This window comes from Vulpes lagopus, chromosome 3 (assembly GCF_018345385.1).
Source record: "Vulpes lagopus strain Blue_001 chromosome 3, ASM1834538v1, whole genome shotgun sequence".
Classification (NCBI taxonomy): Eukaryota; Metazoa; Chordata; class Mammalia; order Carnivora; family Canidae; genus Vulpes; species Vulpes lagopus.
Window position 1 is genome coordinate 110,172,709 of NC_054826.1, and position 144,179 is coordinate 110,316,887.

At 41.8% G+C, this 144,179-nt stretch overlaps 2 protein-coding genes and 1 non-coding gene across 12 annotated transcripts; 2 read left to right on the forward strand and 1 right to left on the reverse strand.

Moving 5' to 3' along the window:
• Positions 1-2,747: 2,747 nt before the first annotated feature.
• On the reverse strand, positions 2,748-109,249 carry TNRC6A (trinucleotide repeat containing adaptor 6A). Of its 10 annotated transcripts, none has more exons than XM_041749422.1 (25): positions 109,111-109,249; positions 107,988-108,035; positions 83,997-84,084; positions 76,139-76,160; positions 53,966-54,382; positions 41,066-43,645; positions 39,535-39,711; positions 38,234-38,409; positions 37,024-37,056; positions 35,368-35,448; positions 34,985-35,036; positions 30,548-30,690; positions 30,023-30,169; positions 29,716-29,853; positions 29,137-29,265; positions 28,659-28,736; positions 28,193-28,403; positions 24,475-24,606; positions 13,081-13,239; positions 12,185-12,325; positions 10,206-10,313; positions 8,370-8,591; positions 6,272-6,342; positions 5,406-5,545; positions 2,748-4,932 (listed from the first exon to the last, which is right to left on the reverse strand). In XM_041749422.1, exons 3-25 carry the CDS (start codon positions 84,054-84,056, stop codon positions 4,557-4,559), a joined length of 5,793 nt encoding a protein of 1,930 aa, XP_041605356.1. In that variant the 5' UTR covers positions 84,057-84,084; positions 107,988-108,035; positions 109,111-109,249; the 3' UTR covers positions 2,748-4,556. The 10 variants fall into 10 exon arrangements, 9 of the variants coding, with proteins under 9 accessions (XP_041605356.1, XP_041605355.1, XP_041605353.1 ...); XM_041749421.1 differs by lacking the exon at positions 109,111-109,249 and adding an exon at positions 108,452-108,840 and having other exon boundaries at positions 29,137-29,196; XM_041749419.1 differs by lacking the exon at positions 109,111-109,249 and adding an exon at positions 108,452-108,839.
• On the forward strand, positions 48,958-49,061 carry LOC121488463. The gene has a single exon (XR_005987091.1). It is a non-coding gene; the product is annotated as a U6 spliceosomal RNA (small nuclear RNA).
• On the forward strand, positions 49,274-49,644 carry LOC121487564 (60S ribosomal protein L37-like). Its single transcript, XM_041749429.1, has one exon. The coding sequence runs from the start codon at positions 49,306-49,308 to the stop codon at positions 49,597-49,599; it is 294 nt and encodes a 97-aa protein (XP_041605363.1). The 5' UTR covers positions 49,274-49,305; the 3' UTR covers positions 49,600-49,644.
• Positions 109,250-144,179: the final 34,930 nt, after the last annotated feature.

Here is a 144,179-nt window from a genome sequence, read left to right on the forward strand (position 1 = left end):
TTTAACTCTAAAATGCAGAGCTTAGGGATCCCTGGGTGGCGCAGTGGTTTAGCGCCTGTCTTTGGCCCAGGGCGCGATCCTGGAGACCCGGGATCGAATCCCACATCAGGCTCCCTATATGGAGCCTGCTTCTCCCTCTGCCTATGTCTCTGCCTCTCTCTCTCTCTCTCTGTGACTATCATGAAAAAATAAAATTAAAAAAAAAAAATAAAATGCAGAGCTTAAAAATGCTGTCCCCCAATCCCAAGGAAATACACATTCCTCCATCCTCTACTTAACTTTAGGGGTGTGTGGGGCAGCCCAGGTGGCTCAGTGGTTTAGCGCCACCTTCAGTCCAGGGCGTGATCCTGGAGACCGGGGATCCAGTCCCATGTTGGGCTCCCTGCATGGAGCCTGCTTCTCCCTCTGCCTGTGTCTCTGCCTCTCTCTGTGTGTCTCTCATGAATAAATAAATAAAATCTTCAAAAAACAATCCCCTCCCCAAAACTTTAGGGGTGTGGGGATGCCTGGGTGGATCAGTAGTTGAGCATCTGCCTTCAGCTCAGGCCACGATCCCACAGTCCTGGGATCAAGTCCCACCTCAGGTTCCCCGCAGGGAGCCTGCTTTCCCCCCTCTGCCTATGTCTTTGCTTCTCTCTCATTGATGAATAAATAAAATCTTAAAAAAAAAAAAAAACACCTTTAGGGGTGTGTTGGTGGGCAATCTGAGAGCCACTGCGCTAGGACGGTCTCCCGTTCTAGGGCCAGGCTGGGGGCTCTGAAGGTCAAAGGAGAAAATGAGTTCGAAGCACCCGGTATGTGCAGGACCCTGGACTTACCATCACCATCATTCCCCCTTCCCCATGACCATGTACATGCCTGCTCAGAGGAAGTCCTGCCAGGCCCAGAGGCTGGGTGTCTGGATGGGACCCCCAAAGCTCACTGGGGTTGTGATTCTGGCTCTGGCTCGGTGACCCCACTGCCTGCATCTGAAATCAAAGGCTCTGCAGGAAAAGATCTAAGCTCTGGAGAAGGGGGAAGACCAATGCTCCAATGCTTGGAATGGCCGTTTAACCCAACAGTGGGCTAATTTGCTTAGTGCGACCTTCATTTGTTGTTGATCCAAACATCTGCTTCATCCTAATTCCTGGTCTTCACGCTATTCTCTCCATGCCCTTTGACTTGGATTTGACCCCTCACCTGTCAAGAACTTCGATTCCCCCAGGTGCACCCAGTTCAAGAAGTAGCACTACCAGAATTTTTGGTTCTCAAATGTCAACAGGGTGTTATGTTATTCCTTCCAGTATTTTATTTATTAGAGAGAGAGAGAATAAATGAAGGGGGGGGGGGAGAGCAGAGGGAGAACAAGAGCAGGCTCTCTGCTAAGCAGGGACCCCAAGGTGGAACTCGATCCCAGGACCCTTGGTATGACCTGAGCCAAAGGCAGACACTTAACTGATTGAGCCACCCAGGCGCCCTTCCTTTCAGTATTTATTCAGCACCTACTAGGTGTCTGAGCACATGGCTTATCCAGGTGAGCAAGAGCTCAGTCACCAGTGGTGGCCTGGCCCAGTGCCTCAACATACTGACTGGAGGGGGGATGACAAATCTGCTGTTGCAAGCGGGAATGGTGTGGGTGGGGGTGGAGGTGCCTGCTCTTGTAGGCACAGCGAGCAGGGGTGTAAGCCAAGCCAGGTAGCGATGCAGGGCAGCTCCGGATGCCCCAAGCCCAGCACACAGCCCAAGCACTCGTCCAGGGACACAGAAGCCACAGAAGCCACACGCCACCCTCGGGAATAATGCATAACCTGATGTGTTAAAGTGCTTAGACCGCCCCCTGCAGGCCGCCAGTGACTCAAGGCCATTTGGCCAGGCGCAGGTCAAGATCAGAACTATGGCCTGGACTTGGGGCCTGAGTAGCTGAGAGGTTATGATAGACTGAGTGACACGTCGCTTGGGGAAGAGTTGTAATGATTTAAGGACTAGGCAAAAACCAAAACCACTTGTTAAATTTTTTAAATCAAACACTTTATTTCCACATAACAAGCGCAAAAAACTCCCAAACACTTTTAACAATACAATTAACGCAGTTATGAATTCAATTATATACTACTCAAAGCCCCAAAAGGTCAATCAGCTTAACGTTCCAAACATTTCCAAACGTGGTTTTTCAAAGCTACCTTTGGTTTTTGGAAAAACCAGTATGGAAGTCAATATACATTGAATGCATTGAACAACATTTGCTTGTAGGAAGGTGTCCGACATTAGCTCACACCTGGCAAGCCGGAGCATGGTTTGAAGTCATACACTGGAATACACACACAGGTTTTGCCCCAGAGCTCCTGCGGTCAGGAGAGGGCCGTGAAGGGGGGAGGAAGGCCAGTCCAGGTTGTGGCATTTCTCATTTGTAACAGAGGTATGAGAGTTTAACACTAGAACACTGGCAAGTCATTAAGCTTCATGTTCCAAATGGTCTCTTGCTGAGGCTTGAGATGGGCACAAATGGTGGGGGAGATGAAGTCACAGGAGAGCTTTGAGCAACAAGATCCCAAAGATGCTCAGAGAGGGTAGGAAGGAGCAAGCTACAGTTTCCCATTGTTCTCACATTATTTCAGGGTGAAATTGTGGAGAAGTTCAGATAGAATGTTCAAATATTTGCTTAGATTTGTACTCGGTTGCTCTATGAGGACCCTCATAAACAGCAACGTTGAAACGTTCATTGTAAAAAAGAGCGTACAAAGAAATTCACAAAAAAGAGACAATTAATGTTGAGCAGCCAAAAAGTCATGGTTTATTATATCGGAAGGGATTTCATAATTCAAACACAACCAAACTGTACATTTTACAATCACATTCTATTTGTAAACAGTTAAAAGCCACTGACTTCTTTTGCATCTTAGGACACAAACAGTTAGATCAAGGCAATGAAATGATGGCAAATTCTGCGCTGTTAAAATGTTTACCCTTGTTTGGCCCGTCTTCTTTGACTAAGCAAGCATTATAATACCATTTGTGGGCAAAAAAAGGGGACGAGGAGAAAGTAAGTTTAAAAATGGTGTAACTCGTTAGTTTGCAACAACATTTAAAATTTTCTTTATACAACGAACAATTCTGTAAGCCCAATACCTTGGCTACAGTATGCATAGTTACTGATTTCGGCTTTAAGGTACAACAGTTCAACATTAACACAGTCACAAGAGAGCAGAAACAGAGAGAGCCACTTGATGGGGTTACAAAAAATTATCACCTATTATTAGCAAACCATCATCACTCACTAATAAAAAGACAGCATCTGAAAGCAGAATGTCAACTCCAGCTTTAAGCGATTTTTTGTGGGTTTTTTTTGTTTTTTTTTTGTGTTTTTTTTTTGTTTTGTTTTGTTTTTTGGCAGAGAAAATTCTTTAACAGAGCAATATGTAGTATCAGTGCTAAAAGTTGGGGTTTTGTTTTTCCTATAAGAAACTACAAGGAGTTATTTTTTTTTATTTTTTTATTTTTTAATTTTTTTTTCCTAACTGGGGAACTGGTTTTCCTGAGAACCATGCTCTTGGATTTAGGACAGGAATAGAAAACAAAAGAACATGGCCAAATGCTGCTCCTTTTTCCCAGAGATAGAAAGCATCTTGTAAATCATCCTCCATTGTTTTTTTTTTTTTTTTGTCTTTTAAATTTTTTTTAAATGATGGAAGAGTAAACATTTTTTTTTTCTCAAAAAACAAACAAAAAAATCTGTAAACAAGAAGGTTCACCATGGGAACCTTCAAAACAAAATGGAAAGCCTATTCAAAGTGCAGGGCCCGTCCTGGGTGGCAGGGGGGCTGCAAGTCACAGCTGTGGCCACAGTTTTTCAAACTGCAGAGCGAAATTCTTTAGTTTTATAACATGAAAACACTGGTGCAATACTTTCATTTATAGTCCTAAGTCAGCATCAGAACTCGGTCTTTTAAACTCCACGACACCACAGTAAGGTAGGCAAACATCAAGGCATAGTAGAGAGCGCACACCTTTAAGAACATCCTTGAGTAAACATTTACACTGGAACAGCTGCCCCCCCATATTGCCGATTAGACGAGAGAACATCATTCAGTGCAAAGTTAAAAGCTCATACATTATCAGCCCAAAAAAATGGTTTTGCAAAAAAAAAAAAAAAGAGAGAGAGAGAGAAAGAAAGAAAGAAAGAAAGAAAGAAAGAAAGAAAGAAAGAAAGAAGAAAAAAGAAAGAGAGGAAGGAAAAAAGGGAGGGAGGGATGTGGAGGGAAACAGGGAAGGGGGGGGTGGTGGTGAAAAAAAGAACCCAAAAGCTAAACATGATGAATATACACAAGTGAGCTCATTCTATACGGTTTAGCATGTATGGCGCTATTTGGGAGTGTAAATAGATAGATACCTTTTCACATTATAATATTGGCCTGCATGATTCAAGTATTCAAACTGATATGTTTCAGGGAAAACAAAGTGGAAAATGTGCAGAGAAGAGCTGTTCCCACAGGTGGCCCCTGGCTGCAGGCGGCGAGCCCAACTTAGTGCTCCTTTCTTTCGCTTCTTGAGGTCACAGTTCGTGAGTCTACATCTACACGTTACATGGACTCTCCACCCCCACCCAGGTGGTCAACAGAAAGAAAAGCATTAATGGGGGATGGGCTGCTAATTCCCCGGGGGTCGCTGCTGCTGGGAGGACCCCACAGGCTTGTGGAATAATGTGGGGTCCCCCAGAGTGAAGTGCCGTGAAGGTCTCCACAGTTAGTTCCCGACAGCCCAGCACCATTCCAGTGATTGAGATCGGTCCGGCTGGAGAACGAGTGGGAACAGTCGAGGGAGCCCAGCCGGCTCTGGCTGGACCCGAGAGACTGCCAGCCGGGAGAAGGGGTCAGAGACTGACTTTGTGCAAAGAAACGGCTGATCTCCTCTTCACTGGCAAACTCAGCAAGAATAGTAGTGTTCCCCAATACACACCTGGAGGGAAGAGACACAGGGGGCGCGGTGAAGACTCAGGGGATCTGGAAGATCTGACTGACTCGAAGTGAGAGGAGCACTCAGCTTCTGCTCAAAAGGCGAGGAGGATGGTGGGGGGTGGGGTGGTGGTGACATGCCCACCGCAGGGCTCTCCGGAGCCCGGAGCAAAACCTGCCCCGTGTGTATGGTGGTGGTATCCAGCTAGATTAAGGCCTTTTGCCTCCTACAGGTGATTTAAGAGATTTCCTAAGGCCAGTTTGAGGGGTGATGCTTCACCTTAGGAGTACTGACCTTAGAACCCAAGATAGAGGCGAGGTCGCTGCCTTACAATGCCCTTTCACCGCGGGACCCCACGCGCTGGCCCGGAGAGGACACACAGTGCCACCAGCTGTCCTTCCATACACAAGGGAACCCCACACTCTACTCATCAGGAGGGCATTTTCCAAGTGTCACACACCGGATGGCCAACTTACATGTGCAGAGACTTTTGTGCCTTCACTACCTCTTCTTTTGAACTGTAACGGACCAAAGCATTTCCATGTGGGAGGTTCAGGTGGAATGTTATCAGTGGGCCATGCTGCATGCACAGAGTACGCAGAGTTGAGCCGTCAATCTAGGAAACAGAGCATGAGGGGGCCGCCAGTTAGATGAGCTGCCACGAGGACCATCCGGGGACATCGTCCTCTCTTTCCTGCCCGAGGCTCTTCACTCCTGCTGCCATTCTTCACTGGGGCTCACTGCCGGGATGGGGTACGGTGCCCCCCTCCCCACCTCCACTGGTCCCAGAGCCATACCTCTGTGGCCTCTAGACTCCTGGACATTCCCCAGATCCCCACTTCCTTAGTTAGCCATGCCCCTGCTGTGGCTTCATGTCTTCTCTCTTCCCTGCCCTGAGGACAGGATTCATCAAGGCACTGCTCCCTGGGAGAGGAGGGGCGGGCTCTTAACATCCAGCCTCCAGAGGAGGGGTGGTCCGGGGCCTAAGGAGATGTTCCCATCCAGAAGAGCAGACCAGGGTTTCTCAAGAGCAGTACCAGGACCGCCTGCATCACAATGATCTGAGTGCCTTCAGGAGGGTGCAGACCCCGATCTTAGCCCGGATCTGCTCCATCAGAGGCTCTGGAGCCAGACTGGGGATCTATTTCGCTTGGCTCGGTGCACGTTCTACAGGGTAAACAAACACGGGTGGGACCGCAGCCCGCCTGAGGCCTCCGAGGACCATCCTCATCACTCCTTCCTCTGCCCAGCCTGGAGTCTACTCGGCCTCAGCTCAGCAACACTGGGACCTGCTGCGGTGCACCTGGCGCACGTCTACTGGCCAGGACGCCGGCTTGCTTACCTGAGGTGTGAGGTTCTTTAGAACAAGCCAATTTGTTATTCTCCCTGAGCTGCTCTCACCCCAACTGGAACCTGAGGACAAACAAGGCCAGGTCAGTTTTCCAAGGCTGTGGCCTCAGTGACACTGAGGACATGCACATCCCCGTCAGGTGACAGCTCTGCAGGGCCACCTGGCCCCTGGCCCCCTCCCCTTCCCTGTGGGGTCTTCTTCTCTCGGCTCAGAGGGCCCCTTGCTCCAGCTCTGACCACGCTTTACTTCTTGGGGCAGGTAGCTCTGCCTCTGGGCACTGAGCTCAGACAGCCCGCAGCTCACTGCACCACATGCTTTTTGATCTTTCTATTTATAAAGCTCACACTATTTAAAAATGACACCCTCTGGGGAAAGACCCCAGTTTCTGATTATCGAAGGTATTGTCTGGTGACCCTGCATGCATGTCTTACGGGGGATTTCAAAGCTTGCTATCAGTGCCCATCAATAGACAAAAGGCTAAGGACAACGTGGTGTGTATACAGGATGGAGTATTACTCAGCTACAAGAAAGGATGAGACCCTGCCATGTGTGACAACATGGACGGACCTGGAAAGTATTGTGCTGAAATACGTCACAGAAAGACAAATACCATACGATTTTACTTGTATATGGATTTTAAAAAACAAAACAAAAAAACAAAGCTGAATCAGACCTATAAATACAGAGAACAAACTGATGGTTGCTGCGGTAGGGGTGGGTGGTGGGCAAAACGGGAAGGGGAAGAGGGAGGTACAGACTTCCGGTTATGGAATGACTAAGACCCCAGAGGAAAGGTTCAGTGTCGAGAATACAGTCAGTGGTACTGGTATAGTGTGTGGGGCAGAGGATAGCTCCATGTGTGGCGAGTGCAGCATCGGTGCAGACTTGCTGCATATGTCATATGTCTGAAACCACTGTAATGATGTGTCCACTGTCCTTCAATCAGAAAGAGCAAGCTTGCAATAGCCCAGACATTTCTGTTTCTGTCTGGGCTCCAGAGGAGCTCCAACATCGGCCTTACTGCTCTGCCCCAAGGCACTCGTGCTCCTGACAGCAGAACTTTATGACCCAATCATTCCTAGGAGTATGAGGTACCCCACCAACACTACAGTGTGCCTTAGGAAGACAGCTCTGTGACACAGCCCCTGCCTACTCATCTCTTCCTGCACTGAGTCATCTCACCCTCAAGTCTCTAACAACTCCAACAAGGAGCACCAGAGCTTTCCTGGGCCACTCGCACCTTGGCACACATGTCCCCTCTGCTTTGTCTGGCCTACCTTTACTTGGTTCCACCAACCCTCCTGAGCAGGGCACTTCTAGGCCACTTTATTATCCTCCATCACTGTGTACTACTACCAGTTACTTAGCTGGCACTTGGAAATGCCTGTGGCTTGAAAGAACCACTCACATAGGACACCAACTACATTCATATGCATTTAGTAGCTTGGATCCTTTCATGTAATTAAAACTGCAGCACACGTACATCAGGGCAGGGACACAATGCCAGTCCAAATCCAGTGCTAGTCATGTAGAGGAGGAGCAGGAAGGGAGGGGAAATGGGTGGTGGTATTCCTGGGACTGTGTGGCTTATGCCTGGTGGCCCTGTGTGGTTAACTACCAGTACCCTCCTTCATGCTTACATGTCCCTCTTGAAACAATACATGTTACGACCATCCTCAGTACACAGGCCAAGCTTCCACCCACACAGGCCTCCTTCCTCACAGCCCTGCTGGGCGGCTCCCACCTGCCCCAGCCTTTCCACACCTGCCACGAGCAGGAAGTAAGCATATGTTCTCAGACACACTCCGGAGAACTTCTGAGAGAAACAAGACGTCCATTCCTTAACATTGTTGTAGGTCTTTGGCTAAATGTTCTTAAGCAAACCAGGTACGATTTTAAGTAAAATTTAAGACAAAGACCTAGAAATTTTAGAAGATGGCACTGCGCTGGGAGTTGCATGTCTGTTTAAATTCAAATCCTATTTCACAGTGGGTAATGCACAGGTCTCTGTTAGATTCAACTGTGGGTACTGGTTCCTGTTCAGCAAATAAACCATAAGAAACCATCCCAGGAAGCATGTTTGTCTTACCTGGGGTGTACCTGGCGTCAGAATTTCCCCATCCTCCACCTACACGAAGGGGAGAGTTATCCCACGTAGACAAGGGTGGCTTCTGACCAGTGAGTCCCGGAGGTGGGCGGGACGGAGCAGTGATGTTTTTAGGTGGTAAAGGGACCTTCCACAGCTCATGAGCCAGAGAGGTGTTTGTAACTGAACCAGGAGACCATGTCAATTTGGAATCACTATTTCTGGCTACTCACGGGGAAAAAAAAACACAGGGGGGGGGAGGGGGTGGAGATAATGCTTTTAGAAAAGAGAAAATTTAAATGATAGCACTCATTCTCCCAAGAAAAGCAAATCAGCCAAAAAGAACTCTGTTAAAAAATCCCCAAGTCAAACTAAACTGCCAAAAAACCCCACAAAAGCCAAAAGGGAACTACTCCCTTACTCAAAATACTCAAACCAGTTGCCTGTTATTAATAATTTCAAGACTTATGAAATTCTTAGCTCAGTGTACAAACCCGTACTGTAATCGAAATCAAAACAAAACAAAAAAACACTGCTTTCAATTGCCCTAAGACACCAACTGGGAACTCCTTACCTTTATGACTCTGAGTCACTCGAGATCGTCACACAGGTCATTAAATAGATTTTAGAACACTCTGGTTTGCACACGGGAAAAAGGGCCACAAAAGTAGTCCCAGCTCAAGGAGTCATCAAAGCAGACGTTCACCAGGTGCCTCTCTGTGCCGAGCCCCAGGCTGCTGGGCACGAGGTACATACTACCTCTAATCCTGACACACATTCTACCTAGGATCAGAGAGCTTAAGCAACTTGCCTATGGGTACCATGCACAGCCAGGATTCAAACTCAGGCCTGTCTGGCGTTAAAAAACAAACAAATAAAAAAAAAAACAAAAAACAAAAAAGAGGGATCCCTGGGTGGCGCAGTGGTTTGGCGCCTGCCTTTGGCCCGGGACACGATCCTGGAGACCCGGGATCGAATCCCACGTCGGGCTCCCGGTGCATGGAGCCTGCTTCTCCCTCTGCCTGTGTCTCTGCCTCTCTCTCTCTCTGTGTGACTATCATTCATAAATAAACAAACAAACAAATAAATTAAAAATAAATTAAAAATAAATAAATAAATACATAAATAAATAGATAAAAAGAAAGCTCACTCCTGATGTGTGCTGCCTCATGGTGGTGGGGGTGTGCAGTGATCAGGCCCACAGTAAACTATTTGAAGATAATTCTAAAAAAACCACGAGAGGGCAGAAGTGCATGGAAAATTTTATCACTTCTGTCACTGTCCACTACTTTTCTACTTGATTTTTAAAGTGCAAATCCTTTAAATCAGAGTGAGTCAAAGCGTGGTCGGAAGACTGGTCACTACGCAGGTTCTCACTGGTCTGGGACAGAATATGTACAGAAATTCAGAGCGAGCGCCTGTAAACGGACAATGGTCTGCCATTGCCAGAGGCCCCCAATTAGGGATCGCTTTCTAACAATTCCAAGTTCAGGTTTACTATACTTTACAGAAGTATCAGTCTGCAAAGGTTTGGAAAGTACAAAAATAAAAGCTGCTACTTTTGAGAACTGCTTCACATGAAATTGCATTTAATTGAGCTGGCTCTTGGATGATAGCAAGACTGGCTCAGCGAAAGTGGGTTGTTTTAGAAAATATAGTCAACTTTAATAAGGGACAAATAGTGTCACAAGTACTTTCCCAGGCTCGGGAATATATTCTCCTGCCTCCCCGAGAAGACTTCAGCTAGTTAGAGGAGAGTTCCACACAATAGCCCCAGCCCCAACCCCAGCCCCAGGTGCTGGCTCCCCCATTCCTTGGCAAGCCCAGGACAAGGCCCACCTGAAGTGCTTTGTGCTGTACTGCTGAGGGGAACGTTGTAGTTGGAGGCACGAATGGATGACCAGGCACTAGTTGAAGGCAGCGTGGTGTTCAAGGATGAGGATGACCCTACGTGGGGGAAGAGCCCAATTAGTCAGCCCCAGAACAAGGGACATGGCAACTTGAAGAATAAGCAGAAGCATCCAGTGAGGCTTCAATGTAACAGTAAGGTCACAAGGAAAGAAATGGATGCTGGGACCCAGGGACGGTGCCCAAGGCTGCACCTGCCTACCTGCCTTCACAGCAGTGCACCCAAAGGGCCTGCTCATCATTCTGACTTGGGGTGGCTCAGGGAGGCATCTTCCCTCCCCTGCCTGACTCTCGGAACTACCTGTGAGAAGGCACTCCACGGTGACACTCTGAGACAATGCTGGCTCTCAGTACCAATCTGGGCTCCAAAAGGAGGGCTAGTTCCTCCTGCCCCCAAGCCCTGTCTGAACTACAGCGACATCTTACCAGAACCCCCACGCCCAGAGCACCCTGGCACTAGCACCAGCACGCCCTCACCCTCTGTCGCCCCCCCCAGCAGCCTCACAAACCCAGGCTTTCCCCTTATTTTTGACTCCCCCCCACCCCTTGGTTGATCATCATTCTCGCCCCAGGCTGGACTGTCATCTGGATCTGTAACAGCTCCATTCTGGCTTCCCACTCCATCCCTTTTGCCCACCACCATCAGACCACCTGCCCTCAATGGCAAGACTTCTCAAAACCTTCAATGGTTCACTTCTTCTAACATCAGATCTAAACTCTCCTAACAATCTTCCACAAACACGGAAGAAGTCGGTTTCTGCATGCTGCCTGATTCTTTTTTTTTTTTTTTTCTTCTGCCTGATTCTTCTATCAACTACATACAAGGCTGTGTGAGGCTCTACCCTTGGCTCTGTCCCCACTGTTTTGCTGGGAAAGCAAAGGGTACTTTAACTACTTCTGCATAGTTGTCTGTTAAATTCAGTCATTTTAGAATGAGGAGGATTCTTTCCTTACACTGTGATAGGGCAAACACCCACTAACAAAATGTCATTCATTTAATGTAAAACAGCATTTTATACCTTGTTATGAACGGTTTAGAGGAACAGGCGGGTGTAGGTTTTGAACAGAATCAGAAAATATTTTCTTTCACTCCATTCACCTTCCTTCTGGTGCACACACAGAATACTCTACTCTGGAGTGAGGAATCCCCATATGGTAGGTAGTAGGATGATTTTATTTGATAACTTATTAAAAAGTGCATCTGGACTGGAGGGACTCTTCAACTGGTCTTAATTTTCACTTTCGGGCAAGCCTGGGTGGCTCAGCAGTTGAGCATCTGTCTTCGGCCCAGGGTGTGATCCTGGAGACCCGGAATCGAGTCCCATGTTGGGCTCCCTGCATGGAGCCGAGCCTGCCTCTCCCTCTGCCTGTGTCTCTGCATCTCTCATCAATCAATAAATAAAATCTTAAAAAAAGAAAAAAAAACCCCACAAAAAACAAAAAACTCACTTTCAGAGAGACAAAGCTAAATTGCTTCTTCACACAAAAGTCCTTTAACAACCACAGTGTATAAATGAATAATAATATTCTTTATATAAATGAAGACTACCTGAATCTTTTTAATCTTTAGAAACATCCATTTCTTAATACAATACTGAAACTTGAAACTTGCTATAAGGTAGGGAACGACCTTTCAGTTGCTACTATAATTCCTGGAAGACAAATATTTGTTGGTCCTTTGTTTTAAGTAAACCTATGTGTTTATCATATCTAGTGATAATAAATCCTCCTCATTTTTAAAGTGGCAAAGAGTCACCTATAGGAAAACTGAGAATCCACTTTTCATTTTCATGATTCCATTGGATGTCAGGTGCTATGACAGGCTGAAAGTTTCACATCTGCCTTGAGCCATTCTTAAACCATGTCATCTAGCATCATTCAGAAATTCTGATTTGTACCCGCCTACGTACCACTGTTCCTGTCCCTGAGGTGGTCAACTTCCCGCACAGTATTAATTGAAAGATTGTTTATGACACTGCCAGGAGTGACGTAAGGGTCAGTTTCAGGGTCAATGTTTGGATAACCTTTCCATGGTTCACCAGGGCGAAATTCTGGAAACAAAAACTTAAAATTAGTTCAGGCTTAATCATCACTTAAAAAAATCCATTATTAAACATCTAAAAATTATATTCCTAATGTCTATGCAATTCTTAAGTATTTTCCAGTTAATACTAACACTCTAAAAGGTTGATTCAGTACTATGATTAGTGTAACATAAGGGGCTATTTATGAAAAACTTGCATATTTTTGCAAGTGAAATCATCTGTGTTTATATGTTTTTAGACTGTAACGTTTTATTTTTAAATTTTATTTTTAAGTAAACTGTACACCCAATATGAAACTCAAACTCACAACCTGGAGATCAAGAGCTGTATGCTCTACAGACTGAGCCAGCCAGCTGCTCCTAAACGGTAACATTTTAAAGTGCTTTATTAGATTATGAGCTACAGCAATGTAAACAGAAAGGAAGACTGTAAGTGCATTTTTCATAATGCCTCAGTCAGGATGAAACACCATCAAGTTAGTCCCCTGACGCAGATGAAGAGGAACACTGAACAAAGGCTGTATGCTCTTCCTTACACCGGCCAGTGAGGCTCAATCCCCCTTCACTGCCTGGTTACACACCAGACTGGCTCCTCTACCCGAGACTCAATGCTGAGCTTTCCATGCGTCATGTGTGCACTTTTCCCACCCTTAGCAGAAGTCAGTCCAATCTGCCAGAACTGGGCTACTTCACTAGAACATCTAGAGATAAGGAAATCACAATGGAAACAAAGCACTGTGATAGAAGCCGTCAGCCTTTTACCTGGTGGCCAGTTAACACTGCTAGAGCCGTTAGGCGATTTGGCACGTGGCCAGCCATCTCCTATTGAACCCGGAGGGCTGGCTGGAGAAGTACTGCTGTTCATAAAGTCATAGGGAACAAATGGAGACTCTTCCAGCCTGAAACCACTTGAAATAGCACCTAAAGAGAAAAAAATGAAAATCAATGTGAGGCAAAATACACTAGCAAATTTACTTCTTATAGTTTCACAAGAACACTCTGTATTGTATCTGTGGTCCGAAACTGTGTTCTGTAGATTGAGTGAAAAGGCAAGGGGAAAAGAAAACTCTGAATTCTTCCAGGCTTCAATCACTTTTAGTTCTCTTATGTCCTGAGGTCTGAACATTATCAAGTGAATTTTATTTTAAGGAGAAGAACAGGGCCCATAATCATCAATAAGTGACCAGAGTATAGGCACAAACTTATTTCCAAATCATTAAAACACTTGTATTTTGGCCTGAATTAAAAACAGGCACAGTGGGGCAGCCCGGGTGGCTCGGCGGTTTAGCGCTGCCTTCGGCCCAGGGCATGATCCTGGAGACCTGGGATCGAGTCCCACGTCGGGCTCCCTGTGTGGAGCCTGCTTCTCCCTCTGCCTGTCTGTCTCTCATGAATTTAAAAAAAAAAAAAAAAAAAAAAAAAAGGCACAGTGGACTCCTTATCAGGGGGATGTGTGCTGTTGGGAGGTTGGTGAATAAGGAGAATTGGAGGGAAGAAGCACGGCTATGGTAAAGAAAGAATTATGGTGGAGAACACTGTAAGTGGCAGAGAGGTATCTGAGAATCCAGGAAACTGCTATGACCGCTGTATATAACGAAAACAAATATCCTTTATCAGGATGTTTACATTTCTACCTATACACACAACCCTTGTGACTATACACGGAATCAGTAAAGATACCTGTTACTGAATTCAGTGTGCAATCCCACAAAAAGACAACTTACTCTTGCTTATAAACGGTCATTTGTTTTCTGGCGATTTATCCTCCATACTCATCTCTGAACACATCTTAAAATGATTAATGCTTTACACAAGCGAACACCCCCTCGCCCCCTTGCAGAACAGCTTGGGCTGCCACACTATGTGCTGGTCCTGTGGAGGCACAGACCAAGAGGCCGGGCCACACTACAGCATAGTCTACCAACAGCCTGGTGGGTACACAGAGGATGGAAAGGGAACAGAGGGAGGGCCACGCTGGCATGCAAGAAAGGTCCAGGGAGGAGACTCTGGGCAGTAGGAACAGCCTGCACAAAGACCTGAGGAGAAAAGCAGCTTGGCATGTGTGAGGAACTGAAAGACCATTTTTTTTTTTTTAAGATTTTATTTATTTAAGAGAGAGAGCGCGCGTACGCGCACCAAGAGCACGGATAAGCAGGGGAAAGGGCAGAAGGAGATGGAGAAGCAGGCTCCTCACTGAGCAGAGAGCCCAACTCGGGGCTTGATCCCAGGACCCCGAGATCATGACCTGAGCCAAAGGCAGATGCTTAACTGAGGCCCCCAGGCATCCCTGAAATAAAGTTCTGACAAACACCAGGAGAGTGAGTAACATGAAGCAGAACCCTGAGGTGTGCAGTGCGCGCTCTGGCTACCCCAGGCCCTGCCAAACCTGACTGTTCCTGAAGGCATCGGATTTTGCAACCCCCTCCTGCAAGGCTTTGAGCACCCAGCAAGGAGTTCTTTACATTGTGACACCGCCTGATTTGTCCTGAGATCACCGCAGCTGCAGCATGGAGAACTGAAGGCATGCCAGCAGAGAACTCGAGGCAGCCAACTGTGCCCTGTGGAAGGAGCACGGGCACCATTCACAGACGGATTGGGTGTGGAGGCCGGAGAAAGGAAGAAATCAAGTACATCTTTTAGACCCAGATATCCAGCACAGGATGAATGGATTAACCAAATATGGCACTGTCCGATACAAATGTAAAAACAAACGCGCATACATGTTTGCACGCAGATGAACCCTGAGAACATCATGCCACACCAACAAAGGCCCATCACAGAGGACTGGATCACATATGGTTCCACCGCCATGAATCGTCCAGCACAGGCAAATCCACGGCACACAGACTCGTTCTTGTGCACGACTGGGAGGGAAGGGAAGGGGCGGTGCAAGGAGAAACTCCTCCAGGGCTCTTCTGGGGCAGGGGAAATGTTCAACTCGCACAACTCAGAGGATACTAAAAGTCACCGAGCCATACTTTTAAAAGGTAATTGCATTATTTTTTTTTTAATTATTTATTTATTTATTTATGATAGGCACACAGTGAGAGAGAGAGGCAGAGACACAGGCAGAGGGAGAAGCAGGCTCCATGCACCGGGAGCCCGACGTGGGATTCGATCCCGGGTCTCCAGGATCGCGCCCTGGGCCAAAGGCAGGCGCCAAACCGCTGCGCCACCCAGGGATCCTGGTAATTGCATTATATGTGAACTAAGCTGCTAGCTTCAATAACCCAATGTGAGGATGCACGCTTGCTAGTTAGGAGGAGAGAGGGTGAAGAGGAAAACCAACACCCACCCACTCCTGCCAGCTCTGAAACAGGTGTGAGGAAAAGCCTTCATCACAGACACAAGGCTGCTCTGGCTATGAGCGTCTGGAAAAATACAGGAGAGCCCTAAATGTTGCTTTAGCCTTGTTTACTCCATGACAAAGGCTCCCCTGGTTGCAGTCATAGTGCCCCACTTTCTGGATCAGTTCTTCCGGTAGCAGAGCTGGCCTTTTGACAGGACCTCATGTCACCAGTGCTGGTGGGCATCAACCGATTCCTGACTTGGCACACTTATTTCACCAATTCCATCCCCTCTCTTCTCTTGCTTCCTTATCTACTTACTTTGATCTGAGTGAAAAGTGTGTCTTTTTTGTAAAGTGAATTAAAATCACTTGGGAGCTGAGTGGGGTATGAACAAAGTAACAGTTGCAAGTAATTCACAGTAAGCAAGCACAGATGCCAAATTTTAAGTGATTCACTCTTCTGCAAGAACCTGAGATCTAAGTATTCCCCCCTTTCAGTAATAAATAAATAAATAAATAAATAAATAAATAAATAAATAAATAAATAAATAAATAAATAAAATCCACTTCTACTTATTAAAACTTCACTTTATTAACAAGGAAAATAGGCTGGACATAAAGGCAGCTACAGTCCAGTTATGTTTTATTAACCACTGCATGGAAGGAGGTGCAGAAAATGGAAGGTAGGGTTGTATGGGTGGCAGGTGTAGCTGGAAGCGAGCAGGCCTGGATTTGCACTGGAGACACACCGTGGTCTTAAGAGGCAAGTGTGTTGGGATGCTTGGGTGGCTCAGTGGTTGAGCGCCTGCCTTGGGCTCAGGGCATGATCCTGGAGTCCCAGGATCGAGTCCCACATCAGGCTCCCTGCGTGGAGCCTGCTTCTCCCTCTGCCTAGGTCTCTGCCTCTCTATGTCTCTCATGAATAAATAAATAGAATCCTTAAAAAAAAAAAAAAAAAAAAAAAAAGGCAGGTGTGTTGTGAGCCAACCACGAAGGCAGTAACTAAGAGGAAGTCCATGCTGACAGGCCAGGTAAAGGGTAGTAGAGTCCCACACTGTCCTAGTGCTTAAGTGCTCTGCAGGTGTTGCCTTATTCATCATCAAGACACCACAGGAGGTACTACACCAGATTCCCATTTAGAAGGTAAAGGTTAAGTTATTTGCCAATAGCTAATAAGTAGCAGAGTTAGCTCTCAAATCCAGGATATTTATTTTGCCATTTTGTCATCTGAGTCAACTACCATTCCCATTCTTTAGAAAAATTCCAAATGGGTATGCCACCAAATGGCAAATTCGACTTAGAATTCAGATTTGTTTGATTTAGGGTTCAAAGTTCTTTCTGCCACATGACTATCTCACCGTCAATTTCTGATAATCATTAGTCCAATGTTCACAAATCAGCAAACTGACCTTTAAGATAAGTTTAGTCAAATAAAGTTTCAGGATAAAATCCAACAGAAAGGAACAAATGTCACAAAAATATCCTTTTGGTATTAATCAGAGGAATAGATATGATGTTGCTTAAGTTAGAAAGCAAAGAGGCTCTCCTGGCTCCCCTATTATCTTAAATCACAAAGTCCTAACAATTCTGCTTACCATGGTTGTTGTTTTGGTTTGTTCGTTCTTTTGCACACCAGCAAAGCCTTCTGAATTACTTTGTTTTGGGTCCCTTGTATGCAGCAAAGATTTGGATTTTGCTTTATGATTCAATGTGAATTTCTTTCATATTTAATAAATTAGCTTGGCCCATTTATATTTATCAATTTGACATATATTTGGTCCCAGTTTTTCATTATTTTATGATGCCTTCTATTTCTCTATAGACTCTTTAAAAACTCTTTGAAAATGTGGTATCTGTTTTTATTTTTTTCTGAAATTGTGGAGGGTTTTTTTTTTAAAGATTTATTTATTTATGATATATATATATATATATATATATATATATAGAGAGAGAGAGAGAGAGAGAGAGAGAGGGAGAGGCAGAGTCACAGGAGGAGGGAGAAGCAGGCTCCATGCCGGGAGCCCGACGTGGGACTCGATCCCGGGACTCCAGGATCGCGCCCTGGGCCAAAGGCAGGCACTAAACCGCCGAGCCACCCAGGGATCCCCAGGAAAAGATTTTATAAATGGCCTTCTAGTTGCAGAATCTCAGGACCATAAAGCATCACAGATAATTTAGTCCAATCCTGCTGTGGTACACAATTTTCCGATCAGATGTCCTTGCCTCCATTCCACCCTATTTCCCTTAATAAATCTAGCTTTCTTTACTCTGGGGGTTGTGCAGTAAAGGGGTTAGCACAGTAGGTCTAGTGTACAAAGAGCTTTTCAGGCCTGGCTCTTAACTCCTCCAAGCCCAGAGAATACCCTGCAGGTAAGAGTACCTTTGCAGACCCTGGGCCTCAGCCATACCAGATCGTTTATGGCAATAACATGACTTCTGGTGAACACCTGTTTCTGTCTATCTAAGGCCTGGGTCATACTGTGTTTTTATCTGACCTCTGACAGGTCTGCAGGGGATTGGGGACTGACTGGTGCAGGTGCTTGATGACTATTATGACTGGCCGCAGTAGAAACCCAGGACATCAATCTTGGGAGAGCGTCTTTGGTCGGCAATACTTTGTACGTGGTTTCATACGTCACTGCTGGAGAATTAGGTCTGTGAAACTCCAATGGGAGGGGACAATAGGAAATTTCTCCTGGACTGTGCCCGAAGCGTCTTTTTCCCCTGCTAACTTTCAATTGATTCTTTTGCTGTAATTAATACTCATAACCATGGGTATTACAGCTTTTCTGAGTTCTGTCAATTCTTCTGGTAAACCACTGAACTTGAAGTGGTCTTGGCCACCTCTGACACACAAGATCTCCTGCACTTGCTCTTCCTTCTTGCTCCAAAATTAACTTACTAGAGCTAAACGGTGATAAAAAGACAACCCACCTAAGATTGTGTTGCAAGTGGTCAATGCCAGCCAAGGCCTTCCCCACAGGCCTCTCCTCCCCACAGGCTCAGCTTATGTCTGATATAAGCCTGAATATGACTATTACATCACCCCTCTTAACAATGACCTCTATGCTGCTCTACTGCTAGGGGATAACAGCCCCTCTTATCTATAACAGGGAAGCACAAATGCCAGCAAGGCTGCTCAGCATTTATAAAGAAGCAGAGGAGGCCGGTTACAGGCAAAATGCCATGGTCCTTCTCCAAACAAAAACAACACTATGGGGAAATATTTCCCCGGTTAGGGACTATAGGAAAATCTCTCTCCACCAAAGAGAGGAGGGGCACAGGTGTGAGGGGAGTGAGAAGAGAAATGAAGCAAACCCCCTCCCCCTCCCCCCCCCCCCACAGTCCCAAGTAAGGGCAAAGACAAATGACACCAGCACTAAGCTGAGGAGAGAAGACAATAGGGAGGACAATGAGCAAGCGCATGGGCTATGGGCTACTCTGCTCTGGGTGTGTACTGCTTTGGAGCCTGGGGCCGCCAGACCTCTGTATTTCTTTCTTTCTTACTTTTTCTTTTTTTAAAAGATTTTATTTATTTATTTATTCATGAGAGAGAGAGAGAGAGAGAGAGAGAGAGAGAGAGAGGCAAAGACACACATGCAGAGGAAGAAGCAGGCTCCATACAGAGAGCCAGACTTGGGACTAGATCCCGGGACTCCAGGATCATGCCCTGGACCAAATGCAGGCGTTAAACAGCTGAGCCACCCAGAGATTCCCAGACCTCTGTATTTCTAATGAGATGCGAGAAGTCAGAATTTGTATGTGAAATTGCCTGAATGTTTACATAGATGTTGGTTCAAAAAGATGACTTTCAAAATAGTGAGGGTCTAACAAAACGTAACATGTGGGCTGGCAGCTTTGGGAGAGAGCCCTCCTGAATACACTTAGATGTGAATTTTTTTTGTAAGGGAAAAAGGAAAATTACACCAAAGTATTAACATAATAGGATAACATTTTTTTTTTTATTTATTCATGAGAGACAGAGAAAGAAGCAGAGACACAGGCACAGGGAGAAGTACGCTCCTTGTGGGGAGCCCAACATGGGACTTGATCCCAGGACACTGGCATCATGCCCTGAGCCAAAGGCAGATGCTCAACCACTGAGCCACCCAGGTGCCCCTGTTTAATTTTATATTAGGAGAAGGGAAAACAAAGCCAACAAAGAGTGAACCCAAGAAGATTCTAAGTCTCTGCCAGGAGAGAGAAAGATACTAAGGGGAGAGAGGAGGAGCCACTGATGAAAAAGGAGCAGTTCGGTGAGCAAGTGAGAGTAACTGGAGGGTTATCATTATAAGAAAAAGCATTTTCTTTAAAAAAAAAAAAAAAGTAAAAAAAAAAAAGATTGAAGCGCTTTTTTAAAAGGCCATTATTCCCCCCTTTTATTCTTTTTTAAAGATTTTATTTTTTTATTTTTTAAAGATTTTATTTATTTATGATAGTCAGAGAGAGAGAGAGAGTGAGAGGCAGAGACACAGGCAGAGGGAGAAGCAGGCTCCATGCAGGGAGCCTGACATGGGATTCGATCCCGAGTCTCCAGGATCGTGCCCTGGGCCAAAGGCAGGCGCTAAACCACTGCGCCACCCAGGGATCCCTTTAAAGATTTTATTTATTTGAAAGAGAGAGCATGAGAGCACAGGCAGTGGTAGTGGTAAGGGGTAGAAGGAGAAGCAGACTCCCTGCTGAGCAAGGACCCTGATGTGGGGCTGGATCCTGGGATCCCAGGATCATGACCTGAGCTAGAGACAGACAACTGACTGAGACATCCAGGTAGGTGCCCTCCTTTTTTTTTTTTTTTTCTTGAGAGAAATCGAGCTAGTACGAGTGGGCCAAAGGGAGAGAATCTCAAGCACACTCCACACCCAGCACAGAGCCCGATGCAGGGCTTATCTCACAACTCCGAGATCATGACCTGAGCCAATATTAAGAGTTGGATATTTAACCGATTGAGTGATCCAGTGTCCCTAAAAAAGCCAACATTCTAAGACTTGAAATTCAGAAGGCTTTTACATACCGGTATCAAACTAACTGTCCTTTCTGGAGCTGAAGACCAAAACCACAACCAGCTCAAGGATTATTTCTGAGGTCACTTTTACAAAGAAGAAAAAATACCACCATAAAGAAAGAATAAAAGCAACCAAACAGAGTAATACATCCTATCAAACATTCTTGATTTTAAGGGGATAAAATAAAAGTCTGGAGACATCAATAGTACCTAGGAAATGAAGACTACTGGCCTTGTTACCTAATATTAATTATGCCACCTGCTAAAGTAGAGAAAACAAGAACATTCTGGGGGTGAGAGAACAGGTAAATATCAAGTAATCTGTATTACTGATAGAAAAATATGCCTAAAAATTTAATAGAAAAGTATTTAAAAAAATTTTTTTAAAGATTTTAGAGAGAGTGGACAAGCAAGCAGGAGTTGGTGGAAGGGGTAGTGGGAGAGGGAGAGAATCTCAAGTCGACCCCACACTGAGCGAAGAGCCTGACAGGGGGCTTGATCCCACAACCCTGAGATCATGATGTGAGCTGAAATCAAGAGCTGGATGCTTAACTGACTGAGCATCCAGGAATCTGAGAAAAATACTTTTAAAAAACAAAGAAATGGGGCCGCCTGGGTGGCTCAGCAGTTGAGCATCTGCCTTCGGCCCAGGGTGTGATCCTGGGGACCCGGGATCAAGTCCCATGTAGGGCTCCCTGCGTGGAGCCTAATTCTCCCTCTGCCTGTGCCTCTGCCTCTCAGTGTCTCTCATGAATAAATAAAAAAAATCTTAAAAAATAAAATAAATTAAAAACAATAAAAAACAAAGAAAGAATGACTAATTTTCAAATGTCAATTAAGTAAATGAAGAATGGGGTAGGAGGAAAAATATGACAGAGATCTAGACTGAAGAGAAAAAGTATTCACCTCTTCCTCTGTATTCTGCAGAGAACACTCCCAGAATGCATTCATTAAATTGCTATGTATGGGCAGCCCCGGTGGCACAGCGGTTTGGCGCCGCCTGCAGCCTGGGGTGTGATCCTGGAGACCCAGGATCGAGTCCCACTTCAGGCTCCCTGCATGGTGCCTGCTTCTCCCTCTGTCTGTGTCTCTGCCTCTCTGTGTGTCTATGAATAAGTAAATAAAATCTTTAAATAAATAAATAAATAAATAAATAAATAAACAAATTGCTATGTATACAGTAATAAAAATATTTAAGTGAATTATAGATTTGTGCAAAAGAAAACTGTATGCAATAAAATACAGTTAAAAATGATGATTGATACTAAGTTTAAAAAAGAAGACAAAATAAAACACAAAACCACTTTATTAACTGAAGTCAATCAAAAGCAAACAAGATTAGCAGGTTGCTTACAGGAAGCCTGCACCCGCTGCTCCATGACTACACACCAGGTTCTAGGCAACAAGGGAGAGCTGAGCTACCTTGTTCAGTCCTCTCAACAGTTCTGGGAGGTATCATTTCCTTTTGTAGATGTAAACACCATGGCTTAAGAAGTTTAGGAACTGGGATGGAATACTAAGTGTATCTGACTTCAAAACCTATGTTGCCCAAGGACTGTTGTATATTAAGACATGCCATCAGCCAGGACCTTGAGCACTGGACAACACATGAGGGATGGTAACGTCCACCACAGCAGTGCAAGGAAAGGGAGAGGTCATTTTTACAAAGAAACTCGGGCTTGGATATGCAAGGCAGACACGGGAAAATTCATTTTAACCTGAGAAGACAGAAAACCATATGGTGGAAATGTTTTGCTAGTTCTGTACATCTGATCTCTCCAGCCACTCCTTTCACCATGCACGGCTCCAGGATGCTGTCCTTGTTCTTTCTGGGCTCTGTCCCTCTGGGCAACTGTATCTCTGTCCATGACCTCAACATTCTGATGAGTACCAAACCTTATTCTAGCTCAGATTTTTCTTTGAGTGCTGGCCTCTATTCCTAATTTCTTACTGGGTATTGGGCAATCCCCCAAATACCAGGCCCAACAAGCCTAAAATCCATTCAGTATCTGTCCCACCAGGCCTCTGATTCCCACATTTACGCCCCCTGTTACCTGCACAACCACACTCTCATGCTCCCACCCAACCAATGTTCCCTGCAAGCTGTCATGTTATCCATGCTTGCCCAAGGAGTTAGGTTACACAGCCAGCCCTCCTGTCCTTAATTCTAAGGCTCATTCTGGTGCACTCCTTCCACATCCATGGCCTTCTGTCTCATACTGCCTTGAGTCGTCTTTGCCCCTGGATAGCCACCACTTTCAAGTTTTAAATGACTTACAGCATAAAGTGGTCTGCGATTTGCTCCATACCTATTATCCTAGTTTTGCCTTCCTCCTTCCTCTTTGTCCCTTCACCTGTGACAGGCCCACACAACAGAACCCATCAGACTGTTCTGTTTTTGAACGTTTCAAATGCTACATACTGTTTTTGCTCCTCTTTCTCTACTTCTCTGTGTGATAAAGTGGAAGACTCGGCACAGCAGTCTCTGTGAAGCCCTTTCACACCTACCACACCCACCATTCCTCATTTCTGACTCAATCTTCCAATGGACTTCACATTATCATGCTATTTGTACCATCATATGGAATCATGTTCATAGTACTTATCACAGTGTACTAAAGTTCTTCACATACTTATTTTTTGCACCAATGAGTTCCTTCAGGGTATTTTTCCTCACATATACTCAACTGTGTGCATGCATGTCCATATGTACCTATATATTCACAGTCCTTGGAAAACAGAAGATATGTCATTAATACAGGTGAAATGATAATATTTGATAAGGTGAAAATGAGATTGAAAAAAAATTTTAATTGATGGGTGAGGAAAAAATAATATTGAATCTATAAATGATTTACACATAGCAATAAAATATATGAAGAAAATGTGCCATTAAACAAAAATGGCAGAATCAAATTCTGCTGGGAATTAATACCCTCATCATACTAAACTAAATGTTAAGTATAACATTAGAACAAGAAAACTGCAAAAACCTAAATAACCATCAAAAGGGGAAGAATTTTTAAAACACAAATGTATATTTAATCTCTATTTTGTACAATAGCTGTAATAAAGGTTAATTTTGCTTTTCTTTTTTAACTAATTCAGTAACTAATAAAGCATTTTTCAGTAATGAGGAAACATTCTAAGAGGATTTGGCTATGAAACCAGACATTGAAAATAAAATAGGGGTGCCTGGGTGGCTCAGTCGGTTTAGCATCTGACTTTAGCTCAGGTCATGATCCTGGAGCCCTGAGATCCAGCCCCATGTCTGCTCAGCGGGGAGTCTGCTTCTCCTTCTCCTTCTACCTGCTGCTCCCCCTGCTTGTGCTCTCTCTCTCTCAAATAAAATAAATAAAACCTTAAAAAAAAAAAAAAAAGAATAAGCTAAGGGGGATGCCTGGGAGGCCCAGCAACTGAGCGCCTGCCTTTGGCCTGGGGCGTTTTGGAGTCCTGGGATCAAGTCCCACATCAGGCTCCCTGCATGGAGCCTGCTTCTCTCTCTGCCTATGTCTCTGCCTCTCTCTGTGTGTGTGTCTTCCATGAATAAATAAATAAAATCTTTAAAAAAAGAAAATAAGTTAAGAGGTACAAATTCCTAATAATAAATAAAATAAAGGTCTAGGGTTAGGGGGCACCTGGGTGGCTCAGTTGGTTAAGCCTCCAATTCTTGATCATGAGACTGAGCTGGGTGCTGGGGCTCTGTCCTGGGTGTGGAGTCTGCTTAAGATTCTCTCTCTCTCTTTTTCTGCCCCTATCTATCCCACCCCCTCCTAAAAATAAATAATAAAGACAATAAAATAAAGGCCTATATTTAGTATTCTACATTTTTTGTATGTGTAACATGCAAAAATGTATTTCCTACCATGTTTGCTGGAGTTTTGATCCAAAGATGTGTTCACAGAAATGCTGTCCACTGTAGTCCACTTCCTTAGTCTTGACTGTGGCTCTTTAATACTGTTCATATCCATATTTACATTCAAGTTTGAGTTCAAGCCTAAAAATAAAATAATACTTTAATAGAAAAACCACTTTATAAACAATTTTTTTAAAAAGATTTTATTCATTCATGAGAGACACACAGAGAGAGGCAGAGACAGGCAGGGGGAGAAGAAGGCTCTCTGTGGGAAGCCTGGTGCCAGACTCAATCCCAGGACCTGGGATCACAACCCGAGCCAAAGGCAGACACTCAAGCACTGAGCCCCCCAGGGTGTCCTGAAAAACCACTTTATAAAACATAGCACGCTTTCCTTCTGATACCACAACTTCCATTTTCTAGAAAAACACACGTAACTAATCTGTTTTCAATCCTGTGAATGTGTCTTAATAAATATCACCCTGCAAATGTGGCATAGCCAAATGATTACAGACAAGGCAAGGCAGGCAGAACAGACTCTCTGGGCCCCCAGCCAAGGCTTGCAGAAACAACATTGAAAGAGCCGTGGCTACGTTATCAATGAAAGCAACAAATAGAAATCCTAAATAGCTATTCTAATATTCAATAACCCAATGTTTTCAAACCACAAAACTGTTAAAACTATAATTGCATTAACTGTGGAAAATTGTTTCTCCATATAATTTTGATTATTATTATTTTTTTAATTTTTATTTATTTATGATAGTCACAGAGAGAGAGAGAGAGGGGCAGAGACACAGGGAGAGGGAGAAGCAGGCTCCATGCACCGGGAGCCCGATGTGGGATTCGATCCCAGGTCTCCAGGATCGCGTCCCAGGCCAAAGGCAGGCGCCAAACCGCTGTGCCACCCAGGGATCCCTGATTATTTTTTTAAAAAAGATTTTATTTATTCATAAGAGACCAAGAGAGAGGCAGACACAGGCATGGGGAGAAGTAGGATCCTTGCAGGGAGACTGATGCGGGACTCAATCCCAGGAACCTGAGATCACGCCCTGAGCTGAAGGCAGATGCTCAACCACTAAGCCACCCAGGTGTCCCTAATTTTGATTATTTTACAATTTCTTGGTAAGAGATAATTATGGAAGCCAAATATTAAAGTTTATCTCTAATAAAATAGGTCTTTTATTTTTTTAAACAAGAATTATTTATTAGAGTGTGCACGTGGGGCGGCATGGAGGTGGGGGGGGGTGGAGCACACACCCCACATGGGGCTCGATCTCACAGCTCTGAGGATCATGACCTGAGCTAAAACCAAGAGTCACACATTCAACCCACTGAGCCACCAGGCGTCCCTAAAATAGATCTCTTTAGCTATTTCCCAAGAGCACCATGCATGAAGAAATATGATCACTTTCAGTTGTTATCTTTTGCTTGTAAATAACAATTTTCAACTGGCTGACCAGAAAAAAGACACTGTCATTTAAAAGTAAAAATGTCTTGCTCTAACAACTATTCTTAAGGGTGAGGCACCCATGTCTCAGGGCGCAATTTCCTTGAACTTTGCTGATAACACACATCAGGTTCAGATATTCTCTTGGAATAAGGATGGAAATTTCAATCTTAAATATTCTGGTCAGAAAACTGACCGGTAAGCGAGGGTTTCTTAAGCGTGACCCAGGGATCATCAACATCAGAATCATGTGAGATGCTGATTAAAAAAAGACTTTTTGGTGGGAGCCAGAATCTTTAACACATGGTCAGGTGGTTCTTATTCTAAGGTGTCAAAACAAATGTGTTTTTTTTTTTTTTTTTAAGATTTTTATTCATGAGAGACACAGGGAGAGAGGCAGAGACACAGGCAGAGGGAGAAGCAAGCTCCCCACAAGGAGCCCAATGAGGGACTTGATCCCAGATCCTGGGATCATGCCCTGAACCGAAGGCAGACACTCAACGGCTGAGCCACCCAGGCATCCCCAAACAAATGGTTTTAAATACTGGGGTTTGATGACAGTCCATGTGATATGAGGTCAAACTTAAAAACTTTAATAATGTGAATTCTCTAATATCATCCCTATTTTTGGAAACAGCAATTACATTTGCCACTTCTCTGGACTCCTCAACTAGACCCAAGACCTGACAAATTTTTCTGTGAAGGTTCAGACAGTAACTATCTCAGGTCTGTGGCCACAAGGTCTGTGTCTCTATGCCTTTCTGTTGTAGCAAAAAAAAGCAGCCACTGAAAATACATTAACAAAAGAGTACAGCTGTGTTCCAATAAAACTTTATTTACAAAACCAGCAGCTGGCCAAATCTGGTCTATAGGCTCTAGTCTGCCAATGCCTGATTTAGACAACCATACCATGTTTGTATGGGTTACAAGACTTCTTAACCAGGAAGAAGTAGCTCTTTCTCTCTCTCTCTCTTTTATATTCATTTGAAACAGAGAGAGAGGGAGAGTGTGCATGCACGTGCAAGCAGACGCAGGGGGAGGAGCAGGAGTGAGGGAGGGGAAAGAATCTCAAGCAGACTCTGTGCTGAGTGCAGAGCCTGACAGGGGCTCAATCTCGCAATCCTGAGATCACGACCTGAGCCAGAACCAAAAGTCGGACTGATCTTCCCAGGCACCCCTAAAAGTATCTCTTGCCGTAAAGTCTATCAGAGCAGGAAATCCCATATTTAGAAACTTATCTCCTCATTGGCCCAATTTATATGTCCAGTATACAAACACGAGAGTCACCTCACAACCTCTCATTGTGCTGGAGTATTCTTTCACCACCGTACTACTGTCTCCAAGGTCACCTGGTCACCAACAAATGGCTTCTAAGGTATTCACCCACAGTGGTAACTGACAAGAGCCTGCTTCTGGAAACGTAAGGAGATTGCTAACAATCCCAAGGACTCAGAGTGCAACCTATGTCCTAGCTGAAGAGTCCATGGAATGCCAGGGAAGCCAAATCGTGCACAGTCCAGCCAGGGTGAAGCAACAGCAGGCCCCAGTCCCCTGCCCAAAGCCTAGAACATGCTAGATAACTGTCTGGGATAGCAACCAACCAAGCTGGTTCACAAGAAATCATTTTAAGGGAAAAGATAGGAAAAAAAGATGCAATGAAGAGGGTGGGAACAATCAAGATTCAAAACAGAATCAAAGACACAAGGAGAAAAGAGTCCTAAAGAAGGAGAAAACATCCAGGCCTGAAATTTCCCAAAGGAATAAAAGCCTGGGGACAGAACAAAGAAAAAGACAAGGGACCAACTTTAGGGGTGACCAGGATGATCAGCTTACCTTGACTAGAAAGTCATATCAGAGATCATCCCTAAGGATGTAGGTGATGATCACAATTCCAGGGTCTTAAAGCACAGAAGTGACTGTTCCCAGCTGCTCCTACAGAGCAGCATGGCTCAGGGTGTCTCTGGCATACAGTTTCTGAGAACCTTTCCCATTCTGCTCTACGAGGAAACTTGAGAGCAACTTCATCTTTATTCTAACCCACTCTAAAGGGCAGGGAATTTTGGAGGCAGTGTCACTTTCTTGCACGGAGACAGGCCTTGCAAAACAAGAGTGCCAGCTGAACCCACAAGAACCAAGGCAGCTCTTGGAGAGGGAACAGACCCCAGGGCCAGCATGTTTTTCCCAATGGGACAGATCTCTGCTGCTTGGGGAGAAGACACAGTAAAAGCCTGTGGCCCCCGAGCATTAGCTGAATGCTCAGCCCCACGAGAAACCCACCTATCGGGAAGTTGCTGAAAGCATTTATTGGTGATGGCCCTTTCTGCAGCTCAGGTGTAGTGTGGGGCATGACATTCTCGAGGAAGGATTTCATGGCTGGCTGATGGAGTGGCTGCTGCTGAGATGGCGGGGTCTGCTGCTTCACCAACAGGCTGGGATCGAGTTGCCGGGACTGCTGCATCATCTGCTGCTGCACGCTAAGAGGTCGACCCTGGAAACAGCAAGATGTTGGGCAACAGTGGACAGATAGGATTCACAGCCAAATACTCCTCCGTGCTGCTGAATTCACCTCCTCCTCCTTGGCAGGAAGGGAATAATCACTATATACCAGTTAATATGACTCCCAAACAGGAAACTTAACTAACCACATATTTCATTCTATTTTAATAAAAGCATTTTGCATCTCATTACAATTCCACTGCAGTGAGTTCAGGTTAAACAAAGCCAGGGGAAGGATATGATCTACCTGCTGGTCTTGCTGCTGCCGGTTCCCAGAAGGCACGCTTCTCTGACTCTGCGCCCTTTGCTGCTGCGCTAACAATCTCTGGAGAGAAAGGGGTAAAAAGGCCATCAGTGTTGCAGCATCAAAGAGGTACGAGCTTCAGGTGACCACATGGGACACACACACCTACAGTGTGGCCTCATCTAGGGTAACCTCCTCCTGGGACTCCCTGGCCTCGAGCTGCTGTTGAATTCTGTTTCTCATTCAGTCGAAACTTGTACTTCACCAGGGACATTTTCCCTGATCACACCACCCTTCCCCTCTGCCATCCTGACCTGGCTGGGGGTGCTCTCAAAGCTCCTGCCCTTTGAGTTCATGATCCATCCTCAGTGATCCCCCTAAGCTCCCTGAGGGCAACTGCAGCCAGCTTTGTTTGTTACACTTCCCGCACACAAGAGAGGCTCAATAAATGTATACTGTATAAGGTCGTTACTCTACTTACCTGTAACTGGGAGATCTGAGAAAGCTGGTTTAGTTGGGATAGCTGGTTCAGCATGGCTACCTGTTGAGGGCCAAAGAGCGGATTCAGGCCACCGTTGTTTGGTGCATACTTCAGCAATGAAACTGGAACCTTAGGATCACAACGGCAAGTCAATAATGTTGATCATGTAACTCAAAACTAACTAAATGTATGGTATATTCTGTGCTGTAAATAGAGCAATTAAATCTGTGGACTATTACTTAGGAGGGTTGGTTATACTTGGTCTTCCTTTACTTTCTGATTCACATATACATTCCTGGGTTAACTGAAAGAGGATGGGGTGAATCTTAAACCAACCAATTTGCTTTGCTATTGGCCTCCTCCCCTCAAGAGGTTTTACGGAAGGTAATGGTCAATTTCAGGTTTCATTTAATGTGGACTCATTTTCTTCACCCTACTACGTCCTTCTGTAAGGACAGCTGACCCTGAATTAGCTGCATCTCAAAGACACCAACTGACCCAAGGATGAGTAATTAGTTACCTCATCCAAATATCAAGTTTTTTCAGGTCAATAGGAGAGAGTAGGGCAAGAGTGATTACCTGAGGGGAGAGTAATGGAGGAGGCACTTGAGCACGAAGATTAGGCTGAGATGAACTAAGAGGTTGTGCTGGAGGCTGCTGCATGCCCCGGGGTTGTGCTGCTGTGTTTCCAACACCAAACATACTGGGATTGCCATTCTACAAAAACCAAGCCAACAGCAACAGAATACCAGTGGGATTCTTTAGGGAGAGATGTCGCAATACCACACTGTATTATTGATTTAAACACAGTAACTACATGTAAGAGAGATCTCATTACTTATACAAATCATTCAACAGAGAGCCTAAAATACACACATGGACTTACCTGTCTAACAGAATTCAAGTTTTGCATACCCAGCCCTGCTATGGAGCCAAGGGCCTGGTTAGGTAGTGCACTATTTGAAGGGGGAAGCTTCATGCTTTGACTGGACATAAACTGCATGTTTTGGGATTCATCTGCTACAATGCCATCCTGAGTGGACAGACAGAAAGATGTGCAACACCAGCCAAGCAAACAAGCAGAAGGGAGAAATCATTGCAGGAACAGAAGAGAAGTCACGTGACATTGCAGCACCAACAGGAAACGGGTAGAAAACAGAAGAGATTAGTGTTAATTCTAAAGTACACAAAAAGAACCAGACACATTTTACGGGATTAAGAAGAAAATACAAATGCAATCCCTATGCTAAACTGAAACATAAAGAAGAGAATGAACTACAAATCCAGTAATAGTACCAGATTATATAGTACCTTATATTAAATGCTCTAAACCACCGATGAGAAAATTACGCTATTAAGTGTATTTATCAGCCACCGGGGTAAAACAAAACAAAACAAACAAATGACTTACCTTATCAAAGTAAGGGCTGCGCTCCATGGAAGACTCTTTGGAAATCTGAGGCCGAGAACCAGGGCCTTTCCCGACCGTTCGATTGTAATCACCAATATTTAGGCTATGTTTATCTATCTCCATTCGTTTGTCCTGTAACATTCCTAAGAAATACAGGAAACTATGTTACGTAGGAAGACAATCTCACTGATTCAGACAAATTTACACAGCAGCGAGCAAAACATTCACTTCCCCTGGGAGGACTTTTGCCTTGACAAGGACATGTAAAAAAATACATTCAATAAATCTTTTTATTTTTTAATTTTTTAAAATTTATTTATGATAGTCACACAGAGAGAGAGAGAGAGGCAGAGACATAGGCAGAGGGAGAAGCAGGCTCCATGCACCGGGAGCCCGACGTGGGACTCGATCCCAGGTCTCCAGGATCGCGCCCTGGGCCAAAGGCAGGCGTTAAACCGCTGCGCCACCCAGGGATCCCATATTCAATAAATCTTGCATTCCTCAGAAGTAAAGTTAGGTTTAGCAGATACTGCTATTTGAACCAATTAACTTGAAAACAGACCAGTAATGATGGTTAAGACTTTTTGGTCATCTTTAATTTGCTTAATAATAAAGAGATAGTTTCCAGTTACAAATAACTAAAACAGACACCACGACAAAGCACCATCTGACAGATACGTACTATGTGCCAGGTACTGTTTGAATTGTGTGTTCTAATTTAATGCTGGTAACGTTACTATTACTACCCCCATTAGCAAGCAGATGAGGAAACTGGAGACTAGACAGGTTCACATCATCCCCTCTCTCAGGTCTTCCTTTGTCCGTTATTCTTCTCATTCTGACTTCTCTGCATCTTTAAACTCAATTTCTTACCTACTGAATCCACTATTCCTATGTATTTCTTATCTCTAATAATGGCCACTTATTGATTTACTGTCTCTCGGCCCCAAATTCACCCTTTTCGACTGCTCAGTGAAAACACATCTGGATGCTTTACTTTTTACTTTTTTCTTGTGCCAGTTGGTGCCAAGACTTCATCAGTAGAGGGCGCTGGAGAGCCACTGCAGGAGGTTCAACATGCTCATTCAGCAGCTTCCACTCTTGCAGCTAGCTCATGGTGCTCAGCAACACCCCCTGGCCAGAGTCTCCCAGCATTCCCACATACCTCCAAACTGCTTTGTAGCAGTGTCTTTAGTGAGACACCTCTCTACAAAAAGCTTTTCCCAGCACCTTAGAGGGCAGATTTCCAGCAAATTCCACCAGCACAGTGGCACAGCAACTTCTCTGCCATTCAGTGAGCCATGGAGGAGGCAGAGCCTAGTCCCCACAAGAACAGATCCCATATTCTGGATGTGAATTTGCTTTTCCTGCCCATAAAGGCTTCTGCCATCCATGGTCTCACAGAAGGCCTCATTCTCACTCTATCGTGTCTGATCAAGGAACACACTCCATAGCAAAGGAAGGACACTAATGGGATCATGCCCATGGGATCAACTGCTCTGACCACATACATCATCACCCCAAAGTAGCTAGCCAAACTGATAGATAGAACTGGTTACAAAGCAAGTTGAGAGTAGGGGTGGGGGGCAAGGATGTGCTTCTGGGGCAACTGGGGCACAGTCAGGTATTTGACGCTTGGTTTTGGCTTAGGTCATCATCTCAAGCTCCATACTGGGCTCTGTGCTCAGTGCGGAGTCCACTTGAGTTTCTCTCTCCTCCTGCCCCTCCTGCTAATGCTCTCTCTCTCTCTCTCAAATAAACAAACACATCTTAAAGGGGGGTGGGGAGGAATAAGCTTCTGCCTAACAAGACACAGTGTCTCCCACAACACCAGAATATAGAGGTCTGGGAATCAAAAGGTGAGAGCTGGAGTGGCTTCTCTATTAAGATGTCTCTCAGAATTCTTACTTTCTGCTCTGGCAACTCTGTAGGTTTGGAGATCACAATCCTCAAGAAAAAAAATGCTTTCTTTCATCACACATCAGTCAGCTGAATTAGAAGATGAACAGAGCACCTGGACATTTTATCTTTCTTGTGCCACTGAGCCACCAGGCAAAAAGGGACTTGTCTATTGGCTGGAGTGATTTTTTTTTTTTAAGATTTTATTTATTTATTCATGAGAGACACAGAGAGAAAGGCAGAGACACAGGCAGAGGGAGAAGCAGGCTCCATGCAGTGAGTCTGATGTGGGACTCGACCCCGGGTCTCCAGGATCACACCCTGGGCTGAAGGTGGCGCTAAACCGCTGAGCCACCCCCGTTGCCCAGAGTGATTGCTTCTGATCACCAAGGGGAAATGGGTTTTGTAATACAGAATGAAGGCTCTGAGGACTCTGAAACCCAGGGGATTCACTGGGAGGTGCTCCTTAGTATTTCTGAGCCTTTACTAACCTAGTAAAGGTTAATGAGAAACCACAGCAATCAAGAAAAGGAGATGATTAAGGGCTAAGACTCTCTGGGAACAACAGTTTGCGTGACTCGACCAGCAAAGGACCCCAGGGTGCTGAGGTGCTGGCTGAGAGTGGGGCAGTATGCAATGGGTGCTGCAAGAAAGAAGCCATGGATATCAACCACAGCTTGTGACCAATGACAGAAACAAGGGCAGAATGAGCTCTGCGTGTTTCTTAAGGCTTGTTACATGAGTGTAGTCATCTCTATAGGCTGACCACTTACTTCCTTCTCTTTCCCATTTTTATTTTATTCACAAGCTGTGGAGAGTTAACTTTACAACTTAGTCTTTCAGTTTCAACTGTGACTGACTTGAAGTGGTAATAGCATAGCCAATGATAAATGCAATGACTCTTGGGGCTGTGTCGGTCTCCTCAGTTCGGTTGGAGGGCAGACTTCCTCACTTTTGGGAAAGAAAGCTGTACCTCGTTGATAAGAAAGACAGGGGTGCCTAGCCACTGCAATGGAATATAAGTGCATGTAGAAGTGTGCATATTGAAGATGGGTAGTCAAGGGGGTGGGTGGGAGTCTGTACCAATCATCTACCCACTGCTTCTCAGCTCTAAATTCACCTTTGACTGGCCTAGAAAAAAAAAAAAAAAACAGATCTGGACCCTTTACATATTTTTCCCTTTGCCAGCTGACACTGAAGCTTTGTCGGCAGAGGATGCAGGAGACACCACCACAAGACAGACTGTCTCCCAGGTCCGGATGCTCTCTCTTGCAGCATGGGCAGCTGACCCAGCTGCAGGCCCTTGCCGGGCTCACCCTTCCCCCCAGCAGCTGCCTTGGCAGTTTTGTAGTAGAGCACAAGTGAGACACCTTCCCAGAAGATGCATCTCCTGCAGTTCTATGGGGTGGTATCACAGTGACGTCTCTGCCATGCGATGAGCAGAGGGCCAGGTCCAAGAGTTGGGATCTCAGCCCTGGCATCATATGCCCTCCTCCATGGATACATGATCTCTGTTCTAAGTTTAGGGATTTCTCCTTACCTCTGCTACTCTTCTTTAGTGGTCCCCTTACCTCTCACTAGCCAAACCCTTATACACTAATAATTCTTTATATCAAACCTGTCTGTTCAAATCACTGTGTAGTCCATTCTCCTGCAGGGACTCAAACTGATAGGATAACTCTACCACCTATGAAGCAACCGGCAAGAAAGCTGGAAATCAGCCTTTATCACATGCTCTTCCCCCATCTCTACAATGAACTGGTTCAGACTGGTTATCAATTTTTGTTGATTCTAATTCCTTCATCGCCACTGAATTAAGAATCTTCTCACCTACTGTGACTTGGTTTAGAGCTCTGAAATATTCACTGGCTACTACAACAAATCTAGAACCACTTTTGGTATCTATCTTGTCAGTCCTCTGCTGCCAATCTTTTCTGTTCTAAGATCTTTTCAACCTATAGCCATAGTTTTTTTAAAAAACATAAATCCCACTCATGTCATTCTCCTGATTAAAATTACTTAATCCCCTACTTTGATAATGAAATTCAAACCCCAGCTCCTCATGACTTAGCACCTGCCTCGTTTTCTATTACCTTCCACTAGTCAAACCTTCTCTAATCACCGTACCACACCACAATCAATTTCTTCTACTGCATGGAACAACTTCCATTTCTCTGGCATGGTTCAGGCTGTCTTTGTCGTAAAATCTGGGCCTTTGCATCTGCTGCTTCCTAAATTACCAAGCCTCTATCACTCAACCTGGATAACTCGTTCTTGACAGGATGAGATCTGAGGTAGCCACAGACTAAAATCACCATGACCTTAGTTAGACGTGCACAGTGATTTGTACTTAGAAGGCAGTATGTGGCACTCATAATCTATAGCACCCTAGTGTATGCTGAGATAGGAATACTGTGATAGGAACCCAGGTCTCCCCTTGCCTGGTCCAGGTCAGTGCTCACTTAGAAGGATCACATCACCGATATATTTGTCCATCAATAATGGATACACACCCAAACTGATTTAACTTTTTCTTACCTCCGGAAAGATCCATCTTATTGCTCTGTACATTTTCTTCGGGTGAGTCTCTCTGAAGCAAGAAAACACATTGTGTTAGCGGGCCTTGACTTATTAATGAAAATAAAAATGAAAATTTTTACTTTATTTCAGTATTTGTCAAAAATCAAATGGACCGCAAAACTCTTTTCACTGCCTAATAAGAAAATTTTAAAAATAAGATATGTGATTAATGTTTTTAGCTAAAAGTGTAAAAAGACAGAAAGCTTCATGGCCAATTTTACTCTAACCTCCAGCATATACATAAAGACTCAAAGATAATTTGTTAAGAAAACAAAAAACTCATGTTAGGGTAAATTTACAGACCATCACTCAAAGAAGGGCTGCTATAAAAATACACTTACCGAAAAACTGATATTTGAAAACTGTTTAACGAATGGATTTATCCATGCTTCTTCTTGTTTGTTTCCACCTTTCATGGTTCCCTTTGCAAAACAAAAGAGTAGAAAGCTGCCATGGCCACCTCTATTGATCTAGGTACAGTGATGGATTAATAAAACTTCAAGACAATTCCCAATTCTCATCTTTAGCCAATTAATTTCTCCTCCAACCAACTTTTAGCAGAGTTGTTAACAATTACAAATCAACTTATTTAATTTTCAACTTCCTTTGCTCCAGTCCTCTGGTATAGCTGTAACGTACAGAGAAATCTCTAACAGCAAGCAGTCAGAAGGAAAAGACGGAAGCAAAGGGCCTTGATGATCCACAAAAAGAAAAAAAAAAAGGTCCTCACAATAACGAAGAACTGCTCATCACACAATTTCCAGTTTACAACTGGACTATGTTCTAAGAGCTTAATTATAACCTCGATTTGTGGCATTCTCATAGCATACCAAAGTAAAAGTACTCGTTAGGTTCCTCAGGTTAGTCCAAAGAAACCGACATAACCCACGGTTTAACTACGCTATGTGCAGTGTACTGAAAAACTACATTAAAAAAAAAAAAACTATTTTAAAATTTTAATTTGTGTCACTGAGAACACAGTACTCCAATGGCAGCTGAGCTGGGGGTTCCCCCCACCCCCCTCCACCTTGGTGCCAGTGCCGTAGTTGGCTGGGCACAGACAGTACAGAAACGCCTTTGAGGCACACTCTCAAGGAACCACGAGCCTGGCTGTCGGGGAGGCTGGATGCCACAGGGACCAAGGTCTCCAATGAATATGAAGACCATGGGGCTGTTCTTGGTCTGACCTTAATTCCCCTTTCCCGTTGCTACCGCCTGTTCCTTCCGACTGTGGGACAGAACACAGTTTCACGATCCCCCCCAAGTGCAGGTCTCTGAAGCAAGCACCTAACCCTTGCCAAGGTTTCTGAAGTCCTCCTTGATTCCTCTGCCTCCCCCTGCCCTCTTGCCTAACTGGCTGCCAAAGCCTCTGTCCCTCTGATTTCGAAATGCCTCTCTACTCAGTCTCTTGCACTACACATCCACTCTGGTTTGCCAGTTCAAGCCCTCACTTCTCACCCGAATGAGTGCAGAAGCTTCCTGACTGAGACTCCCCCAACTCTGGTCTCTCCTCTGTGCCAATTATCTTTCATACCATCACTGGTTAGCTTTCTTTAAAGAAAGTAGTTCTTAAAAGCCCAAGGTCATGTTGCCTTCTATGCAATTTCATTGGCTCCATATCTTAGAATAAAGTTCAAATTCTTTGGCATGGTATTGAAAATACTTTACAATCTAGCCTTAATTTAACTATAGAGCCAGATGTCCTATCACCTCTTTCAAAAATTCTCCACTTTAGTATGTCAGGCTACTCTTTCCCTTAGCATATCCCACCCGCAGGCATCTTCCAAACTCAAGTGGCCACTCCTTAGCGCTCTCCTACTGTCCCACACTAGACTCTGAGTTCCTCGAAGGTGCAGCTCATTTTCCTAGTGTTTCTGAACCCCCAGCACCAAGCACAGTACCTGGCACACAGCAGAGGCTAAATAAATGTTTGCAGTTGCTTTCTAAAAGATTTTTACTAGCAGAAACAAAGGAGAAAGAGTAAAAAGGCTACACACCCTTTCCCTTCTCCTTTTTTTGCCACTCAGACCCTGTAAGGAAAGACAAAGTCACAAAACAGCATGGTCCAGTGGGAAGAACACAGGGTTTGGAATTAGAAGACCTAAAATTAAGTCCTTGCTCTGTCACTAGTTATGCATCTTTGGGCAAGTCACCACCTTTGACAGTCTCAAATTCCTCATCGGTATTCTACCTCAGAAGGTCATGAGGATCAAATGGCTTATGTAAAATATGGGAAAGCATTTCATAAGCTATATGCAGTGGCAATAGGCAAATTCAGCCAAATGCAACATCTTTTTAAATGAAAATGGCAGGTCCTAGACTGAGAATCCCAGGATTAAAAGGGAGGGACCCTGGTAGCCAGCTAATGGAACTACTGGATATTTGACCTCTAAGATCCCGGGGGGTGGGGGTAGGGGGGTAGGGGCGGTGGGTTGGTGGCGCACACCAGTTTTCAAATAGAGTGAGGCGGAGAGAACCACCTGAGGTTCTGGGCACATATTTTGAAAATGGTCCCCAAGACAATCTGGCACCAGCATCCAAAACCACCTCTTAAGAGACAGTGCTCTACATCAGTGGTTCTCAGCTCTAGCTCTGCATCAGAGACATATGGGGTCCAATTTCCAAAACTACAGGAGGCCTGGGATATAGTAAGCTGTACCTGTAACAAATGCCATAGGATTCTGATGTACTCAACATGTTTGGGAATAAGATTTGTCCACATATCAGAGGAAAATCAAATGGCTCATTCCTAGGGATTTTTGTCACAGGACCTTTAGGGCTAGGGGAAGGGATACAGATGGGGGATGAAAAGGGAAGCCACTGATTCTGGGAAAAGGGGAGGGCTGGGGACTGCGGGTGAGGCGGAATTGGAGATGAACTGGCAGTGGGGATGGAAAGTCAACATGGAGATTTGCCCTTCTCTTCACCCCCACCGCTGCAAGCCCACCCTGGGGTGAGGGGCTGTCCCAGGCAGCACTGGTGGAGGGGGAGGAGGAGAGAAATCCCAAGCTGTAGCAGTGGGGAGAAAGGAAGTTCCTGCGGTCTTATGGCTTTCTAGGTGGCTGCCCATACAAAAGGCTATACCTAAGTTGGGGACTGCCTGGCCTGTACTCATTGCCATAAATGGGCAGGAAGAACATAAATTTCCTGAGGGTAAACTACCTTTGGAATTGAAAATTTCAAGGGCTTTGCCCTTGAAATGTTTACCTTCGATGACATTTTCTTTGTATATGGAGGCCAATTTAAAGATGAGTTAAGCTCTTGAGATGAATTACTATTCCACATTCCAATCTCTACATCCTCTTCCTCCTCCCAGCCAGTGGGGCGATTTCCAGGCAATGGCATATCATCACCACACCAGCCATCTTGCATAGATTTTGGCCCTGATTGTGATTTGTGATACAAAGAGAAACATGATTTAATCAAACAATTCTTTCTGGAGAACAAGCACTCATTATGGGGGTGGGGAATCTAGGAAAAATCCCACTTTTATTTCCCTTCACAAATCTACATGGTAGGAATCTATGTTTTATACTTGAAGTTTCCACTAAGCAAGATTTTTTTTTTTTTTAAGTAATCTCTACACCCAACATGGACCCTGAACTCATGACCCTGAGAGAGCAAGAGTCTCACGCTCTACCACCTGAGTGAATCAGGTATGCCTGGGTGGCTCAGTCAGTTAAGTGTCCAACTTTTGATCAGGTCTTGATCAAGCCTCCCACTGGGCTCCCTGCTGGGTGTGGAGATTACTTTACGGGGGGGAAAAAAAAAAAAAAAAAAAAAAAAGGATGGAAGGAAAGGAAAAAGGAAAAAGGAAAAAGGAAAGGAAAAGAAGTATCTCCCGTTCTTTTTACAAACAGACCATTCTTAAACATGGCCTTCTTGTTCAAACTCAACAATCTGTATGGCAACACACAGGGCAGAGAGGATCGAGGAAATTTCAAAGAATTCATTTTGATACATATTTTCAAAGAGAATGGCCAAAAAGTATTGCAAGTCATGAGCAGAAAGCATCTCAACTGGATACTCAGCTTTTGGAATTCCTATGGGGACCCCACATACAACTTATGGGATAGTAATGATGTTCATCTGAATGTTGAATCAGGTCTTTCCTGAACTTTTTTGATTTTCTGTATAATATTCAGGGAGTAATCTGGAACTGAGCCAGACAGTTTGGATATGCATCCACATTACTCTATATCCTGTCTCTAATGCTGGATAACATGAAAGTTGCTTGATTAGGTAATCTGATTTGGTAAAAGAGAACTTCGATTTGGTGAAGTAAATGCAAATCCTTATAGTTAACAGTTCTAAGAAAAGACAAGAACATCCAGAAAGCTAAAAAGAGCAAACAAAATTACAAATTCAAAGAAACAAACAGTAAAATCACATAGTAGGATACACAGATACATTTATCAATGATACAAACATTATTTGATTATTTAATTGTAGTCAACAAGAGATCACCACTGTGACAAAAGAGCCACCAGGAATTATCAATAACTTACCAGATTTGCTTAATGCTTGAGGACCAACAGAGCTGGAGCCCCACGTGGATGTGTTGGATGCTGCAGCAATGGGCTCCCCCCAGCTGGGACCACTGTCTATGGGTTTACCCCATGCTGAAGTACCATTATCCACAGTTGTGGCTGGAGTAGAAGGCTCCCCCCAGGGCTCACCCCAGCCTTTAGAAAGTGTGGGAAAAGAAGTCATCAGCACAAGGTAGGGTGGTGCAGGGCAATAAGGAGTACTCAGGGAACAAAAGATGAAGACGTTCATATTCACAGACTGAATAATGATGCTGCAATGGGCATGGGCAAAGACAATGGCTTCTGTTTTATGCAAAGAAAACAAATCATTTCCCACATCATAATTTAACTACCGGTGTGAATTTTTTTTCCACCACCTATTTCATAACTGCCCTCTGGGTGTAGAGCAGACTTTTTTTTGAATGACCTTTATTATGGCAAGTCATCCTCCTTTGAAAATGAATTTAATTCCTGGAAAAGTCAAGTCAATCTGAGGCAAACCTAGTAAATCCAAGCAGGTAATCAAGTTGGGCAACAGTGTACATAAACAATTTTTACCATAAGTGCAACCTTTCAACATCACTATTCTGGGGCAAAAAAAATTAACTACAATACCAACAATAAGTAGACATCCTACTTTTATACACACTGGACAACACTTCTTAAAAATCCTGAGGTATCAGGTTGTCCAATGTAAAGCCATAAACAACGTTCAAAAGAACTCAAACAGCCTTTTCCTCAGATGAATACCTTTTTCTTCTATGAATTAAATCCAAATACCATAAACTATCCTGGGGGAAAAAGAATTAGACGCTGAAAGGTTAGCTCATGAAAACATTCCTATCCCTCCAACGGGACTGCTTATTATTCCATTACCAAAGACAATGCATTCCAATGACACTTAATGAAAATGTCGTTGTCAAAATAATCTGCAGAGATAGGAATTAGCTCCTTGTTATGAGAGTGGGAATATGTGGGAATACACCAGAAAGGTATTATCAAATGTTTTGAGCACACAAACATACACACTGTATAACTAATAGACTTGGATTTCATGCCTACTTAAATAAACCCCTTCCAAGGCCAAATATAGCACAGGGTATTTAGAGAGTATTGTACTTGGATGCTGGTTTTCTTTCTGGGGATACTGTAATCAAATAACAAAACAAAGTAAGTAATGACTTGACTCAGAAGAACTGAGAAGTGTAGAGCATCCCCAACAGATACCACTTTCCCAACTCTACCTTCTGCTGTCTTCCTAGCAGAGAACGGAGTGTGGGAGATTCACAACCAACATGGCCACAGACAGAGCTCGGTTCCTGATGTTAAACACCTTGCCTATTCTTTTCTTCACTAGAAGCTCCTCCTGGGTTGGGGGGAGGAGGGAAAGCCCTTTGTGCGCATATGCAAATACTGTTAAATCTTACAGCACCCGGTACACTGAAAGGAGGCTTACAATACTGTGAAACATTTTGTTAACACCATCAGACTCCATTAAATGAAAACTTACCAGAGCCACTGCCTGCCTCTTTGTTTGAGATGGCACCTGCAGATGGTAGCAACTGGTGTACCTGTGCTTGCTGGTCTGAACGGCTGCTGCCATTTGGGACATTTTTGTTCCACATGTTCACATTTTTGTAGTTGTATTTGCTCGGATCTCCCCAAGCTGAAGTTCCGTCATCGATCTCCATTTTGCGACGTATGGATTCTGGGGATGGTTCCTCCCAGCCTGTGGGCTCTTCTTCTTTTGTTGGGGCTGGTATAGGTCCTCCCAGCCAGCCTGTACCAGGAGGTTTGCCTGTTGCTGGTGGGATTCCCCAAGACCCGACAATGTCTTGTTGCTTGTTCCAGTCTGGAGAACTGACTGGCTTTGACGAATCTCCCCAACCTAGAGATTGATTAGACTTTGGAGGATCTCCCCATCCCTGGGAAGGATTAGGTTTAGAAGATTCATCCCATCCTGACGAATTATTTGGATTTATGTTATTTCCCCAAGAAAAAGAACTAGTTTTACCAAGTTCATTCCAACCAGAAACAGACCTGTCACTGTCACTACCTCCTGAGCTAGATTTCTTATTAGCCTCACCCCAATGGTTACTCCTTGACGTTTCTCCCCAGTTATCACTGGCAGAAACGGACCACCCTTGGTTTGATTTCTGTCCATCACCCCATCCCTGTTTGCTCTTTTGCGAATCATTCCATGCGGACTTCTCTTCTTTGCTGTTCCCCCACTGATTGCTCTTGACCATTCCTGTAGCAGCAGCGTCATCTTCCCATCCCCCCTGGCAGCTTGAGCCTTTGGAATCTCCCCACCTCAGAGCAGGTTTGGGATCTCCCCACCCCGATACAGATGAGGTATCATTACTAGTAGGGCTAGTCTTATCTGTACATGCCCCTGAGTTAAAAGTCTGTGTTGCAGAGCTTCCCCAGGCCTCTGTCCCATTGTCAGTCTTTCTTTCCCCTCTAGGTGACGTTTCCGTATCCCAGGCAGTATTCTGCTTAATAGGAGTCTGTCCCCAACCAGAGTTGGAGAGGACACGTGGATCCAAGTCAGTTCTGTTTACGATGCTTTGGAGTAATGTGTGCTGATCAATTTTTCTCCGATCTCTACTCTGATTTTCCCCAGTTGCTTTCTCCTCGAGGCGTCCAGTGCTTTCTGTACTACCTTCACTCTCCACTGTACTTCCTGTTTTGGCCCACACGCTGTTCTGCTCAGTTGTCTGAGATGCAGCAGAAGCCTGATCCTCTTCCTCAGTAGATTTCCAACCATTTGTAAACTTCTTACCATTGCCATTTGCACTGTCATTGGAATGCTGATTGCTAGGCAGTTTGCTCCATTCCACGCTGGGTATATTAGTGCCAGTGTTTTGTGCAGGAGTTCCCCATCCTCGTCGACTTCCTCCAGAATTTGCGCCATTTCCACTTCCCCACGATGCACTCTGGGAATTCGCTGCCCCAGACTCCCACACACCTCCTTTATTTGTGTTCACTTGAAAGTTAGTGCCCATAGGCCCATTTATGCCAGGCTGCATTAGAGTTGCATTCACAGTGTCACCATTAGCTTGGCCGTTAGGGCTCGAACATTTGTCTCCAGAGTAATTAGAACCATAGGCACCCCACGTAGTACCGTAAGAGCCTCCACTTTTTGGCTCTCCATTGCTAAGATGAGAAAGGGAAGTGCCATTCATAACCGATGGAGCCTGTATCTGAGGATGATTCATTGTGCTCACACGCCAGGCCCCTGTATTACTAGGCAGTTCGTTATTCTGTACTGAACCGGAGTTTGGTAAACTAGAGGTCATAAAGTTAGTAGTGTTATTTGGTCCAGTCATCTCAGTGGTAATATTCTGAGGTTGACCACTGAATGAAACCTTCTGTGTACCACTTACTTCAGATTCACAAGTTTCCTGAAGGCTTCCCCAGGTACCATGGGTGGAAGAACCACCCACTTTAGAGTTAATACTCTGATTGTTAGGCATCTGGCCTATGGTACTACACTGAATATTGATGCCAGAACTACCGCTCCCTACAGGCCCTTTGAGGGCAAGTCCGTTGTTGTCTAATACTGGCCAGGCACCATGGTTGCTAGCTGAATTCAAAGTGCTTGGATTTAACCCTCCATTTGATGAAGAACTTACAGTGCCCCAAGCATTCATTCTATTGTTGCTACTTTCTGATTTGCTTTCAGGAGCATCCACAGAGACCTGACATGTGCTTATTATGGCTCCATGGGAAAAACCCCATGGCCCAGGACTACTTCCATGGCCCACATTATTGCTGCTGCTACCAACCACAAACTTGTTTTGGGAACCAAGTCCAGTGCTATTCCGAAGGCCATCTTTTTCACCACCTGTGCTCCCTGAAGCCATGATAGTGATGTTTCTCTCTGATTCAGAACTGGAGGCAGAATCAGCATCCATACATTCTGAAGCCAACTCTGGATCACTGCCAGGGACTGAGGGCCATGCTTCTGTCTCAGGGGAGTCGTTTACAACAGCATTCTTACAATTTGTGCTAGAGTCACTCGGAGAAGACACAGGTCCCCGCTGTGAATTTTCATAATGGGATCCTGAAGTACTGTGGTTTATATCTAGAATAAAGGAGAAACACAAAAACTATGAAGCGTTTGGAAAGATGAGAAATATGTTATAAACATATGTGGTTCCTCGACATTAACAAAATTTGATACTTGGCAGTATGGTTACAGAGGCACTGATTATATCCCAGCCACCAACTTTCCTTATCTAGTCATTAATTCCACATGGGCAGGGTATTTTGCTGTTTTATTCACTGATGTTATCCTATGAGCCTAGGGCAGTACCTGGAACACAAGAGTCCCTCTCATTAGGGATCTGCTGCTGAATGAACAAACTATTACTTATCAGCAAGTAGAAGAATTTTAGTGTCAGGAAGAATAGGTTGTAGTAATGTATTAGGATAATGAAGCAACCCAGGCCTAGAGGCCTGACGTGGGAAAAAAAAAGGAGGGCTGGGAAGGAGATGGGTAAGGACAAAGGAGCAGGACAAACTTGACTAAATGTATTAGAAACATATGAGAAATCCTTTCCTGTCTTTCCTTTCTTAGAGGAGCTTTTTCACACAACGGTTTTGGGTATTAGAACAAGTTTATAAAAACTACAAAGCCTTTCTTTCCCATTTTATTTCCATTTCATTAGTGTTTATGTTCAACCTGAAATACTGCATGCAAGTGCAAATATTTTTAGTTGCATTCTCCTTCATAAAAATTTAATTTACCTTCATAGCCGTATTTTTTAGGAGATCACAGAATTATGATGATTAAAAAAATCAAGTGCTGACACTGAAAATCATTAATGATCAGTCATAGAATCCTATAATCTTGGACTCACCGCTATACATTATCATCTAGTTATCTTCCTGCAGGTAGAGGGCAGGCAGTTCTCATGCTTCTAATACTTCCCCAGATTCATTCCTCTCATTCGGTTTAAGGATCTGGTAGTTAAAACTTCCTCAGGGATATTAACCTGCATAAGATGTCTGCATTTAGACTGTCTTTAGGGGGTTGCTTATGTTGTAGTTTTCAACTAGAGTAGTACTCAGAATCCTACGTAGTGCTTTTAAATAACATACATGTTCAAATCACATCCTCACATCTCAGACCTAATAAACCAACTGCTAGGAGTTGCAAGCCTAGAAAACAAATGTAACTCACTACCAATGTACTGCAAATATAGAAAATCAGGTTCATCTTGCATCATTTTCTCTCAAAGCACAATCATCAAACATAAAAACTAGGAGTTAGAAAGAAGAGCAGAAAAAAGACTAAAGAGAGACTAAAAGCGTATACATAATTCACCAATTACATGAATCTTAAAGTTCCGTAAGAAACTCTTATCTCCACTCCCAGTTTGGGAATCATTTTTTTTAAGCTGTGAAATGAAGTTTGTCATCATCTTTCAGTGCCCATGAGAAGCATTTTCCTCATGAAACACAGGATATCGAACAGTTTGTCTCATGGGGTAAAAACAAACCAATATATCAACACCGGCACCAGCAGTATCATCAATCAGGACCACGGATCATGTGTTTTCTCTGCATTTTTGTCACTGACTCCTTGAAACAACCTAAAGCACAGGATACTACTTTTACTTTGTAGCTGGGAAAATAAATGAAGGCCCAGAGGCTAAGTTACAGAAAATCAGGTGAGGAAAGCAGGATTCAGCATTGAGTAATAAAGCAAGGTGGCTAAATACATTGCTGGAACTCTGGAGACACCAAGACTCAAGTCTGGGCTCTCTGCAGCAGTTGTATGACCAAATTTGCACAACAGGGAGACAGACAGTACCTCTTTACCCAGCTGTTAACTATACTGTCCTATGTGAAGTATTTAGTTCAGTGCCAGCTTCAAAGAAATGCTCCACCAGTGGCAGTTTGGTATAGTGATTAAGAGCACAACTTTGTAGCCAGACTGCTTGGGCTTAAAAGCTGCTCTGTCATTTCCTAGTTATATGATTACAGGCAAGATCCTCAATCTTTCTGTATCTTAGTTTCCTCATCTGTAAAGTGAGAACAGTAATAGCACTTGTCTCAAACAGAATACTAACTCCTGAATCATTCCCCCACAGATGCCTATTCCTAAAGGAGAAAAAAAATTCTGCTTCTTTACTGGTTTTCTTCCTCTCAGTAAGTTTCCTAAAACCTAAGATTTATCCTTGCTTGCTTACTGTGCATGGCAAATCCCAACCACCACTGAACCCCAAATCCATCTACTTTTCTCCAGATCTAACAACCAAGCCACCATCACCATCATCAGCACCTCAAAGACGTCAAGTAAAAGTACTTGTTGCCCATTATTTGTTTTTTCACATGTATGTGTATTTCTTGCCGCTTCCACAGAGCAAGCATAAGAAAGGAAGATTGAGAATGTTCGACAAAACCACCTAGGCTGAACACAAAAGGACAGACCTAGAATTTAACAGTGCAGCAGCAGAAGCATTCCCATACTGACAGGAAAAGGCAAGGTACTTGGCATCAACACTAATGCTCAGCCTTGCGCTGGGAGTACTGACCAATGAAAGAGGACCCAGAAATAAAGGGTAAAGATAGTGGAAAAGAAACAAAAGAAGCTAACATGTATGAAGCAATAGTTTTCCTATATACCAGAAGTAGTTGACAAGAAAATGTAATTGAGAAAAGATCCCAACTCTAACAGCCACAAAAATCACAAAGCAACTTAGAATATGGCTAACAGGGATCCCTGGGTGGCGCAGCGGTTTGGCGCCTGCCTTTGGCCCAGGGCGCGATTCTGGAGACCCGGGATCGAATCCCACGTCAGGCTCCTGGTGCATGGAGCCTGCTTCTCCCTCTGCCTATGTCTCTGCCTCTCTCTCTCTCTCTGTATGACTATCATAAATAAAATAAAAAAATAAAATAAAAAAAAAGTTTAAAAAAAAAAAAGAATATGGCTAACAGAAATATTTAAAGTTATATGTGATTGCGTTTTATTGTAGGCCACAGAAGACAACTTGATTAAGTACAGAAACTTGTTCCTGAATAGGAAGACAGAATAATATTATTTCTTAAAGTGTAATTCAATTATAAGAAATTACTAACAGGAGTCTGTAGCATGGATAAAGTGACTTAAAAATTCATATAAAACATGAGAGGATGAAAAAGAAAATCTCAACAGTGGGATGGGGGCAGGGGGAAGCTGTAGGGTCACGCAACAGCTAACAAGTGCTGCACTGCCAGAGTAACTAAGCTTCAGCTGCATGGCATGAGTAAGCCAGGGAGAGACCCAAGTATTTATCAAATGTTAGTATTTTAAATCAGTAGGAGAGAAGGAATAATTCGATACTTTAAAAAGATTTCTTAAAATCAGACTATTTATCAAAAATAATCTCATCTGATTGTGTTAAAAGATGAAACCAAAAAGTTATCAGTGAATGAGAATTTTTTATACCTAAAAGCAAAGAAACCACAAAAAGAAAGGATATAGATTTGATTACTTACCTAAAATGTGAAGTCATTTTATGTCAGAATACATCAAAAGCAAGAAAACAAGCAAAAACCCCAGCAAACAGCAGGATCCATTTTGCAAACCAAACTTTATCTAACCTTTAATGTTAGTAAAAATTTCTCTCAGAATCTGGTCATAACCTAGTTCAGAGGAGGCAGGGGAAGGTGGTCCAAATTTGTCTTTTGCTATATATTCCTATGTATTTTAGGAAAATGAAAGACATCATCTCACCATTGATAAGCTAAAATTTCATTTTTAATCTGAAAACTACTTGATACTTAAAAAAAAAAAAAACACCCAAAATTCAAAAACTGTGTTTCAGCCAAGGACCTTTTGGTTATGAAAAACATGTAGCTCAGATAGAGGTGGGGACATCCCAGTCCAACTAAAACTGTGAAAAGAACAGGACTCCTCAGCAATCGAAACTAGTATGTCTCACAGAGACACAGACTCTTTCAGAACTGGGAGAGGTGAAAATTTTAATGTTTCCCTTACAGACAGGAAGCTAAAAACCCATCATCACAAACGATCCAGAGGATAAACGCAATTATTAACAATTATTAACAATCCTGTTAAGTTTTTCCAGGAAATAGTGAGAAACAGTAGACTGTGAAGCCCCATGCTGGTGGGAGGAAAGGGAGACAGCTGAGTTTTACTGAGCGTGATGCAAAATAGAAATTTTTACAGACTGCACTGATATTAGGCAAATGAAGATCTGGAAGACTGAGCATTGCCAAAGAGCACTGGAAATCCAAAATAATACCACAAGCTCCTATTTTCACACAAAATTACCTGAGGAGAACTGGGGACAGCTCCAGCACCACACGTCAGAACAACAGCGCATTTCTATAGCACCTATTCACAAAGATCAAAGAGGGTATGTGGGGGCAGAGCAAAGACTGGCTATAATTCAAGTGATTTGTAAAGAAACAGTATCATCTGCTCAGGAATAATTTATATTCAGGAAAATTCATTTATTTTTCTTATTAAATATACAGCATGTAAGAAAAATAAACACGTGCCTTCTGCCTTGAAGGCTTTCATTCTCACCAGAAGGGGAAAGTCCTTCAGAAGTAAATGTACTTTGGTTTTAGAGTAATTCTGGGGAAGTATGACACAGTATCACTTGGGAATATGAGAGAACCTGACATGCACAGTTTCAAACAGCACTCAGTGACAAAGTTCAAAATGTTTCTTTTGGTTATTCTGCCTCTAGCCCAGGGGCTGGCAAACTCTTTCTGTAAAGGTCCAATTAGTGAATATCTTTAAGTTTTGCCAGCCAGATGGTCTCTGTGGCAACTACTGTGCCATTGTAGCCTGAAAGCAGCCGGAGCTAACATGTAAATGAATGGGCATGGCAGACTTCCAACAGGACCTGACTGAAATGGGCTGCAAACCGTCCTCTGTTCTAGATAAAGATGACAAATGCAATACTACCATCCAAATGTGATGCATGGATCATGACTGGTCTCTGGTTTGAGAGATGAGGTGAAGGTGTTCGGGAGACAGCCATAAAAGACAATCTAGGGGCTGCTGCTTTAGACCGAATGGCGAGTGCCTTCGGCCAGTGGTGATGCCTAAGCACACAAGAGAGGAGGGCTGAGAGACATTTAGAGTTGAAATCAGCAGGACATGGGAAACCAGTCGCCTGGGAGACATGGAGATGGCAAACATGATTTTAAGATTTCTAGATGGGAGGTGATGGGTGTGCTAACTCTTGAACAACAGAACCCAGAAAGACATGCTGGCAGGACAAGGAGTTCAATTTTGGATGTGTGGAGTTTGAGGGGCCCAACATCAGCTGAAGACATCTGGAAGCAATGAATCTAAAACTGAGGAGAGATCTGAAGCAGTCATGGGAGAGAATAAAATCTGAAAACTAGTTGAGTAAAAGAACAAGAATGGTGCTCGCTTTGGCAGCACATATACTAAAATTGGAACGATACAGAGATTAGCATGGCTCCTGTGCAAGGACTACACGCAAATTCGTGAAGCGTTCTATATTTTTAGCCCCGGTGGCTCAGCAGTTTAGCACCGCCTTCAGTCCAGGGTGTGATCCTGGAGACCCGGGACTGAGTCCCACGTCAGGCTTCCTGCACGGAGCCTTCTCTGCCTCTCTCTGTGTCTCTCTCATGAATAAATAAATAAAATCTTAAAAAAAAGAAAGAAAAGAACAAGAATGAAAGAGCTTTAAGGAAGAGGAAGTGAACAATAAAAAAAAGTAGGTATCAGGGGTCTGCAGCGGAAACAAGATGACGAAGGGGACGTCATCGTTCGGAAAGCGTCACAATAAGACGCACACGTTGTGCTGCCGCTGTGTCTCTAAGGCCTACCACCTTCAGAAGTCCACCTGCGGCAAGTGTGGCTACCCTGCCAAGCGGAAGAGAAAGTATAACTGGAGTGCCAAGGCTAAAAGACGGAATACCACTGGGACCGGTCGAATGAGGCACCTAAAAATTGTATACCGCAGATTCAGGCATGGATTCCGTGAAGGAATGACACCTAAGCCCAAGAGGGCAGCTGTTGCAGCATCCAGTTCATCTTAAGGATTTCAACGATTAGTCAAAATAAACGTTCTGGTTTTAAAAAGTGAAAAAAAAAAAAAAGTAGGTATCTATAACAATGAAAAAGGAAAAGTCTGTTACCACAGCTACATGTGAAAATCACTAAGCTTGGATTTGACATTCAGAAAACCAATGACCTTAGTAAGAGCTATTTTAGTCAAGTGAGCAGGAGCCAGATTACAGAGGACTGAAGTCATGCATTAGAGACTACAGACTACTCTGTAAGAAGGGGAAGGAGAGAAAGTCTACATGTCCTAGAGACTGGGGGTTTAAAAATTTTTTTAAAAGATGACACAAGCTTAACTATGTTTATAGACTAGGGGGAAAGGGTACCAGTAAAGAGCAAGAAGTGCAAATTCCACGACATCAAGGATGGATACCACATTGAAAAGACAGTAAAGAGCACAGATGGAGGATGGTATTTTCATCTTTAAATGTCTCTGGAAGGGCATCTAGGTGGCTCAGTTGGTTGAGCATCTGTTTTCAGCTCAGGTCATGGTCCCAGGGTCCTGGGATCGAGCCCCCCACATCAGGCTCCCTGCTGAGCAGGGAGTCTGCTTCTCCCTCTGCTCTACCCACCCACCCCACTCATGCTTGCTTTCTTTCTCTGGAATAAATGAAATCTTAAAAAGGATTGAGGTACTGATAATATGGATAAAAACTTTTTATTTATTTTTTCATTAAAAAGGCCCCATTTCTTGGTCATTTATCATTCTAGCTCAACTCTCCCAGAGATTGCCTAAAAAGAAAAATTCAAATGTAGTAAAGGCTGTAAAGAGTAATAGAGACAAAACCCACATACCCCCTCCCTTAAATAACTAGTATAGAAAACTCCTGTGTACCCCTTCTCTGATCACATCTCCTTCCTTCCCCACTGGGTCACTAAGTGGTAATCACTCAAAATGCTCTATCTGAACTCATCCCTAAGCAATATAGAAGCTTTATATTTTATATAAATGCTATCATACTATAAACAAACAACGGCATTCTTGGGACAACTAATGGAAATTTGAACATAAACTACCTATTACAGGATCTGCTTAATGTGTCCCCCTTTTGCCTAGGAATGGATTGTGGTATCATGATTGTATAGGAGACCATCCTTATTCTCAGGGAATTTCCAGTATTAAAGGTGAAGTACACTGAATGTGCATATGTATGCATATGTATGTACATATGATGGGGAAGGTGTACATGTCTGGTCGAAGAGGAAGGTGAGGGTAAGGGTGGAAAGGAGGCATGCATTTGAAGACGGGAAAACATAAACAACTGCTGGATCTGGGCCCAGGGTACATGGGTATTTTTTCTCTATTAACTTTTCGGAACGCATGCCAGTTGGATGATAAAATGTGAGCTGGAACACACGGGTCCACAAGAACAACACTGCCAAATGAGCACCCCCACATCCTCTATTACATAAAGAGCTGTAAGTCCCCCAACTTCAGAGTTATTTGGGCACTATCAGAGCCGGATACCGTGAGGCTCTAGGAAATCAATTGCAGAAGAGAAGTCTCAGTGTTGAATGAAAGCATCACTAGGGGTCTAAGGCATAGCTACAGACTGGCCACTGAGCCCAAAAAGCCAGCTGGTTTGACCAGGGCAGGTCTCTAAAGGCTTGTAAGGTACCTAGGCAGGATACAAAGTCACTACATTTACCCCAGTTCCTGTCACTCCTTTTCATCTTCTACCTCACTTACCTGCTAGCCTGAGAAAGTGCGTGGCTTAGGATCTCTGATTTATAAAGTACCTCTTCTCATCCCGGGACTATCCCTGCTCCCTGACTGCACTGAATGAATGAGAACTGAATTATGTGAGGACAAGGGAGGAGCATCCAACACACTGCACCTCTCATTTTTATCATGAAAACTTTAAGTATCTGTGTACGTATTTATTGTATGTTATTGACCTACATATCAAACCTACTCCATTCATTAACTGTATTTGTTCCGGAAACAAGTGAAACACAGATACAAAAATAAAAAGTTAAGATTACATTCACATAGCTCTGAACTACCTGTGGTTCACAACATACAACTTTTGTGTTTGTGGACTCTTGATCACGCTTTTTATAATGGATACTACACTGCTCTTCACTGATCCATAACCTGTAAGAGGAGGACTGAATGCATTAATTCAGTGTGTGTGTGTCTAAGGAGCACCCTGTTAGAGTCAGTCACTGGATCACTATTGTCATTACTGTTGTAAATCACCCTTAGAGGCCGGGGCAGACATAACAGTCTAAGAAGAAGACTTCCCTAGTTCATAGACATCCATTGGTCTCTTAGGTGGCTAAAGTTGCTACTACTCCTAGCAGCATCTACACAGATATTTTAAGTTAAATATGTGGCATATGCTGGAAAGTGGAAATTCACAAATTTTTTTTAAAAAGACAAAAACAAAAATCTAGTTTTTCTGCAGTGCTCTGCCTTCGTCACCCACATTAATTCTGGACATCAGCCAGACTGCTGCATTCTCCTGGCTTCATTCCCCACCTCCACATGAATGCAGTGTCCCTTCATAAAGTCCTCTGAGAAACAAGCAGGGCATTTGTATTTTTCAGCCTTTGTTGAAGACTTCTTCCTATGCTCACATAGGCCTTCTTTTTATCTGAATGCACATCTCTAATATTTTTGGGATTTCTGACCCTAACCATTTTTGATAAACATTTTTACACTATTTTTCATTTCAAAAACAGCTCTCTTTCATTTCCCAAATTAAAAGTGGTACTCAACATACCACTTTCTAAATTTATGAGCCCATTTCCCTGGTCATTTTGTTAAGTGTAATAACCACCATTGTTTAGCTCTTAATAAGTATTCAAGCATTCACTGTGTGAATAACCTCTCCTAAGGCTTCGATCACATTTTTAAAATACATGCCCATGACCAACTACATCATCTGCTTCCAGGCTGATTTCTTGGATGAACTTCAAATTAACTGCTTGGTGCTATATGTAATATGTCTAAACCAGAGTCTTCTTCCTGAAAAGTACAGGTCCTTTCGTAAAAGTTTGGGGGAAGATAATTCATTCAGTACCTAAATGTCAGGCACTAACCACCGTGCTTAAACACTCACATAATTTAATCCTCAAAGCAACCATATAGGTTGCGCACTAATGTCCATACTTTATAGCTTAGAGAGGGCTGAGGTAAATTAAGCGATTTGGCCAATCTCATACAAGGTAATAAGTGATGACGAGTGTAGTATTAATTCAGGGTGATACTGAGTTTGTATCCCGTCCAATAATAATGTACTGCTCTGATTATCTATGCTAGAGAAATCACATTCATGTCCTCTTCCTCCTTACCTACCACATCCAGTATGCTGCCAAAGTACAGCAAGGCTGTTACAAACCCAGCTCTGGAATCAGACAGATCTTGATGTAACGCCAGCTCTGCTACTTATTAGCTGTGAAGTACCATAATCTAAAGGACAGAGGAGTCCTTGATATATTTAAGAGAGCAGAGACAGAAAGTAATTCTTGCTGGGACAGTTAGCAAAGGCTAGTCAGATGAGATGCAGACCCACAGAGCAATAAAGTAACATGCCCAAGGGCAGAGACGCTGGTATGTATGGAACTAGGATTTAAAAACCTGGTCCATTTGGCTCTGGAAACTTTGTTCATAACCAGTATATGCTAGTGTTTTCATGCGTGGGAACCTTGATTCTATGTGGCTTGTAGTAAATGCTTCAAAATAGTTTGATAAATGAATGGACAAACAAAACATTAGAACCTATCAGAACATACTGCAACAAATTGGCCTCTGAGAAAACCATAATCACATACATTTTCTCCCTCCCCATCATTACTGAACTCAGAAAGGCCCTTCTGTGGCAATCACTGAGTACCATGTGCTATGTGAATACCATTTCCGCAAGCAACAATCTTTCTCTGGCACAGAGTAACTGAGTAATCATGGGCAAGTTATCGAATGTCCTGGTGCCTCAATTTCCTCTACTGAAAAGTGAGGATAACAATTTATGCTTCACAGGGCTGCTGAGGATTAACTGCAATAATATGTACAACCGCTTAACACATATACTGAGGGGGAGGTGAGGGGTGCTTAATTTTAAGTGTAGACTTATCGATTTAAGCTTTTATAAATTGCTTGTGAAAATGGGTAGAACCTGGAGGGAGGGTGATTAAAATAATCATTTAAAAAGTAGAATGGGCAGTCAGTTTATAGGAAACATTTAAGCATTCCCAATTGGTAACTTCCTGCACGGAACTCTAATTTTGCAACGCAGATACTGATGGACACAAATACATCCCCAACAAGCCATGAATGTATCAACTTGCTGTGCTAATGAGGACAGTTGGAGTCTCGTAAGAAATGCCTTCTCTCACCTGACTGGTTTTTGCTGTTCTGCACCTCTCCGTTATTTTGTGGCTGTTGATTTGTTAAAGCACTGCTTTCTGACTGGCTGCTTAACACTTTAACAGCAGATCCCAGGTTTGCTGCTATGACAGGAAAATGCTGACCCCTCTTTAGAAGCTGTTTGTGTTCCTGGTGGCGAAATCGTGGTGGTACTTCCCGAGGATACCGAGGCAAGGCCTGTGCTGGCTGCGGCTGCTGCTGTGGCGGCTGCGGTGGCTGCTGCGGCGGCTGCTGTGGCTGCTGTGGCGGCTGTGGCTGCTGCTGCTGCTGCGGATTGTTGGCTGTGGCTCGCTTGGCATTATTATTAGTGCTGGTTGCTGTGGAAGTGCCGTTATTAGAGTTGGCAGGCTGAGGCTGGCTTACACTGGGCTTTATCTGTTCTGGCACTAATCCCAACAAAAGAAAAGGGGTGGAAAAGATTAGCCAGTAAAGTGTACCTCCACAGTAAGCCCTCTAAGTAAAAAGGCACTACGAAAAACAACCCTAAAGGAACAGAAAGTTCAAGCGTGCGAGGATATCCTCATTCACAGGCTCAGGTTTTCTTAGGAGAGAGTTCAATTTTACTTCTGCAACTACTCCTCCAACAAGGGGACGGACACCATCGGCATCCCCTGGCTTGTATGACAGCTCCTGCGCACCAGCTTTGGCCCGTATTATTTCAATCAGAGAACAAACACTGATTGTATAACTATGGAACTCACAACAGCTCAAAGAGCAAATGTGGGGAATCAAATTTTGGTTATCCTAAAAGAACCCTCAATTCCCTGTAAACTATTCTTTATCTGCCTCATTTTCAAAGTGTTTGGTCCCTATTCTTCATCTCTGAAAGACAACACAAGAACAGATAGAAAAGGTAGAAAACAATCTGACAGGTTCTTTACAAAAAGGCAAAGTTCACAGGATTTGTTGTTGTTAAAAGGTAAAGTCTGAATCAAATAAGACAAACTCAGAATGGAGAAGTAAATACAAAGATTATAGAATGAAATCTATAAAACTAATCAAAACTGGAGAAATAATGTAGATCCCCTGTCTTAAGCAAATCTGAGAAACAGACATTTGTCTACTGTATGAACAATGTGCGATCATAAACAATGGATTTCTAGACTCTTAAAAGAGATCAAATAAGTAAACAAACTAACGCAAATGCCTTAATCTGGTAAAGATACACCCAATCTCTAAAACTACAGAGACAGTATGGTATATGAACTTTTGGTGCCAGATGGACCCAGGTTTTAATCCCAGTGCTGCCTTTACTAAGTTTTGTGTCTTTGGGCAAGGTGTATATACCAGACTGAGCCTATGGTCTCCTCTATAAAGTGGAGATAAGGAGATAACACCTATACCTTGCAAGGCTATCCTAAAGTTAAATATGTTACCACTTACAGAGTACCAAATACAAAGCTAGATGAATAGTGGGCATTTTTTAATGACTGGCACAATACCACCTTACACTTTCGTAATAGTTGAACATTTCTGTGAGAGTTTGATGCATCTTTACAGATGCCACTGTCAGATAAACAAAGTGAAACATCTCCATGTGACCAGTGAGGAGACTCAGAGAAAAAGCTGTTCAAGGGCTGAGAGCTCCAGGCCTGAAATTAGAATAGCCCACCACCAGAACTGGATTATCTCTGCGTCCTTCTCCTTGCCTGTACAGTACAGGCAGTTCTGGTCTGTACCCAGCACAATGTAAGAACCCAGTAAACAGAGCTATTCTGTGGGCCAAATAAAGGCAGTATTTGTCAAATGCTCACAATGTGCATGACACTGTGATAAAGGTGGTCACCAGTATTGCTTCTAGTAGCCACCCAAACCCTGACACCTCTCCCGGACCTACCCCTCCCACCCTTCCGCCCCCCCCCCCCCCCCCCAATCCTTGCTCTAAAGGTCCCTTCACTTGGCAGTCTGGCCTCACTACCGCCTTCTTTCTCTGAGCCACTGGTGAAGTTAGTCTACATCATATCACTAATATATTGTTAATACATGATCTAGCCTCTTATTTTTTCAAATATGACTCTGATTATTTCTAAAGCAATGCAAGCAAATTATCATTCAGGAGGAATTACATGAAAAATCAGACATTCTATCTACTACTTCGAATCCTTTCCATTCTTCTTGAAGGCAACTAAAAAGCTTCGTTTTAATAATTTGAGTCAAGTACGTTCTAGGTTTAATTACTTTATGAATGAAATTTTTATCTCCCAGATAATTTAATGTTCCCAGAAAGTACCAATAATGTATATTCCTTTTTAACAAGGAAAATGAGGCACTAGAATATTCTAAAGTACTTCTGAAATCAAAAAAAGATAAAGTACATGTAGCTATGAAATCATAAAGGACACAAAAACTCTAACTCAGCCTTTACATATTTAGTTTCAAGCTCAGCATGGTATCTGGCAATTGAATGTAACCTTATAATACTTAAAATACTATCCACAGCTAAAAATACAGGCTTGCCTGCCACTTTATTACTAGGAGGAAAAGAAAAGAGTATAATAAAGATTATAATAATTTAAAACCCAAAAAAGATATTGTTTATATGAGATAGCTACAGGAAAATATTCTTTAATACCTTCAAGGAAGTAGAAGACAACCTACAGACAAACACTACAGGCCTACGTGGAGAATGTATGTAAGAACCTCAACACTTCATCCAAAGTGACCAGAAATTCAGAAGCAGTATTTACATCTGTCAGCCAGCTGCCCCATTCCTACCTCAAATTCAGAGAGCTGCTGTACTTACCAATAAAGTATCACAGGGAAAAAAGGCTGAGATAGTTCTCTTTTCTGGGGCCAGAAAATTTCACCAAAACCAGTAAAAACATTAAGATAATGTAACTATTGATTATAAAACTGAGCTAAATAATCTGAAGTGAAATCTCAGATGTAAACATGAAACATACGAGAAGAGTAAAGAGGAAGTTAACTGTGTGTAGGTAGGGGGGTAAGGATGGGGTTGCTGGGTAACAGATATAATTACTGAATATTTTGGCTATTGTGGACGCACAGTTAAAATTTAGGTTAATTATCAGTAAATATCCAAACCACTGAAAAGAGAAAAAGGAAAATGAGAAAACAAGAAAACTCAATTCATTCGACAGATACAGAAAATGCAATAAAAAGAATTATTTTGGAACTGCAATTAATATTAAACACAAAAGGGATCCCTGGGTGGCGCAGCAGTTTGGTGCCTGCCTTTGGCCCAGGGCACGATCCTGGAGACCCGGGATCGAGTCCCACGTCGGGCTCCCAGTGCATGGAGCCTGCTTCTCCCTCTGCCTGTGTCTCTGCCTCTCTCTCTCTCTCTGTGACTATCATAAATAAATAAAAATAAAAATTAAAAAAGAAATTCAACACAAAAGATGATGTTGAGCATAAAGCCCCCAAAATCTGTAATCAAAATAAATGTGATGAATTAACAAAAATAATAATAAATGTGAATGAATTAAATTCACTTGTTAATAAAAGCTCTTTTGTTAAGAAAAGAAAAACCTAAGGAATATACTTTGCAAAAATCACCACTGAAACAAAACTATATAGGAAGTTGAGGGGGGGGGAAGTACAGAGACTGATATAGAAGCAAAACTGCTAACAAAATTTAAATAAAAGTAATATTAATATCAGGTTTAAAAAATTCAATCATAAAAGCATCATAAAGAATGAGATATCTCACAATGATAGAGGAAAACAACTAAAAAGATATAAACAGCTAAGAACACTTATGTACCAAACTTTAGTTATCAAAACATGTAAATCCAATGGAGACAGAAAAACTGAAAAAGGAAAACTATCTACTATAAAAAATAACACCTTTTTTGACAAATACCCATGGAACAGTCATAGAAAGTACATACACACACACAGACACCCATACAGCACTAAAGAAAACACCACTAAATTGCAAAAAGTACAAATAATATAGGTGGTATTTCTGGATTGCAATGCAACCACATTAGAAAACAAAGAAACTAGCTAATATAACTGCCTTAAATTTTGAGCTAAAGAAAGAAATATCAGAACTGTAGGATTATCAAGAAAATATTTGTGAAAACAATACACATAATAAATTTTAAGATACCACTAAACCAGTGATCAAGGAAAAATTTCTGGTCTTTATTATTTTCAACAAGTAAGAATGAATATGAAGCATCTTACACAAATTAAAAAATGAACTGGAGGAAGCAGAAGAAGGAATTAGTGAAGATAAAAGTAGCAACTGATGACTTTACAAGTGAACTAATAACTTCAAGGCATGACTTCATGAAAAAACTTAATTTTAAAAAATGAAAATGGAAAAAATGAGATGATTTTCTAAAATTAAGGTATTTCTTTAGACTCAACTCTATAAATAATTTGCAAAGATGGAGGAGGGATTTAACACTGACCTCAAAAGAGGGAAGAAAATAAAGATTAATTAGCACAGAAGAAATGAAGGGATTGATAAAATCACCCATCAGGATCAGACAGTTTGATCAATATTCCCATACATTATTTTTTGTTTTTTTATTAGCACACTTTTAAGAAACATGTAACTCTAAGTCTAATGCTATTTAAATTGTTGAAGAGCACAGAAGATGGAACACCAACACTGTTACAAGTTGGACAAAATTTTAGTAATCCAAAACAATGGGGGGGGGGTAGAATATAAATAGTGCCAGGGATAAAAAAGACATAACTTCAAATGTAGAGATTCTGGAAATACAAGAAAATGTTATGTACAATCGATACCAATAAAAACAGGAAACCCAGCTAAATGGAACAATGTTCCATAACATGGCTTGGCACACCTTTCCAGTAAAGGGCCACAGAGTAATAAGCATTTTAGGTTTTGCAGGCCATACAGTCTCTCTTGTAACTACTCTGCTGTTGTAGCACAAAAAGTTGCCACAGACTACACGTAAATGAACGGATGTGGCTGTGTTCCAGTAAAATCTGATATATAAAAATAGGCAGTGGGCCAAATTTGCAAGCTATAGTTACCCAGTGTCTGTTCTAGAAAATATAATTTACCACAATGAGCTCACAGAAAAGATCCTTTAATAGCAGAAGACACCAAAAAGGTTCTCCAAGATTTACCTCTCTAAAAAGCACTAGGCCCAGATGACTTTATAGGGAATGTGCATATTAAAATCCTCAAGAAACATGGAATATAAATCTACACAAACTGTTCCAGAACAAAGACGTGCAGGTTCAAAAGACTGACTAGATTCAAATCTTGGCTCTGCAACTTACTAGACATATAACCTGGGCCAGGTAGCTAAGCACCCTGGCACCTCAGTTCCCTCATCTGTAAAACAGGGATAAGTATTAAAACCTCTACCACATAGGGTTGTTGTGAGGTTTTGCAAGATGTAAAGAACTGAGAATAGTAGCTGGCACCTACCTAGTACTCAATAAATGTTAGTGACCACTATTGCCACGTAGGTTAAAAAAAAAAAAAGAGAGTGGGGGATCCCTGGTTGGCTCAGTGGTTTAGTGCCTGCCTTCGGCCCAACGTGCGATCCTGGAGTCCCGGGATCGAGTCCCGCATCGGGCTCCCGGCATGGAGCCTGCTTCTCCCTCTGCCTGTGTCTCTGCCTCTCTTTCTATGTCTATCATGAATAAATAAATAAAATCTTAAAAAAAAAAAAAAAAAAAAAAAAAGAGAGAGAGAGGAATCAAAGAACTCTCAGGTTTTTGGCCTGAAGCGTGAATAGACAGTGGTACCATTTACCAAGACATGAAACAGAAGATAAAACCTAAGTTTCAAAACAAAACAAAACAAAACAAAACAAAAACCTAAGTTTCAGGGATCCCTGGGTGGCTCAGTGGTTTAGCGCTTGCTTTTGGCCCAGGGCGTGATCCTGGAGTCCCGGGATCGAGTCCCACTCGGGCTCCCTGCATGGAGCCTGCTTCTCCCTCTGCCACACGTGTCTCTGCCCCCCTCTCTCTCTCTGTGTCTCTCATGAATTAGTAAATAAAATCTGAAAAAAAAAAAAAAACCCAAAAAGACCTAAGTTTCAGAATTACATGAAAGAATAAGTTTAGCTTTTGACTATTTGTTGTAATACTATAGGACAGCAATTCTCAAACGTTTGGTCTCAAGACTCCTTTGAATTTTTAAGTTACTGAGAATATCAAAGGTCTTCTGTTTAGTGGGTTATAACTATATTTACCAGATTAAAATTTTAAACAGGAAAATTCTTAAAAATAGTAATTTTTAAAATAAACCCTTACATGAATCAATATATATTTTCATTGAATGAATAGATTTTCTGAAATTGTTTCCCAAAACAAAAAGTAAAAAGCATGCACTGTTTTACATTTTTCCAAATTTCTTTAATATGTGGCTTAAGAGAAGCAAGTAGATTCTCCTACCTACTTCTGCATCCAATTTGTTGTGACATCCACATTATGGAGCCTCTAGAAAATACTACATACTCATAAGAATAAAGTGAGTAAGACAAAGTCTTCCTATCATTATGAAAAGTTTGACCTTGTGGATCTCATGACAGTTTCAGGCAGCCCCTCCGGAGTCCTCAGATAAACTCTGAAAACCATGCTCATAGGATATTCATGTGTAGAATATAACTCAATATATGGTTCTAAAGTTTAGTGAAAGTATGGACTGAAAACATAAATTTAGGATTCAGCATACAGGTGGGGGAGAAAAAAGTCATGAGAGTAGCAGAATGAGAAGAAATGGCAAGACCTACAGGATAGGTTTCCATAGCAGAGAGAGAAGTAAAAGGCAAGAAGAATAAGTCAGGACTGCCAGAGAGGTAGGAGAGAATGGGTGGCTTATTTTAGAAAATGGCCTCACTGTTTACTCAAGCAAGGATTTCTCCCTCTCCAACAGATTATCTCCCTGATAGAATTCAACTGCATCCTTATTATCTTTTAAGTCCCTGCAGTGATTTAGTTCCTCCATCAATTTACTCTGGCAAAAACTTCCTGATTGGTCTTCTTGGCTTACATCTTGACCCCTCCCAATTTTTACCCTCTCCCGCAAATCTATTATCTCTGCCCAAGTTATCTGTGTTGTTAAAATGATTTCAGAAATCTTCTAAAGTACTAAGGATGACCCCATCTACCACTTTCCAGATTCATATCCCATTACGTCCACACGTTTCCTTCTTTCCCACACCATGTATCTGCAACACTCCAAAAGGTACCATTCTTTTGCGTGATGTTCCTTGTGCCTAAAATGCCTTGATGCCTTTCTTGAAAATCTTTCCGTCCACCTTTCCTAGGAAACAACCAATCACCCCCCACTCTCATCCTCAGTTCTGCTAAACTTAAAAGCATTTCTGACAAGCAATTTCCCCTCCTCTATTCCCATAAAACTCTTCTTAATGCATCCCTTACCCTACACATGCTTACTTTAAGTGTTGGCTTTTCCTCTCTCCTCCCCTTTATCACTGGCATTCCCAGCACCAAGCACAGCAAATGGCCAAGAACTGGTAGCTCAATGAACAACTGAAGAACTATCAGCATATGGGATGGCTGAACCAAAGTACAACACAGAATGATACTGAAGGTGGAAACACTGCTCAACACTGACATTTAAAAGGTAGAATAAATAAGAACATGTAAAGGAGAGAGAGAATGATCAAGAGAAGTAGAAAGAGTAATAAGGAAGATGACAGTAGCTGGTTAGTATGTTGATGAATAACTCCACAGTTACAAATCTGCTCTAAAAAATAAAAATAGAAACAGAAATAAAAATAAAAACAAAAATTCTAGAGCCAAGATCCAGAGAACAAGTCCAGTCAGTATGACTGTTATTCTGGAAAGATACCCTAATCAACCACAACATCATATCATCCATAACACCAGAAAATTGTTTCGAAGGAATTTCATTCAGCCAGTACAAAATACATATATGCACTACATTTTTTTTTTAATGTTCACATTTTGCCATACTGTGACCCAACTAACTGGTCTTTTGCACAGTTTAAAGCAGATGGGCAAAATTGAATAGGTCTATAAATAAACAACTTTAAAAAATTATTTTAGAATGGAAAAATTACTTGTGCAAAGAATTTAAACCAACATTTGCCTAAATCGTGCTCCAAATCAAGACTTCCCACTTTGCAAAACAGTAAAAGAATCAATATTACAATTAAATTATTAACTTTTGCTTTCATGTGTTGATATTTCTTATGTATAAATATTCTATCATTCTGTAAACCTGAAACTGTTCTAAAAACAGCCTATTAAATGGGGAGGGGGAGCCCCACAACTGTCATATTAAGGTAAAAAGCAAGACTAGATAAGAGACAATTTAATATGCAAAAATCCTAAATATACCGAGTTCCCAATTAAAATTTTTTAAAATTTACTTATGGTCATTATTAAAATTATATTAACATTTACTTCTATCTTTAAAATAACATTTTAAGATGCCATTTAAATAAATTTATTTCAGAAAACAGTAAATAAGTGACTTCCTATTGGACATCTACAAATTTAATAGAAACAACAATTGAAATATAAAGCAGCCATCAACATTCTGAATTACCACATCTTAATACCTCAAGCCCTCCCTTTATTCTTATCCTTCCAAAGTCTGTAATTTAGCTTTGTGTAAGAGTTTTCAAATTGGCTACATTGTAAATCTTCTAGAAAACATTGGCTTAAGTAACAGGCATAGTATACAAAAATGCCATTTTAAGACATGATTTCATTTTCACAGAATGAAGCATTTAATTGACCTCCAAAAATAAAAACCATACACAGATTTCCTTTTGAATCCCTAAAAGAATTGAAATAGCTGAAATTACCGGATTAAAATAATACTTAATATGCATCTATAGAATACACAGAGTTTTTAAAGACTGTTTTAGGCAAACTTTAAATTTTCCTAAAGTAACTATTTCTAATCTCAAAATGTATCATTATATAGGAAAAACAAAACCATCATGCTAAGTTCTTTGAAGACAAATGGTGAGCATCCATGAAAGCTCAATTGGAAAATGTTATTCTCACATAAGGGCCAAAGTACTGGATTTTCCTAAGTATTTTTTATTTTTATGAAGAAAAAATTTCCTACCTTCTCAAACAAATATGAATAGGTATAATCAACAAGATAAAAAATGTACTAAAGTAATTCAGTAACAAGCCAGAGTTTCCAGCAAATAAAAGGCAGTGTTTCTAGCTGTCAATAATTAGGTTAAATTCCAAATACTTGATGCTTAAGAAAATCCTTACCATTGCTCAAATAGTATTTTAAAAAATAAATATCATCTATAAACATTCTTTAAAATCTTCATTACAGAGAATGATTTTATGCTCTTTAAAAATTTTTTTTTAAATTTTATGCTCAAAAGCCACAAAATAACTTCTGGAGGAAAAGTTAACATGCTACGAACTAGTATATTTACATTGTAACTGCCTATCAGGCAACACCACATATTTGTCTTTCTTTCCTACTGTTAATGTTTCCAATAAGTAATTACAATCTCATTAAGCCTAAACTCTCAAATCAATCATTCTAGCTGCCCTAACACAATAAGGTAGTTTTCAATATTCTTCACTTTAAAGACTGCCTCATGATCAGAATTAGAGCAAACAAGTACAGATGAAATCAATTCTTCCAGGTTTCCTGGTTAGTAGCAGCAGCAATGTCCCACTGGGACATAGAGTTTCAAAAAGCACAAACCTGCTGAAAACATCAAGCAGATTAGAAAATTCTCTATACCAAGAAATTTCGAAGAAGGGGGCTTCCAACTTCTGTTGCTTTCCAAATCCACAGCTTTCCCCAGAAAATGGAGCAAAGGTACAGTATCACTTTCCCATTACGGAGGTACTGCTTACCAATTTCCCTGTATTTGAGGCCCAATAACTCAAATTCCATCTCCTTATATTTTAAGAGGAACAGGAGGGGAAAGAAGAAGCCAGTTGGTTAAGCAATGCAAAGAGTATTCTGTTTAATTAAAATTGAGCCTATAAATCAAACTTATTTAAAACTTGGCCAAATATTATACTACTATAGGGCAGCCCTGGTGGTGCAGCGGTTTAGCGCCGCCTGCAGCCAAGGGCGTGATTCTGGAGACCCTGGATGGAGTCCCACGTCTGGCTCTCTGCGTGGAGCCTGCTTCTCCCTCTGCCTGTGTCTCTGCCTCTCTCTCTCTCTCTCTGCATCTCTATGAATAAATAAATAAAATCTTAAAAAAAAATATTATACTACTATAAAAATCCTCTTCTTATTCATTAACAAGCATCCTGGATGATTTATAATATGCTCCCCCTGCATAATATACATTCCCTGCCATATACTAACTTCGGTTTGTTCTAGAATGCTGAAGGGCACTGAAGGGCACAGAGGGAGCAAGTCTGGCTTTTAAGTTGATACATATAGATCAATGCTAGAATTTTCATTGTTAACAAACTGCTGCAGTTTTAAGTGCCACAAATCAACCTGGAAAATACCTAAATGTTTGTCAATCCATTACCTTCTGCTAATCTTAGCAAGTAGGTTGAACTAAATGGCGATTTGAGACCTTGAAAAATAAGACCTAAAGACTAATATGAAATATAACAAGCTGTATTTATACTTTACACAAATTTTATTATTTCTGCTAAAAAGTTCCTAAAGTAGGGAAAAATAAGCAGCAAGATACCATAAACAATCAATTCAAAATTAAATACTGAAATTAAAGATTACACTGAATTCATTTAGTCATAATTCACTTCACAAATCTTCAAGAAATGGTAATTGTATCTTTTCCTGGCTCTTAGGGAAGCACCTGCCTCCAATCCCTCAAGGAACTTGATCTTCCTACTCAAACATCTCCCACCTCAAATTACTAACAAAAAGAAACATAGCTGATTTGCCTCAATACAATCCTCTACTCTTCAGCAAAATGCCTAAAATCTGTTCTAAAGTATAGACCTTCTCTAACAGCTGGAGGATATCCACATGACATTTATAGCACGGAATTTCCAAGATCTATAGTGAATCTATCCATCAAATCTAGTCCAAATATGTGAGATTTAGAACAGTGGGATGATGAAAGATACGGTTTTCAGGCAGAGGCACGTGCTTTAAAAGAAAAAAAGTCAGACTGCCCTGAAGTCTCTTTCATAACTTAGAATTCTAGAAGTGATCCTTGAATTTTTGTTTTGTTTTGTTTTGTTTTGTTTTGAATTTGTTTAATTAGAACTGCTATGGGATACTTGTTTAAAAAACAGATTCTTGGGATCCCTGGGTGGTGCAGCAGTTTGGCGCCTGCCTTTGGCCCAGGGCGCGATCCTGGAGACCTGGGATTGCATCCCACGTCGGGCTCCCCATGCATGGAGCCTGTTTCTCCCTCTGCCTATGTCTCTGCCTCTCTCTCTCTGTGTGACTATCATAAATAAATAAAAATTTTAAAAAAATAAAAATAAAAAACAGATTTTTTAGCCTCACAGATTTACTAAATCAGAATGTGTATTTTTTAAAACAAGATCACAAGTGGTTCTCATGTCTGAGTAAATTTGGAAAACTGTTCCGGCTGATACTGTAGCTGCATCTAGAGAGCTTCTGATTTCCATTTGTGACTCAAAAAAAAAAAAAAAAGGGTAACACCTAACAATTCAACTAGAAGTCAGTAATAGGCACAATTAACCAAAGTCCCAAACACATTGAAATTTAAAAAATTAAGAAGGATCACAAAAGTTATGCAATAAAGGAAATGTCCTAAATCACTGAAAAGAACATACTATTTAGGAAATACAGGTGGTTAGTTGATTTTATTAGAAAAAAATAAAGTTCAGAGGTGCCTGGGTGGCTCAGTCAATTTAGTGTGCCAGACTCTTGATATCAGCTCAGGTCATAACCTCAGAGTTCTGAGATCAAGCCCCATGTAGGGCTCCAAGCTTCGTGTTTGAGCTTGCTTAGGATTTTCTCTCTCCCTCTGGCCCCCCCCACTGCTATGCTCTCTCTCCCTCTCTTAAAAAAAAAAAAAAAAAAAAAATTTAGATAAACAGTTAATAGTACTACAAAATGCTGGCATTTTTAAAAGCTTTTAGAAAACATAGGCAAAAATTTTTCTAAATCTGGATAAACGGCCACATAAAAGGCAAGTAATCAAAAAATCAAAAATTGTTAAGTTTGACCAAATAAAATTATGTCATATAATTTTTTTTTGCAAAGGTGTGTGTTAAAAATTAAAAGGCAAGCTAGAAAAATATTTGTCCTGTGGAACAAGTTTTTTTTTTTTTTTTTTGGAACAAGTTTTAAAGGGATCCGTTCTCTTTCCTCTCCCACTCTCTACTCCAATTTTCCCTAATAGAAGGAAAAAAGGTACTGTTTTGGGTAAGGCCCATAAAGCTAACACTGGGAAACATTCAATAGGGTCCCTAGAGTTTAAGGCCAGAGTTCTAGCTAAAAGTAGAAGTTATTTAATTTTGCTTTCCTTCTTCTGAATATCAATTTGCATCCTCTGCATATATACCCCCTTCCAGGGTCTACTACTTGGCAAAATTTAGATATTTCTGCCTGGTATCTCAAATCTTCAGAACAACTTCAAACATATCATATAGTCCAAGATATTGGAAATATTTGCATCAAATATATGAGACAGAATGCTAATAAGCATATTATACAAAAAACTCATGTAAACTGGTAACAAAAAAAGCTCTTAAGGCCCAGGAGGTAAATGGGTTAAGAACAAGAATGGGCAACTCGTAAGATGAAAGAAAGCACAAGTAGTTAAATGATGATATTCCATTTTACCAATAAACAAATACAAAGTAAAGCAATAAAATGCCAATTTGGGCCTGCCAAACTAAAAGGTGATATCTTATTCTCGTGCTGCAAGACCTATTCTTTGAACTATGGCAGAGACGCTGTACTATGATTCACCCATGCTGGGTTGGGCTTGATTTTAATGAGAGGAAAAACCAAATCATCGTCTGGGTGAGGAGGAACTCTGAAGTGACTGAGGACACTGCTAGTACACTGAGTCAAGAGGCTGAAAGGTTTCTAGGATACTGCACAACCATAGAGGTGGGAATTCAAATTCACCAAGTATTAGCTGGATGCCAGGCACTAATATCTAATACAGCTCTAGCCTCATTATTCTATAAATTTGAAATATTACTTCCATTTTACAGATGAGACAGTTAAGGCTTAGAAGAAGGCTGCCCATAGGACACCTGGGTGGCTCAGTGGTTGAGGGTCTGCCTTTGGCTCAGGATGTAAACCCAGAATCCCGGGATAGAGTCCTGCACTGGTTTCCCTGCAGGGAGCCTGCTTCTCCATCTGCCATCTCTCTCTCTCTCTCATGAATAAATAAAACCTTAAAAAAAAGGGGGGGGGGGCTGCCCATGATCAAGCATATAGTAAATGGCAGAGCGGAAATTTAAAACCAAACTGGACCAATGTTCCTCTTCATATAAATTAAGTTTCCTCTTACTTATAAGAGCAAAATCAAACTCTCCAAAAATAGGGAAGTCACTAATTATGGCTTAGTCACACTGAAAACTGCAAATCAAAAATTTCTATAATAAGATATCTATACTCAGCATTTACTACCCTCTAGTCCTATGATTTATGTTCTTTATTGTTTCATTCCACAACATCAAGTAGTCTGGATTATCTCCTTTCCATAGAGCCAAGCTGAGGCGTAGAGGTTAAGGAACTTGCCCAAGGTCACAGAAATAAGAACAGTAAGGCAATATTCAAACCCAATGCTATCTGACTCGAAGCCTGGACTTTTAACACTATGCTGTGTTTATGCTAGAACTCCATGATTATCATCTTCAGTAGAAGATTCAATACTTTTTTGCTTCAGGCTAAATGCTCTTTGCAGCTGGTTTTATCAAGTGTATTTCCACTAAGCCTCTCAGTGCACGTTTGGAAGCACAGTTACTACTCTTAGAACCAACTAAAGGGCAGCCCAGGTGACTCAGCGGTTTAGCGCCACCTTTAGCTCAGGGCGTGATCCTGGAGACCTGGGATGGAGTCCCATGTCAGGCTCCTTGCATGGAGCCTGGTTCTCCCTCGGTCTGTCTCTCTGCTTCTCTCTGTGTGCCTCTCATGAATAAAAAAAAAAAAAAAAAAAAAAAAAAAGAACCAACTAAAGAACAAGTACAAACTATGATAAATACCATGTTATTTAAAAAAAAAAAATACCATGTTATTTTCTAGCCTGGAACTTTCTCTTACCTGGTTATAGCTGATCAAGCTGTTCTTGCTCATCTCTCCTGACTTCTCCAAAATTTAAACCTGAGGACTCTTCTGATTTGTCTTCTTTGAAACTAAATGCCTAATTGTTCCCAAGGCAGAATCTCAGGGCTTAGGACACAACCTTACGATATTCCCACAAACCTCCAACAACCATGGGATCACTGGGCCTTCAATCTACTTTCCAAAAACAGTTTGCTTTGCTGACTGCACTGATCTCTGTTTTTCTATTTCCCATCTTTGCCTTGCCTCACCTCATCACAGACATCTAAAGTTACAAAATCTTTCATTGTTATCTAAAAATTTTGATATTTATAAGCAAACATACCTACATTTACTAGAAACAGTCCTTACAAGCAAAATGGGGTCCTTAGCGCCCTTTGCTACCTCATTGAGTATATAAACGTATATACATATACAAATCTATACAAATCGTTTTCCTTTCTCAATAGGAGAAAAGGAAAAATGGTGACCTAAATTAAACCTTTACTATTTCCATGGAAGCAAAGGCCATATCCCCCTCCTGTTAGCGCAGCACTATAAAAAGATTTACAAACTCAGAGACATCTTCCATAGGAAGAAAGAACTTTGCTATTAGTAAATTTTCACCAGCAAGAAACTCTGCTTCTCCTTCAAAGAGGTGAGCACACGTGTCTTCACAATTTCTCATAAACTGAACATACTATGAGGGCACATTTGGGATCAGAACCTGGTCTGCCCAAATTACTTAATGCCTGCCTATAACATGAAAGTCTTGTTTCTACTATATATTATGGAGAAAAACACTGCATGGAAGCCCCAATTCTAACAGAACTTTCTGATCTGTGTGACAGAAACAGTGTGCTGAGAGGAGTGCCTCAGAGGCTGATGACCAGACTCCCTGGGACTGCCAGCCTCAGCTGGGAGTAGCCCCTCCTGTTTACCCTAACAGCCCCCCATATACCATTCTCCATGTGAGCTGCTAGATGAACAAGGTCAGGCAAAGCCACTTAAAGTCACACCTGTTTGGGCTTCAATTTCTCCTGTGAAAACCTGTGTAGCACAGAAGTTCTTTGCCAAGCCACCAAAGTTCTGAATTTCATTATCACAGGATTGTGACTGAGAAACTTAAGATCTTATGAAGTAATAAACTGAGTAGATGTATTTACCTCTACTCAACTAAAGCAAAGATGAGAATGGAAGCACAATGGCAAGGAGGAGTTGGTTGTGTTCATGCACAATAGTACATGAAACAGGGTCAGCACACAAACATTTCACAAATGTTAAATGAAAAAGACAATGACACTTTATGGATCCTAACTTTAGGAGAATGGATCACCACACAATTATTTTTCATATATCTTTGTTTCCCATGTAAACAAAGATGACCTCATGAGATTGTGCAACAAGCGAATATTGGCAGTGGCAATTAATAGAAAGAGTGCTTACTTATTATGAGAAGGGAACAAATTAAACACTTCTTCCTTCAACTCACACGGAGTCATCTCAATCATATTTCCATTGTTAAACTGTGTCCCATGCCTTTATCAGCTTTCTCGGTCAATAAGCATACTGAAAAGAAAGGATCTGACTGCTGCCCATGCTTATCAGAAGGTACTTCATCCCTCCTTCTGAAGAATGAGATGGAGGTGACGGGGGGTTCTTGCCAAAGTCTCTTTACATCTCCCTGAAAGAGGCGGAGCAAGGCATTTCAAACTTAATTAGAAATCAGGTTTTGTTCCAAAAGGGGATTAGTTTCACTGTGTAGAGGTCTAACACATGAAGGAAGCTTTCAGAAAATCAGCTTCTTGCTTGGTCCTCAAAACTCCTATTTTTTTTTTTTTCATCAACAAAGATGATGTAAACCATTTCAGAGATTCCTGAAAAGCCAGCCACTTTACACACTGCAGTTGTCAGATGCTCCCCACGAAATTAGTGATACAATTCTCTGTTGGTGATACAATTTTCTAGTTCTTTCTTTGTGCTTGGAGAAATACCATAAGACCTGTTAAAAAATCTTTCTGGACTATTTCTAAAACATGCATTGTTAGTTCATTCAATGAATATTATTAAAGCACTAGTGTAGCCTTCCTACTTTGTTTTCTATGTAAATATAGGGCTGTTTTCAAAGAGAAAGCAGCAATAGAGCCCACTAGAGTTAGTCATCAAATCCTGGCTCAGGCACTCACCAGCTGCAGAACCAAAAAGCAAGTGACTTTTCTTAGCCTCAATTTCACTTCTAAATATGATGATACTATCTACTTTCATAGGGCTGCTGAAGGGATTAAATGCAGACTTACATTGTTCTAGTACACACTGATGAAGCCCCACTTCCATATTAGTTTTTAAATCTCCTATTTCATGAAGCCTCAGAGTTCCCAACCTCCTGCACTAGCCCCTCCCCTGAGTCCCACACATTTCCCAAAATTCAATAGCTAAAAGATTACTCTTACCACATGAAGCTTTTAGGACCTTGCTCCAGTATGTATTCTGAATCACTAGTGACCATTCATTATTTGTGATTAAATATTTAGAATATTCCCTTTGATTAAAGTAAATATAAAACTGTGCCTGAAACATAGTAGGTGTTCAAAGTTAGTTATCATGATGTCTCCAATAGGATTTGACATGCAGCTGACTTAATAACTGCTGAATATTTTGATTACTTCCCAGGAGCAATGGAGTAAAGCAACAGAATTGTGTTTGACATAAAAAAAAAAAACATAGGGCACCTGCATGGGGCAGTCAGTTGTACGTCCAACTCTTGATTTCAGCTCAGGTCATGATCTCAGGGTCATGGGCTTGAGCCCCATGTCTGGCTTCATGCTCAGCACAGAGTCGGCTTGGGATTCTCTCTCTCCTTCTCCCTCTACCCCTCTCACTCATTCTCTCACTCTCTCAAGTAAATACATCTTCAAAAAAAAAATTTGCAAGACTAGACCAGAGTAAAAATAAAAAAAAATAAAAAAAAAAGAAAGAGACAGAGAGAGAGAAGAACTGAACAAGAATAATGGCTTCCAAATGTGGCAAGGAACAAAAATGTGTTTTAAATGTTGATGTAGGGCAGCCCTGGTGGCGCAGTAGTTTGGCGCCGCCTGCAGCCTGGGGTGTGATCCTGGAGACCGGGGATCAAGTCCCACATCGGGCTCCCTGCATAGAGCCTGCTTCTCCCTCTCCCTGTGTCTCTGCCTCTCTGTGTGTCTATGAATAAATAAATAAATAAAATCTTTTTAAAAATAAAATAAAATAAATGTTGATGTAATTTTCTTTAAGAGTTTTTAATTAGGGCAGCCTGGGTGGCTCAGCAGTTTAGCGCCGCCTTCGGTCCAGGGCATGACCCTGGAGACCCGGGATTGAGTCCCATGTCGGGCTTGCTGCATGGAGCCTGCTTCTCCCTCTGCCTGTGTCTCTGCTTCTTTCTCTCTCTCTGTTTCTCATTAATAAATAAATAAAACCCTTAAAAGAAAAGTTTTTAATTAGTCCAGAAAGAGAACAGTAGCAATGAACTATGCTTCCTTTTGGGATCACCAGAAAACAAACAAAATCTTTATCCACTACTCTCCATTCCTGCTTCCATCAACCTCCCCTCATCTCCTTTCAGAGCTTCAGGGTTTGTTATTCTCTGGAATATACCTTACTTATAAAATCACCTGAAGAAAGTATTGGCATGAGACGGAAGCAGGGGGAGAGATGGGGAGATGTTAGCTGTCAAAAATTAACAGTACTTATACTTTTGCAAGGAATGTATAACCAGCATGCTTCCGACACAAACCAGTGTCAGAGCTGAAAAGCAGTTTTTGAAAAACTACTTTTCTTAATCAAGTTCCCGACAGCATTCTAAAGAGGGGATATTAACTCTTTCCCTGCCTTTACATTATGTAGGCCACGGGGCATCTTATAATGTATCCATGTATTCCTACACCTCACCATAAATTTTTCAGCATTTCACTCCCCTGCTGTTTCAAGGCGATATTCATACATATTTTTAAAAGACATTTTCAAACATTCAACATTCAAATATTCATGCTCCTTAGCTTTTCAAAGCTCAAGTCACATGGTAGGAATAAAACTTTCAAGAATTTCATTATGTCTTGCATTATGTTGGTCCACATTTTTATTAGGTAAGTTATCCATTGCACCAAAAAATAAACATCCACTTGTCTTCATATAAGAAAGCTGGTCAAGAATTTAATTTATGATACTTTACAAAAACCCTAATTTTATACAAACTATCTTACCACGGAGTGGAAGCAATATTCATGTTATTTAACCAGAAATGACAGTAGCCTTAAAAAGAATAGTTCATTAAGGCAGAATTCTAGAGAGGGTGCTGCAGTCTAACTACCACACTCAGTCTGAACACTAAGATCTGGACTCCGGACAATCAAGAAGACTCTAATAAAATTAAAAATTCAGTTCCTCAGTCACAGCAGCCACATTTCTTTCAAGTACTTGACAGCCACAAGTTACTAGACCTGGGTCTGATATAGATTCCACTACAGGACAAAAAATGACATGGACAGTAAAAATTGCAAGAGAAACTGCAATTTTTGATGATATGGATTCTCCTGATTTATATACATTGGCAATTGGAAGCATAAAGGATAATGAAAACACTGTGTGGAGACCAGAAGAGACTAAAGAGACGAGACATGACAACTAAATGCATTTGTGTATCTGGCACTGGATTTTAGAACAGAAATAAGTTAATGGAAGAAATAGGGAAATCTCAATAGTCTGGAGTTCCATTAATACCAATATCAGTTTCTTAGTTTTGACAAAGGTGCCACAGAAATGCAAGCTATCAATCATGGGAAAATCAAGTGAGGTATAAGTGGGAAAGCTCTCTACTACCTTTTCAACTTCTCTATGATTCATAAATTCTTCCAAAACCAAACGTTTAAACAGTAACAACTGTGTGTGCCAGACCCATCCCACAAGCCTCCAGTTTGTAATCTATAGTCACCATGAGTCCCAAATCACAGACACCACATAGATATTATACACAGGACAAAAAAGAAAACATTTTCATAAATCAAAATAACTGACCAACCACAGAGCTGCTATTAGAGGACAGGTAGAATAAGTAAAATAGCTAGCAAAACAGCATAATGCATCTTGAAGCAAGTTTCATACACTTAGCCTAACATTCTCAGAACTGTGGAAAGTCTAAAATTAAGTTTCAAATATGTTCACATTTCATGTATGGATGTAAAAAAAAGGATTTATATTTGGAAAGAGTATAAACAGTAGGTATTCAAAGATCATGTTGGAGAAGCAAATACCCATGGGCCAAAAATCTAAGATGGACCATAATCAAGTGCCCCAAATTTAAGATACATCATAACATCCTAAGAAATCGGGATGGGATGATCAATGGCCACTGGAGCGATCCATTAGAAGATGAGCTCTGTGAGGGCTAGAGACACTGAAAGGCCTCCTTCTCTGTGGAGTTGAATCAAAAAGAAACAGAAACAGGAATGAACACGAAAGAGACGAGAATGCTCTGAAAAGTATAAAGGAATGAGGGGCAACAGGCTGGTTAGATCACAGGAGGTCAGATTAAAGAGGGCCTTAAAAGCCAAGCAGAGGAATTTGAAGCAGAGCAAAGGGACAACATAAATCCCTGTAGAGGGGCGTGGTGTGTGGAAAGTGGAACTTGAATATGATGAATTTGGTCGTGTTCCTGTTAAATTAATTTGCCAACGTTTCCCCCTACATCATTCCACACCCCTTTAACTTTCTTACATGTCCAGATTCAAGGCACAATGTCACCTTCAAATCAACCTTCTGTCACCAGCTACAATCCTGCAAATTCTAGACCTCACGTATCTTTTATCCATCTCCTGGCACCCTGCTGCCAAGACCTCAGTTCAAATGATCTTTATCCTCTCTACGCCTCTTCCTTCCCTGGTACTGCCTCTATTGGTGACACTAGATATTGCTGACAAAGAAAAGCTCCTAAAAGCAAGCTTATGACTATGACCTTTGTGGGCTCTCCACTCTCTCTAGGACTCAAATTGATAGTTCACTTATTTTTATTCCAGTATCATTAACAGACAGTGTCATACTAGTCTCAGGTGTTTAACATGGTGAAACACCATGTTAATTGGTGTTTTCACCAATTTAAATTGGTGAATTCACCAATGCCATACATCACCCAGGCTGGCTCCCCTCTAACCGCATGAGGCCCTACAATTTCCCCCTACCTCAGACCTATATCCTGTCACTTCCCCTCATCACCCCACTTATTTTCTGAATATTCCCTCTTCTTATTGACCTTTCTCTGCCCAGAGTGCCTTTCTTCTCTTAGCCCCATCTTTCAGCCAACACTTTCCATGCACAGTGACTGACAGCTTTTAAGAAAGGACCAAAAAAAAAAAAAAAACCATGTCACTCTTCTGCTTAAACTCTTCAATGGCTCGTAATTGTCTATAAAACAGAGTCCAAGTTCCTTGGTACACAGAGCATATATAAGGACTTCTTTGACCCAACCCCTACCTATCTCTTCAGAAAAGTCCTTCTACCCTACCTACATACTGCTGGATATTTAATGCTCTAAGAATATCCACTGCAAATATCACCACATTATTTCTTATCTATCTTCAATCATGTTGATTGATTCCTCTGCCATTTCATCCTTTTTTGGATTGGCTGTTTCATCTTTTAAGATTCATAATCTCAAGGACTTTCCTTAGCCCCCTGTGTCAAATAAGCTACTCAACACTCTGTGCTCCAGTACAACGGCATTGTTACCTGAAGCAAATGAAAATAATTATACTACAATGTGTTTAGGTGGGTCCTTCTATTGCCACTTCCTCCAATAAAATATAAGCTAAGGGGCAGCCCAGGTGGCTCAGAGGTTTAGCACTGCCTTCAGCCCAGGGCCTGATCCTGGAGACTCGGGATCGAGTCCCACGTCAGGCTCCCTGCATGGAGCCTGCTTCTCCCTCTGCCTGTGTCTCTGCCTCTCTCTCTCTCTCTCTCTCTCTGTCTCTCTCATGAATAAATAAAATCTTAAAAAAAAAAAAAAAAAAGCTAAGGCTGGTCTTATTCACTCTTACACACTTGCACCTAATGTTACCTTAACGAATGCTGACCTCAAATAAAAATAGGCAGTACTGGCTACATATCTCAATCAAACGCAGACTTTATTTTTTTTTTTTTTAATTTTTATTTATGATAGTCACACAGAGAGAGACAGAGAGAGGCAGAGACACAGGCGGAGGGAGAAGCAGGCTCCATGCAGGGAGCCCGACGTGGGATTCGATCCCGGGTCTCCAGAATCGCGCCCTGGGCCAAAGGCAGGCGCCAAACCGCTGCGCCACCCAGGGATCCCAAACGCAGACTTTATACTTCTGATACAGCTACACGTAAAAAATTCAGAATCTTCAAGCCTAACAAATTCAGCATCTGAGAGCCCTACACCTTTCATTATCAAGCAGTCAGCTCCTGGGAGGGTGAAGAATTCCTGATTCAGGATCTGAGAAGAATGATGTTCCTGTTTCCTCAGCAGCCTGAAGGCTCCTATTTGATGTGTACCGGGAGCTGTGCAGCCTGGTAAAATGACCATCAAGTTAGCAATCTACTATTCTCAGTAATTATAGAGTGGGTATCAGGGTGGGGGACAACTGTATACAGAGACCAAGAAATAACGCAAAGGACGGCGTAATCCCAGACAAGACTTTTACGTGAAAGACTTAAGGGAAGGTACATGTGCTCAAAGGCTCAAATCGAGAGTGTATGTCAGGAAGTGGTGTCCAACCTAGCATACAGTTATGGTAGGTCTCAAGGTGGTATTATTTTAAAAGTGGTAATATACACCATGGTAAACCATTAACCCCCAGAGATGACTCCAAGGTGATGTCACTGAAGAAGTCTGTCCCCACCCCTCTGTTCTTTCATGCTCTTCGCTCTCCCAATCCTGGAGGTGAATAAAAATGCATATCAACAACCTTACTTTAATGAAAAAAAAAAAAAAAAAAGATAAAAATAGCTTTAAACAACGTACCTTTGATTTTTTGTTCAGTGGCCTAAAATAAAAACAAACAAACAAAAAACAATGTAAATATGAAACTGAAAGAAATGGATTGTTATGATAAAATGTTCATATATATTATATAAGACATATACACTTTTATATAAGGAATTTGTCATTTAGATGAACTGCATAGGAAAAGATATGCAAAGAAAGCATGCTTTTCCCACAGATGTGCCCCATTGTCTCTGATAACAATGTTTATTAATGAAAAATGTTTGAAGTGTTTCTTTAGATACACAGCAGAGAAGACCTCATTGTATGACAGTAAATAATAATGGCACTGGACTTTTCTCATTAAGTTTTTAAATGATTTTTCTATAGCTGTCACCTTTAACATTAAATGAATCTACTGAATTTTGCTTAAGTTTAAATGGATTCAAAAATTCTTATTTCAAGTGATAAAAAGTGAATTAGGTTTTCTGGAAGAGAAGCTGAATATAAACACTTTGCCAAATCAGTAATAAACTTAACTCCAGGAAGTTAGGCTGCTCTTTCACTTAAATGTAGTTAACTTTCATGTATTACTGAGTGAGAAAAAATTTCAAACCTATCCGTCACTTCTGAAGCATCTGACAATTCATTGAAATTACCCGTGTTCAGAAGTTAAATTGATGAAAATGCTCCTTTCCCATGCCTACCCTGTCATCCACTCTCTCTGGCATAACAAGGAGCAGGGCTTGAGGGCAGCAGGGCTGCCTCAAGGTACCTCACTCAAACTTCAAGTGCCCCAAAAGGAAAAAACTGGTTATAGACCGAGGCCACAAGCAAAAATCAACTTTTTAGTTAAAGCCAATTGCATGGAGTCCTAAAAATAAAAGATATAAGGACAGGCAGGGAGGTGAGGAAAGACTGAATAATTGTAGCCGAAAAACCAAGAATTGTTCCTAAATATAGATAAAGCCTTCCTTAAGTGCCATGGGGCATGATAATTCTTAGTTATATTAAATTATTGCTATTAAAAATATCATTTTTTGAATCAGATCATTATAGAACTAGATGGCAGGAGACTACATGGCAATTACCCTGATTGTGAAGCCACACCAATCTTTCCCTGGTGAGCCAGAGAGTCAGTCTAGGTGGTGAGCTACTTCACCAAGTTTTAGAGCACTAGTGTAATGTTAAATAATGGAGGCCCATCTTTTACTTTATATGATTCAAAAATTTAAAAAAAAAAAAATTGATGGAAGGACAATGGCAAAAGACCAGTCAACTAACTGGAACACTTAATGTACTTCTGGAGAAACTGTTTTTAAAATCTGATGGTAGAAAAACAGTCTTATTAGAGAGAACCTGGTATATGAATACTTTATGAGAAGTACTAAGGTCAAACAATAAGATACATAATTTTCTGAAACCAAAACATTTTAGCACAAAAATCATTCTGCATGCTGAAAATCTTTTTTTTTTTTTTTGTAACTCTCCTGGTCTCTCCCATAGTTTACTTCCAAAAGAAACTAAGTTACAATACAAAGAAGCCATAACCACATTACTAACTCCCAAGATAGGGTTGTTCTCAAGGACACATACTCTCCAACTCCCTCTGTAAAACAACTCTAAAACAACTCCACGTTGCTTCAGAACAACAGTCAACTTCAAGCATTATTCTGTCATCTACAGAGAATGGCACCGAGAAGACATCCAAGGTGTTTGCCCATCAGAATATTGACTAATATACTGAAGGTATGTGAATAATAGATAGAACCCAAGAGCTCCTAACAGGTTAAGAGGAAACAGAACTCAGCAAGTGACACTTCTTTAAAATAAGTCTTTGGGGGGGGGGGGGGAGGCTTTGTGGATTGGACCAGGAACATAGCATATTACTCAAACCATTAAAAAGGTAATTTTCCAAACAGGCTCAGTGATTTTAAGAGTATTTGTCTACACTGTTCAAAATGGTAGCCATGTTCATATGTTGCTACCAACCCCTGAAGTAAACGGAGTCCAAACTGCTATGTGTAAAATACCAGATTTCTACTTTTTAGCACTAAAAGAAGGTAAAATATCTCATTAACAATATTTGCTATGGATTACATGTTAGAACATTAACATGTTAGATATGTTTGGTTACATAAAATGTTAAAACTAACTTTATCATTTCTTTTTTACTTTTATATGACCTTATCATTTAAACCCTCTGGGTCTCAGTTTCCTTATTCCTCAAATCGAGGGGGATGGGGGAGACTGTATTGTTTACCTTTCAGGGCTATTATGAGGCTCAACTACAACACAGAAAGATTTTTTTTTTTACAACATTATTCAAATGTTAGGTATCACTGTAGATCCTCTTGTACAACAGAATTATAAAGGAATCTGTCAAATCTAGAAGTAAGATTATTTCCATATTGACTTTTTTTCTTAAAAACAAAAACAAAAACAGAGGTATCTGGCTGGCTCAGTTGGTGGAGCATGTGACTCTTGATCTCAGGGTCATGAGTTTGAGCCCCATGTTGGGTATAGAGCCTGCTTTAAAAAAAAAAAAAAAAAAGCTGTGAGTCCACATGCAATTACTACAATTGCCTCGCTTCATGAAGAAAGGTATCAGACAAGTGGTAGACACACAGAATGCCACGTTCTTTGTTTCTGTCAGGCTCTGCACCACTTGTCCCAACCCCTCAATCCCTAAGCGTACTTGAGTGGCTAAGAGCTCAGCGTCTGAAGCCAGACTCTGAATCCTGGCTCCACCATTTAACACTATGTGACCTTGGTCAAAATTAGTTAACTTCCCTAAAGCTCAGTTTCCTCATCTATAAGACAAGAACAAAAACACCTACCCCTGGCAGCCCGGGTGGCTCAGCAGTTTAGCGCTGCCTTCAGCCCAGGGCCTGATCCTGGAGACACAGGATCGAGTCCCGCATCGGGCTCCCTGCATGGAGCCTGCTTCTCCCTCTGCCTGTGTCTCTGCCTCTCTCTCCCTCTCTGTGCCTCTCATGGATAAATAAAATCTTAAAAAACAAAAACAAAAACACCTACCCCGAAGCTGTTGTGAGCCTAGATGGACTGAATTCATGAAGAGAGCTGGGGGTGCGGGGTAGGTGGAGGGTGGCCTTAAGGACCCTGCCAGGCATGCAGGAAGCATTCAAGAGGTATTAATTGTTGCTGCTGCTGCTGTCACCAACCACATGTGCTGGTGCCCTGGCTTAGTCTTTTCACCCTGGGAAATGGCCCAACTGAAACACACTCCAGGTTCCCATGTCCCATTCCTTTTCTCTTTTCCAAATCATCTACCATATCTCACAGTGCCAGGTATTAAAAACTAGTATCGGGAATAAAGAATTGATGGCTCAATTCACCCATTTTGAATGAGATAATTAGGAGTCAGAAAGCTTTTCTAGGATTTCTTAGCAAGCAGCACTCAGCCTAGACTAGACCTCAGACCGCTGCATACGGCAGATGTTTTTTGTTTGTTTTTTAAAAAGGGAACTGAGACTTGTCAGCTGAAATCAGGGGCAGGACTGTAAGAGAACACTTGGCTGCCCTAGAGGGCTGTAGTGCTCCAGCCCGGTTATGTTACCTTACCACCCAGGCTACTGAGAAAGTTTGCTATTTGCACACTGAACATGATCCCTAGTCTCAGAACGACATGGCCTTTGGGAGACATGACGATTAATACTAAAATTCCAGAAAAGAGGAATGAAAGTTGGAAGTTTTCTATAATGTAAGTCTCCCTTAAACCCAAACTGAGTACATTTAAATCCACAAAGCCTGTAACAATCCCTTCAGCTCCTAACACAATAACAAAAATACTCATAAACACTAACTTTAAAGCATTCTCAACACTGAAAGATCCCAATTTGTACTGCTGCTTCCCTTTGGCCCCTCAACCATTATTTGCTTTCTAGGAACTACAATTACATGCTTAAAGGTTATACTAAATTATCCCTCTCTAATTAATCTATTTCTCAACCTCTTTTCCCCTCCTCACAACATTTCTCTCTAGATTCCTTCTAGATACTTCATCTAAAAACAGATCCTGAAGACAAATCCATGGTAACAAGCCACTGCTACCACTGTTGCCCCTTTTTTTAAAGCTAAAGCCCCTTTTTTAGAAGCTAAAATCCTTATTTCCTAAGCCTTGGACTTAGAAGATAATAGCCCTGATTCTTAGATATGAAATCAAAAGCTTTTCAAGTAACAAAATTAAAAATAGAGCCATCCAGTCACTGATCTCGTTGTGAGAGATGTACTGAGGCTGAAATGTCATGAAAATATATAAATTTTGTGTAAAATTTCTTGAAAGAGGAATTTAAATACTTAAATTTATGTTTAAGCAGACAAAATTTTTTAAAAACTACCATAATAAAAACATTACAGTGAGCCTTGCTGGTGTCTCATCATTTATAGAAGGAGTTGTGTTACCTGGTTATTATTTAAAATAGAAAATAACCTGTAATCTGAATTTGAATTCCTTAAAAATATCACAATGGCCGCCAGGAACCATGTTTCTGTACACAGCATAAAGATGTCTTAAATGCTTTACAGAAACTACGTTTTATTATTTGCAGCTTTAAAAAAAAAAAAAGTTCACCTTTAGGTGGTGAAAAATAAGTATAAAGGACAGGGGCACCCAGCTGGCTCACGTGGTGGAACGTGTGACTCTGAATTTCAGGGTTGTGAGTTTGAGCCCCACACGGGGTGTAGAGATTACTTAAAAATAAAATCTTAAAAAAAAAAAAAAAAAAGTACAAAGGAAACACCATGGCATCTAGTTTTGGAAAAGTGTCAGCTGGGGGTCTAAGAAGCTTCCTATCCTATTCCCAGTTCTGTCACTCTGACAAAAACATGGTTGGCCACTTAACTCATTTTAATGCTTGGGCTCCTTCTACCTAAAATGAATAGATCAGAACAGATAGTTATCTGAAGTCTTTCTCAGAAATAAAAATAGGGTTTTTTTTAAACATATGCATACATTACATAAAACAGGCAGATTGTTTTTATCATAGTGAGTTTATGTTCCAACATTCATATAAATGGGCCTGCCTACCTGGCTTATGTAGATGTCTGCCACCTACCTGTATACACCTGCTGGCTCCTACCACAGACAAAAAACAAGCTTAAGGAAACTTGTCTTAAAAGTCTTGTGACTCACAATCTTTCATATGGGCTGTAAGCATGCCAACTTGGGATTCTTTTTTGTTTTTTGTTTTTTTTTTTAATAGCTATTTGGTAACAGCCTATAGAAATACCAGCTGTCCTTACTTCACAATGTGTTATTCAAATTCAGTTGTAAGCTGATTATTTGGAATTTGAAGAACAGTCTTATTTACAGTAGCAGTCTACCCCCCTACACTTAACATTTATTCGAGGTATTAAATTTCCTTTATATTGTGTTCAGTGGCCAGATATTACTGTGTCTACAGGATACACAGGAATACCCTACCAATGCTGAAGATCTGGCTGAAGAAAACACTCTCCGTTATTGCTAAGCCTCTGTGATGATTCCAGTAGGACATGGTTAGGGTGAGAGACTGGAATGGGGTGAGGCAGGGATGGAGTGGGAAAGAATATGAAAAGCTGTCACTTCAGATCTGGTGAGAGGCCAAATGGCACAAAAGTGATCATTCTCATGTTAAAGACACTGACTTGGTGAGTCAGAGATTTGGTTATGAAAGACCATAAAGATGAGCCTTGGCAATTAGAGCCATTATTTGTATTTGTTACAACCCTAAATATTTTTACTTACATCACTCCTTTTAAAAATGTAACTTTTAAAGAAATCATTCCAGTGACCCCCTCCCTTTTTCAGAATTTCCTTAGTAAATAGGGTAAAATCTAAAGAAACACGCTTCATTATATAGTACCTTAGGCTTCTTCTTCTTCTCTAGCCATTTCGTAGACAACCTAACAGCTACATTCTGAATTCCTTAGAAGCAGGGATCAACAGATCTAATGTCAACACTCAGATGCTTGCCACACTACCAATTCTACATAAAGTATACCTATGTATCTTCTTACAAGTCTCTGAAGTTTCCTAGCAGGTCCCTATCACTCAGTAAATGGTCTTCACACCAAAGACCAAGAGTCTCAGAACCTTCTCCCAACCTTAACTTAAAGAGGATACAACTTTTTCCACAACAAATTATCAGCTAAAGACTGATCACAACATGGCAAACACCAACCTGTGTCAACAGGCCTCTCACAGAGATCTATGGTACTGGCAATGCCAAAACTACATACTAGAAACCTATTCTAAAGCCTGATTGTGACAATTACAGATGCATCCCTCCCAGTCACCTCTGAGAGCAGGCAAAAGGCCAAATGCCAAGGGTCACCTATCACCTCTTCACCCTCGATTGTCCAGAGCTCTGTAATCTACCCTTCCCCAGCACTCGCTGATCATGCGGTCAGCTCAGCACTCCAGGACAAAATTCTCTTTCTCCCTTTCTATTCCCTAATCTGGTTAACTGCTCCTGAGATGTACTCCCATCACTCAGTCTGGAACCTGAGCGTCAATTGAAGTCCCTCTCCTTTCATATCCTTCCAACAACTCTGTGGGTTCTTTCCACAGTCCCTCTACTAGCATCCGAGCCTCTAGTTTCTACTTCTTCCAATCCAAGCCCACGGTTTGCTAAAGTAAACATTCTCAAACACAAACTTTTACCTCAGTCGACTGAAAGGCCTTCAGTGTTTTCCCCAACACCTAATAGCTGAAACCTGGAGAAGAGTCCACAGCCTACCACCACCCTCTGCAGTTTCACCCTCTGATACTTCTGCCCTTGGCGTCCTGCCCCTCAACCCCCAATCAAAGCTCATACTCTTCTAAGGCTGCAGGTTGAGTATCGTTGGGTTGACTCAGCTTGCAATCCCGTTCTATTCCACTCCTGGTTCACTTGGCTAACTTCTACTCTAAGACAATTTTCCCTTCCATCGGCCCCATTCCAGGTGGAGTGAAAGCAGTTCTCTGTGCTTCAACAGCTCCCTACCTACCTACCCTACCTACCACAGATTTGGATGCTATTTTTCCCTATTAAATAATGTGGAGGTAAGTGTGCAGCTGTAACACAGTGCCTGGCAAAAGGTTAGAAACTAAAGTCAGAGCTGTCAATGGAATATAAGAGTATAATAGTAATTTCACTGGGTCTTTAAAAAAATTTTTAAGGTCCTTGAAACCTTGATACAGTAGATGAGTGCCCAGCTGTCATCAGGATTCAGATTTTGTAAAAACAAACAAAAACTTTATAATTATGAACATAATCTTTTCTCTTTCCACAGTTTGTATTGTTCTGATTACAGCTTCTGACTATGTACCTTCTAGAGACCCTCTGTAGCAAATTACACCTCAGGCTTATTTTCAAATATCTTAACGTAAGCAGCAAATTCTTGAAATCAGCCCAGGTACTAAACAAAAAATGAAAAGGAAACTGACACCTTATTTCCTACTATGTGCATTATGTGTATTATCTCGTTTAAATTCTCATTTTACAAAACATAAGGAAACTAAGGCCCAGAGAGGCTAAATAAAGTTTAAGGACACACCATGTAGTACACTATGTGGGAGAGTCAGATTTCAATGCAGCTCTCTATGCAGCTACAAATTCCATGTTCTTCTCAAGTAGGGAGAGATGTATATATTATTAGAACCTAGGAACAGCTCATTACTTATATAAAGCACTTACCTTTGAAAAAACTATCGGCAAGATTAAATAACTATGCATTAAATTGTACACACTTGGCAAGTTACTAATATGCATAATCAGAAACATTAAATATTAAAATGAATCTCCACTAAAGTTAAAACATACAATCAAATGCTTTAAAAGATCCAATAAGAGTAGTTTTCTTTTTAAATCTGTTTAGACTGCTTAATAGATAGTTTATACATATATACTACCTTCTTTTGAGCAGCTTCCTTCTTTTTCTTGTCGTCTTTTTTCTTTTTCTTTTCTTCCATCAACTGTTCTTCTTCTTGCACTAAATCCCTGAACCACACAGTTGCAATTAACTTTCCCAGAATGTATTAAGAAATAAAAATAATGTTGCATACAGATTCATTTTCACTCTTATTAGAAATAAAGACATGACAAATTACTCTTTTCATCATTCACTGAAATAAAGCACAACCTGCAACCTCAGTCTAACTCTGGGGCTGCTATTTTGTACTTTGCTTTAGTCAAGTCACAAGTAGCAGAGCTTTTATCTTCATGTCAAGTCAAGGAAGACAACCTAAAATTAGCAAATTTTACTCTAGGAAACAAGCTACTCCCTCCAATTCTAGAATGTAAATCTTGTGTTAAGCCAGAGTTACCTTGCTTCTCACGCCAATCATCAATTAGTAGCTAGGAGCAATGCCTCAGACCTCCCCACAACCCTCTCTGCCCAAGTATCTGGGGTATCTTTGGCTTTCCTTGCTCTAAAAAACTATTATTTTTTCAAAACACAAGTTATTCATAAAAATATCATGCATTTCAGCTTTACAATAATTTCATATTCTATAAACATTCCAAACCATTCTATCAATACATGAGAATCAATAATACACTTATTATACAAGTCTGTTTCAATTCTAAAGATCAGAAAAGCTCAGAGTTGTCAACAGAAGCTCTGGTTCAGGATTTCAAAATGAGAGACTGAGCAAATGGGACTGCCTCTTCCTTTCCACTCCCCCTTACTGAAATGATAGGAAAAAAGGTAATCTATCTCTTCAGAGCTGAGGCATGCGCAAAAGCAAAGAAAGCTACAACCCGAGAGAAGTCTTGAATGGAGGTACGTGCCATCCTCTGGTGGAGCTCCAGAGAGGTTCCAACAGAGCAGGAAAAGCAGAAATAGACACGGAGCAAAGAGACTGCCTGAGGAATAGAAAGGCCAAACTATTCAATATCTCCTACCCACTCTCCATCCCCGTGAATACATGGCCACACAATAGCAGCTGAACTTGAATCCAGCCTAAAAGCAGAAAAACACTCTCTAAAGGAACCAGACCTAGGCAGGAGGCGGGCAAGGCTCCTGCAAGGGTTTTGTGGCCCAGATCAAAGTCTTTATTGGAAAGTATCACCACTGTCCATCATACCCTGAAGCGAAGCCTTCCAATCACCACACTTCTCAGATACAGAACTGCAGGCCAGCCATTCCAGTCAAGGCAGAAACCTCTACAGAAATGAGCCAAGTTAGAGGAAACTCACTCTAGTTACCTACATCAATCACCCTAGATTCTAGAACCTAAACCTTTATCCACAATATCAACAGACACCAAAAACCAGATAGTTGAAGAAAATCAATACATAAAGAGGAACTACCTAATTGTCCTGAGGAAGCTTCCTGGAGAGAATATTATAAATACGGGGCAGACAAGATAAGGTTCAAGGAACGTGAAGTAGACATTTTGGGGAACTGCAAATAGTTTACTGAGGCCAAAATGCAGGTGGCACCGGGGATGCAGAAGAGAGAATCAGAGACAAGCAAATATGTGGCAAACTGGAGTGCAGTGACATCACGCTGAACTGCAGCTGGCTCAGCTGATGGGACACCCTGAGAGGAGCTGCAGGTAGGCAGTGAAAACCAGAACGAGTGACACTATGTATGATTGATAGTAATCCAGCAAAGTTGAATATGTGACCACTAACTTCGGTCAGAAATTGGAAAGAGAGTAGAACTGTTGCTATATTCCGTTGTCATTTTGTTCCAAGTAGAACTGCCATGTGGCTACCAGAGTAGCAAAACAGAATCATGCCAACTACAACCATGACTCACTCTCGCGCCTCTTCTATGTCAGGGAGGCAAGTAGAGTGAGCAAGCCCACGCACTGTGATCCCGACTAAGTCAGGGATGGAACTAGCCACGGCATATGATTAACAGTAAAATCAGTAAACAGATGAACTTATGTCACTGTCCTGTCCTCCATCAAGAGCAGATTACCAGCTCTATTTAACCTTCTATAAGCCTCAGTGTCTTCCTTAAAATTGGAGATAATTTCTGTACTTCATAACATTTTTGTACAGACTGAATGAGGAGTGCTTACTTAACACAGTGCCTCTAGTAAGCACTCAAATGCCTAGTTATAAACTCCTCTCACCAGTTCTCAGTGGCACTCATGACTGTCTTTACTTTTATCAAGATTTTTTTAAAAAGATTTTATTTACTTATTCATGAGAGACAGAGGGAGAGAGAGAGGCAGAGACAAAGAGAGAGGGGGAGAGACACAGGCAGAGGGAGAAGCAGGCTCCATGCAGGGAACCCAACGTGGGACTCGATCCGGGACTCGATCCGGGGACTCCAGGATCATGCCCTGGGCTGAAGGCAGGCGCTCAACCGCTGGGCCATCCAGGCGTCCCTTTTATCAAGATTTTATGGGCACTTATTATGCAGAAACATCAGGAATCTTCAGCACCTGTTCTTTGTGCCCTCCCGTGAATTACAGACACAGGTCTTTGTCCAATCTTCTTGTCACTGTAATTCTACCCTATGGCATGCTCCCTTACTATTTACCTGGAGTTTTTTCTCTCTTCTCATTTTTCATTTTGAAGGCTTTTTGTTGAGGTTAGCAAGTGTTTTCCAGGCCCCAAATGGTGGCTTTAGTACTTAGAAGATGCAGCACATAGTTCTCAAGGGAAAACTACAGTCTCAGCTGATATTCTAAAGAGAGGGGAAAGTTCTATTCCTCAGTACTGTCACAACAGCCAACTGACCACACCTAACTCATATCTCCTCCTCCAGAAAGCCAAGTGGAAAAATATATAAATATGCCACCTGGGCCAAAACACCTGTACCCAAACACTTTGGCTTTTGGGATTTTTTTTTTTTTAAAGATTTTATTTATTTATTCACGACAAACACACAGAGAGGCAGAGACACAGGCAGAGGGAGAAAGCCGATGTGGGACTCGATCCTGGAACCCCAGGATCATGCCCTGAGATGAAGGCAGCTGCCCAACCACTGAGCCACCCAGGTGTCCCAAGCTTTTGGGATTTAAATGCTAGTAGAGTCACTTAAGACATCTGACTCCTAACATTTACATATCTATCAGAAGGAGGAAAGGCTGATAGATCTGATAGGTCTATATGGTTCACCATATTGGACAAATGCTCCACAAGGTAACATTTCAGTCAGCAATCATTCATTCCTTGAAGGTTACTAGCAGGGCACCTCAAATCTGCAAGTTCTGGAACTAGGAATGAGAAGAAACCTCAGAGTGATTAAAATGTCAGTGACTGGGGCACCTGGGTGGCTCAGTGGTTGAGCGTCTTCCTTGGGTCCAGGGTCCTGGGATCAAGTTCTGCATCCGGATCCCCACAGGGAGCCTGCTTCTCCTCTGCCTATCTCTGCCTCTCTCTCTCTCTCTCTGTCTCCCATGGATAAATAAATAAATAATTTTTTTTTTTTTTTTAATGTGACTAAGGGTACCTGGGTAGCTCAGCCAGTTAAGCATTCGATCTTGGTTTCAACTCAGGTCTTGACTCAGAGTTGTGCAATGTCCCACATCAGGCTCCATGCTGAGTGTGGAACCTACTTAAGATTCTCTCTACCCCACGCCCCGCCTCTCTCTACCCCTCTATAAAAAAATGAACATCAGAGACTATTCTGGGCACTTCATGTATATTTTCCCATTTCATTATCACTTTTTTAAAAGTGATAAAGATGTTACCCTTTTACAGATGAAGATACTGAAACACAGAAAAGTGAAATCAATTGTCCAAGGTCATATAGCTAGTATAGGGAGAAGTCAAGATTCAAATCAAGGTTCTCAATGTCCTGGTCTTTCCTCTACAGCATGAAACCCCCCACACTAAAGTACCAGCTCCTTTCAGGAGTCACAGAGAACAAAACCTTTTGCTTTAGACATATTAAACTGATAGATCTTCTAGTATATCTTTCCCCAGACTGCATGCCTCCAAAATCCTTTCCTTGTTTCATTCCACCTTTTACAAGAAGGTAATCTACCAATATGGTAAAATGTACTGCAGGAAAGAAGATATTAGAGTTCCAAGAACCATAGCTGTGTTATCAGGAGCAAGAGGAAAAAACAAACAAACAAACAAAAAACAAAGACAAAGACTGAACAGCCACTGGTCTCAACAAGAGGAGACCAGGCACTGGTGATCTTTGAGAGCAACTGCAGCATTTCTTTTGTGAATGTCTATGGGATGGTGACGTGGGAGAAACAACTAGATACAGCTAGTGCGTGGCTGTAAGGTCCCATATCTGAGGAGTTCAATATCTGAGGCAAGGGGCAGGGGAAGGTAGCTAGAATGCCACCAGAAGTGAGCAAAAAAGCCTGTCCTTTAGGAAAAATTCATTATGGAAAATGTCAGATGCATGACAGAGTATACAGTATGCTATCATCTGTGTAAAAAGCAAGGGAGAGGATATGCACTCCCATTTCCCTGTACGTGTACAAACTGACTATAAAAGAACTCCTCAGGGAAAAAAAAGGAACTCCTCAGAAACAAGTAGTGACTGTGAGGAGGAAGGAGGAACTAGGCAGGTGAGGGATGGGAGCAAGGCTTTCACTATACAAACCTCTTCATATACTTTAATTTCTGAACCATGTGTGAATGATAGCATTAAAAAATTAAATATTAGGGATCCCTGGATGGCGCAGCAGTTTAGTGCCTGCCTTTGGCCCAGGGCGCGATCCTGGAGACCCGGGATCGAATCCCACGTCGGGCTCCTGGTGCATGGAGCCTGCTTCTCCCTCTGCCTGTGTCTCTGTCCCTCTCTCTCTCTCTGTGTGACTATCATAAATAAATAAAAATAAAAAAATTAAATATTAAAATTTTCAAGCATTAACATTAAATGAGTAGATGTTAATATTTTAAAAAGTAAAAAGCTGTTCTCAGGTTCTGGTTTGCTGGGAGATTCGGTCATGGGTGCCTGCAATACTTTGTTGGATATCTTTCTTGTATCTACTGAAACGGTTATATGCTTTTCATCTTTTGATGGCTAATGATTAATTGTGTTGATGGATTTCCTAGTAGTGAACCAAGTTTATATTTGCTAGTATCAACAAAATTCTAAATATTATTTTTAAAAACAAATTTTTCTTTTCGATAAATGCAAATTTAAAAAATGAAATTATAATGTTATACTTTTGTTTTCTAATTTTACTGGCAAAAATGTTCAAGAGTAATAATACCTAGTGCTGGGCATCCCTGGTGGCTCAGAGGTTTAGTGCCGCCTTCAGCCCAGGGCCTGATCCTGGAAACCCGGGATCGAGTCCCACATCAGGCTCCCTGCATGGAGCCTCCTTCTCCCTCTGCCTGTCTGCCTCTCTCTCTCCCTCTCTGTGTCTCTCATGAATAAATAAATAAAATATTAAATAATAATAATAATAATACCTAGTGCTAACAAGAATGACAGTTAAAAGGTTCTCTTATATTGCTGGTGAAAAACTATTATAATCTTTGGAAAGTATTGTGGTAAGAGTTTTAACAAGTTATACACATGGTAGTTAGCCAACTTATTCAGCAGAATGTATCTGATGGTAATAAACTCCTAGTATGCAAGGCCATGTGCATATCAAAGTTCACTGCAAGGTTCACAAGGGCTGAAAAGCAGAAAAACGAAATGTCTGTTAATGAAGAAATGGCTATTCTATGGCATAGCAGAGCATTTTGTATCGAAAAGGAGTGGATCTGTTTATTGATTTGAAAGAATGTTCTTTTCAAAAAATTTTTGAAGACCTTTTAATTTTAAAAAAGTTTAAGATTTTTTAATTTTTAAAGGTTTTATTTAAAAATTTTTAAAAGATTTTTATATTGTTTAATTTAAATGTTTATTCTATTATAAAGATTGTACTGTTTTTTAAACTAATCACTAAACCTAATGTGGGGCTTAAACCCACAACCCTAAGACCAAGAGTCCCAGGCTCCACCGACTGAGCCAGCCAGCCACTGAAGAATATTCCTTTTTTTAAAAAAAGAAAAAGCAAATTGCAGAAATGTGAATGTTATCCCATACTTTTTTCAAGCTGTTTGTATGTGTTTGAACAACTTTATACAAATTTAGAGAAAAAGACACAAGGAAACATCCTCCTGAACTAGGAACAGAGTAACCTCACAACTGGACCAAGTATTTAGAGAAATTAATTTTTTTAAAAAAGTGCATCTTGGGACTTCTGGGTGGCTCAGTGGTTTAGTGCCTGCCTTCAGCCCAGGGCGTGATCCCGGAGTCCCAGGATCGAGTCCCACATCAGGCTCCCTGCATGGAGCCTGCTTCTCCTTCTGCCTGTGTCGCTGTCTCTCTCTCTCTCTCTGTGTCTCTCATGAATAAATAAATAAAATCTTTTAAAAAATTAAATAAATAAAATAAATAAAATAAAACGTGCATCTTGGGGGCTCCTGGCTGGCTCAGTCAGAAGTGTTTGACTCGATCTCAGGGTGGAGACTGTTCAAGTCCCATTTTGGGTATAGAGATTACTTAAATAATAAAAAGTACATCTCAATTTGAAATGTTAACATGTATATTATTTTTGTAAATTACTACCAGAGAAATGTTTAAAATACCCTAAAGCCCAGGATTTGCTTTCACTACTCCAGGCCCCACCCCATTCCTCAAAAAAGGAAAAGAGAAAAATGCAACATGATTGACAAAATGTTGGCAATTGCTGAAATGGGTGCACGTAGCTTCCTTATTCAGTTCTGTTCTAATCTATGTACGTTTGAAATTATCTGTAATAAAAGACAAAAAAATTACAAGCCTCCAAACATATGATTAAAGGCAATAAGGAGAGAGATTAGAGAGAGGAAGAAGCAAAAGAGTGTCAGAACAGTCTTGGGAGCAGGAAGAGAATGGGTAAGACAAGTGCCCATGCTAGCAGCAGGACACAGCTGGGATCCAGAATGCCCTTCCTTGTCCTGCTCTTCCCAGTGCTTGATGGGTCAGTTTTTCCTACATTCCCAAGAGGAGTATCATTAGAAGTAATCACTTCCAGGGTACGGGGATGGGTCAGTCAGTTAAGCCTCTGCCTTTGGCTCAGGTCATGATCTCAGAGTCCTGGGATCTAGCCCCATGTCAGGCTCCCTACTGAGTGGGGAGTCTGCTTCTCCCTCTCCCTCTGCCTGCCATTGTGCCTACTTGTGCTCTTCCCTTTCTCTGTCAAAATAAAATAAAAGTCTTTTTTTTTTTAATAAAAATCTTTTTAAAAACTAAAAAAAAAAAGTAATCACTTTCAAAGGGTACTTTTATAAGCTGCTGTTGAAGTATGGACTAATAGAGTCCACCAGTGAAGAAGTTGGAAGTATCTAATATTAGATTTTCAAATGTCACTATGTCATGATCCATCAATTCCAATCTAAGCCCATAAAAAAGAAATTGTACAAAAACAGATCCTGTAAAATAGCCTAAAAGCCAATCAACAGAGAAAAGTTAAACCATAATGTACTCATACCATAGAATCCTACACAGCAGGTTAAGAAATTGAAGGGGGTTTGTAGATTTCCATGGCATGCAGAGAAGAGTTAACACAGCAGGTCTGAGACTGAGATCCTTACAAAGGTCAGCCCTTGGCTTGGTGTCAAGGCAGCTGGATTTCAGAGAGGTTCCCATCATTCCCTAAGTGATAAGGGTAAACTATACAAACAATACAGTTTATGCTGAAAACCTTTCCCTTTGGGAATCTGGGATGTTGGTACATGTTAGAGGGTGCCTATGTGACCGGCCCCTAAAAGAAACCTGAATTTCTAACGAGCTTTCCTGGTAGATGTCTTACACATGTTGTCATAATTTGATGCTAGACAAATTGAGCATGTCTTGTGTGACATGACAGGGAGAGAACTCTTGGCAATAGACACCTAGTTTCCTCTGCATTTTGTTCAATGTGCCTTTTCTGATACTTGATGTAATAGATCATAGCCATGAGTACAGCTGTATGTTGAATCCCAGTGAATCATCAAACCTGAGGGTGATCTTGGGGACCACCTAACAAACATAGCTTTACAGATAAAGATCTCTAGGACACACTCCTGAGAAGGTCACACTATTCAGATCAGTATATCATTTGTTAGGGAAAAAAAAAAATCCCATTAAAAAGTACACTTTTTCCACAGTACAGTTGAGAAGCAGACCCTCAAAGTTACATGGATGAGCTGACTCTGCATCCAAAACTATTTAGTGGTAACCTATACAATGTTTAGTCAATGAAACAATAAAACTTGCTTACGAATTCCTACAAGCCAAGCAGTCTCTGGCACTAGGAAAACCTAAGCAGAAAACATGATTTTAAACTAGAATTTTGTAGAAACAACTGAACACACCTAAATAAGGAAACAAGCAATCATTTGGCAGAGGCTGTAAGCAAGTACAGGAAAATAAGATATGCACAAGAGCTGTTAGAGCTACGGAAGTCTTCAAGGAGCAGTAAGTTGATCTTCTTGAAGGATCTTGAAGAAGAGTCTTCTACAGACAAAGGTGGGCCTTTTCAGGCAAGGGAGCAGAGATGAACACCAGTAAAGCAGGGAGAATGGTCAGCATGGTGATTTCAGGGAGCAGTATTGACAGGGAAAGAAAAAGGGAGGAATAGCTGGGTAAAAGTAGGACACAACCTGCTAATAAACAGGGATAGAAACCTAGTGTACTAATTCGAGTAAATGTGTAACATCCTCAGCCACAATGGTGGACTTGACTGGAAATGAAAAGCAAAGAATAACACCAAGGTAATCTTAAGAAACTAGAATAGTTGACGGTATTAATAAGAACGACAGGAAAGATAGGTTAATGACAACTCCAGGTTTTAGAAAGCAAACATTTTTAAATGAAGGCTCTGCTGTTGAAACTGATCATGCCATAATGGGACAAGGGGTTATATCTTGTTTTACGAAACAGAAGACTGGGGGCAGCGTTCCAGAGGGCCCAACTGGCCTATCAGTCAGCAATGTACCACAAGCCAGCTCATCACCATGCAGAAGCCAGCTGTATGTGACAAGCTGGTTATGAAAATACATTTCATATCTTCTGCCAAAAATGCTCTTCTCCTACTTTTCCCCTTACACTCTATTCTATTTTCTCCCAGCCTTCCTGCTTCCCCTTTTCTAGCTGCTTGCCAATCCTCCCTTCTCTTTTTGTCCTTCTCGCCCTCCTACATGTAAATTAATCACCAAAGCCAGTCTAGCACCACACAGTACAAAGTCACTGGTAATCATCAGAACTATGACCTTGCCACATGGTAGAGATGGAAACTCAGCTGCAGGAGAATAGGTAAGAATGAAATCAGGGGTTTGGAGATGCTTTTCAAAACCTTTGGCAGTGATACAAAGATGACAATAAAAATGAAACCTTAAAAATAAAGACAACTAGGGATGCCTGGGTGGCTCAGCGGTTTAGCCTCTGCCTTCGGCTCAGGGCATGATCCCAAAGTCCCAGGATCGAGTCCCATATCGGGCTCCGTGCATGGACCCTGCTTCCCCCCTCTGCCTGTGTCTCTGTCTCTCATGAATAAATAAAATCTTTAAAATAAATAAATAAATACATACATACTAGTAATTATTTGCAGGTAGAAAAGGGGTCAAGGAATAAAAGTATCAGAGAAAGTGGTGGCAGAGGGGATGGCACAAAAGAGGCTAGTTTCCAGTCACAGGTAGTTTAATCTCCACAAATACTGAAGGAGTTCAATAAAAGTGATGCATTCATAAAATGGAATTTATACAACTATAAAACAGAGAAGATGACCTCTATGTTCTGGTCAGAAAGGATCAGGAAGGTGTGAAGTTAACTGGAAGAAAACTCTAAGATTCAGTATACTATGTTTTGTGTTAAAAGGAAGAAACAGGGATCCCTGGGTGGCGCAGCAGTTTGGCGCCTGCCTTTGGCCCAGGGCGCGATCCTGGAGACCCGGGATCGAATCCCACATCGGGCTCCCGGTGCATGGAGCCTGCTTCTCCCTCTGCCTGTGTCTCTGCCTCTCTCTCTCTCTGTGACTATAATAAAAAATAAATAAATAAATAAAACCAAAATAAAAATAAATAAATAAATAAAATCTTTAAAAAAAAAAAAGGAAGAAACAGATAAAAATATATATCCCCATGTGTTTGTATTTGCATAAAGAAATTCTGGAAACACATACATAAATAAGAATATTTGTGGCAGGAATATGTGGAGCAAAAAGGACAAAAGAAAGGATGGCAACAATACTGTATATTTCTAGAAACTATGTGATTTTGAGCCATAAAGCACAGACAGAAAGCTTAGCTCTAGAGGCACAGGTGGGAGTGAAGAGTCAGTGTATCTTTCCCTTAAGAATGAATGGAAAATAGGACAGAGAGAGCAGTGTGTCATCCAATGATAAATAGTCTGGATCTCTTCAAAAAGTAAGAGCTGAGCCTTAAAGGGGGTTTCCACTGGCCCCATAATCTGAGCAACAAAATAAGGCAAATAAAGGATTATTATCCATTGAATAGAATATTATTAAGAATCCATGAGTTCTTACTGATATTAATAAATGAATGGATGGATGAATGAATGAACAGGGTAAAGGGAAAGATCTTGAGGCAGAATGTCGACTAATGTAGAAAAAATGATGGGCCGTGGAAAGTCACCATTTGGTGATCCATTGATTCAGGCAGGAATCCTGATGAAAAACAAAGTATTTTACATAGTCTCAAAGTTCTCCCATCAATAATTATTAACTACAAAAGCATTTACAAACCTGACATGTATCACCCTAACCAAGTAATTGAAATTATGATCACCAGTAATGGGATAAATGAATGTCACGCACTTCCTGACAGGACACACTACTGAACACACAACATCCGGTTCTGCGCTATTCCTGCCAAAAATGCATTAACCTGAACTCAATTGAGAAAAAACATCACACAAATATGGACTAAAAAACATCCTACCGAATAACTAGCCTGTACCCTCTAAAAAATATTAAGGCCTTCAAAAACAAAGACTGAGAAGCTTCCAGAATGCAGGTGACTAAATGAACATGAAAACTAAATGCAAAAACAAAACAAAAAGAAAATGCACCTGAGTTAAATGCAACCTGAGTTCCCGGATTAAATCTCTGATGAGAAAAAAATTTTTTTTTTATTTGCTCTAATAGGCATTTTTGAGACAACTGGCAAAATTTGAGTAAGGTCTGTAACTTCACTATTAAGGCTGCACCAACACTACTTTCCCAATTTTTTTTAAAGATTTTATTTATTCATGGGATCCCTGGGTGGCGCAGCGGTTTGGCGCCTGCCTTTGGCCCAGGGCGCGATCCTGGAGACCCGGGATCGAATCCCACGTCGGGCTCCCGGTGCATGGAGCCTGCTTCTCCCTCTGCCTGTGTCTCTGCCTCTCTTTCTCTCTGTGACTATCGTAAATAAATAAAAAATTAAAAAAAAAAAAGAAATAAATAAAGATTTTATTTATTCATGAGGGAGAGAAAGAGAGAGGCAGAGACACAGGCAGAGGGAGAAGCAGGGTCTATGCAGGGAGCCCGACATGGGACCCCAGGATCACACCCTGGGTTGAAGGCGGTGCTAAACCGCTGAGCCACCCGGGCGGCCCTACTTTCCCAATTTTGATAATGGTACTGCAGTTACTAAGAAAATGTCTTTGGGGTGCTTGGGTGGCTCAATCAGCTACGTGTCTGACTTCAGCCCAGGTCTTGATCTCAGGGTTGCCGAGTTCAAGCCCTGCATTGGCAGTCTACCTTTTTCTTTTTTTTTTTTAAGTCTTTGCTTTTAGGAAATAACTACTTAAAAGTTTTCAGGTAAAGGAATATTGTGCTTTCAGGTCACTCTAAAAGGGTTCAGAAAAAAATAGTATATGTAAAAAGAGAGAATGATAAAGAAAATATGGTTAAATGTTAGCATTTAAGGAATACACATGATGGATATTCAGGAATTCTTTGATCTATTCTTGCAAAATTTCTCTAAATCTGAAATTATTTTAAAATAAAAAGCTCAGGTTGAGGACAGTTGGTGAGATTAGAAACAGGAGAACAGGTACCCCATCACAATGACAGAAACACTCTATAGGAGCACCTGGGTGGCTCAGTTTGTTAGGTGTCTTCCTTCTGATCAGGTCATGATCTTGGGTCCTGGGATTGAGCCCCGTGTCCGGCTCCCTGGTCAGTGTATGCTCCCTCTCTCCCCTTGTCCCTCCCCCACACTCACCCTCTCTTTCTCAAATAAATAAATAAAATCTTTAAAAAGAAAGAAAGAGGGCAGCCCGGGTGGCTCAGCAATTTAGCGCACCTTCGGCCCAAGGAGTGATCCTGGAGACCCAGGATCAAGTCCCACGTTGGGCTTCCTGCATGGAGCCTGCTTCTCCCTCTGCCTGTGTGTCTGCCTCTCTCTCTGCCTTTCTCTCCCTCTCTCTCTCTCTCTGTCTCTCATGAATAAATAAATAAAATCTTTTTAAAAAATAAAATTAAAAAATAAAAAGAAAGGAAGAAAGAAGGGGGGGGGGAGGGAAGAAAGTAAGCCTAAGTGATTTGTACAGTACAAACATTGATCCAAAACATGGTTTGCTAAACTACCTTCCTAAACTCTACTTCTCTTCTGAGGCTTAAGTTAATTACTAGTTCCTTCATGATTCTTTCCAACTCATACAAACCTCACCCTTGACCTCTAATTAAACAATGCTCATTTTCTAATTATTTCAGATGTTAATCTCACTCTTCCAAATAGGACTAATTGCAGCTCTGAGGGCAAAAACCAGTTCTACTTGTATTGTACTCCCCAGCACTGGGCCCTGCAATTAAATTCCTGCTTCTTGCTTTTACTAACACTCTAACCCTATTACCATCACCAAAGAGGTGTTCTTTTCACTCTTACTTCTACCCGAGTTCTGCTACTTACGGGCTTCAGTCTCCACTACTTACTTGTGTCAGCAACTGGTTTGTTTTCTCTGAAGCTTCCATCTCCTCATTTGTAAGAAGTCTCAAATTGTACTTCCTACCTAGCTTGATTGTGAAAGTTAAATTAGGTAAGTGGTTAGCAGATGCACAGAATATGTACACTCATTGTTAGCTATAAGACTTAGGTACAAGACACTGTACTAAGACTAACGTTGGGATACAAAGGTTGCAATTGAAGAAGGGAGAACCTACAGTAGAAAACAGAACTGATACAGCATTTCGAATGACTTTCATCAAGACAAAAGATATCAAGTGTTAATGAGGACACCAAAGAAAGGGAACCCTTTGCCCTGCTGGGAATGTAACTTGGTGAACCCACTAAGTTACAACTTAAAAGCTCCTCAAAAAATTAAAAATACAACTACCAATGACCCAGTAATCCCACTTCTGGGTACATATCCAAAGGAAATAAAAACAATATATCAAAAGTGTATGTGCCCTCCCATGTTTACTGCAGCATGATTCACAACAGCCAAGATATGGAAACAATCTAAGTATCCATCGGTCAGTGAATGAAGTAGATGTGGGGTGTGTGAGCGCACGCACAATGGAATATTATTCAGCCATAAGAAGGAAATTTTCCCATTTGCAATAACCTGGATGGGCCTCTAGGGCACTGTGCTAAGTGAAATAAGAGAAAGACAAATACTGTACTTATGTGTAGAATCTAAACAAAGTTGAACTTGTAGAAACAAAGCAGAACAGTGGTTACCAGGGGCTAGGGAATGGGGGGAATTGGGGAGATGCTGTCAAAGTATACAAACTTGAAACTAGAATAGAAGTTCTGGAAATCAAGTAAACAGAATCGTGATTATAGCCAATACCGTATTATATACTTCAAAGTTGTTAAAAGGCTAGATAGATCTCAAATGTTCTCACCAAAAAAAGAATGCTAACTATGTGACAAAATAGAGGTGTTAACCAACACTAATGGTGGTAATAATACCACAATATATAAACATATATCAGTATACTCTACAACTTCAACTTACACAAAGTTAGATTCCAGTATCTTAAAAACAAAAATAAAAACAGCACACAAGGGCAATGCACTAAACTCGGGGAGGAAAATGAGTTAACCGTATCTTTATAAAGCTAGAAAAACTTGAAAACAGAACTCTACACATAAAAATAATTATTTTAGCACAGTGAAGAATGATAGATTCCAGAACATTTCAAGATCCCAAACCAGACCAAACTAAGTACCAGGAACCCAAAAAAGACAAAGACATCAAAACTCCAGACTAATAACTTTTATGCATACAGACACAAAAACCCTGAAAAGAAGACTAATAAATTGAACCAGCAACATATAAAAAGGACAAATCAAGCCCTAGCGGGATTTACCCCAGGAATGTAAGGTGGGCTTAGCATATGAAAAGCAATGTAATACAACATATTAAGAGAACAAAGGACAGCAACTACTTGATGATCTTACTAGACACAGAAAAAACACCCGACAAAAATCCAAACTTCCATGACAAGATAAAAAACACTCAAACTAGGAGAAGGAAATTTCCATAACCTGATAAAGGCCATCTACAAAAAGCCCACAGCTCACAACACACACAACAGTTAAAACTGAATGCTTGGGATCCCTGGGTGGTGCAGCGGTTTAGCGCCTGCCTTTGGCCCAGGGCGCAATCCTGGAGACCCGGGATCGAATCCCACGTCGGGCTCCTGGTGCATGGAGCCTGCTTCTCCCTCTGCCTGTGTCTCTGCCTCTCTCTCTGTGTGACCATCATAAATAAATAAAAATAAAAAATAAAAAAACTGAATGCTTTTTCTCCAAGATGAGAATAGAGACAAAAATGTTCACTCTTGCCACTTCTAGTCAACACTGTACTGTAGGCTCCATTCAGAAAAAATGGGCAAGAAAAACACATAAATACAGGGATTGGAAAGGAACTTATATAAAAACATCTCTAGGGATCCCTGGGTGGCGCAGCGGTTTGGCGCCTGCCTTTGACCCAGGGCGCGATCCTGGACACCCGGGATCGAATCCCACGTCAGGCTCCCGGTGCATGGAGCCTGTTTCTCCCTCTGCCTGTGTCTCTGCCTCTCTCTCTCTCTCTCTCTCTCTCTGTGACTATCATAAATAAATAAAAATTTAAAAAAAAAATTAAAAAAAAAATCTCTATTCACCGATGATACAGGCTTTAGAGAGCTAGCCCTGAAATACACACACACACACACACACACCGGCTAATAGAAATACTAAGTTCGGCACAGTTGCAGGATAGAGGATCAACAATTATCAACGGATTGGGCGCCTGGGTGGCTCAGCTGGTTAAGCATCCAACTATTGATTTCAGCCCAGGCCACGATCTCAGGGTCCTGAGATTAAGTCCCATGTCAGGCTCCATGCTGGGTGTGGAGTTGGCTTAGGATTCTCTCTCTGCGTTTGCTCCTTCCCTCCTCCCTTAGTTGGGCACACGTGAGTATGTGCGCTCTCCCTCTCTCTAATAAATAAATAAAATCATCAATTGACAGATGGGCTACAACATGGACGAACCTTGAGGATGTTATGCTAAGGGAAATAAGCTAGTCACAAAAGGTCAAATATTCTATGATTCCACTCATCTGAGGTATCTAGAACAAATTCATGGAGCAGAAAGCAGAATGGTGTCTGCCAGAAGTTGAAGAATGGGAAATTATTGTTTAATAGGTCAGAGATTCAATTTTGCAAGATCAGAAGAGTTGTGGAGATGGCTAGGGGGGACAGCTGCATAACACTATGAAAATAAGGTAGTTAATGTCACTGAAATGTACACTCAGAATTGGTTAAGATGGTAAACTGGACATAACAAAATTTTAAACTTTTATGTAGTGAGGGACAACACCAAGAAAAAAGGTAATCCACAGAATGGGAGAAAATATCTGTAAGTCACGTATCTAATAAATAACATGTATCTAGAATATATAAAGAACCCTTTAGGGGCACCTGGGTGGCTCAATGGTTGAGTGTCTGTCTGCTTTTGGCTCAGGTTGTGATCCTGGGGTCCTGGGATGGAGTCCCTCATCAAGCTCCCCGCAGGGAGCCTACTTCTCCCTTCTGTGTCTCTGTGTCTCTCATGAGTAAATTAATAAAATCTTTAAAAAAAAAAAAAAAAAAAGAACTCTTTATACGTGGCTTAGTTTGTTGGACTTGAAACTCTTGATCTAACTTGATTTTGGAGTTGTAAGTTCAAGTCCCACATTGGGTGGAGTACGATTCAAGATTTTTTTATTGAGAGAGACACAGAGACAGAGTGAGAGAGGGAGCATGAGCACAAGCAGGAGGAATGGGTCCTTGGGAGAAGACGACTCCTTGCTGAGCAGGAAGCCCAAAGCCAGCCAGGCTGGATCCCAGGACCCTGAGATCATGATTTCAGCCAAAGGCAGACAGACACTTAACCAACTGAGCTCCCAGTGGTCCTTGAGATTACTTAAAAATCTTAAAAACAAAACAAAACAATAAAAAAACGACCAAATTTTAAAATGGGCACAGGGATCCCTGGGTGGCGCAGCGGTTTGGCGCCTGCCTTTGGCCCCGGGCGCGATCCTGGACACCCGGGATCGAATCCTACGTCGGGCTCCCTGCATGGAGCCTGCCTCTCCCTCTGCCTGTGTCTCTGCCTCTCTCTCTCTCTGTGACTATCATAAATAAATAAAAATAAATAAATAAATAAAAATAAATAAAAAATAAAAAAAACAAAAAACAAAAATAAACCTATAAAAAAATAAATAAATAAAATAAAATGGGCACAGAATCTAAGTAGATATTTCCCCAAATCAGATACACAAATGGCCAAGAAGCACGCAAAAAGATGCTCACAGCATTAGTTATTAGCGAAATGCAAATCAAAACCACAATGAGATACCACCTCACAAGATGACAATAAAAAAAATGAGTAACAAGTGTTGGTGATGATGTGGAGAAACCAGAACCCTCATACATCACTGGTGGGAAAGTAAAATGGCCCAGATACTTTGAACAGTCCAGCAGTTCCTTGCAAAGGTAAACACAGAATTACCATACGCCCCAGCAATTCTGCTTCCAGGTATGTACCCAAGAGAACTGAAAACACTATGGTCACAGCAACACTCACACAACACTCATTTGGGAATGTTCACATTGTCATTATTCACAATAACCCTAAAGTGAAAACCCTAATAACACCCACCAACTGAGGAGTCGCTAAAGAAAATGTGGTCTTGGGGTGCCTGAGTGGCTCAAGGGTTGAGCGTCTGCCTTTGGCTCAGGGCATGATCCCGGGGTCCAGGATCGAGTCCAGAATCAGGCTCTCCATGAGGAGCCTGCCTCTCCCTCTGTCTCTCTCATGAATGAATAAAAAATAAAACTGAGGGAAACATTCAGAGAAGAATTGAGGATAGGAAAAAGTAGAGGGATAAACTAGAAAGACAGTTAAACTTAGCACAAACAAGAGTTGGGCTTAAGTTCCAGATTCAATGGGGAGCTAGCCAAGGTTTCTAAGAAATAGTGAGGGACAAGCTCAGAACTGTGGCTTGAGGTTGATTAACTTGCAGCAGCATAGAGGACGCACTTGATGCCCTTTCCTACCTTTATGTGGTAAGAGCCTCACACCCATATGCCCCACATCACCCAGAGCTTCACAAGTAGAATACTAAGTAAAACCGACCTCTCTGACATCCTTTGTGTGGTCAACTATCAAACAGTGAAGTAATGCTTAAAAACACATTTAAGAGCAGTGCATATTTGAGCACCACATAGTACTATTTCCTTGTGTTTTAGAGGGATACTTCAAAAGAGTAAGACCAAAGTCAACAAAACACAGATGTAAAAATCATAAAAATACTCAATTATTACTGAAGCAAGCTGCTCAGTAAATGCTAAATGACTCAAAACCACTAATAAGAACAGCAAACCAAGTGACTTGGTTTAATCTTGTTGGTTATTATACCAAATCCAATCAATTGCTGTTTGCAGAAAGTATCTTGTAAGGTTCAAAGTATAAAATTCCTTAGCCAGGTTTCAATCTGTTGTGAACATTCCATCTGAAACTGGAAGTCAGCTGAGTCCTCGGCACACAACATGCTGCTGCAAATTCAACATGCTCTTCCCTAGTTTCTGCTTCATAGCCAACTCGCACACCCAGAGTATGCAAATCATTTTTTAAAATAAGACCACCTTAATAGGAAATTTAAACTATATTTATTTTCATGCGTTTTTTTTTTTTTAAGAGAGAAACTACACCTTTGTCCAACATTACTTTCTCTTTTTGAATCTTAAAATCTCCCTTCCAGTCGCCACTGCCCAGCTCCTCTGATAGCCTCCCTGCAACATTGTTTTACTCTTTGGGGAGCCCTGACCCTCTGAAATCTGATAAATGCTAAGGACCATCTTTTTTTTTTTTTTTTAAGAACATATTCAGTTTTTCAAACTACTTCATACCATCTGTATCCCGGTGTGGAATCCAGGATGTGAATCTCTGTTCTGGCGGCATCCTTTTTCAGAATGCAGATCACAAGCCCAGGCCCTAGGTTTCATTTTCTTACTCAAGTTATCAGTTTATCAGTGGTGAAAGTTGAAAGCAAGGAACTTTTATGTCTAACAATTAGGGAGCTATCTACAGAATGACCCTTCAAAAAATCTGCAGTCATTACAAGTGATCAGTTTAAACATGAAGACCTGTAATTACTATAACCTCAACTATTTAAAAGCATATCTCAGTTTGACCTAATTGTTGGCATGTCTAAAAATGAAAGAAACAGCATGAAGGTAAAAGTACTAGGTCTACTTTCAGTTAATTTGCTTAGAAATGGTGGGGAAAGGAGCCTGACATGACTACTTGAGAGCATATCACCTGTGCACTATTCCTGCCAAAAAGGTTTCACTGAATCTAATCCTACAGAAACCAACAGAAAAAGCCATAATGAAGCCTGCAAAAACGAGTCTGGACTATTCTAAAATGTCAATGTCATGAAAGGGGAAGACAAAGGTAAGGAGCTGCTCCTGATGGAAAGAAATCACAGACAACTAAAAGTGACCCTGGGTTAAGGAACGGAGGAGGAAAAACCCAATCTATTTAAATAAAGACATTACTGAGATGACTGGGAAAATTTGAATATGGACAAAAAGGCAGCGCGACAATGTTAAAGTTACCCGTGCATGATAATGTGACTGTTATATAGAATGCCCTTGTTCTTAGGAGGAGTGCTGTCTTACTTAGGAATGAACTGGCATGATATGATATGGCAAAATATTAATAGTTGGTAAACTTAGGGAGAGATACAGGTGTTCACTGACTTATTCTTCCTACTTTACTGAAGGTCAGAAGGATTTTTTTTTTTTTTTTAAATGAGAGGACATTTTCTTGACTTTGAGTGAGAGACCTGTCCTAAGTCATTCTGAGCAGAATACACACAGCACATTCTATTTTAGTCTTTCCAATCATGGGCCATACTTCTGAGGTTGTCAGAAAACAGAAATGTAAAGGACCTTAATTTATTATACTTGCAGACTTACTTCAGATGCCAAAAACACAAGAGGTTACGGAGTGGTACTCAGACTTTTTAATGATGTTCATATTTAAATTTTCCAAAGAGGGTTGTTACACGTTTTTAAATTAAACTTAGTTTGTGATTCATTTACTCTACCAATTGACTTACCACATAGCCACCAAATTAAGCTAGAAAGAAACCTACCAATATGAATTTGCTGGCCCATAAAACACATCACAGGAAGGCAACAGAAAAGCTGAACAAAATTGGAAGATAATTTTTTTCAGAATTATTTTTTAATAAATTGCAAGAGCAGGGTCTCTTATCTACAGAGACTTAATGCCCTGGTTAATTCCTGCTGCCCCTAATCTTCTCTTATGTAGCACCTGTCCCAGGCAAAAGTGCCTCATATAACAACAATCCCAGTTTAGATGCTACAGAATATGGCATTAACAGCATCTTTAACGATTTTTCTTAAATGATGTATTCAATAGTTTGGGAGGGGGGGGTGTGGAATCACCTAACATGAAATGTGTAATTTTTACTTTAGATAATACATCCTACATTATAATAAGTTACTAGAACGGGCACAAACATTTTCAGATAGAAAGGAGAAACCAACGTTATCATTCTTCTATCGTGCAATATAAAATAAAATACCACACACAGTTGCAAGACCCGGTAGTTGGAATCCCAGGTCTGTCACTTGAGAGAATATAGCCTTGACTGAGTTACTGGATCTGTTTTAACCATAGCTGTCTCATTTGTAAAATGGAAGAGATCAGAATACTGGCTGGTCTTCTCTGATGTCATGGTCCCACTCTAAATACTCAAGGATTCTATGGCTTTGGCCTCCAAAATATTTTTTAAAATTAGGTCAGTTGGTCTTAGATTTTTTTTACAACTAGAAAATGTGACTTACCATCTTCTCTCACCAAACTCCTATTTCTGTTCTGACCTCTTTTCTGTTCAGAGGCTGGGTCAATCAAGACACTGTTTAGACCTCTCTACAATTAATCCCAACCTAGTTAGCTGCCAAATCCCAGACTCCACTTCCTCTGTATCTCCCACTCTCAGCTCCCTTCTTCTACCACTGTAATTCAGGTCTTCATCAACGCCTGCCTTATTCTATCATATCATAACTATCCTACCCAAGAGCATGTAATAGCTCTACACTACTGAAAAGATCTATGCCAGAAGTCCTCAACCTAATATTCAAGAACCTGTGTGCCCGTCCCTGCTCTTCGGTGCCAATCCAACCAAACTACCCATTGTATTTCAAAACCCCCAGTACTTCCTGGATTTTGTGCCATTAGTTCTGGTGTTCTTACGCTGCCCTTTTCTCTGCCTTTCAAAACTGATTTCATCCTTTAAAGTTCAGTTCCAGTTGTGACCACCACCACCCCTATCTAGACATCACAGTTGCCTCTTGTGTATGCCCATGATATTGACATAAAGTGACAACTTCAATGGTTGACATGAATTAAGAAATACAGTTTACCCCAGGTAGTAAACTAAATTTCTCTTGTGCCCATTTTGTCTCACTGGCACTGGCTACCTGGCACACTGTTTTGAGGGTCTGCCACTTAGCAGAGGAAAAGGGGAATGGCTACACAACTCTAACATTCAGAGGCTAGAGGGCCAGCACAATAGGATGTGGACTTCCCTGGCATAAAGACATAGTAATCAATTTAACATTTAAATGTTTAACCTTCAAAGTCCCTATGTTTGGTTGTCTTCAGGGAATATGAAGCTCTAGGATAACAGTTCTCAACTGGGGGTGATTTTGCCCCCCAGAGAACATTTAGCAATATCCACAGACCTTTTCGATTGTCAGGACTGGGTGGGGAGTGCGACAGGCAGATGCTGCTGACCACAAATGTTAACAGAGCCCAAGTTAAGAAACTCTGATCTAGGAGAATCGCATGTACCTGCTGGTTCCGCCTCCTCAAAGATATTTTCCAAACTTTTCAAAATGAAGAACGATGTCTCTAGTGAGACAATTCAGTATGATCCAAAGCCTGACAGCTCCTCCAATTACCAGTGGTGTGGCCTCCTGAAAGTTACTTAACCTCCTTGTCCCTCAAAGTCCTCGTCTATTAACCAGTAATAACAGTACCTACTTCAAACAGTGATCCAGGGATCAGAAGAGTCCATGGCAAGTCTTCAAAAGAGTGTGCCAGGCAGAGAGGAGGCTTTCAGTACTTTTAGCTACTTCGGTTCTTCCCCTCCCTAGGGCCTAGTCTTGCACTTGGAACACAGAAGACGCTCCAGAAGTGTTTGCTAAAGGAATACTAAGAATAATGCCCTGATTTCCTGGAGGGAGCATAAATGCTTCAAGAAATACACTCATTATTTGGGAAAAAGGAAGCACAGAGCTAGAGACGGAGTCAAAAGAAAGCATTTGCCCATCTAATCACACCTCTCCCCCCTCAGAATGCTATTAACCTGTAGGTTATGCTACCATCTTCACAGTCCTAATACACTACCTTGTAACCTCCTTGATAATTGTTCTTCCTCTTCATCCCTGAGAACCAACTGAAGATCCTCATGTATGGAATGGGATGGTGGGATCCCTGGGTGGCGCAGTGGTTTGGCGCTTGCCTTTGGCCCAGGGCGCGATCCTGGAGACCCAGGATCGAATCCCACATCAGGCTCCCGGTGCATGGAGCCTGCTTCTCCCTCTGCCTGTGTCTCTGCCTCTCTTTCTCTCTCTCTCTGTGACTATCATAAATAAATAAAAATTAAAAAAAAAAAAAAAGGAATGGGATGGTATCTTAACCTCTACAGCAACTACCTTGTATTAATTATGTACATATGACAGTCTTCCTACCGGACTGTACATGCTCTCTGTGGCCAGGGATGGTACTTGACCCCTTATTATACGACTCAAGGGGCCTCACACACCTTAGCAACTGACTGGCCCAAACCTCTTGTTTTACAGATTACACACAGAGAGGCTAAATGATTTGCCAAGAGTCAAGGTCATATTTTAAGTGGCAGAGCTGGGATCCAAATTCTGATACACAGCTAATATACTCTAAGTTCTAACAATAACAGCATATGAAAATTGTACCTGTGGTAAAGGCAATTGTTAATTAAGCCCCAGAAAACCTCCACAGCAACTATACTGATATGGTTACCTGACAAAGCAAAAAAGGGAAGAAAAATGGACTCCAAGCTCCTTCCCACTGGTGAAAATTCAATCTGTTTTCTTTAATGGTTTCATACCTCAACATTTTTTTAAGCTTCTGACAAGAAAACTTATTAGATGTCCAAAGAACAGTTGTTTAGTCAGTGATGTCAGGCTTAATTTCCTTGAACCAGTCCCCATAATTATAACAGAAAATCTCTTATTTGGCGAGTCAGTGATGCCCGACCTTCACCCACCGAAAAGATTTTTTTTAACAATCACCTTAACAGATCAATATCTATAAAATCAAAAGACCAGCAATTTGGGATGATTTTGTATAGTGAAAAAAATGCACATGATTTGAACTGAGTGTTATTAACTCCATCATAAACCTAAAACTCACAGTCAAGGACAAACTACATTAAAACCTGAGACAGAAGAGATTTTGTTTTATCCTGTCCAAGTGAAAAAGAAAGCCGTACACTGATAAGGTTCATCTAGAAGTTTCTCTGAGTCTCTCCATATAATTCAAAAGAAGCCGGCCAATAAAGAAAGGACTATAAGAAAATGAATCTGAAAGAGTTAAATACAATGCAATGCTCTGATGCTTTAAGCAATTACAGCTCCATAGAGCTAAACGTTTCCATAAAGGCAACGTTTAAAAACCAAAAAAACTCCTTTTGTGGCGATGATTTAAGTTACCAGTGCAAAATCACTCTGGGCCCAGTAGAAATGATAACCACTTATTGGAAACAGAATTTTTTTAATCGCTTTACCAGTTGATAAAAAGAGCACACACCGACCATAGACTCAAATTTAGTTTCAAAGGAAAACAAAACGCAGTTTATGCTCGGTAAAGTTCAAGGGCAAAACTGTTTCCAGTGCAACAGAATCTGCCTGACTACAATGTGTTGGGGGAGGGAAAAAAAAATTAATAATAATAATAATGCGAACACAGTATCTTCTTATAAAGGCAACAATTTGAGTTACAAAGTAATAACGGGGAAGCCAAAACAGTTTGACAGCCCGCCATAAGGGCCGCCTCAATCATGAGTCACACAATGCCTGCAACCATTTACAATAGTAATTAATGCACAAGTCCCCTAATTAAATTCTAAAAGGATGAGAATGCTTTAACTAAGTTTACAAGAATTGCTTTTCGCTGTTTTGTTTTTTGTGTGTGTGTGTGTGTGTGTGTGTGTTTTCTTTCCCTCCCCCAAAGAAAAGAACACACGCGTAATGAACGCATCTCCCCGCAATCCCTCCCATCCAATATTCCCTCCGGCCTCTTCTCCCGAATGTCTATTCCCTGCGTGCGAAAAGAAAAATGACACGGGGTGGGGGGGGTGGGGGGGGGACTTCTAGACCCAGAACGGGGCGAACCCGAGTGGAAATACACGATGAATGGGGCGACAGAGACGGAAGCTCGCCCATCTTACCTGCTAAGAGTCCTTTCTACGTCTTTGGTAGCTTTAGCTTCCAATTCTCTGCAAGAGAAAAGAAAAGGGGAGAGAGAGAGAGAGAGAGAGAGAGGGAGGGAGGGAGGGAGGGAGGGAGATGCGCGTGAAAACGGAGCTGCTGCGGCAGAGGCTCGCGCCGGGGCGGATGGGGGAGGGGAGGGGAGCCCGGGGGTGCTCACAAAGCTGCGGGGCTGCAGCCCGGACTGCGGGCAGGCGGCGCGGGCGAGCCGCAGCCCCCGGCCCGGCCCCAGCGGCGCAGCGCGGCCCCTCCGGGCTTCCCGCCGGGCCCCCGCAGGGGCGCCCCCGCCCCGCACCCCCCTCCCCCGCCGCGGCCCGAGGTCTCGGGGACGCCCGCCGCCGCCGCCGCCGCCACCCGCGGTCGCGGGCCCTGCGGCAGCGCCCCAGGCTCCTCCCGCCCGGAGGGAGGCCCCCGCCCCGCTCACCTCATGTGTGTAAAGTGCACGAGCAAGTGGGGCGCGGCGAGTGAGGCTCGCGAGCCTCAAGCCCTCCGCAGCGCCGCGGGGAGAGGCCCGAGCCGCTGCACCAGCGCCATTTTCTACACCGACCCGCTGCCGCCGCCGCCGCCACCGCCGCCGCCGCAGGCCCCAGACCGGAAGTGAATGCCCCGTTCGGCAACCCCTTCCGGGGGCGCCGCGGCCACCGGCCTCAAGATGGAGGCCCTAGCAACTAGCCCCGCAGCCGGGGCAGGCCCTTGGCAACCGCCCGGGCGCGCGGGCCGGACCTCCCTGGACTGGGGTCGCCGCCTCCAAGGCGCCCTGCACAGCGGCTGGAGGAGCCCGCCGAGCCCCGGGCCCAGCCTCTGTCGCCGCGGCCGGCTGCGATCCGCCTGGAGTCCCGCCCCTCCTCCTCCTCCTCCTCCTCCTTCTTTGCTGCGACACAAGTTTCCTTCTCTGCCACCCGGCCCCTCCCCCACCGAAACACACCAAAAAAAAAAAGGCCAAAACCGCAAATTCTACCCCTGCCTCAGCCAAATGAGCCCGCGCGGCTTTTGAAATCCGCCACTTGTAATTATTTGTTGACCTTGGGCCAGTTATTTAACCTCTGTGCTCCTCCGCTTCCTCCTCAGGTGAAGGAGGCATACCTGAGGTGGACTGGGAGGCTCACGGCGGGTTTTAGCCACCGAATTTTGCAGACCGTTTGACTCAGCAGTTCCGCCGGCGCGGATGTCTCTGCTCCGAAAACAATCCCGGGTCCCTAGGAATATTTCACCGTCAACATGGGAAGCCCCGGCGTCGGTGATGGTGAAAAAAGACTGTAAACGGCCAACATGTCCAAGCCTCGGAGGTGGCTCCCGACACCGAAGCCCCGGCGCCGTGCGAGAGGGTGGTGCGAAAATGATGGGGAGGAAGAGCCGCGGCGTGGGGACAGTGGTTACAATAGACCGAGCCGAGACGCGGGTTCGAGGCTCGCTCCCCACCCCCGGCAGGAAGCGTGAAGATACAACACGATACATACGTGTAGCAAAGTACAAATATCTGCGTCCTGGGAGCGTCATGCAAGCTTACAGGGAGATACGGCCGTACACTTACGTGTAGATACAAGTGCCCTGGGAGCTTCATGCATGCTTACAGGGAGATACAGCCCTACACTTACATGTAGATACAATAAGATACGCGTGTGCCTGTGTGTATGTGCATCTTCTTTCCCAAAACGCCCCCCCGCCCCCCGCACTTCATCAAAAGATGATCCCTCCTCTCTCTGCTTACAATCCATTCCTTCTCAGAAACCTCACTCGGAGGATCATCCCATTTTTCTCTTTCTAAACTAGGTCTTTCTTTCCACTGGTTCTAAAACATGCCCAAATCTCTCCCATTTAAAAAAAGAAAAACAGCAGCAGCAAAACGTTCCTTGACTGCCCAGTTCTCCTCTCTGAGGAAGATGGGTGATCAATCAGTTAATGAATAAATGAATGGATGCACACAAAGTCCTTAAAGCATAGGCACCAAAATGGGAACGGATGGTATTGTTGAGGGTTTTAATTTTCTTCTCCGAATGTATCTGGCTTTTTTGTTTTGTCTCATTTTTATACAACGAGCGTGTTAAAACACACACAGACGCACACAAAACTAAGAAAACCAGGTGTATAGGGGCGCCTAGCTGGTTCAGTGGGTGGAGCATATAATTCTTGATCTTGGGGTCGTAGGTTTGAACTTCACATTGGGTGTACAGATGACTTTAAAAAATAATTTTTTTTTTTAAGAGACAGGGCAGAGGGGGGAGGGGTAGAGGGAGAGACAGAGAGAGGAGATGAGAAAATTTTATGCAGGCTCCACGCCCAGTATGGATCCCAAGGCGGGCTTGATCTCACAACCCTGAGATCATGACCTGGGCCAAAATCAAGAATCCAACGCTTAACAGACTGAGCCACCCAGGCGCCCCCAAAATAAAATCTTTTCATTTATTCATGAGAGACACAAAGAGAAAGGTGCAGACATAGGCAGAGGGAGAAGCAGGCTCCCCAAAGGGAGCCCGATGTGGCATTCCATCCCAGGACCCCGGAATCTTGACCTGAGCCCAAGGCAGTAGACAACCACTGAGCCACACAGGTGTCCCATCCCAAAATAAATTTTTTTTTTTTTTAAGATTTCATTTATTTATTCATGAGAAACACAGAGAGAGAGAGACAGAGATAGAGCAGAGAGAGAAGCAGGCTCCACGCAGGGAGCCCCATGTGGGACTTGATCCCCAGACGACAGGATCACGCCCTGAGCCAAAGGCAGATGCTCAACCGCTGAGCCACTCAGGTGCCCCCCCAAAATAAAAGCTTAAAAAAAAAATAAAATCAGGTTTACAAAATGTAAAATATAGAGAACACCAAATAAATACTAAGTGATTTTCCCTTTCCAGTCATCATCCCTAAGGTCCATCCATACATATATTTGGTTTGGTATTCTTTTATGATTCTTTCTACTTAAAATGTTAAAAATGATGTATCATTTATTTAGGAGTTAAAATATATGAACACGTATGAACAGCACAATATGTTTTCATACCAGGTTTATGGATAATTTTCAATGACAGCGTAACACAATGAAAACGATATCAACATTTAGAGAGTTGTTAATATTAGCTGATTTTTAAAAAATTAGACTTCCTTAGGTTTGAATAACCCGTGGTTGTCAGCTGGGACATTTAGCAATATCTGTTTTTGAGCTGTTACATTTGGATGCTACGGGTATCTACTGGGTAGAGGTCAGGAGTTCTGCTAAACATCCTACAGCACAAAGGACGTTCCCCCACAACACGAGATTATCTGAACCAAAATGCCATTAGCACCCAAGATTGGGAAACTCTGGAACTAATTCCCAGCCCCAGGGAAGTTGAGAAGGTAGGATTTCTGGAAGATCTTTGCAATGGTTTAACATGACCCCTCCAGGCTTGCATTAGGAAGTCATGCTAATCACTTTTTAATGAGCTCTTATGCATAGAGGTAGATCAAAGAAGAATGATCTTGTAAGACAAGCAGTGATTCCTTATCAGTAACCTAGTAAGGAATGTTGTCTTCTTATTATTCTTTCTCTTTATTAAATAAGTAGTCTCTCGTTCTACTGAATATTTCCCATTTTCATTAACAGTAACTTCCACTTAAAAAAAAATGATGCTTATCACAACGAGTACTGAGTAATGTACAGAATTGTTGGAATATTACATTATACATCTGATACTAATATAGCACTGTATGTTAATTATATGTTCTTTTAAAAAAGATACATGTTAAAATGATTTTTTAAATGCTCCTTGCTTCTCACATGGAGATGTGGGTTATTTCTTTGATTTCTTTGAATGGATTTGCTGACCATTCTGTAATTCATGTACATAATTGGGTTTTTTTTGTACATAATTGTTTTAAAACAATAATGATATTTCTAAGAGTGAAAAAAAGAAAAAAAATAAAACAACAGCAACAAAAAACTCAGTTGATGCATCATTACTTCCCAGCTCCATCTTTCTTCTCTCCTTCCTAGCAAAGCTTCTTGGAAAAGTGTTCTACATTAGCTACTTCCAGTTGCTAACCTCCTGTCCCAACCCCCTTTCACCTAACATAGCTACTCCTGCCCCAAAATTGCTCTTATGAATGTCACAAATGACCTTGAAGCTGTCAAATTCAATGGTAATATTTCTTGCCTTGTCTTGACTAAGTTCTTAGCTGTATTTTCACAACTGGCCACTCCTACCTTCTTTCAAGAGTCTCTTCTCTTGGTTGTCTTGGCAGCACATTCTCCCTGAATTTCTTTTTACCTCTCTAGCCATTCTTTTTTCTTGTGTGTGTGGGGGTGGGGGTGGGGGGGTGGGCGTGGATGTGTTGTGTATCCTTTGCCAGCATCTCCTGATTTACACCAAATAAATGTCAGGATCCCCAAGGCTCTTTTCCAGATTTCCCACACACACACTATTCTCCCCACTTTCTCCTTGGGATGGGTGATCTCATCTATTTTCTTGTATTTAAATGCAGATGACTTTCAAATTCCAAGCTTTGGCCCATATCTCATGTGTATACTCCAGAATGCCAAAATGACAGATCACCATGCAACAAATATTTATTAAGCACCTACTGTATGCTAGCTACTGTGTTAGGGCCTGGTTCTCTGCCATTTGTGAGGAACTACTGTGGTGGATTAAGTCTAATGGGGCAGAGAAGGTTTTTTTTTTTTTAAAGGTTCTATTTATTTATTCATGAGAGACACACTGAGAGAGGCAGAGACATAGGCAGAGGGAGAAGCAGGCTCTCTGCAGGGAGCCCAATGTGGAACTCCATCCCCTGACCCTGGGATCATGCCTGAGCCAAAGGCAGACGCTCAACCACTGAGCCACCCAGGCGACCTAAGAGATTTTTTTTTTTAAAGCAAACTAAAGTATATAATTACAAACCAATGACAAGTGCACAGAAGGAAAAGAATGTTGTTCTAAGCAAGTGTAAAACAGGACCATAACATAGACTATGTGGTCAAAGAAGGTTTCTTTGGAAATGTCAAGCTTCATCTGAGAGCTAAAGACTGAGGGGCAGCCAATCAGGACCCAGGAAACAGGAGAGGAAAGTTCTCAGGCTGGAGGTTGACATTTGTGAGTCTTTGTTGTGGATGAAAACAGGCTTTGCATTGCATTTGGCTCTAAATCCACTGGAGCCACCATTTTTATTTTACTTGCATAATGAATTCAGAACAAAACCAGAAACAAGGTCTGGTATACAGAGTAATGGGTTTCATGATCACTGCTCATTGAGGTAAGCAGATGCCATTTCCTACAACAAGCATATTCCCTAAATTCAGTGAATATTAGAATATTTCACATAGCTCATTGTTGAAGTTTACAGTTTGAGAATTTGGAGATAACATGAAATGCCTTTCCAATGAAAACTTCTTATGAAATAACCCGTCTTGTTTCTTCTTGGTGAGCATAAAAAGAAATATAGGCTGTACAAATTTAAATAAGACCTTTTCTCATTTGTCTTTCTTCTTTGGGTTCATGTTTCTTTGGTTTCTGAGGTTACCAGAACATAAATGTTCTCCAACCCTCTCTTCTTTACCTCACTGGGAAGAGTAAATGACTAGCTTTACTTGGGAAATTATGTGCTTGAAAGAAAATGATTTTTTTTTCTCCCAGGTCTCACCAACTGTCATTATATCTACAAATGTATTTTTTAGGCAAAGCTCACTCAACATATTTTTAAATTTGGAAAATTTTCCACAATAATGCATAGTGGGAATTGAAGGCATGACCATGAATAAAATTTCCTGGATAGAGTATTTATTTTCTTTAAACTTTATTTGGCACTTAATATGTGCCAGGCATGCATTACTCTAAGTGTTGTTTGTTTGTTTGTTTGTTTTTTAAGATTTTATTTATTTATTCATGAGAAACAGAAAGAGAGAGACATAGAGACACAGGCAGAGGGAGAAGCAGGCTCTACTCAGGGAGCGGGATGTGGGACTCGATCCCAGAACTCTGGGATCACGCCCTGAGCCGAAGGCTGATGCTCAACCGCTGAGCCACCCAGGCGTCCCTATTCTAAGTGTTTTACAAATATTAACCAAACATTCATTGTTTTCCTCACACAGCTCCATGAGGTAGAAACGTGATCCGCATTTTACAGATGAGAATAATTGACTTGCCCAAAGTCACATAAATTGTAGTAGTAAAACCAAGCAGTTTGCCTCCTGAGCCCATGTAGATGGGTTAATCTCAACCATATTAGACTCTGCAGGACCTTTTGATAACAAATATTTTGTTATACCATGCCTTTCGACCCCAAAATGATAATCCTAGATCATATAATCTAACACATAATTTCAAAATGTGTATATAATCATTTATCTCTGATTTAAAAGAGAAATAAGAGAAAAGCAAATATAAAATAAAATGTCTTTCACTAGGTGAATGCTTGGGAATGGTCTCCACTGAAGCCTCAGTAAAGTAGGCAGATGCTGGCAACTATATGTAGAATCCGCACTACAAATGCAGACTGACACAGTAGTGTCACATTGATTACTCACACACCAGGAACTGTAATGATGTTGGAGGCAAAATTTTTCTGGAATACAGAGCAAGTCTCAAGTTCTGAACAACTAGACAATAATTCCCCCTCAACTGATGTAGTAATTGCATTACCAGAAACTTTAGGGTCTATTAAAACTGAAAAAAGGAGTTAGGTCCTGGGATAACTATAAACACACCTTTCACCTGTGTGAGTGCCCAGCGAGAGAGAGAATTTTGCATTTTGTGGGACTATCCAGCACCCATGGCTCCTACCCACTGAATCTCAGCACACCCTCCACCACATTGTGACAACCGAAACCACTTTTAATGGTTTTCCCAAACCCTCTGAGGAATGGGGGTAAAGTATTATTTTATTGAGAATCGTTGCTATAGAATGAGAATAGTCTTGTTGATGTGTGATACTCCAGGGAAGAAACCAAGAAAAATGGGGTAAGTGTAGTCTAATGGGGCCAAGTGATGCCTCCCAGACATCTCAGACATCTCAGACTGACATGTCAAAGCCAAGGCTCCTTCGTCCTCCTCTGCTCCCTCCCCCCACCCCACACAAACATGTCCCCAAGGGGACAGTTTTTCTCAGATCAGTAATAACACTACCAGTCACTGAGCTGCCCAGCCAGAAACCTAAGAGTCAGTTTTGACTCACCCAGTGCATCAATAAATTATTTCACCTCCAAACTTTTCTCTTATTTGTCCCTTTCTCTGTTTCTCCTCTGCCACCTTCCTAAAAATGCCACAGATTCTCTCCTTTCTCCCTTTTATTTCTTGGTTGTGTTATAGTTTATGTAAAATAAAATGCTCCCATGTGAAGTGAAAAATTCAATCAGTTTTGACAAATAAATACACACAGGTCAATATATAAAACATGTCAATCACCCCAGAACATTCCCTTGGGCTTCTTTTCAGTTACTCATCTGCTCCCCCAGCACACATACACCTGACACCAGGAAACTATGCTTCTGACTTTTAACCCCATAAATGAGTATTGTTGGTTCAAGAGCTCATGTAAATGGAGTCATACACTGTATTTATCCTTTGTGACCTATTTCTCTTGCTCAATGTCTGTAAGAGTCATTCATGTTGAAAGTATCAGAAGTATGTTTCTTTTTATTATTGAGAAGTATTCCATTGAGTGAATACACCACAGCTTGTTCATCATCTTCTGTTGACTGACATTTGAATTATTTCCAGTTTGGGGTTATTATGAATAAAGCTGCTAAGAATATTTGTACACATCTTTTTTGTCTGTGTAAGGACAGCAGACATATGTTTTTATTTCTCTTGGATAAATAGCTGGGAACACAATTACTAAATCACAAGATAAGTGTATATTTAACTATATGAAAAACTCAAGGCTGTTTCTAAAGTGGTTACACCAGGTTACATTTCCCACCCTGGGAAGAGTTCTGTTGCTCCACATCCTGGTCAGAACCATACATGTCTGCTCTTTGCCTCTTGAAATAGTTCTCCACAAGGCATCCTTACTGATTTTTTCTTAAAATGAAGACACCTGGGTGGCTCAGTGGTTGAGTGTCTGCCTTTGGCTCAGGTCATGATCCTGGGGTCCTGGGATCGAGTCCCGCATTGGGCTCCCTGCAAGGAGCCTGCTTCTCCCTCTGCCTATGTCTCTGCCTCTCTCTGTGTCTCCCATGAATAAATAAATAAAATCTATTAAAAAACGATTTTTTTCTTAAAATGAAAGCTTAATCATCTTACTCTCCAGCCTAAAATAACTCAAAGACTTTCTCCAAGGCTCTTGATTCAAAGCCTAGTATCTTCAACATGGTCTGCTGTATCTCCTCAATGGTGTCTCTGGTCATTCCCCCTGTTCATAAGTCCAGATAATCCAAAGGCCCTTCTTTCACTTCCTAAAGGGTGCCCAGCTTCTTGATCCAGCCCAGTTCTAACCGTCCACTCGCTCTCCAATTTCTGTGTAACTTCCCCAGGAAGGACTTTCTGACTGCCACCTGTTAGGTGTCCTAATTACATATTCTAAAGGCATTCTCTACTTCTTTATAACACGAGCACATTTGTAACATAGTATTTTATTTATTTATTTATTTATTTATTTATTTATTTATTTATTTATTTATGATAGACATAGAGAGAGAGAGAGAGAGAGAGAGAGAGAGAGAGAGGCAGAGACACAGGCAGAGGGAGAAGCAGGCTCCATGCCAGGAGCCCGACGTGGGACTCGATCCTGGCACTCCAGGATCGCGCCCTGGGCCAAAGGCGGGCGCTAAACCGCTGAGCCACCCAGGGATCCCTGTAACGTAGTATTTCTGTCATTATTTATTTAATCTTTGATTCTCCAGATTCTTTGTAAGCTCCAGAAGAGCAAGGAAGGATCATGTCTACCTTGTTCTCACTATATCTATCACAATGCCTACCGTGTATTAGGCCCTTAATAATAGCAAGGGAAGGAATAGTTCTTTTGTGCATTGCTTGCCTGCCTCTATCTAAACATCCACAATACCACCAAAATAATCTTTCAATAAGTAAATCAGGGGAAGCCTAGGTAGCTCAGCAGTTTAGCGCCGCCTTCAGCCCAGGGCATGATCCTGGAGACCCTGGATCAAGTCCCACGTTGGACTCCCTGCATGGAGCCTGCTTCTCCCTCTGCCTGTGCCTTTGCCTCTCTCTCTCTCTCTCTCTCTCTCTCTCTCTCTCTGTGTGTCTCTCATGAATAAATAAAATCTTAAAAAAAAAAAAAAGTAAATCAGGTCAGGTAGTGCTGCTGCTTAAAATTCCTGACTGTCTCTCTGAATTCTATAGGTTACTATCTGAAACCCCTTGCCTAGCATAAAAGGCCGTTCAAGAATTCTTACTAACCAAATCTGCCCAATTTCTTAGAATTCTTATTTTGTGTTCCAGTGATACTGAATTATCACTACTCTCTTATGTTTTTCAATGCCTCCATGACTTGAACATGTTATTTCTTCTGAGCGGAATGCCTCCCTTACTATGTCCACCCAACAGCTCCTACTTCACAGCCTGGTTCGGGGCACCTGGGTGGCTCAGTGGTTGAGCATCTGCCTTTGATTCAGGTCGTGATCCCGGGGCTCTGGAATCAAGTCCTATACCAGGCTCCCCACAGGGAGCCTGCTTCTCCCTCTGCCTCTATCTCTCATGAGTAAATAAATAATAAAATATTTTTTTAAAAACAACAACAAAACAAAAACAAAGCCTGGTTCAAGAGTTTCAACAAGCCTTCCTTGGGATTCTCTGGATCTCATAACAATGCAGATAGGATTCAAGTATCAGTACTGACATAGACTTCACTGACTCTCATCCCCTCCTAATTCAGGTAGAAACTCAGCCCTCTGGAAAGAATCCGTGAGCATTAATGGCTGGAATTTCACACATTCTCAGAAGATAACTCATTTTATAACTCATTTTAACCACTGCTGGCATGTAAGGCCCCGAGAATGGGGACTTGTCTGTTGGGTTCAGTGTTGTGTTCCCCAGGACCTACAGCAGTGCCTAAGAGGTATTAAACATTGAATTAATACTTGTTGAATGATGAAGAATGAATGTCTTTGTTCCAAGCAGTTCCATAATGTGTGTCAAGGAGCATCATTGTTCTCCCAGGTACTTGCTTGTTATCATCTTGACCGCCAACAAGAACTAGATTCATTAGGGATGCCTGGGTGGCTCAGAGATTGGGTGTCTACCTTTGGCTCAGGGCATGATCCTGGAGCCCTGGGGTAGGGTCCTGCATCAGGCTCCCTGCATGGAGCCTGCTTCTCCCTCTGCCTGTGTCTCTGCCTCTCTCTCTGTGTCTCTCATGAATAAGTAAATAAAATCTTAAAAAAAAAAAAAAAAAAAAAAAGAACTAGATTCATCTAAACATCTGCTTGCCTTCTTAGATCTGCTGGGTTTTACCTTATCTTACAGATGCAAACATCATTCTTTCTATAATACATTTTTCTGCCATCAGACCCACCAGGTGCCTCTATTGTTTTGTTGAGAATAAAGTGGGTACTTCTACCCTTTACTAGGTCCCTCAGACACTCAGTGTTAAAATAATCAGTCATTGGGCCTGGCTGGTTCAGTTAGTAGAGAGGGCAACTCTTGATCTTAGGTTGTAAGTTAGCATCCCATGTTGGATGCAGAGATTACTTAAAAATAAGATTTTTTAAAAAGATTTTATTTATTTATCTGACAGAGAAAGAGAGAGAGCAAAAGCAGGTGGACTGGCAGGCAGAGGGGGAGGGAGAAGCAGGCTCTTCGGTGAGCAAGTAGCCCAATGTGGGGCTCTATCCCAGAACCCCAAGATCATGACCTGAGCCAAAGATAGACACCTAGGTGTCCCCCAAAATAATATCTTTTAAAAAGTAAAATCTTTTTATTACTTAAAAAATAAAATCTTGGGATCCCTGGGTGGCGCAGCGGTTTGGCGCCTGCCTTTGGCCCAGGGCGCGATCCTGGAGACCCAGGATCGAATCCCACATCAGGCTCCCAGTGCATGGAGCCTGCTTCTCCCTCTGCCTATGTCTCTGCCTCTCTCTCTCTCTCTCTCTCTGTGACTATCATAAAAAATAAAAAATAAAAAAAATAAATAAAATAAAATAAAATCTTACTAAGAAAAATAATAATCAGTTGTTGTTTCCTGATTTTTTTCTATGAATGGACCAAATAATAATGGCATCCTGCTTTTCCTTGAAGGCCAACTCCTTCACTCTTAGTCCATTCATTTGGGTGGAGAAATGTTGCATTGAGCATTTTTATATTTTAAAATGTTTATGCCCATTGGCCAAATTTAGGATAATTTTAACATTGAAATAAGTAAAGACAGTAAGGGGGCACCTAGGTGGCTCAGTCAGTTAAACATGTGGCTTCTGCTCAGGTCATGACCTTGGGGTCCTGGTCTTGTGTCAGTCTCCCTGCTCAGCTGGGGAGTCTGCTTCACCCTCTCCCTCTCCCTCTGTGTGTGCTCTCTCTCTCTCTCTCTCTCTCTCTCTCAAATAAATAAATAAAATCTTTTAAAAAATAATGACAATAAGGGATTATAACCCACTCAATAAAATAGGAAACTATATGTTTGTATAGACACAAATATATTGCATTCACTCATTTATCCATCCATCCATCCATCCATCCATCCATCCATCCAGTGTTTGATGAGAAGCAGGCTCTTCTGCTTCCAACTGAGATGGAGCAGATAAAGCTATATTTACCTTCTCTCCTAAAACAACTAAAAACACACACAAAATTTATGAAACAACAGTTTTTAAGACATTGGAAATCAAGTAATGAAAGACAGTAGTCCCTGATGGGAGAAAAATATTTAGAAATGAAAACAGCATCCTTCTATATACCCCAAGAGTCAGAGAAGAAATCAAAAGGAAAACAAGAATGTATAAATACATGAAAATGAAAACACAGCACACCACAATTTGTAGAATGTGGCTAATGCAGTAGAGGGTTATTTATAGCACATGAAATATCAATATTAGAAAAGAAGGTCTCAGATCAATGATCTTAGTTTCTACCTTAAGACACTAGAAAAAGAAGAGCAAATGAAAATCAAAATAGGGACGCCTGGGTGGCTCAGCAGGTTGAGCACCTGCCTTTGGCTCAGGGCGTGATCCCGGAGTCCCTGGATCGAGTCCCACACCGTGCTCCTTGCATGAAGCCTGCTTCTCCCTCTGCCTGTGTCTCTGTGTCTCTCATGAATAAATAAATAAAATATTAAAAAAAAAAAGAGGGAATCCCTGGATGGCTCAGCGGTTCAGCACCTGCCTGTGGCCCAGGGCCTGATCCTGGAGACCCGGGATCCAATCCCACGTTGGGCTCCCAGCATGGAGCCTGCTTCTCCCTCTGCCTGTGTCTCTGCCTTTCTCTCTATGTCTATCATGAATGAATAAATAAATAAAATCTTTAAAAAATTTTTAAAAAAATAAAAGAAAAATAAAGAGAAGAAAAGGAAAAATAAAGCTCAGAGTGGCAACAATGAAACAGAAAAATAAGTGAGGAAAATCCATGAAACAAAAAACTAGTTTTTTGAGAAAATCAATAAAATACACAAATTTTTGGCTAAGAGAAAAAGATAGAAGGATACCAAGTAGTAACATCAGAAATAGGTGAGGTGATATCACTGCAAGTTCTGTAGAGACTAAAATAACAATAAGGAAATACTGCAAACCAGTTTATACCCCCAACATCAGCAATTTAAGTAAAAGGAACAAATTTCTTGAAAGACACAAACTAAAAAATTCACTCAGGAAGAAATGTATGGCCTGTATAGTCCTATATCTATTTAAAAATTTGATTTTGTGGGCAGCCCCAATCAGTTAAGCATCTGACTCTTGATTTCAGGTGAGGTCATGATCTCAGGGTCTGAGATTGAGCCCCATGTCAGACTCCAGGCTAAGTGTGGAGCCTGCTTAAGATTCTCACTCCAGGGACACCTTGATGGCTCAGCAGTTAAGCATCTGCTTTCGGCTCAGGGCATGTTCCCCGGGTCCCAGGATCAAGTCCCACACTGGGCTTCCTGCATGGAGCCTGCTTCTCCCTCTGCCCATCTCTGCCCCTCTCTCTGTGCCTCTCATGAATAAATAAATAAAATCTGAAAAAAAAAAAGTCTCGCTCTAACTCTCCTTTTGCTCCTCCTCCCCAAAATAAATAAAAATAATGAAAATCAGATTAAAAGATTTTTAAAAATTGACTTTATGGTTAGAAATTTCCCATGAAGAAAACTCCAGGTCCAGATGGTTTCACTTACTCTACCAAATATTTAAGATGTAAAATAATACAAATCCTACCAAACTTTTTCAGAAAATTAAAGAGAAGGGACTCTTTCCCAATTCTTTCAATTAAGTAAACATCACTCCAGAACAAAGGCTAAGATATTGCAAGAAAACTATAGACCAATATATCTAATGAACACAAATGTACAAATTTAAAAACTATTGCCAGGTTCAACCATATAAAAATAATGATATTCCACAACCAAGTGGTATTATCCAGAAATGCAATGAATTGGGGCACCTGGGTGGCTCAGTCAGTTGAGCATGCAACTCTTGATTTCAGCTCAGGTCATGATCTCAGGGCGGTGGAATTGAACCCTGTGTCAAGCTCTGTGCTCAACCTAGAGTCTGCTTGTCTCTCTCCCTCTGCTTCACCCCCTACTCATTGTCTCTCTCTCATAAATAAATAAATAAATAAATAAATAAATAAATAGAAAAGCAATTGGCATAATTCATCATATTATAAAATCATTTATTTCAATAAATGCAGAGAAAGCCTTTGACAAAATCCAATATCCACTCCTGATTAAAAAAAAAAAAAAAGCCTTGGGACACCAGGATGGCTCAGTGGGTTAAGCATTCAGCTCTTGGTTTCAGTTCAGATCATGATCTCATGGATTGTGAGATCAAGCCCCATGTGGGGCTCTGTGCTCAGACTGGAGTCGGCTTGAGATTCTTTAGTTCTCCCTCTACCCTTCCTCCTTCTTGTATTATCTCTCTCTCTTTAAAATAAAGTCTTTAAGAACAAAAAAGCCCCCCCCCCCCAAAAAAAGCAAAAGCCTCACAGAAAACTGGGAAGAGAAGGGAAATTCCTCAGCATGGTAAAGGTCATGCACAAAAATTTTACAACTAACATCATACTTAATGATGAAATATTGAATATTTTTCCTCTATTATCAGGAACAAGACAAAAATATTTCTTTGAACTGCTTCTATTCAACATTGTTCTGGAGCTTCTTTTTTTTTTTTTTTTTTTTTTATGATAGTCACACACAGAGAGAGAGAGAGACAGAGACATAGGCAGAGGGAGAAGCAGGCTCCATGCACCGGGAGCCCGACGTGGGATTCGATCCTGGGTTTCCAGGATCATGTCCTGGGCCAAAGGCAGGCGCCAAACCGCTGTGCCACCCAGGGATCCCTTTTTTGTTTTTTCTTTTTATTTATTTATTTATTTTTTAATGTTCTGGAGCTTCTGACCAATGCATAAGAGTGGAAATGAAAATATAAATCCATCTTTATTCACAGATGGCATGATGATCTGGGCAGAAATTCTATGGCATCTCTGAAGAAGCTACTAGGTTCATAAGCAACTTAAATGAAGTTATAGAATATAAAGGCAACACACAAAAAATCAGTTACATTTTTTAAAAAAGATTTTATTTATTTATTCATGAGAGACACACACACACACACACACAGAGAGAGAGAGAGAGAGAGGCAGAGACATAGGCAGAGGGAGAACCAGGCTCCATGCAGGGACCCGGACATGGGACTCGACCCCAGGGCCCCTGGATCACACCCTGAGCTGAAGGCAGATGCTTAACCGCCGTGCTATCCAGGCATCCCAGTTGCATTTATATACAATAGCAATGATCAATCAGGAATTGGAATGAAAGGAATGCCTAGCTGGCTCAGTCAGTGGAGTGTGCAACTCTTGATCTCAGAGCTGTGGGTCTGAGCCCCATATTGGGTGTAGAGATTACTTGAAAATAGTAAATTTTTTTCATTTAAAAAAATGAACTTGGAACTAAAAACACAACCATTTTCAAAAAATGTGAAATACTGGGATGCCTGGGTGGCTCAGTGGTTGAGTATTTGCCTTTGGCTCAGGGCGTAATCCCGGATCTGGGGATCGAGTCCCACATTGGGCTCCCTGTGAGGTGCCTGCTTCTCCCTCTGCCTATCTCTGCCTATCTCTGCCTGTCTCTGTCTCTCATGAATAAATAAATAAATAAATAAATAAATAAATAAATAAATAAATATTTTTTAAAAAATGAGAAATACTTAGAGATAAATCTAATTAGAGATAATCTGTCTCTAGAGAGACAAAATCTATATACATAGAACTATAAAATATCACTGAGACAAATTAAAGAAATAAATAGGGGTGCCTGGGTGGCTCAGTCAGTTAAGCATTTGCCTTATGGTCCTAGGGGCATGGGATCAAGTTCCATGTTGGGCTCACTGCTCAGTGGGGAGCCTGCTTCTCCCTCTACCTCTCCCCGCTGGCTTGTGCTCTCTCTTTCTCACTCTTTCTCCCTCTCAAATACACACATACATACAGACAGACAGACATAAATTTTAAAATCCTTTTAAAAATAGAAAGAATACCTAAATAAACAGAAGCATATTGTGTTTAAGGATCAGAAGGCTCAATACTGGCAGGGTGTCATTTTTTCCCAAATTGATTTACAGATTTAATGCAATGATAATCAAAAACCCCAGGAGGCTTGGCTTTTTCTGGTTTGGTAAAAATTGGCAAGTTGATTCTCAATCTCATATAGAATTGCATAAGAGATAGACTAGCCAAAACAATCTTGGAAAGACCAAAATTGGGGTGCCTGGCTGTCCATAGAGCAGGCAACTCTTGATCTTGGGATCATGAGTTCAAGCCCCATGTAGGACATAGAGCTTTACTTAAAAATAAAATAAATACATTTTTTTTAAAGGAAAATATCAAAATTGGAGGATGTAGACAACTTGACTTTAAGACTTATCGGAAAGCAGTAGTAACCAAGACAGTGGGGCCTTGGCGTCAAGAGAGATGAATAGGTCAATGTAACAGAACAGGAAGATGTGGAACACCTGTAGCTCTCATACACTGCTAGAGGGCACGTAAAATCACTCAATTACTTTGGGAAGCCATTATGGTTGTTTCCTAAAAAGAAAGGCACACATATGACCTAGCCGTTACAGACCTAGCCTATATACTTACCCAAGAGAGGTGAAAACATTTGTCCATTCAAAGATTTGTGCACAAATGTTTACAGAAGCTTCATTTGTAATACCCCCAAACTAGGATTATCCATCAACAGAAGAAACAAATTGGTGTATATCCATATAATGGAATATTCTTCAGCACTTAAAATGAATGAACTGCCAGTGTACACAACATGGATGAATTTTAAAATAATTATGCTGATAGAAAGAACTCAGACCCCAAGAAAGAAGAAAGTATCACTCAATTAAAATAAAATTCTAGATAATGTAACTTGTTCTATAGTAATGGAAAGTAGATCAGTGTTTGCCTGGGGATGGGGAAGATGCAGGAAAAGTGAGAGAGGAAGATTACAAGAGGCAGGAGAAAACATTTGGGGGTGACAGAGGTTTATTATCTTGATTGTGGTGATGGTTTCACAGCTGTATACATATGTCAAAACTTAACAAGATTACACAGTTAAAAATTTTTTTTTCATCTATTTATTGACAGAGAGAGCAAGAGAGCACATAAGCAGGGGGAATAGGGGATCTCTGGGTGGCTCAGCAGTTGAGCCCCTGCCTCCGGCCCAGGGTGTGATCCTGGGGTCCTGGGATCGAGTCCCACATCGGGCTCCCTGCATGGAGCCTGCTTCTCCCTCTGCCTGTGTCTCTGTCTCTGTCTCTGTCTCTCTGTCTCTCATGAATAAATAAATAAAGTCTTAAAAAAAAACCAGGGGGAGCAGCAGAGGGAGAGGGAGAAGCAAGCTCCCCATTGAACAGGAAGCCTGACATGGGGCTCGATCCCAGGATCCTAGATCATGGCCTGAACTGAAGGCAGACATGTAACCGACTGAGCCACCCAGGCACCCCCAGATTACACACTTGAAATATGTGAGTCAATAGACTATTCCCACACACGCAAAAAAAGTTTGACAAAAACCAGGATATTTATCTAATATCAAAACATCTCCCAGAAGACAAAGAGATTGTAATTTTACAATAGAGAAGCCTGAGAGACACCACCTTAACAGAGCCATCGAAAGGAAAGGCCTCAGGAATGGGACGCCTCAAAATCTAGCAGACCCTGGTAGGATGCAATGAGAAGCTCTTGCTCAGTTCCTCTCAAAGGTGCATATCCTGAACCTAATTATGAGGAAAGCTCAGCCCAACAAAATTGTGGCACTTTCTTCAGAATAACTGGCTTGCAATTCTTTCAAGTGTTGAGGTTAATGAAAATCAAGGAAAGACTGAAGAGCTGTTTGTGGTTGAAAGAAACAAAAAATGGCGTAACTAAAAGCGATGTTGGAGGGGCACCTGTGTGGCTCAGTAGGTTGAGCAGCCACTCTTGATTTTGGCTCAGGTCCTGATCTCAGGGTGGTGAGATGGAGCCCCAGCACATTTGAGCCCCCTGCTCAGGGTGGAGTCTGCTTCTCTCTCTCCCTGCCCCTCCCCCTGCTCAGGTGCTTGCTCTCGCTCCCTCAAAAAAAAAAAAAAAAAAAAAAAAAGCAATGCTGGGATTCTCAGATCCTTTTGCTAAAAAGACAGTATTGAGATAATTATGGGTTTTAAAGGGGTCTCAGGATTAGGTAACATCAATGCTAATTTTCTGATTTCAATGATTGTGTTGAGGCTATATAGGAGAACTTCCTAGCTTGTAGGAAATATACTCTAACTTATTCCAGGGTGATGAGACATGTATTTGGGTCTATTTCCAAATTGTGTCAGCAGTTGGTTCCAGAAAAAAAAATTTCCTTTTTCTGTACTTCCAACCTTTCTATTAGTTTGTGATGGTTAAAGCAAATCATTCTATTTACAACTTTGTTTAGATATCTGAGACCTCTGTGGCATAGATTCATGGAAGTAGATTAGTTGGGTCAAAGGATATGATAGTTTAAAAATATAATAAATATTACAAAACTGCCTTTCAAAAAGATTGTGCCAATTTATACTTGGCAGCAATTTATGAAAGCACCTATTTCCTTACTCATTTGGAGCACTATGAAACACCTGTATTCTTGCCAATCTGTTAGCTCATTTAAATTTATATTTCTTTAGTCTCTAGTGAGGTTGAGAAACATTCTATGTGTTTATAAGCAATTTGTATTTCTTTTTTGTGAGCTACATCTTTATATTCTTTGTCCAATTTTAAAGGTATTCCTATTTCCCTTTTTATTTATAAGAGCTCTTTGTATATTGAGGACATGGGTTTTTTATTTTTTATCTGTTGTCTGGATTTTAAAACCATTTTTTTCTAGCTTGCTACTTACCTTTTAACTTAGTTTAACTTAGTATGTGCTATTTTTATACTGTGCAGCTATTTTATTTATTTTTTAATCAGAGAGAGTGTGCATGTGCGAGTGTGCACACAAGGAGGCAGGGGGCAGAGGGAGGGGGAGAGAGAGAATCTTAAGCAGATATCATACCCAGCATGAAGCCCTACATGGGGCTCAGTCTTACAACCCTGAAATCATGACCTGAGCCAAAATCAAGAGTTGGACACTAAATGGACCGAGCCACCCAGATGCCCGTATTTTAAATTTTATACAATTTTTTCTTTTTAGCTTCTAGTTTTCTCTCTTGCCAAAAAAAGATTTTACCCATCAGAATTATTTGTGTGCATGTGTGTTTGCTTCCAGGTTTTCTTCTTATTTCATTTTTTAAAATATTTTATTTATTTATATAGAGAAAGAGAGTGCACAAGCAGGGTGAGGGGCAGAGGGAGAGAGAGAGAACCTCAAGCAGACTCCCTCCTGAGCATGCAGTCTGATGCGGGGCTTGATCCCATGACCCCCAAGATCATAATCTGAGCCGAAGTCAAGAGTTGGACACCTAACTAACTGAGCTACCCAGGCGCCCCTCATTGTCTCATGTATTTACACTTAAATTATGTATCAGTCTGGAATTTATTTGGTGTATGGAATCAGATAGGCAACCAACATTAACTTATGTTTTTCCAAATGGCTAGCCAATCTCCCCAACACCAATTACTGTACTATATAATTTTATTTTCTTCCTCCCTCATTCAAAAAATAGCTTTATTATATACTAGCTTCTCAAATATATTTGGGTTGATTTCTAGATTCTAATCTCTTTTGTTAATCTGCCTTTCTCTTCATGTACGAGTACCAAAATTTTTTCATAAATGCAGCTTTATAGTATGCTTTGATACATACTAGGGTTAATCCTTTATTTAAAAAAGATTTTATTTATTTATTTATTCATGGAGACACACACACACAGAGAGAAAGAGAGAAAGAGGCAGAGGGAGAAGCAGGCTCCGTGCAGGGAGCCCAACGTGGGACCCGATCCCGGGTCTCCAGGATCACACCCTGGGCCGGAGGCAGCGCTAAACCACTGAGCCACCGGGGCTGCCCAAGGGTTAATGCTTCTTTATTACTTTCCTTTTTCAGAATTTTCCTGGATAGTCTCACTTGTTTATTTTTCCATTTGAACTTTAGACTCAGTGAGTCAACTTCCCAAAAAAACCTCATAATGTACTTTTTATTGATATGAAATTAATGTAAAGTTCAGTGTAGCAAAAACATGCATCTTTATACCATTAAATCTTCTTATTGGTGAACAGGATACATCTTTCATTTGTTTCTTCTTTCATTTTCCTTCATTTTTGTTGTGGCCGATGTTGTAATAGTTGGTGTTGGCGCTTTTTTAAGTACAACACTTTCTTTCTTTTTTTTTTTCTAGCTTTTTTTGAAAACATTGAAATGCTGTTGATTTGGGGTATTCATTTTATAACCAGCTACCTTTCTTTTTTTTTTTTTTCCAGCTACCTTTCTGACTTAACTCACTGTTTACAAGACTTTGAATTAGTACTCTTGGATTATCTAGATATGTAATTCTATTACTTAAAAATAATTATCCTATTTTCTGTATTTCAGAATTCTTAAACTCCTTATTTTTAAATCTTGTTGCATCCAGAATAATGTTAAATAATAGGGGTAATATATTCCTCTTATCCTAGCATCCAATATTAAACATGATGCACTTTAAAACTGAAATGTGTTTTTATCATGTCAATAATGGATGTTGAAATTTATTAAATACTCTTTTAGTCTCTAAGAAGGGTCATGTGGTCCTTCTCCTGTAGCCAGTATTAAGGATTCCTTTAATATCAATAAAGAGTCTGTGTGACAAAGAATTTGAGAGGTCACACTGTCTGGTTCAAGTGCTAGATCACCTAATTGCCCACTAGGTAAGTTTCTTAACTTTTCTGTGCCTTTGTCCCCTCAATCAACCAGAGGCATGTGGCTGGCTCAGTCGGTGGAGCATGTGACTCTTGATCTTGGGGTTGTGAGTTTAAGCCCCACATTGGACACAGTGATTACTTTAAAAATTAAAAAAATAAAATAAAATACAACTGGGCAGCCCGGGTGGCTCAGTGGTTTAGTGCCGCCTTCAGCCCAGGGCGCAGGATCAAGTCCCACGTCATGCTCCCTGCATGGAGCCTGCTTCTCCTTCTGTCTGTCTGTCTGTCTGTCTGTGTCCCTCTCTCTGTCTCTCTCAGGAATAAATAAATAAAATCTTAAAAAAAAATAAAATACAACCAACAATAGCACCTAACTCATAGGATTTAAATTCATAAATATATATAAGGTCCTTGGAATAGTATATGCTGCATAGTAAATGCCCCATAAGTGTTAGTTATTAGCATTCCATTCCTGAGGAAAACACAACTATAGTGCTAAGGTTTTGTGTTTGTTTAAATAAACTTATGTATATATGGGAGCAAAAGGCACAAAGCTGGATGAACTACTATAAAAGTTAATACACACATGCAACTCCACCCCTAGAAGATCCCCACAACCTCCTCTCAGTTTCAACTCTACACCCCTCCCCACAGGAAACCACCAGCCTCCTTGCTAACAGGTTGTGGTGCACCATGGTTTTAAGCTGCAACTAATTCTGATTTGCGTATCAACATTATGCTGCCTTTGTGGAAAAGCTTGAAAGATTTTCCTTTCACTCTATATGAAGTTGAACCAAACTGAACTGCAAATGTTCAACTGTTTTGGAATTACAAAAATAGCAATTAAGTCAGAGAAGATTTAAATAATGGAAGGACATCCAAAAGACTCAATACTGTTAAGGTAGCAACACTCCTCAAATTGATCAGGAGATATAACAGTCTGTATTGGAATCCCAGCTGTATTCTTTATAGAAATTAACAAGTCAATCCTGAAATTTATATGGAAATGCAAGGGATCCAGAACAGCTAAAAGCATCTAAAAAAAGAACAGGGATCCCTGGGTGGCGCAGCGGTTTAGCGCCTGCCTTTGGCCCAAGGTGCGATCCTGGGGACCCGGGATTGAATCCCACATCGGGCTCCCGGTGCATGGAGCCTGCTTCTCCCTCTGCCTGTGTCTCTGCCTCTCTCTCTCTCTCTCTCTCTCTCTCTCTCTCTCCGTGACTATCATAAATTAAAAAAAAAAAAAAAAAAAGAACAAAGTTGGGAGACTCACGGTTCTCAAAAAAAATTTTAAGATTTTATTTATTTTTTCATAAGAAACACAGAGAGACAGACAGAAACACAGGCAGAGGGAGAAGCAGGCTCCCCGCAGGGAGCCCAATGAAGGACTGGATCCCAAGACCCCGGGATCACAACCTGAGACAAAAGCAGATGCTCAACCACTGAGCCACCCAGGTGGCCATGTTTCTCAATTTTAAAAGTTACCACAAAACATAGTAATTAAATGGTTTGATACTAATGCAAGGATAGACATACAGATCAATGGAATAGAATTGAGAATACAGATTTTAAAAAGAGAGAATTCAGAAGTAAACCCTCACATTTGTGATCAATTGATTTTCAACAGAGATGTTAAAACAATTCAATGAGGAAAAGAGTAGTCTTTTTAACAAATGGTGCCGGGACATCAGGATATTCAAATTTGAAGAATGAGGCTTGATCCATATCTCATGCTACAGACAAACATTAACTCAAAGACCTAAATGTAAAAAAAAAAAAAAAAAAAAAAAAAAAAAAAAAAAAAAAGACCTAAATGTAAGGGCTAAAACTGTAATAAAACTCTTAGAACAAAATATAGGAGTAAATTTTTATGATCTTAGATTTGGCTATGATTTCTTAGATATGACACTGAAAGTACAAGACACAAAACCACAAAATAGATTAATTAAACAGATCAATTGGACTTCATCAAAATTAGAAACTTTGGTGCATCCCAAGGACAGTACCAAGAAACTGAAAAGACAATCCATATAGTTTAAGAAAACATTTGCAACTCATATGTTTGATAAGAGACTTGTATCTAGAAATTAAATATAATGAACTCTTACAACTCAAGAATAAAAAGACACATAACCCAAATAAGAGATGCACAAAGATCAGTATGGACAGTCCACCAAGAAGTTATACAAATGTCCGATAGAGCATGAAAATTTGATCAACGTCATTAGTTGGAAAATGTAAATCAAAGCCACAATGAGATATCATTCATCACACTAGGAGTGCTATGATCAAAAAGACAGATAATAATAAAGACTGGTAAGAATGTGGAGAAGTTGGAACCCTTGATGGGAACATAAAATGGTGCAGCCACATTGGAAAACAGTGTAGTAGTTCCTCAAAAAGTTAAACTTAGTTATCATATGGATTCATTGACTCTGCTTCTAAGTATCTACCCAAGGGACCCTGGGTGGCTCAGTGGTTTAGCGCCTGCCTTTGCCCAGGGCGCCATCCTGGAGTCCTGGGATCAAGTCCCATGTTGGGCTTCCTGCATGGAGCCTGCTTCTCCCTCTGCCTGTGTCTCTGCCTCTCTCTCTCTCTCTCTCTCTCTCTCTGTGTGTGTCTCTCATGAATAAATAAAATCTTTAAAAAAAAATAAATAAAAAGGGGATGAAGTACTGACACGTATTACACGAATGAATCTTGAAAATATCTGCCTATGTCTTTGTCTCTCTCTGTGTGTCTTTCATGAATTTAAAAAAAAAAAGTTTCTACCCAAGAGTAATGAAGCATATATCCACTCAAGAACTTGTGCATAAATGGATTCAGCAGTTCTGTTCATAATAGTCAAGAAGTAGAAATAACCCAAATGTCTATTAACTGATGAGTGCATAAACAAATGTAGCATATTCATTCAGTGGATTATTATTTGGCCCTAAAAAGGGAGGAAGTACTGAGGGCACCTGGGTGGCTCAGTTGGTTAAGTGGCTGCCTTCGGCTCAGGTCATGATCTCAGGGTTGTGGGATCAAGCACCATATCAGGCTCCCTGCTTGGCAGGGAGTCTGCTTCTCCCTCTCCATCTGTCTCTGCCCGTCCCCCTATTTGTGCTCTCTCTCAAATAAATGAAGAAATAAATCTTTTTAAAAGGGGGATGAAGGGCAGCCCAGGTGGCTCAGCGGTTTAGCACCTGTCTTTAGCTCAGGGCGTGATCCTGGAGACCCGGGATCGAGTCCCACATCGGGCTCCCTGCATGGAGCCTGCTTCTCCCTCTGCCTGTGTCTCTGCCTCTCTCTCTCTCTCTCTCTCTCTGTGTGTGTGTGTGTGTCTCTCATGAATAAATAAATAAAATCTTTAAAAAAAAAATAAAAAGGGGATGAAGTACTGACACGTATTACACGAATTAATCTTGAAAATATTACACCAAGTGAAAGAAGCCAGGCAGAAAAAAATCACATATTATATGTTCCATTTATATGAAATGTCCAGAATAGGCAAATCCATAGAGACATGTAGTAAATTAATGGTTGCCTAAGGCATGGGGGGGGGGGGGGGTGTTGGGGGCCTGGGAGGTGACAGTTCAAGGATATTGGGATTTCTTTTTGAGGTGATAAAAATGTTCTAAAGTTGATTGTGATGGTTGCACAATTCTGTGAATATACTAGAAACCACTGAATTGTACTCTTTATTGTATTTTTTAAATTAAAGTATAGATGACACATATTACCTTAGTTACAGGTGTCCATGATGTACACTTTAAATGTGTGAATTGTAAGTATGTGAGTTATATCTCAATAAAGCTGTTGCCAGAAAAAAGAAGGAAATTTCATATGGTTCAACTTAGTGTCTGAATAGAAATGATAGACTATGGTATGTCCTGAAGTTTTTTCTTTTTCTTTTTTTTTTCATAAGATTTATATTTATTTGAGGGGGGGAGGGGAGGCAGAGAGAGAGACTCTCAAGCAGACTCCACTGAGCTCAGACCCCCAACACAGGGCTCAATCTCATGATGCTGAGGTCATGAGCTGAAACCAAGTTGTCCACTCAACCGACTGTGCCACCCAGGTGCCCTGGAATGGACTGCAGATTTGATAGAGCTTATGTATGAGGCCTGACCTTCTGCATAGAAGGAGAAAGAACCAGCAGAATGGGAGATGAAGGAACTGGCCTGAGGTTGATGGACAGACCCCAGAGTCTGGGTGGAAGAAATCATATTGGAGGGGGTCCAGTTTCTTTTCCATAAGACCAGAGGAAAGAGGAATGGATGAGGTCAGATACTAATTAGCTGGTGGTGCAGAGAATATTTTTTCCCCTTATTTTCTCAGGAAAGAAGGCACAGTCATTTGCAAAATGAGAGGAGAGAGAGCAGGACAGTGGGTTTAAGGGAAGGGGAAAGTTGCTGAGAGTTTAGTAAGAGAGTGAGAATGAGTGGGGAACTCAGAGGGGACTCAGGGAGCATCAGAGGCCCTGCGGCCAGCAGAGGAAGGAATTCTAAAGTGCAGGAGATCTGGTTCCTGAAGGGTTCCCCTCCAGTTCCCTGCAGCCTTGTTTGGGAGCCACTTCCTCCTGAGTCATCTCTGCTTTAGGCCAGACAACCCCGATTCTTTCAATGTTACTCATACATCTTGGCTTTGAGCCTCTCACTCTGGACAATCTCCTGTGAACTGGCTGCCTTTGGCAACCTTCCTCCCAGAACTGAATGTTCTTCCCCGATGAGGACTGATCCAAGTCCACCTCCCGGGTTCTGGGCCCTATGCCTTCATTAATTCAGCCTGGGATGACAGATTCCATTTGGCAGCCTCCTGGCATTGGGTTGATGACAAATCCAAAGAGCGGAGGGAGGTCTGTGTGACAATGGGTCAGTCCTCCTTGTTAGCCACAGGAGAAGGTGGGATGGGAGGAGACCAGGCTTTGTTAAAGAAGCTGGAAAAGATGATTAATGTGTTGAGAAGTGGAGAATGTCTAAAGGTGTGGGATCAGGGATCAGATGTGGAACCACGTAGGTGGGGTATTCCCTGCTGCCAGGATCTCCTTCAGGTAGGCCAGCCGGATAGATAGGCTCCGCACTCATCACCTTGAACCTAGTTATTGAACACAGCCAGTCAAGCACTTCCACCCAGGAGATCCACAGCCAATGAGAGCTCAGGAACGCAGCAAGAGGATGGGAAGAGTGTGAGGGAAACCTCCAGGACACCTTCTGAAAAAAAATGAGATTTGGGATGCCTGGGTGGCTCAGTGGTTCAGCATTGGGGTTGAGCATTCAACTCAGGGCATGATCCTGGGTCTCAGGATTGGGCTCGCCGTGAAGAGCCTGCTTTTTCCCTCTGCCTATGCCCCTGCCACTCTCTCTGTGTCTCTCATGAATAAATAAATACATAATCTTTTTTAAAAGTTTAAGATTTTGTTTATTTATTTTTTTTTGAGAGAGAGAGAGAGAGACAGAATGAGCAGGGGAAGGGGCAGAGGGAGAGGGAGAAGCAGATTCCCTGATAAGCAGGGACCCCCAGGCGGGCTGGATCCCAGGGCCCTGGGATCATAACCTGAGCCAAAGGCAGATGCTTAGCTGACTGAGCCACCGAGGAGCTCCCCCAACTCCAATTTTTAAGTAATCTCTACACCTAATGTGGGGCTTGAACTCATGACCTAAGACCAAGAGTTGCACGCTCCACCAACTGAGCCAGCCAGGTGTCCCTTGGAACACTTTTTTTTTTTTTTTTTAAGAGGTGTTGGGGCAGGGGGAGAGGAAGAGAATCTCAAGCTGACTCTTTGCCCAGCACAGAGCCCAGTGAAAGGCTTGACCTGGCAACCTGAGATCAAGACCTGAGCTGAAATCAAGAAGTAGGCACTCAAGTGACTGAGCCACCCAGGTGCCCCCCTTGGGGATACCTTTTGATTCCGGTTATTATTAGATAACTGGGATTACTGCCAGTCGAAGTCCTTGGACACCAGGAAGTATAGGGGCCCTGATTCTAGAAGGGGCTAGATAAAGTGTAGTGGAAGGAATAGAGGTTTGATGTCAGTTCTAGATTTAAGAGCCTGTCTCGGGCAGCCGGGTGGCTCAGCGGTTTAGTGCTGCCTTCAGCCCAGGGCGTGACCCTGGGGTCCCGGGATCGAGTCCCATGTTGTCGGGCTCCCCGCATGGAGCTGCTTCTCCCTTTGCCTGTGTCTCTGCCTCTCTCTCTGTGTCTCTTGTGAATAAATAAGATCTTTAAATTAAAAAAAAGGCCTGTCCCTGCTACTTATTTGTCACATAACGGTAACATTTGGTACATTGCTTAGACTCTTGGGAGTTAATAACCTCTAGCCCTCAGGGCTGGCTGTGGAAGAAATGGTATCAGTGGCCCTCCAGTGTGATGCTTCCCTGCCCATCTATTTTTGTTGTTCCGTCAGAAGCCCCTTTTACCCAGCCCAGCTCTGCCTGCATCTCACCTGGTCATCCTGCAGGCCTCATCTGGCCCTTTTCTGTTTCCTGCAAGCCTTCCTGGTCAGGCGTCCCTCTTCTGCACTCCCACAGTACTACCCACTCTACTCATCCTCTGCATAGGACTAATCACACCACACCCAGAACTCTCTACCTGTCCATCTCCCCACAGGTCTGTGGAGGCGGGAGTGCTGTCTGGCTCATCCTTGTGTCTCCAGCTCAAGGCACATCCCAGGCACTCAATAGGTATGTGTTGATGGAATGAAGTTTTGAAGGAGACATGAGATGATGCTTTGTCTAGCCCAGGACTCTCAGACCACACTGCTGGGTGTAAAAATAAGAGCACAGAAAATTCCTATCCACCTTCTACCCTTTCTGTAATAGGTTCTTTGGCTCCCTTAATATTCTCCCTAAAGACTGTGGGGAGACCCCAAGGAAAAGAGCACGGACTCCAGAAACAGAATTTTTCAGTCACTTACTAGCTGTGTGATTTACCCTACTTGTGCCTCGGTTTTACTTATCCATGAAATGAGTCATAAGGTTGCCATGGAGATTAAGTGTGCTACCACTGGTATAGCACTTGTAACAGTGCCTGGAACTGTAAACACCATATAAATTTTATTTATTTTTTAAGATTTTATTTATTTATTCATGAGAGAGAGAGAGAGAGAGAGAGAGGCAGAGACACAGGCAGAGGGAGAAGCAGGCTCCATGCAGGGGTCCCGATGTGGGACTTGATCCTGGAACTCCAGGATCACGCCCTGGGCTGAAGGCAGACACTCCAGTGCTGAGCCACCCCGGTGTCCCTACACCATATAAGTTTTAAATAAATATCCAGAAAATGCTCCACAAACTGGTCCTTCTGGCTGCCCGGCCATGTTCCCTCTTTCCACTCCAGCTGCCTATGATGATCTCCCACTACTGATGATGCCCCAAATGGTACCTAATCCAGTCCTGTGGGGGTCCAGGCAACCTCTATGCATTGATTAGGTTGCATTCAGCCACACTCCTACAATCACCGAAACCAGGGCTTCTCACGCTTTGATGTACCTATGGACCAACTCAGAATGTTATAGATTCTGATTTGGAATCTGAGACAGGCCTGAGAATCTGCATTTCTAACAAGATCCCAGATGATGTCAATGCCTTGGGTCTGTGGATCACATTTACTTGACAAGGACCTAAACAATAAGGATTTATTTTTCTCACAAATCTGTGAGAAGCAAGCATATAAACAAACATTAGAAAAAGGCTTAAAAAAAAAAAAGAAACATGAAAAGATATCAAGAGGGAGGTCGTATCTGCCATTGCTTTAACATTTTAATATTACTAGAGTCTGTGCCTCTGATTCTCTGGGCCACAAAATGGCTGCTTCGACTCCAGCCATAAAGTCAGTGATCAAGGCAAAAAGAAAAAGGGTGGATAAAGGGGAGGGCCAATTCTGAGTGTATCTTTTCTTTTTTTTAAGATTTTATTTATTTATTTACTTATTTATTTATTCATGAGAGACACACAGAGAGAGAGGCAGAGACACAGGCAGAGGGAGAAGCAGGCTTCATGCACCAGGAGCCCGGTGTGGGATTCGATCCCGGGTCTCCAGGATCGCGCCCTGGGCCTAAAACCACTGAGCCACCGGGCTGCCCCTGAGCATACCTTTTTAATACAAAAGCCTAAGTTATCCCACACACCTCTAGCAAAGCTCTGCTTACAGGTCCTTGGCAAGAATGCCTTCATGTGACCACCACTAGCTCTGAGGAAGGATGAGAAGGTGACTGACTGTGCACAGTCTTGCCCAACACAAAACAGGGAAGAATGAGAAGAATGGATATTAGGTAAGCAATTGGCAGTGTCAGCCACAGTCTGTACTTATGCCCAGAGGCCTATACACATCAAGTCTTGTCACACTCAGATTACAGGATTAGTAACATAGCCTCCAAGGCTCAGGGCTGAGTCTAAATGGGGACGGTGGGAGGATAATCTGAGGGCTGGTCTCAGAGCTCTCACCTCTGACCCATTATCTTTGAGGCAAAACAAAACTTTATTTATTTATTTATTTACTTATTTATTTACTTATTTATAAAGATTTTCTTTATTTATTCATGAGAGACACACAGAGAGAGGCAGAGACACAGGCAGAGGGAGAAGCAGGCTCCGTGCGGCGGGAGCCCGATGCGGGACTGGATCCCAGGACCTGAGCCGAAGGCAGATGCTCAACCACTGAGTCACTCAGGTGCCCCCAAACAAAACTTTTAGCATGAATTCTTCTGCAGGAAGCATCTCAAACTCAGATATATGAAGAGAGCAGTGGAATCCCCTTCACCCCAACACACCCCCTCCCCGCAGTAAGCCACTCCCCTTGTTGTTTGCTTTTTAAAATTTTATTTATTTATTCATGAGAGACACACAGACAGAGGCAGAGACACAGGCAGAGGGAGAAGCAGGCTCTCTGTGGGGAGCCCGATGCAGGACTCGATTCCGGGACCTCGGGATCATGACCTGGGCTAAAGGCAGATAGAGCCACCCAGGCATCCAGTCATTCCCTTCTTGAGGCAATAGCATATTGGCATTGCTTGGAGGGAGTTAGACTACAGCCACCCCCCATCCTCATAGCATCCCTCTATGCTTCGGCAAACTGACCAACCTTAAGCTCAAGGGGTGGGGCCTGGAACTAAAGCCAGATCAGTGTGCCCCACATCCCTAAACTGCCAGTGATTATTCAGAGCCAAATCAATCATCAGATTGAATATTGGAATGAGCTTATGCTTTAACACAAGGAACCAGTGGCAAGGCTAAGAATGCTTTTGAGCCATGCCATGTCCTTTGGAAATAAGATGCTCTGAGATATGAGTTCCTATGCCCGTATCTACCCCTTATTTTTATTCAGTGATGCATATTATTAGTCTCTTTAGCATTTCTGGTGCTCTGGTAGATGAGCTAAAGTTAGCAGAACCGGAGTCCCTAGAGATCTGAGCTGCTGTGCCCCAGCTCCCCCCACACAATGGCTGACATTACCAGTTGATTGGCAGTCAATCTGTTGAGCCCAGCTACAGGGGAACATCTGGGCACGTTAACAGGGGTGTTCTCAGGGAGTGACCCTCATGCAGCCACTTGTGTATCGTGGCAGCTAGAGGATCAGGAGAGGGTATGTGAGGGTCAAGGAGAGATGTTCATCTTGGCCATCAAACCTCACTAGTTAAACCAATCTCCAGAGCTAAAAAGACTTGATCCAGTGCTTTGGGTTGTAATATTGGAGAAGCAAACTTGCTTTTCCATGCTGCATGTCAGCAAGGATGGCCACAGCTTCAGAAGATTGAGAAAGCCCTCTTGAAATCCCAAGGAGGTGACCATCACCAAAAACAGAGCCAGCTATGAGGAAATGGAATGAAGACTCAGAAAAAAAGAAGAGTCACAGGGTTTATGACCTACGTAAACCACGCTTGGACCATTACATTTGGTAACATAATACAGCTGAAAGCACCATAGCTAATGCAAGGAGGCATCACAGTTTGGGGTGATTATACACATGGCTCCAGCATCAGACAAATCAGAGGGTGACTCATCCTCCCACCACTTGCTAACTGCTTGACCTCACTTCCAAGAAGCTCTTTCTTCAGCTCTAAAAGGAAAAAGCCGCCTTGGTGGGACAGGCTCCGTCTGCTCAGGTGCAAGGAAAGTCACAGTACATTGTGGGACTTCTTACATCACATTAAAGGCCTGGGAGCCCCAACAGCTCAGGGGACCTGTTAGAAGTGTCAGTTATGCCCTTAGTGGGTGATGAGCCTGGGAGAGTTCTGAGGGCTGGCCCTTGGGTCACTGTACTTAGCGCCATTGTCTGAGCCCACATGTGGGTTTTTAAATTTTTTTATTAAAAAAAATTTTTTTTCACCTGTGGGTTTTTTAAACTTAAATGGCTTTAAGTGGATTGGCCATTCTGCTGAGCACAGAGGCCTTGGCTAAGCTGGAGCCCCAGGCCACAGTCCAAATGAGCACATGAGGTCATTTCCCCCAGGGGCACTGTCACCTTCCCAGGTGGCATAAGAGGTGGGAGGGGCAGGGGAGGGAGGGTAGAGGATCAGTCAGGTTCCAGGGCCTCGTGCTTTCCCTCAATCTAAAATACTTTTCTCCCCTTATCCTCAGAGATGACCCAACATATGTCCCACAGCGAATAATATTTTGGAGAGCAAAGCCAGAAATGGGTATTGTTTAGAGGTTACTTCTGCTGTCTTTCATAGCAACCAACTCCCTGCAGGTGAGAGAACATGCAGTCTGATTTTCTTCTGAGAGCAAGGGATGGACAAATCCGTTGGGAACAAACTATGAATCCATAGCTCACTAAATTATCTTGCTATCACAAGTATATTATTTTTCACAATACTATTACTATTAAATTGTTATTTTAAATATATAGCAGTTGGGAATGTATTTACCAATTTACCCTCAGGTAAACACAGCTTTGACTCAAACCTGAGATCTCTAGGATTTGCATTAAATGGGTCTGTGTGCCTATTGAGACTGTAGTATTAGTTTTCTTCCCTAGGTCTTCACAAAGAACAATTCCTGGTGAGGTGTTAGATATCTAAGGTTGACTGCCACTTTTTTTTTTTAGAAGTTTTTTTTTTTTTTAATTTTTATTTATTTATGATAGTCACAGAGAGAGAGAGAGGCAGAGACACAGGCAGAGGGAGAAGCAGGCTCCATGCACCGGGATCCCGACGTGGGACTCGATCCCGGGTCTCCAGGATCGCGCCCTGGGCCAAAGGCAGGCACCAAACCGCTGCGCCACCCAGGGATCCCCTCACTTTTTTTTTTTTTTTTTAAGATTTTCTTTATTTATTCGTGAGAGACACAGAGAGATAGACAGAGGGAGAAGCAGACTCCCTGTGGGGAGCCCAATGCGGGGCGGGGGGGGGGGGGGAACTCCATTCGAGGACCCTGGGATCATGACCTGAGCCAAAGGGCAGACGCTCAACCACTGAGCCACCCAGTGCCCGTTCTTTTATTTTTTTTTTAAAGATTTATTTATTTGAGAGATAGAGAAAAAAACATGGGGGGAGGAGCAGAGGGATAGGGGGAGAGAATCTCAAGCAGACTCCTCACTGAGTGTGGAGCCAGACTCGGGGCTCAGATCCCACAACCCTGAGATCATGACCTGAGCCGAAATCAAGAGTCAGAGGCTTAACCAACTAGTCACGCAGGTGCCCTAGGGTCGACTACATCTTAAATAAATAGTGAAAATGTCAGTATAGTATGATACTATTTGTGTAATTTTTTTTAAAAGCACATAGCAACAGTATATAGATACTACACAAAAGGATCTGTTTAGAGGAACATCTGGAAGGCTACACTCCAAACACAATAAAGGCAGGGAAAAGAATCCCAGGACTTGAGACGGTGACCAAAGGAGACTTTAGCCTTATCTGCCACATTGTAATTCTTTTTTAAAAGGAGAATACATTCAGGTATTATGTATACAATTAAAATAGCTTTCCAACAACTTAAGTCACAATAAAACAACAACAACATCAACCTGTGGGTGAGAGAGGAGTCAAGTGGCCCCAAGTAGGTTATCCACAAAGCACCCTTTGCTCTGCTTTTTGCCCTTGAGGCTTTTGCCCCCAAGGGGTTTCCATCACTGTATTTGCGAGTTTGTTTACAAAAGGAACAAGGCGTCCTTTCTCCAAAATCTGGTTGACTCTGTGCTCTAAGCTCCAAAGATCTTTACCTTTCTGGGTCTGTTTCTGTCTTCCAACAAGCCCCAGGCAGCTCCTAGAGGTGATGACTATGGAAACACAAAATGGAGATGTGGAGGCCACAGAGAGAGAGAGAGAGATAACCAAGAATCGTGGTGAAAAGGCTAGCCACTTCTTGAGGTCAGGTTTAGCTACCTCTGATGAAGGAGACTTGGAAGAAAGGCAGGCAGGGACAAGGCCCCCAGATCCACACATAAGAGGAAACCACCTTTAAAAGGATTTTTACTCCACCCAGGAAAGAGCCCTCCACCCTTTACTACAAGATAGATGACAAAAACCTGATTGGATAACAGGTGCATGGAGGTTAATCAGATTAAAACAGCCTTCCAAAAAGCCCATAAAAACCCCTTAGACTAAAAACAAACAAAACAAAACAAAAAACCCTTAGACTTAGAAACTCCGGTGGCAACCCTCTTGAGTTCCCTCTCCCTTTGGGAGCTTTTTGCTATCACTCAATAAACTTTGCCTTGATGCCCAGCACTCTTCATCTGGTCTACCTCTTCATACTTCAAAGTGGCATGACCAAGAACTGTAGGAACTCAAGGGAAAGAAATCCTGTAACATCTTCACTTTTTACCTTTTCTTCTTCTTCTTCTTTTTTTTTTTATTTTATTTATTAGAGAGAGAAAGAGAGAGAGAGAGAGCACAAACAAAGGGAGCGGGAGAGGGAGGATCAGACTCCCTGCTGAGCAGGGAACCTGATGGGGGACTATTTGGGGGTCCCAGGATCATGACCTGAGCCGACAGCAGATGGCCAACCCATTGAGCCATCCAGGCGCCCCTACCCTTTACTTTTAAAAAATATTTTATTTTTAGAGAGTGCATAGGGTGGAGGGGCAGAGGGAGAGGGAGAGAGAGCATCTCAGGCAGACTTCATGCTTAGCCAAAGAGCCTGACTCCAGCTCCATCTTGTGACTGTGAGATAATGACCTGGGCTTAACTGACTAAGCCACCCAGGAACCTCTATATTTACTTTTTAAAAACCTTTATACTTCCTCTCATGGATACCCTTTGAAAGATTTCATTCATCTAATCACACATAGCCTTCACAATGAATTCGTTTTCTCTTTCCTTGTCTTTTCTAATACTACCGCTCATAGCTGCTGAGGAACATGACTTTGGACCCCACTAAGTTAGCATCATACAATCAAAAAGGAGAACAGAGTGCTGTTGAATGGACCCCGGTCCAGAACTAATGCCACTGTGCCATCTTGGGTGGCTTACTTTTCATCATTGGCTTTTGGTTCCCTTATCTATAAAATGGAGAATAAGTAAAGTAATAGTTGTGAACAGATTGGAATGATGCCTGTAGTAGGGGCCCAATAAATACTTGGGTTACTTTACCATAATAGTAGTTACTTTTGTGCACCTAGTCAGCCACAGAATATGGAAAGGTACTGTTCCCTGAAGCTTTTTGTTGAGGAAAACCTCTACTTTTGAAGAGCATTTACTGGGAACTTCTGGATGAGTAATTTCTCCTTCAAACTCCTTATTTCTTTACTCTTTAAAATTTTTTTCTTCACAGAATGGATCGCCATATTACCAATATTTAAAAAATAATTTTTAAAAGATTTTTATTTGAGAGAGCACAGAGGGAGAGGGAGAAGCATATTCTCTGGTATACCATATAACCAATTTTGTATGTCTACTTACTCATTTTCTTTATTGTCTGTCCCTCCATGAAGCTGTTGATTCTACAGGGGCAGCAATTGTGTCTGTCTTGTTCACTGCTCTATCTCCAGCAGCTAGCACAGTGATGGCCCAGGAGAGCTCAAAAAAACAGGTTGGATGAATGAATAAATATTCCTAAAATTTCTCCTGGCCTGTCATGTGGTCTCATCTCAGAGCATTTGGAGCCTGAAGAAGAATCCTTGTCCATGTGTATATTTCAGCTTCCAGTCCAGTGTCACCTTCATTGTCCTTGGTCTACGCCCATACAAGAATGGTCTTCAATCCCATTCACTTTCCTCACTACCACCAGAGGGCTCTTTTAAAGCATTAGATCTGGTCATGTTACTCTCTCTGGAAGATCCTAGGTTGCCTCTTGATGGCTAGTTCTCCATGCCACATGTTTATACCAGTTAGGATGCTTCTGGATTTTTTTTTTTCTCCAACCAGAAAACATGTCTCCTTCTGGTTTACACAATGTGGAAGCTAATCAAACCCAATAAGGAGTCCAGATATGGAGACTTTAAGTCTAATTGGACCCAGTGGCTCCTGCCTCATTTGCCTTGGTTCAGTCCTACATAGATTTCGTTCACAGGCTTGTAGAGAAAACAGCCTCAATGCTGGCCTCACTTCCTCACCCAACAATGTCCGGAAGAGGAGGGACCAATGTATCTGGAGCATCGTGAGTCTTTGTCTAACTCACTGGGCCTCAATAGACTGAGTTGGGTCACTGCCCATCCTTAAGCCAATCCTTTCCTCTGAGAAAATGCCACACATGGATTGACATAGGTCTAGATTTCTGAATTACTGATGTAAAAGATGAAATATCCAAAATGGTTTTGTTAATCAGGATTCTCCCCTTTTCCTGCTTGACCCTGGAGCTGAGGGTCAATGTCTCAAGGTGCTTCAGAATGTCAGAGAGGATGTAGAAAGTGTGCTGAAGGGACGGCAAAATCTCCTTTACAATTTATTTCATAGCATCCCGTACACTATTATTTTGATCACAGTTGTTATTTTAAATAAATGTGAGTGAGTAAATAAATGAGTAGGATTTCACCTGCTAGCAAAGGAGAGAAGGATGTCGAAGGAAGTTGGGACAGCCCTTTAAATTCATGGCTTCTTAAGGTTTATTACAACTGGAGCCTAGGGTGGTGGGCTGGGAAGAATTTCCTGAAATTTTATTAAGTATGATGAATGTATTAGTCAGGGTTCTTCAGAGAAACAGATCTAATAGGATATATAGAAAGAGATTTATGAAAAGCAATTGACTCACCTGATTATGGAGGATGAGAAATCTAAACCCAGGAGAGCCAACGGTATTGTTTTAGTCCAATTCCAAAGGCCTGAGACCCAGGAGAGCCAGTGGTATAAATCCCAGCCCGAGTCTGAAGCTGAAGGCAGGAGACTAATGTCTCAGCTTGAATACAGTCAGGCAGAGAAAGAAAATTCTTTCTTATACAGCCTGTTAATTCTGTTCAGGCCTTCAACAGATTAGACGAGCCCCACCAGCACCAGCAATCTGCTTTACTCAGTCTACCAATTCCAACGGTAATCACATCCCAAAACACTCTTACAGATGCATCCAAAAATAGTGTTTAACCAAATATCTGGACACCCTGTGGCCCAGTCAAACTGACACATAAAATTGACCATCACAGAGGGTGTTAGTCAAATTGCAAGCATGACAAGGAGATTAGACTTAGCTTTCAGCCATTCAATTGTTCACATTTTTGCTGATCTCTTACTCCACGGACTGTGCTCAGAGGTGGGAATAAGATGCAGGAAATAATGCAGATATGATCCCTGACTTTAAGGAAGTAGGAGGAGGTATAGATGTTAAATAGCTAATTATCTAGACGCTCCCTCCTCTGGTAAGGTCTCTCTCACTGCTCATCCTCCAGTTCTCCACAGAGACTGTCTCTCTCCTCTGGGTTCCCAGGGTCCTTTGA

Bases quoted from the DNA above. Each gene is read 5' to 3' on its own strand.
- TNRC6A (XM_041749419.1), bottom strand. The intron at 43,646-53,965 runs GTGAGAGAAGGC...CCTTTATTCTAG, and splicing joins GAACAGCAAAAACCAGTCAG to ATATAAACCACAGTACTTCA. The intron at 4,933-5,405 runs GTAAGTTGGCCA...TCTTCCCTCCAG, and splicing joins GCACAAAAGTCTCTGCACAT to GTGTGTATTGGGGAACACTA.
- LOC121487564 (XM_041749429.1), top strand. From the start codon at position 49,306: ATGACGAAGGGGACGTCATCGTTCGGAAAGCGTCACAATAAGACGCAC.